The sequence below is a fragment of the Falco cherrug genome, chromosome 2, assembly GCF_023634085.1.
Source record: "Falco cherrug isolate bFalChe1 chromosome 2, bFalChe1.pri, whole genome shotgun sequence".
Lineage (NCBI taxonomy): Eukaryota > Metazoa > Chordata > Aves > Falconiformes > Falconidae > Falco > Falco cherrug.
Window position 1 is genome coordinate 80,491,437 of NC_073698.1, and position 121,896 is coordinate 80,613,332.

General features: G+C 43.4%; 2 protein-coding genes across 11 annotated transcripts; one reads left to right on the top strand and one right to left on the bottom strand.

Moving 5' to 3' along the window:
* Positions 1 to 6,656: 6,656 nt before the first annotated feature.
* Positions 6,657 to 91,922, bottom strand: HSF2BP (heat shock transcription factor 2 binding protein). 10 transcript variants are annotated; one of them, XR_008730789.1, is made up of 10 exons: positions 91,832 to 91,922; positions 89,349 to 89,499; positions 84,505 to 84,608; positions 80,063 to 80,212; positions 75,814 to 75,952; positions 73,590 to 73,707; positions 66,668 to 66,771; positions 40,970 to 41,099; positions 36,564 to 36,609; positions 6,657 to 7,480 (listed from the first exon to the last, which is right to left on the bottom strand). XR_008730789.1 is itself a non-coding variant. In XM_055701390.1 (9 exons), exons 1-8 carry the CDS (start codon positions 91,865 to 91,867, stop codon positions 36,593 to 36,595), a joined length of 819 nt encoding a protein of 272 aa, XP_055557365.1. In that variant the 5' UTR covers positions 91,868 to 91,922; the 3' UTR covers positions 6,661 to 7,480; positions 36,564 to 36,592. The 10 variants fall into 10 exon arrangements, 3 of the variants coding, with proteins under 3 accessions (XP_055557365.1, XP_055557364.1, XP_055557363.1); XR_008730790.1 differs by lacking the exons at positions 6,657 to 7,480; positions 36,564 to 36,609; positions 40,970 to 41,099 and adding exons at positions 57,950 to 58,070; positions 62,321 to 62,488; positions 63,113 to 63,209; XR_008730792.1 differs by lacking the exons at positions 6,657 to 7,480; positions 36,564 to 36,609; positions 40,970 to 41,099 and adding exons at positions 57,950 to 58,070; positions 62,321 to 62,491; positions 63,113 to 63,209.
* Positions 91,923 to 92,343: 421 nt separating this feature from the next.
* Positions 92,344 to 118,741, top strand: RRP1B (ribosomal RNA processing 1B). Its single transcript, XM_055701387.1, has 16 exons — positions 92,344 to 92,590; positions 96,879 to 96,961; positions 97,895 to 97,952; positions 98,654 to 98,739; positions 99,737 to 99,798; positions 102,000 to 102,129; positions 103,604 to 103,668; positions 104,212 to 104,372; positions 105,021 to 105,115; positions 106,149 to 106,246; positions 106,753 to 106,772; positions 107,180 to 107,305; positions 108,114 to 108,853; positions 111,701 to 111,847; positions 112,589 to 112,655; positions 113,777 to 118,741. Exons 1-16 carry the CDS (start codon positions 92,344 to 92,346, stop codon positions 113,965 to 113,967), a joined length of 2,376 nt encoding a protein of 791 aa, XP_055557362.1. The 3' UTR covers positions 113,968 to 118,741.
* The last annotated feature ends 3,155 nt before the right edge of the window (positions 118,742 to 121,896 follow it).

Here is a 121,896-nt window from a genome sequence, read left to right on the forward strand (position 1 = left end):
AGTCATGTTATTTTATTCAGCTGGCCCCTATTTTTCTTTTTTATTGAGCCCACAAACTTATCTTTGACTGGAACAACTACAAATTCTAAATTCTTAAGTGCAATTCTCTGGAAGGCGGTTTTGAATTTTAACTTACTCTGTCCCTTTTCTGGATATTCCCATCTTTACGTTTCTATCAAAGATCCCTGTCATTTCCATCTTGTTTCTGTAATGCCCAAAGCAAAAGAAACCTGTCGTGTTACAGTCCACAGTGCAGGTAGAGGAATTGGGAGGAAGATATGTTACATTTTGCACAGGTAGCAAGAAGTCTGCTGAAGATGGGAAGCCAGGGAGCTGATTTTTGCAATGGAAGTCAGAGCTGATTTTTCTACCTCTGCGTTTCACCCTCTCCACAGACTAGCAGGCTCAAACCAGGATGATTAGGATTAGGATGAAGTGAGATAGTGTAAAAGAAGTGATCTCATCTCAACGCAAGCACTTCACACTTGTCTCCCACTTGAGCTGTTGTGTTAAAGAACAGAGCTGTTTACCTGTGTGCGGTAAACTTAATTTACAGTGGGTACACAGCCTGCATTGCACTACAAACAGAAGTATCCCGGCTCCTGGATTGCTGCTTGAAACAGGCAGAGAGCAGAGAGCACGGTTCAGACTCCCTACCTGAATGACAGACGCCTAATGCCAGCCACTACAGTAGTTTCCTTGTTTGGATGGGAAGGATGGGCAGCATCAAACAATGGGCAGATTCATATCAGATTTTCTCCAAAACCTAAGAATCAAATCCTCTTTCCTATAAAACAAGCTGCCTTTTCAAAAAGAAGAGTAATTTAAGGTCAAATACTTTCATCCTAAGCAACATAAAATGAAAAATAGCAAAATTCGGTTGGCATCCTGTGTGGTTTACCAGTGGTCCCTCAATCAAGGGGAGGAATGCAATGTCCTGCCTGCATGATGCAAAGGCCAGCAAGCCCTGTCGCAACACCTCGTGCCAGCAGAATGACATCAGGTCACATTACATGGGAGCATGCCATGCAGAAAAGGTCATATGCTGGGCTCCAACCCAGCCTGCCCCACTTGGAAAGCAGTTTCTATACCCGGCACTGGCTGCCTTGTTCTGGAAAATGCCTGCTCATGCTCAGCTTCCCGCAGGGCTGTGGGCAAATGCCACCCAAGCCCCTGACAGCAGCTGATCCCTAGCAGGGAAGTTCTGAGCAAGCACAGGCAGTAGCGAAAAATAAAGGAGTCGAAAGGGAGGGCTTGATTCTAGAAAGAGAAGAGGACCAGGTCACTCTGGGTCTGGTCACCGGTACAGGGTGTTTCACAAACACCAGACCTACGTGAACTGAAGTGGCTGCCGAGAGCTGCCCAGGAATGAACTCGACCCTCTTAGGACAACTGCAGCTGACGGACTCCCTTGCAGGACAACTTCTTCCTTTCTTGCTTCCTTTTGCAGTATTTCCTAAGCTGCTGCAAGCTAAATGTAAACCCACAGGAGCTGGCAGATACCGGCAATGTCTGGCAATGCGCCTGTGGATATAACCAGTCACATCTGTGTCTTCCTTACCTGGTACAAATTACTGTGTGCCACCGTGTCATAAAGCAGCGATCTGTGCCCTTGCAGGCACCAGCTCTCCATGAGATGGCTCCATCCCTTGCCCATCCATTAACCCCTTTGCAACAGCAGCCAGGCTGGTTTCTGCCCAGCCCCACAAACCCCTGGGGAATGGTGGGCAATGTGGTCCCCAAAGTGTGGCTGTGGGGTGTGGGCCAGCATTGTGAACCCAGAATGGTCTCGCACAATCTTGAAGTGAAAACCAACCTTCTTAGGCAGGAACTGTGCTTGATTTTGCATGAGGTATCCAGGCACCCTGTAGCACCCGCAGCAGTGATGGCCACCGGGAGCTGAGCACATGTCCCCCGGTGGTGCCACACTGTGCCTCCCTCTCCTACCCATCCGACCACCGGTACACAGCATTATATATTCCCCCTTAAAGGGACTCCACCCTGCTTAATTTGTTAGTTTTGTACCATCAGAGTCTTACTAAGGGATTGCATCCAAGCTAGGCTCTGGCTTATCCCCATTTATTAAAATGCCTACCAGCTTGGATGCTTGTAGACCTGATGGTCTCGCTGCTGCAGCAGGTTGGAAAGAGAACACATTCTAGATTCGCCTAGTTTTTGGGACATAACAGGGCTTTTGTGGCTAACCATGAGGTCTGGTACATTCACGGAGTGGTGTGGTTCAGTGCTCAAGCTGTAACACTCAAAGCCTGCCTTAGGGCAGGTAAAGGAAATGTAGCCACTAAACCACCCATACTGCCCACCTTTACAAATGACCCATGGTTTGCTTCCCCACACAAGGTGCAACACAGTCATGTGCATCTGTTAGTCAGTGAGGCAGAGAGGGAGGACACTTCTTACAAGGGCATGTTTCTCACCCATTTGGCACCCATGCAAAGGGTGATGCTCTGGCAGAGTGCCAGGCTCAGTGAGTGACCAAGCCATCAAGGAGACACATTGTCAGATGCTGGGATGCTAAAATGAGATACCAGCTCTATAAGGGCCACACGATCTAGCCTCTACTTTCACACACAACCACCTTCCACATCCCCTTTCATCTTTCTTCATGCAGCCACTGTGGCCAGTAAAGCACCTGCACCCCAGCACCCAAAATACATCTGCCTTCCCCATACTGGACATCAAGACTGATACTTGGCTCAACGCTTAGACTGCTTGGGCTGCTCTAGGACTTCAGGTGAAGTCCTGCCTCTATTGAAGTCAACAGCAGTTTTACCTTTGGTTTCAATGGGGAGTTAATTTTGACCTGTACGGTGATGACCTGCTGTTTAGCAGAAACCCTGCAGGACGTCAGGCAGAGTCCACATCCATTCTCATCCCTATTCTGCTCTGAGAAGCAACCTTTTCATGCCTCAGTTTCCTCTTCTGTATCTAAAAGGAAGCCCAAGTTGAAAATGCACCTTCCCCTTCCTTGTGAAGTTCTTTGATAGAGAAATCTAAAATACAAAGTAAGAGCTAACATTGACCTTTACTTTTCTTTACTGTATCCAGACCTATTTAGTGCCTATTTATGGCAACCTGGTCATTAGCACTATAAGAACAAATTCAGCACAAAGAAAGCTTTAAAGCACTGAAGCGGGGTGTGCCGGGCTGTCAGAACAGCTATTGTACAATGCTTTCCTCCTTGCTCTATCAAAAGACAAAAGCTGCATTTGATGATTGAAGACACAAAAACCAGAATAGCAATGGGAGCTCCTCCTGCAAAAAAAAGGAATTCCTTATTTCCTAAACCCCACATTTCTCCTTTCCTCCATGCTGCTGGGCCCTCTTGGATCTCTCCAAAATGGGATGGGAGCAGGACTCTTCCCCTAGCTTCCAGTTCACCTCTTGCAGCCCCTCAAGTCATTCCCAGGCTAAGCTACTCCAGCAGTGTCAGAAAAGCTTGTGATGTCTACATTGTTTTGTCTCACTGGTTTTTCCGATAAACAACAGAGCAGGCAGCTGATGTGACATGTGGACAGTCTCTTTGTCAGGCAGGGAGCTGCTGCCACTTGCTGGCATCCTATCATGTGCAAGTGAAAAGGTTTTCCCTTTTGCATTTCTTCCCATGGAAGGTTTCAAGGGTGAAAACACATTGAAAGGAGATGATGTACCTCCTGCTGAGCCTGGAAGAAATTTTCATTTATGGTTTCAGGTTCCCTCATAGCTCTCTTAGCACCCATGGGCCTTACTAGTGCACATTTCTTTTATTTAATTTTCTCTCTGTCCCTCTTCCTGGAGCAGGGCTGCTCGGTTCTAGTTCTAGAGCCAGGGGAAGACCAGGTGCCTTTGCCTCACTGAAACTCAGAGACAATGAGAAGACCTGAGTTAACCAGATCTTTCACAACTCTCCCTCTGAATTAAATTCAGGCTGGAATGGGATATTCATGTTTAGATGTGAATAACAGTGAGATTGCCTCAGAGAGAAAAAAAGCCTAAGAACCCTGTTGTGAAAACATAATGTCATAGTGGGTTTAGCTTTAAACTAAAACAATTGTGTTAGCAGCCTGATATCCCTTGGAAACTCATGCATAGGCACCCACTGTACATATACCATATATATATATAGTCACTACATCATTTCTTGGTTTTCATTCAATTTTATTTCAGAATGCCCGTCTGGCTTATGTTGCTGGCAACATAGCAAACTCCAGTCTTGATCAGTCCTAGGGATGTACCCACAATTCTGTGTGAACAACGCTGTGGAAGACACAGGTTTCAGTAATATTTTCCAGCTTGGTTATGATGGAAATGGAAATCCAAACCCTCCTCAAAGAGGCACTAGGTTGTGCAAGTGGATGCAGCAAGGAGGGAAATACAAAAATACAAAATAAGCACTTATTTAAAAATACAAAATAAGCACTTTACTTCATGTGTCAGACCCTGTGGATGCTTGAAGGATGCCATGCTGTCCAAACAGACCTCTTCTGGCACCGACATTTCCTGGGAGATTTTATGGTTGACACAAATAAGTTGTAAGGAGGGGGTTCATTCCTCCTAGAAAGTGCACCACAAAATTCCTGGGGAACACCTTTCTGCCCAGAAGGTGAAACTGTGCTGTGAATCATGTAAATGCGAGGCATATCCATCCTGAGAAAGTTCTGTTTGTTTGTTGACTGTCGGTTTAGCTGGAGATTAGATAAAGCTTAATTAATGCAGTCCAGTTATGCTTTCTAGGCTAAATTCTTGACATGCAGATAAAAATTAATACAGAAACTCACAGACTTCCTCCAGCAGAAGTCAAGGGAAGACAGAGCATTTTAACCACTAACTCAAAGGGCCCTTTTTACAAGACAAACCTTATTAGCGAGTTGTTATCTGGTCCATGCTCACAGACTCCTTTGCTTGGCAGACCAAGAGTCTCACCCTGGGAAAAGCCCCAGAAACAATCTCTCAAGCATGCCCTTTTATGACCCCAAATATCAATTTTCTACAGTCATTTGCAAATATTCTGCAACATGTTGGAGTTGCCCTTTTATCATTGGGGGAAATATCAATTCATTTACATGTATGTTCTCAGAATCACGAAGACTTTGCAAAGGTCTTATCAGAAACCTTTAGGGTCACAGTGACCCATAAATAGATGTTAATAGCAGCCTTGTTCACAAAAATTTTACCAAAACCTCTTTACCTTCCAAGCAGATTCTGATCAAACAAATTAGTGCATCACCAGCTTTTCTTGCCTTTCACCCAATTTATAAACACAATGCCATCTGCTAAGTCACAGCAAATAATTCCTGTTTCTGTTACACTGATCAACTGAGTTCCCAATGAACCTCTAGTCCAATTCTCTCTGAAGCCCTTTTAGGAGTCAAATTCCTGCATGGTTATACACTACAGCTAACCAATATTTTTGTATGGTCAAGTGGCAGCCAAATGGAAAAGAAATGGACCAAAACTGGGTTGGTGACCAAGGGAGAGACTAATACTAAGCAGTAAGGATAACTGCCTCAAGCTCTCAAAAAACACCTCTGGAAAGAGGACTAAATGACAAAAAAATACCTTCAAGTTTGAAACACCTCAAGATTATGAACCCGACTAGGTAATGCAAGGGAGAAGAATGGAGCTAGGTGTAACCAAAGGCAGAAGCAGTTTGTTGAGCTTTTCCCCAGAGAAAGCAAAGCCCACAAGCCAGGGCTGAGGAGAGCAAGGCAAAACGCAGCAGAAAGAAGATGAGCAAAAGAAGAGGCTGGGACCAGCTGATATCCAGAGCTATGGCCACAACATCAGTGGGAGCAAGGCCAAAATGATATTAAATCTACAGAAGCATTGTCAAAATTCACCCCCCTGGCTGAAATGCCACAAATTTGAGGGTCAGCTACAGGCCAGCTACTCCAGCCAAGGCAGGCAGATCCCAGGGTGGAACACGTTCCAGCACATCCAGCAGACCTAACTTTGGCTACACCTCCTGTTATCAGGCCCAGCACTATGTCAAACCATCAGACAGGTCTGCACAGCCTTTCAGCAGGACAAGAGGGTCACTGGAAGAGCACGGCTTGCACAGTGTGAGCCACAAGGCATGAGTTAGTACCTGGCAAGCTACTCCTGCTCTAACTGTGCTGCATTTGTAGCCAAGGAGCCAAGCACATCCGTCCCAGGACAGCAAGGCCAGGTGTCCCAAGGAGGAGCAGTTGAGAAGAGTAAGGCGTTCAAAATGACCCGAGGAGGCTGTCTATGCTGCCTGTGGAGCTGGCCAAGGGAGCAGAAAGAGTAAATGCAAAGAAATGATAATCAGTTAAAATATTTGTTTTACACGCGGAAGAGAGGAAAACAGACAGGGAGATAGCATGCTAAGACTGCAAATAGTAATTTCCATTCTTCTTCTATAATACACATCCCCCCTTTCTGCCTGTTTTCCTATGGAAACAACGCACTCTGATCCCCTTCCCCTGACTTTAATAACTTTTGAACTTATTGGACAATTTTGATTAAATTTACTGAGAGGCAATGATATCAATGACAATTTCATTCCTATATGAGTTGCCCTGGCTGAGCAGAGAAGAGAATTTATCCTATTTGAGAGACCAGTATAAACTCACCATTTACCAAGCAAGAGAGGATCCATGTGTGCACATGCCTCTGCAGGGGTGAGGAAGAAAGAGGATGAGAGAGGTGTCCAAACACAGTAACATCTCTGGCCGAGCTCATATCATCTTAGGCATCAATGCCAATCAAGCACTAGACATGTTGCCTCGCTGGTAATGTGTTTGGGAGACATGCTACTTGCAACAGCACAAAACAAGCTCTCCTTTTGCGTGCATGTGCATCACAGATTTCAGATTATACCCTCAGGTATGGTCAGTGCTCGTGCTAAAGTTGGGGGAGCACTGCTCTAGCCCCTAACCACCCACCTGCAGGCACCTGCCTGCCCTTTCTACCAGGGGGCAGAGCTCTTTCCTGCCTCCAAAGGACAAGTGTGAGGCACCCATCTAGAAGTGAGTGGGAGGCCATTCAGCATGGGTGCTCTTCTCCTGCTTTTTGGCTGTCTATAGGCAGTGCTAACACCAACCTGCATAAACCACCGGAATAGGAACAGAAAGCGTAACAGAACAATCATATGCTTGGTAGAAGGCCAAATGCTGACAGCAAAGAAGCCTATACGGGCTTGTTAACCTACTAAAATAACATAACTCTTTCCCCACCGGCACATTCATACATGACTTCTGCCACAACAGGTCAGTATAGAATTATTTACCAGATCTGCAGCACAAAGGAAATGATAGCTGGGCCCTGCTGGGAGGGTGGAGAAAAATGCAGTAAACAACAGAAAACTGTTGTGCTGGTGGTGACTGTAAGTGCTTTGGTGCTTTTCCTCTTGCTGAAACCTCTGATGGCAGCTATAAATCTTTAGCTGTCACTTGCAGTGGGTATTTACTAATTACAGCATCAGCATGTCTTGTCCCAGTCCATGGGTTCTTGGGATAGCCTAGCAAAGGAGCAGAAATAGTTTTGCAATGAAAGTATGTTCAGGGAATGAATGTCTCAGCACTGATCTCTCCACTGCTCTGGCACCAGCACTAGGAAACTAGGGATCACAATACAGAGAACAAGGATGTTAATTCTGCCTAAATAACAGACTGCGTTTCCTTTCCCCGGCTGTTCTGGGGAGCTAATTACACAGATTCCCAAATCAAAGAAAAACAAAACAGTCTGCAAACGATTGCAATGTTGATGTGTTGGCAGTCCAAACCATGACATATGGTCCTTCAGTATGTCATCCTAGAGAACAGGCTCACGAGCAATGCTTCTTACGTAAAATAATGTCGTAAATAACAGAAAGAGGCTGATTTTAGAAATGTACTTGAGGTGGCCTCCCTAGTTCCACAATAAGACAGCCAGTGTTTCACAGAGCTGTTGCCAGCCTGGTGATAGGTTCCCAAACGTACCTCACTTGAGGGGGAAGGAAGGTGAATCATATCCAGACAGGATCCCAGCTTAGTCAATACCCACACACAAACTTTGCTAAAACACCACTAAGGTTGCGAAGTCAAGATTTTGGCCCTAACACTCGCTGAGCACCATGTGCATGTGTGTGTGCCACCAACCCTGTTCCGGGAGTGCCCCGTGGTGGTGCACCAGCCTTCACACCCCTCATCAGCAGGATTCGGACCTCGAAGTTCACCACCCAGACTCCTGCCGCAGTCATTGTGGAGTAAGGGATGGCTGCATGGACCCTCTGTGGCCCAGCAGGGAAGAGAGGTGAGACATGAGTGCTCCAAGGGCTTTCACATGCCTTTGTCCACAGCAGCCACATGGAGGTTCAGCACTCTGTGGTCCAGCTGAGGAGATGAGCATCACTCCTGGTGGCACAGGGCTTCGGCCATTCCCCAAAAGTGAGATGCTTCCTCTCTCCACCTCCTTCATGCTACCCTTGCCCAAGCTCTTCTTCCTTCACCCTGGTAGCACCTCGCTTCATACCTTTGCAACCTGTCCCACTGCCACCACCCCACCTCAGAAGCTGGTCAGCTCCCCAGTTTGTCCTCTATCCCCCACGGGCACCCTGGTATAGCCCAGCTGGCCTTGAGCAGAAACTCTAAGGATCAGACCAATGCTCCTTCTTGGCAAGCACATTAGTGAATTTCACTGTGCAAAGTTTAAGGACAGAGATGATTTATTTTCTCCTTACCCTTGGGCCTATAAAGTTCAGCTGCACAGAGCAGCCAACCTTCATTGAGTGGCTCAGGGCACTGAGATCAAGATTTTGGCCCAGAAGACAGGTAACCCAGGCTCCCCTGCCTGCATCCTCACCCCACCCTCCTTCAGGACCGCAGGGTGGTAGGGAGAAGACCCTTAAGGTCATCATTTTGCTACCTGTAACCCTGGGCAATGGATTATTTTTATGTGCCAAACACCTGCTCTGGACACAAGTAATTTGCTGTGGAGTTTATTATTCCAGGAAAGGCTAAAGGGACACAGTACCACGGCACTTGCCTGCCTTACTGCATGCTGAAATCCCGAATTCTGACACGCCGAGGGCTCCAGGTTGCCTTCCTCTCCCCGTGCCTGCGTTTGGCCTTCAAACGGGCAAATATAACTCCGGTAACGGCATAGAGGAAACCTTGGAGAGGCCACAGGAGCCTTGTGCCTCTTGGGAAGGAGGCAGCAGATAAACAGGATTAGGGAATTTTGCATAGCTCAACCTGCCAATTTCTGTAAAAAGGAAATGTAGGCAGTGCCTGCAGCCGTGATTCAGAGGAGAAGCCTTTGAAATGACTGCCAGGAGAAACGTGTTAAGATACAAGCTGCTTTTCCTCCGCAATAGCTGCAGTACAGGGAACAGCCCTCCTCTGTGGAGCCCACCCTGCACCAGGCACAGTTTGTGGTGCACAGCCGGATGGCAAGAGCCCTGGGAGCCAGGCAAAGCAGGCCTCATCCTGCATCACAGGCTCCAGCTGCTGCTGGCATTCAAACAGGGAGGTCAGCTGCAAGATGTTCTGTTATGGACCAGACCAAAAAATTTCATTAAGAATGCTTTTTCCTGGGAAAATCTTGGGGTTTTATCACCTCTTTTTCTTTTTGTTGTTGAAAAGTGCAGACCTGAAAAGTAAAATATTTAAAACGGGGTAGGAAGGGGTTGGGTTTGGGGTTTCCTTTGGAGAAAGTGTTTGGATTTTCAGGTGAAAATGGTTAGTTTTCAACTTTGCATTGGAAAGGCAGCTATTCCATGAGGACTATAGCATCTGACACCTAGTCTCACAGCAGCAGGCATATTCTGCAGTGGTTAGGACTTCACCCTGCAGGAATGTGATAATAGAGGGGCAACCCTAGCATCACATAACTCTGCCCTTAGGAGTCTCACACCCCCAGGAGGAGATTACATGCCCTGAACTTGCCTCTGCTCTGGGACAAGGGGAGCCACCAGCAACTCTCCCCGAAAGCAGAGCCCCTGGCATCCTCTCCCCACTCTTGGGCACAGCACCAGAGGATGAACACTGACTTTTTCAGTGAACCCTCTATGAGCACGCGCTCAGTGAAGCCCATGAAGGCTCTGCTCATTAAACCCAAGGGGAACATACTGAGAGAAAGGGTAAGACCACTGTAAAACCAAATTGCTGCTGTGTGATCATCTCCATGGTGGTCCAGCCCAGCTGATACAGTGTCACTAGACTGCCTTGTTTGTAATACTTGGCATTATCAGTAGTGGCTGTGCCTTTTTGCCCTTAGATTTGGCTGGGGATGGTGCCTTGAAAGCACAAAGCCAGGCTGGAGCAGTTTAGGGGAGCTGGAGACAGGGGAAGGAAGAAAATCAGAGCAGAAACCACCACAGCATGCCTTGTGGCACACCTGTAGGGGTACTCTGACAGGGACAAGGATCCCTGATAAAACAACAGTAACACTCACCATCCCAGCCAGAGGACAAGAAGCTCTTCCCGCTGCCTCTGCCATGGAACCAGAAATCTTCAGTGAAGAGCTGGGATAGGCATGTGGGGACAGAAACTAGCACAAAATGATGGAGTTGGTCTGGAGCATGGCAAAGCCCAACGCAGGGTTTCTGAGGCAGGGACCAATCCATCTCTCAGAAACACGGACAAAGGGTTGCACTTAGGAGGTCTGCGGCAGCACACGTGACCCCTGGGGAGGCAATGAGGTGACCAGTGTAGGGGCGGTGGTGTAAGGTGGCGGAGATTTCATGTGTGCCTGGGGTGCTTATACTGGATTTGGCCGGCCATGTCTCTACATGTGAAGGGAGCAGTGCAGCCCTCCGGCAGCTGCCAGCAATGGAGCTCCAGGTCGGGGTGGCTGCTCCCGTCTTCACGAGAAGGCTGAGTAGAAGTCTTTGCAAGAAGCCTGAGTCTACAGGCCTTGCACCTACAGGGCCAAATCAAACCCCAGCACATGTAAACACACAAAAAAAGCTGCACTCCTGGAGTACTTAGTTCTAACCAAGGACAGCTAAAATGAAGAAAACGCTAAACTTTTAGTTCATATATACATATATTAATTATTTATTTGCAGGTACTGATTCAGAAAAGCTTTTTTTCAAAGTTGGTCTGACAGCTTTCTGTTAAAAACTACTTTTCTCTTGCAAGTGACACCCACCGCTAGCAAGTTATATGAGCAAAAAATAAAGGGAGGAATCACATCTAGTTTCCCTACATCTACTCTGAATTTGCTCATTTTGCACTGGATGATATTTGTTCTATCCCTCAGGGTACTCCTGTCCTTGGATGAGATTTTATTGTTGCTCTTAAATCCTGTTTGGCTGGACTTCCAGCAAGCCCCAGACAGCTGAAAGCTTGGTTGCACAGCATGTAAAATAGGACCATTTGGTATGTGGTGCACGGAGCAGGCATGAGAAGAACCTGCTTCTTCAGACAAGACCTTACGTGTGGTGGGCAGGTTTCCAAAGCAGCCCACCCATTGCCTGCTCTCCTGGGCCTGCGAGGCTGCAGATAACCTGCTTTGTTGGCCCACTCCACATAGCCCCGTGTCCAGCCACGTCACCCACCTTCAATGGCCAAGCCATCGCAGTGTGTTAAGGCAAGCCCTGTTGGCTCTCAGGAGCCAGCAAGCACAGTGCCAAATCGGCAGAGGTTGGCAATGCCCAGGGCTGGGAGGGAGGTGGAAGACCTGGTGTGGAGGAAGGGATGGTGGCCCCAACTATGCAATACAATGACATGCTTATGGAGATCCTGGCAGCAGCTGTGCTTGCTGGCAGGCCAAGGGATGGCCAAGGTGGTTAGCAAGCTGTGTCCTGTGCTGTCCTGAGCACCAACACATTTCAGTGCTAAATGTTCTTAAATGTTGGACCTGAAGTTTTACCCTGGAATACACCCTGATAAGAAACTCATCTCCCTCTCTGAGTCTTTGTCTCTCAGGTATACTGTATATCCAGTTAGATCTATGCAGAGATTGCTTAGGACATTAGAGACAGGCAAGAGAAGCTGTAAGTAAAAAAAAAAACAAACCTCAAAGAAAAGTTAAAAAATACCAAATATCGCACAGCAGTCCAAAATAATAGCTCAACTCAACTGCTATAAAAGGTGAAATTAAAAGAGGTCAGTCTGTACAGCTGTGTGATTTTATGCCAGATAAAGGATCTAGCTTCTCATCTGCTAGACTATTTCATCATTAGCTTTTCCAAGAATCCATCTCTCTGCTAGTAATGTCAAATAAATCTTCACTAAAATGCAAAAATGTTTATGATTATACCTACTGACCCGTTCTTTTATTAAATGAGGACAACAGGATGATGCCCTGATATTTGCTGATGGGTTACTCCCATCTAACCTTTTCTTGTTCAACCAGATCATTGGTTTTCATTTCATCATACAATAGTTGCCAATAAAATTAAGTCAATTAAATTAAAAGTCTATTATGTTCTTTGAAATCAGGCTGAGACCTTTTTTCCCTCAGTCAATGCTCTGAGAAGACTTTTGATAGGGCAGCTGGGAAATCTGGAGCAGTTTCTCATCTGCTGTAAATTGGTTTAGCTTTTCAAAAATCAATACAGTGGCATCAGCTTACCCCAGCTGAGGGCTTAAACCCTGATGTGTACGAATAAGCCTCAAGCATGATTTGGGGCCAAGATTTAGATCTAGAATTACTCGTTCATGCAATCTCAAAGACCTTGTCTACTTATCAAAGTGGTAGCAGTTACCTATAACATACCTGGTGCAGTTACACCATCATCTCTTCCCTATGTAAATATCCCTATTCCAATATAAAAATGACCTTTTAGATGTAACTTTAAATGTGAGCTATTCCCAAGAGGCATAAGTGAAATCAATAAAAGACTCTAATGTCACATAGTCATGTCTGCATGAAGCTGCCTCCTTTGGTTTTCTGATATAAAATATTTCACCACATTTTTTCCAGTAGACAAGACCTTAATATCTCATTCAGAGATTATTTAAATAAAAAGGCAAACAGAGAAGGAATGTTCTACATCCTAACAAAATCCTAAGCTCTAGCCTTGAAATGCCATTCAAGTATCTTAAGAACTAGTAGTGGATATTACAACTATAAATGGTCTTAATTTGCAGACAAACCATTCACTTTGCAACATCTTTGAAAGCGACTTAACGTTTCTGGGCCAGACTTCCAGTAAATTTTTGCCGAAATCAGCTGCCTCTTAGAAAAGAACATTTAGACATTTAGCTATTTCATCCTGAATGAAAAGACTAAGGCTGATAAGGCAGTGTGCCCACAGTTTATTCCCCTGCCTTACTGTAGGACAAATGTTTTGTGAAGAGCTGAACATGCCCCCGACTGCCCCCAAGATATGTAGGTGAGGGGAGCTCAACCACCTCAAATATACCCAGCGTGACTCGTGGCTGATGTGGTCCCCAGCTCTGTCTCATCTTCTGTTCACCCACAGTGCCTCTGGCACATCTGATCAAAAGACAACGGGGAACAGCCTCTCATGTGGTGGGGCAGGACAGATGCCTCCAGTCAGTCAGTGGGAGATGCTAGGTTCCAGCCAGGAGCTCCAACCCATCCAAGGGAGCACCCTGGGGCAGGACATCTCATAGGAGAAAAATGAATTTGCTTGCTGCCCAAACAGTTACAACTGGTAGGTAAGCCTAGTGGCACTGGAGCCATGGCTTGGCAAGGTCTGGGGGCTGCAGTACGAGGCTGGGCTCTCAGCCACCAGGAAACCTTGGACTGCAGCCTCCAGCAGCAAGACATGGGCTACAGTCCCATAGACTCCTGGTGGAGCGAAGGACACCAGCTGGAAGTGGCCAGGTGGTTTCCTTCAGTCTCATAAGGTGGGGGTGAGATCTGCTTTTCTACAGCCCAAAATGGCAGGCCTGGGAAAGACAAATGGTATCGTATCAGTTTTAGAGGCCCAAGACATTCTGATTAACCCTTTAGATGGCATAGAGAAGTGGGCTTGCTCACATGACCCCAGGATACATTTTCCTTTTTGTGTCCTAGGGTGTTTTTGTGTCTTCTCCATAATAATAAAGAACAACCGCAGATCTTTAAATAAGATGTAAAATTCTTACAGGGCTAGTGAAAACGTCAAGAATAAACTTAACCAGGACAACATCATCTAGCTCAGGTGACTGTCTTGGATGCTTTTTTTCAACTTGAAAGCAGTGAACCTCCCTTAATACTCTCAGAATTCTGTCAGAAGTCATCTGTAAACCCTTAACATCATATCCATACTGCTGTTACATTTGAACCTCCAGCCCTCTGTTAGCAACCATCCTGAAGAGCTGGCACACAAGTAGAAAGTGTTTTAACAGTCTTCCTGCAGATTTGATAGCAAAGGCAGCACAATCCCCACCAAGCCTAGACAAACTGCTGTGAAAGGAAGGCAAATAAAGACCTGGAAGAGCTTTTTCATGTGGATTGAGAGAAGAGGTTTACCCAAAAACTTTAAAGCAAACTTGGGAATTAACACTGAACAGCTTTGTGTGTATTTCCAGGTGAGAGACTTCGTAAGCAAAGCTTTAACTCTCTGCTATCACAAATTCAAACAGTGAAACAGCTCCTAACCCTAATTAACTCAAAATTATTGACTTCTTAGAAAAGCTTTGAAGCACAGAAGGGCTTTCTATCAGCCAAACCTACAGTGCAGACCAGAGGTTTCCCTATTCAAACTTCAAAGTTTTTCAATTCGCATCAGACGTATAAACTACATGCAAATCACACAAGATCTACCAATGTATTTTGCTCCTAGAGAGCATTTTTCTAGGATAAAAGCTTTAAAGTGATCTACAAATTTTTAACGGTAAGCAGAAAATCCCAACTTCTTTTCAGACCCAAGGGACATGAAAATGAATACAAGAGATATGGTCACACTGTCAAAAGGCAAGGCAAAAACGTCCCTTGCATGGTGTTGCAAGGGGCACAGGACAAGAGGTCAGGGTCAGACCTTCCTCTGAGCCTATCTCCTCTCTGCCACTGAGCAAGGAATAGACTGGAGATATCCCAACATTTTTTGCCGCGGCAGTCCCTACTCAGGCTAGAGACTGGAGAAGGGTAGAAAGTCTAACACTCTCTTTCCTCAGAGAATCTTTTCATACATTAATGGGTTTCCAATTCTAAACAGACTCTGAAATGATGTAAACAAGACTCGGTTGCTTGTTGTTAATGACTCTGGTGCGTGCAGTTTCATCAGCCCTGCATAGATCTAATTTTTGCTGAACAATCACTGTTAAGCTGCTGGAAACCCATGTCATCAATTTCAAGAATGGTAAAGGTGAGCTTCCTCCCAGGAGATCCACACCCCTCTTGTAATTGTCAAATTAATGGAATTACGTTGGGGTAAAAGTGATGTAAATGAAGACAACACTTGCTTGGCAATTTATTTGCTGTATCAGGGAAACATCATCGGTTCTGACATATCAGGTGGATTGCCTGTTCACTGACACCTTTGTAACACAACAGTGATTTTGATGACATCCTTAGGTAATGAATACAACAGGAGAGTTACAGCATTGAAAAAAACTACAGCATTTTCCATCTGCGGTACACATCAAATATCAGCCATGATGAGTTCCATGGGGTTACCCCTGTGTAGAAGTGAAGCAGTAGAGCTCAGATGCCTGCATTTTTGTTAAGGCAACACATCGCTTTACAGTTACTTCCAGTTGCTCACACAGAAATAGCATCTTGAGGTGCTTTAGTACATCACGGCTTAGAAAGCAAACAGTGATAGTCACAGGGGTGCGACATGCTTCTCATCATGTGAAACTTGAGAGCCACAGCCAGGACAGCTTGGTGTCAGCAAGAGAGAAAGGGAAGGGGATGCTTATACCTGGTGTGCTCATGGAAGGAACAGGGCTTGACCAACAGAAGCAGCAGTAGAATGACTTCTCCATCTCCAGGTATGCACCATGTCTACGATTCACTGATTCGCTTGGCATGGTGGGTTTTAACAGGAAGCAGAAGAATAAAAGTACAGATTTACTGAACAAGGTACTCTGAGTCTGTATATAGCAACCTTTGCAATCCAGCTACTTTTTCCTTGAAGAAAGTTCTTTCTTTATAAAAACCCGGGGGTTTGCAAATGACGGACATCTGGGCTGATAAGTCACACATGCAGAGAGAGCCTCTGCCGCACAAAATGGCCAGACAGCAAAAGTATACAAGAAAAGCTGTGTCCCATGTGCCTTTCATACAGAACATGGAATTTGACAGTATATTACAGGAAATCTGTGTTGGAAGGGGTGGCTGAGAGGCTTAGCCCTGACTGATGAGTGAGGGGATGTGTGTTGATAAAAACAGTAGAGGTGTGCAGTTCCTGTGCAGGATGGGTCATGCAGCACTGGCTTCCACCAATGGCACATACACCCTGGGGCATCTGTCCACCACCCCACGTTTGCTGAGGAAAGATGATGCAGGGTATCCCTTGCCTCTCCAGTGGGCTCTCTTCAGGCCAGAGCTGCCAGGGAGACCAGCTGCCTATTCTAAGAAGTCTGCCTTGGCTGGTCTCCTCCCCTGTCTGTTGAGGCTCAGTCTGGGCCCTGCTGCATCTGGCTTCTTCTCCCTGAAGGCTTTCTCCTGGAAGACTGGAAAACCACCAGCAGCTCTCAAGCAGGAAAGCACAATTGTTGTAGGAGAAAAGAACAATGAGACAATGCATGAATGGGGGTGGGCAGCAGTGAGAAAGAAGGGCACTCATTTGATAGTCTGATTTACTGAGCAGGGGTTATTTACAATATCCACAGTGCAGTGATGGAGCTGTGGCTTTCATGGGGGTGACATGTTTGAGACCAGTTCTAATAGCCAAGGGGTTCCTGCGTCATAGGTCCTGGCTTTCCTTTCCTGCCAGGTAGACTGGACAACTGGAGTGCTTTTTTCCCCCCTCTTCTTGCTTTCTAATGGGAAGAGGAATTCCATTGCATTAATCTGGGAGCAAAAACTGAGAGAACAAAAAGCAAATATTTCAGGACTTACAAAATCACAAGAGCTGGCAGCACTGTGTAGTTTTGTATGTTATTCATTCTAGAATGATTGGGAGGGACCTAACCAGTCCACTGGCAGAGACAGGGACACGTGGTGGCTTGTAAAACTCAGCAGAGAACAAAGTGAAAAGGTAGTGTAGCACAACTCCCTGCAGATGCAGAATTGCAGCGTGAGAGTCTTGCAGATCTAGTCTGTCTCTGTGAATGCCCTTGTTTCCTGCTGCATCCCCAAATCCCTGCAGATTTCAGCATGAAAAGGTGCTCTTTGAGCCTTTTACCAAACTGCAGGGGAAACAAAGTCCAACAGAGCATGACTTAAGGTAAAGGTCTTATTAACTCCAGGCAGTCGCCAAGTCAATGTGTCTAGACTGCGGGCAGACCAGCTTTGATTGCCACTGCCTTTGGCATTTCAGTGGCCAGCAGTGTTTTGTGGTGTAAGTTCACCCTTACTTCACTCACAGTTCTCTGTGGTTCTCTTGGGACTTGTTTGATATAATGTGATCTTCTCAATGTCATCACAGTAAGGACCTGTGAGCCACATCCTGCACTGCTCACACATTTGATACTTTCAGAGCTACAGAAATATCCACTCTGAGGCTATCATCTCAAAGAAAAACTTAAAGATAACCTTCCAGAAAAATATCATATTCAGACTCTTTACGCCTTCTCTCAAGTCTGGAGCTTCAAAACCAGTTCCCCATATGGAATCACGGTTTAAAGGAGAGCAGCAGTTTGCATTTTGTTTCTAGACAGCCATTTATTAAAAATGCCAAGACAAGCAACTTCCCAGGGGATTACACTACCCCTATTTCTGCCTGTTGAAGGACAGACGTCTTAGCCACCGATCAGACCTTTCCCCATGGAAGCAAGCCTAACATCCTGCAGCATCTCGGTCTCCCCTCTTTCACTCCAGTTTGGGTTAGGAAGCATTGAAAGAGGCTTGACTGAAATAAAACTGCCGGAAACAAGATATTCTTAGACACAGTGGTTATGGTAATGCGGTACCTTTGCAGGACAGAAATAAGACAATTTCTTTTGACAGGAACCAGCAGCCACAGAACCATTGACACTGGCAAAACAGGCTATGGCGAAGGAGTGAGAGACATCTGACAAAGCTAAGTAAATGCACTACAACAACCAAGATAATCCCAACAATGTGGCAGGTAAACAGAACAGGTTTTTCTCTGTCTAGACACACATACACACACACATCTATATATACGCATGCACACATGCAAGTATTTATATTCAGGTAGAAGCATTATTCAGACAGAGGTCTAATTTTAAGCTGATGATGCCCATTAGTGCAAGGCGTAACCAGCAATTTGGAAGCACTTGGAAGTGTTTCCTTTTGTGGGTGTAGAGCTGCTAAATCGCATTGTAGAGGCAGCAATGTCCCTGTCTTAGGAAGACTGTGCTGCACAGCCCCAGAAAGCAGGCTGGTGCCCTTGCTTCCCCATGTGCCTTTCATTGCAAGTCAGAGCTAGGCTGCTAGTAGGATTTTCTGCCTTGTCACCTCCTCCTGCCCCTTTCACTGGAGCCTGAATCTGGCCTGGCTTATTTAAACAAAGCCATCAAAGAAAATGTCACTGTGTTTTCCTAAGCACAAATGGATTTAGAGAGCCTAGCGTAGCAAATGGCAATGTAAAATTCACTTGCTTTACAAGTACAGTCCTGCTGATGTAAACCAAAACACATATGCCAAGGAAAAGTTAATAGTCACCTGGAAAAAACATTAACTGGAGTTACATCTATTTTCTAATGGCATATTGTGTATGTAACAAAACACCCACAAATAATTTTGGGAGCAGGGATGTTCCCCCTTCTAATTGTTTTCATCATGGGGGCCGCCAGGGCTCTTACGTGCGCTTTCGACTGCTGCTGTGAAATATGTTTGTTCTTGTTCTGCCTCTGCAGGAAATCAGAGACTCTGGCTTCCTGTAGGCTGCAGATGCTTTATTCTTTGTATTCCCCAAATAGGAAGTCCTGGGGTCATTCTGCCAAATATATGGAAACTTAATTTCATTTCAACACAGGATTAATCACTAGGAAGTGTCAGGACATTGATGGGCTGATAACAAGACAGTTACAGCAGAAACCTTTTATGGGCACCAGGGCTGAAGCATTTGGCAACACACGTGAAGCTGTAAGCCTGCATCCAATGGGGAAGGAAGGCTACCTGATGAGAATTAACACTGGCAATTGTAATAGCAGTGTTTTTTTCATGCTCTGTAAACCTTACCAAATTTTTAAGCCTTTTTTATATTTTAAGAGGAAGGTAGATTGCTTTTGATGACTAACCCTTGTTTTTGATGACTAAGCTCTCTGTTTTTTCTCTACAAATCATAACAGCCCGCAGTGAACGTCCTCTCACTTACCACAGGCTGGCAATGGCACGCCTCGCTCTGTTGAAGGAAAGGCTTCTGATTTGCACCCTTAGAAGTCAGAGATCAGTCCCTCACTGCCACTGCATGTCACAGGGGGTGCAGATTTCTCAGGCTACTAGATCCAATGGGAACACTGGAAAAACCAAGTGCTAAATCTAAGTCCATAAGCAATTAAATGGAGTTTCACAAGTGTGCTCAGAGTTTCCATTTAAAACTGTTTAAACACAGCCAACACCACACTGCTGTGAGGTAGCAACTGTTATTACACACATTGTAATGGCTGGGAAAAGTGAGATGCAAAGACTGAGAGCTTGGTCCGTGCCCGTAGAGCTGAGTTCTTCATCAGCATTCAGGGACTGACAGCATCAATCTTTATGCTGTGTCCAGCTTTTGCTCAGGGCTCAAGATAGCTTGCAGAAGAGTTGCTCTACCTAGGATCCAGTTTTAACCGATCAAACCCCAACAGCATGACTTTCGTAACAGCTCCTCCTGTATTCCCTTCTGTGTGGGCTAGCTGTTACAGGTCCCGTCTCTCGTACTGCACCCTGCTCATTAGATGGTTTTACAATTTTTTTGAGATCTAGCTTTAGGGACAGGTAAAACACTTTTATCATGACAATGGGCTGTGTTCATCTAGCTGCAACGGGGACAGAAATGCAGCTCTGTAAGGAATTAACATGTTTTATGGCAAACAGTTAAGGACAAGACAGGACTGTGTGAAACATTTCATGAATATAATGTAATCTTGTGCCTTAGAGGAAGAGATCTGTCTAAATCATATGACTTTGTGAAGACAGTATGCTTCTAAAAACATATTCAGTTTAGCATTTTCTGCAAGAAGTAAACAGGGAAGAAGGAATCTCCTTACAGAAAGCAAGAACCCCTTCACAGAGACCAGCAGGCATGTGGTGCCCTGCCCAAACTGCTCTTGCAAGGGATACAAATGGAGCTGTCACCTCCTCCCCTCTACAAACACACTGCAGCAACTGAGTACTTCAGTTTCGATCCTTCTGAGCTTGTGTGAAATCTGCTATGGAAAAACAGTCAGTCAGACCAGCCCACTGTGCTTTGCCTGCCTCCTTCATCTCCTCTGTCTGAAGCCAGAGATGAAAAAACTGGGTGTGTAAAGGGATGCCCTCTGCGTGCCACATGGGATCACCCATCTGCCATCACCCTTCCCACGCAGCAGAACTAAGATGCTCACCAAGGTCTTGAGCAACCCCAGAGGCATTTCACCATGTTCATCATGTTCATCCAACGCTATGAAAATGTCCCTTGACGAGCAAGATTAAAATGTTAACACTGTGCCCTGGGAATAAACTGTTGCATGCATAACTGGAGAAGCAGGGAAGCCTTGGGGCAGGAGTACACTACTATTCTGTCTGAACCCAGCTCAGCAAAGCTCTCCCCTCCTTGTAATTAATCCCCTTCTCATTCAGTCATGTAGTGTGGACATTCACCTAAATCCAATAATAAGCCACGGGATTTGAGCATGAGTTTGATATTAAACTCACAGTTAAATATTCTGCTGAATAGCAATGAAGCCAAAAATTGGCTTACGTGCTTTGCTGAATAGGAACGGCTTGCTGCAGTTCAGTGCCAGTGGAGAAGGGAGATTACTCTGTGAGGATGATTCACTTTGCTCAAGCCCAGACAACCCTGAGCTCCACAAGCCAGATCCCACCCTGCTTGTAAAGGAGACTTGAGAACACGAGAGGCTGGAATCGAGCAGTGATGCATATGATGACTGCCAGAAGACACCCAGGATATGAAAATAACAAATGCAAAAAGGTTCACTGCAGAGCATCACTCCCTTGGGGGGCTACATGAATCTGCAGAAACGCTGCATGAATAAAGTGGTGACCTTACCTAGTGACGTACAGCAATTGAGTCAAACCACCGGCACTTCAGTCAGCTTCACTTAGGAGCACTTCTCTACACTACAGAGCCTTTACCAGCAGCTAAACTGGCTGATTTATGTCAGCAGTGTCTCTTGAAGCAGAATAAGCTTATATTTGGATGGGAGTGATTTGGAAGATATATCTTAATGTCTTCCCCAAATAAAATAAGCTATGTTCTTCTGCTGGTCTAAGTTGTGCTTACTTGGTGGTTTTCCTGATCTACCTAACCTGGTTTGGGAAATAATCTTTTTTCCCCAGAAAACCTTCAGAATATCAGTTTGACTGAGGAGACTGATGCAGTGGCAAACACAGATAAAGGTGGCAGCTGAGAAGAAATTACATATAACGATGACAAGAGGCAGGAAATTTGGGATAAAAAACAGGCAAGGAAAGGAATCCCAATGATAAATCATTTTTGTTACAGACAAAACCCAAAGGAAAAAAGCTAAACAGCTTATCACAGACAGTCATGCTTAAAAGCCTGTCACAGAGAGAGTTTACATTAAGGGACAAACAAAACACATCAGGAAAGGCATAAAACATTGCCCTGAAGGACATGTCCTTTTCAGAAATGGCCAGACTCTGGAGGACAGGGCAATTGGGGATGAGAAGGAAGCTGAGAGACCTAGATTATAGGATCATATAGCACTGTTTAGGTTGGAAAAGACCTGTAAGATCACCAAGTCCAACCATTAACCTAGTACTGCCAAGTCCACCACTAAACCATGTCCCTAAGTGCCACATCTTTTAAATACCTCCAGGGATGGTGACTCAGCTGCTTCCCCCTCCCGGCAGCCTGTTCCAATGCTTGACCACCCTTTCAGTGAAGAAATTCTTCCTAGTATCCAAACTGAACCTCCCCTGGCACAACTTGAGGCCATTTCCTCTTGTCCTGTCCCTTGTTACCTGGCAGAGGAGGCCAATGTGCAGCTGCCTGCAGCCTCCTGGCAGGGAGTTGGACGGAGCCAAAGGTCCCCCTGAGCCTCCTCCTCTCCAGGCTGAACAACCCCAGTTCCCTCAGCTGCTCCTCATAACGCTTGTGCTCCAGACCCTTCACCGGCTGCGTTGCCCTTCTCTGGACACGCTCCGGCACCTCCATGTCTGTCTCTGTTGTAGCAAGGGGCCCAAAACTGAACACAGGGTTTGAGGTGCGGCCTCACCCGAGCCGAGTACAGGGGGACGACCCCTTCCCTGGCCACACTGTTTCTGGTACAAGCCAGGATGCTGTTGGCCTTCTTGGTCACCTTGGCACACTGCTGGCTCGTGTTCAGCCGGCTGTTGATGAACACCCTCAGGTCCTTTCCCACCAGGCAGCTTCCCCGCCACTCTGCCCCCGCCTGTAGCGCTGCGCGGGGTTGTTGTGAGCCCAGTGCAGGACCTGGCGCTTCTCCTTGTTGAACCTCATGCAATTGGCCTCGGCCCATCGGTCCGGCCTGTCCAGATCCCTCTGCAGAGCCTGCCTGCCCTCAAGCACATCCTCACTCCTGACCGACTTGCTGTCACCTGCACACTTACTGAGGGTGCACTCAATGTTCTTGTCCAGGGCACTGATAAAGGTATGAAACAGGGCCGGCCCCAGTACTGAGCCGTGGGGAACACCACTTGGCTGCTAACTGGGTGTAACTCCATCCACCACCACCCTGTGGGCTGGGCTGTCCAGGCAGCTTTTAACGCAGCGTAGAGTGCGCCTGTCCAAGCCATGAGCAGCCAGTTTCTCCAGGAGAATGCTGTGGGAGACAGTGTCAAAGGCTTTACTAAGGTCTAGGTCCAGAGCCTTTCCCTCATCCGCTAGGCAGGTCATCTTGTAGAAGCAGATCAGGTTTGTCAAGCAGGACCTGCCTTTCATAAACCCACGCCGGCTGGGCCTGATCACCTGGTTGTCCTGTATGTGCCATGTGATGGTGCTCAAGGTGATCTGCTCTATAACTGAGGTTAGACTGACAGGTCTGCAGTTCCCTGGATCCTTCTTCTGGCCCTTCCTGTAGATGGGCATCACGTTGGTTAATCTCCAGTCTTCTGGGACCTCCCCAGTTAGCCAGGACTGCTGGTAAATGATGGAGAGCAGCTTGATGAGCTCCTCCATCAGCTCCCTCAGTGCCCTCGGGTGGATCTCATCCAGACCCATAGATCTGTGTGTGTCTTAAGTGGAGCAGCAGGTCACTGATGGTTTCCTCCTGGACTGTTGGGACTTCATTCTGTTCCTCGTCCCTGTCTTCCAGCTCAGGGGTCTGAGTACCCGGAGGGCAAATGGTCTTGCTATCAAAGACTGAGGCAAAAGCATTTGGTGCCTCAGCCTTTTCCTCAGCCTTTGTCAGTATGTTTCCCTCTGGATCCAGTAAAGGGTGGAGTATATCCTTAGTGCTCCTTTTGTTGCTAATGTATTTATAAAAACATTTTAAATTTTCTTTTATGGCAGCAGCCAGCCTGAGTTCTAACTGGGTTTTTTGTTCTAATTTTGTCCCTGCATAACCTCATGACATCCTTATAGTCCTCCTTAGTTGCTTGCTCCCTCTTGCAAAAGTAGTGAACTCTCCTTTTTTCCCTGAGTTGCAGCCAAATCTCTCTGTTCAGCCAGGCTGGTGTTCTCCCCTGCCGGCTTGTCTTTCAGCACTTGGGGATGGCTGGCTCCTGCATCCTGAAGATTTCCTTCTTGAAGAATGCCCAGCCTTCCTGGACCCCTCTGCCCTTCAGGACTGCCTTCCAAGGGATTCTTGTCAACCAACCTCCTCAACAGGCCAAAGCCAGCCCTATGGAAGCCCAAGGTGGCATTTCTGCTGACCCCCCTCCTCAATTCTCTGAGAATCAAAAACTATCATTTCATGATCATGATTAAAGGATCCTGCTGAAATTTTTTGAGATATATGCTTCAGTATTTAAAGTTTGAACTGGAATAGCCCCCGCAAAAGTGAATAACAGCATTTTTTCAATTGAAGGGCTTTACCAGAAGCCCTGTGAACATTTATGTGATGTCTCTGTGTAGCCCAGGGCATGAGCTGGCTACAGCCCCCCGTGGCAGGTGCCAGCGGGCTCCATCCTCTGCACTAGCCAGTTCGAGCTGTGGCAAGTGGAGACCTCCTGAGCATGGGGGCCAGCACCAGTGAGGTGCCTTCAGGGCCAGACCAAGCCCCTGGGGAAGGCTGCTCTTGCCATGTCACTGACATCTTCGTGCAGCTGTGCAGGGACTGGGGAAAAGGGCGAGGGGTCCAGCAGGGGATATGCAGAGAATAAGATGGCCAGTGAGCAAGAACCGCATTTCACAGAAAGAAAAACAAAAAGAAGGATTTCGACACTTGTTCCCCACCCCATGCCAGAGCAAGAACTCAGTTTTGGATGGCCCCAACATTGGAGGGAGGAGAAGGGAGCAAGGGAAAGGGCATGGGGTAAACATGGAGAAAGCCGGAGAGGAGTGCCTCGGCAGCAGGCAGCTTGGGCTGGGGTAGTGCCAGCATGCCTGTCATATGTGAGGAGCACTTAATCCTCAGCATAGCTATTCATTTCCTCACTGTTTAAAAAAATACATGTATTTACAGGACGTCTCAGGGAAGGGAAGTTCTGTGAATCAGTGTCTGACTATTAGCGGCTGACCCAGAGGAAGGCATTAGCAAGTTGGAGCACCCCTTTCATGTCTGGTCCCCAGGCGCCCTGTTAGCTGTGTGCCATTAGAGCTAACCTCACCCGACTTTGCATCACTGTCCTGTTGACATAGCACTAGTAATGTCTCTCATGGACGTAAGCTCACCTTGGGGGCCTTCTCTTCCTGCCTTGAAACTCTTCTTTCAAGTTCCTCAGTTTGCTGAAGTGTAAAATCTTCCAGCTTCATGATAAGAAATTCTTCAAAAGAAGGTACTTTCTCTCTGCCTGCATCACACTATCCTTCAACCTTCTTGCAGCAACCGAGTTCCTATCCTAAGGTCCCTTTGATCATATCATTGCTCTGCAGAGCACCCCAAAACAGATACTGCCACTTCCCAAGAACTATGGATTGCTGAAGGAAACCTTGAAGCTGCTGATGTCCTGCTAGGTGTTAAAGAGGCACTCCTTTACCCCCTCAAGCTGCCATCAGGTTCCGCAGCGCTTCTCCCAGGCTGAAAGGTCACCTCTGATTTCAGCCTCTGTCAATGAGGTCTTTCCTGAACACCACAGCCCTGGCCCCAGGCCAGGGAGAGGTGGTGTTCAGGCAGCGCAGCTGCTGCTGCGGCTTCCCTGAGTTCCTCATCCCTACAAGGAGGGAAACCCTCAGAGGAGAAGGGCCATTTGGAGCCCTTGTGAATTAGGCAAGTCCTAAGTTTTCTGGATGGCATCTTCCAAACTGCCAGCCAAAGGCATCCCCAGGAGGTGAGGACCAGCAGCTCAGCCCAGCCTGTGGAAGCATGGCCACAGGGTAAGGTGATGTTTGGGTCTGTGGAAGTGATAGAGAAACTTCACAATTCAAGTGGTTTCTGGTGAGAATTAGGCACCCAGAGGCACATTTGTAAAGACACCCAGAAGGGTTTTCAAAAGATCCCAATCTTCCTATGCATTTATTTCAATGAAAGATGGGGACAAAGGGGCTTCCCAAAGCCCCACTGCTCCACACCCCCCTCTCCCCCACCACCTGGAGCTCATTGCACATCTGGCCTTTGAGAGCCACTGGCATCATCCACCAGCAGGCTTTTAGCTTTCAGCCCTGAAGGCTGCGGCTCCTCCACCATCACCATCAGCTCTCTGCGCTAGCATATCACCTGGCAGGACCAAGCTGAGCGTGATCAGTGACGCTCACACAGTTGTCTCTCCATTGAATTAGCCACAACACATGGCCCAGTGTCTGTGCAGCTCTACTCTGTCACCCTGGCCTTGTGCCAGCTTCAGGAGGACGTGTAGCACCAGATCTAGCATGAAAATAGCTTTAATAATGTTAACCCATCCAAAACTATGTTGTCTGGTGAATAAAAAGCAGCAAGGGGATTCAAAATAGCTCATGTTTTGTGCTATATGTTTGCAATGGATTTGGGTCAGTGCTAAGTGCCCTGAAAGTTGATTTACTGTTTCACTGAGCCACAGCCTCTGCTACTTGGGAAATTTCAGTAACATTTCCAGAAGTACCTAAGTGTTCCTGATAAATCTGACTGCCAAAAATTAATATCCCTCATTTCCTCTTTTTCCTCCCACTTTCTCCACTTATTCCCATGATTGTTTCAGGAGCAAAGAATTGATGTCAGTGCCACGAATAGCTAGCTCTGAATTCATTTGCTTACAGCTTTGGGCAGGGAGAATTATTTTTTTTTTTCTCATTGGAAGGGTTGATTGAATTGATTCTCTCCTCCTTTCTTGCACCTATGCCTGGCCTCTGCCTCCCTGCACTAGCATTCCAAGGCTCCCCCTTCAGCTGCTCTCATAATGGAGGCATCACTACTGAGTCATCCCTTCACATTCAGTTCCTTGCTAATCCACCTCTTGTTGTTTCCTTAACAAGAGTTGTTCACTTCCTCCTCACATCCATCCCCAGCGGTTTGGTTTGGGCATTTCCACCCTCTGTCATTCCTGTTACCTTCTCTCTGAATTTTCTCTCTCCTTGCTCTGGAGTCTGCATTATTGAAGATGGTGCTCACCCTTTTCCCCTACCTGCTGTCTATTTGAATGCCTTCCTCAAATGTCCTCCCAAGCTTCTGGCCTTCACCCCCAGCCCTGCCATGGAAGCAGCTACCTTATACTCATCTTTACAGACACTGGATGCAGCAGGGATGGGCTTGGCAACCTTCCATTTCGATACTTCTCCATGGGGAATAGCCTTCTTTCCCTGTTCTGTTTTTGCATTTTTTCCTCTGCTTTGGCCACTAGAGTCCTGAGACCTCCTCCTTGTTCTCCTCCTCCTCCTCTTTCAGAGGCAGCTCCAAAGGAAGGAGGCCTGGCCACCCTCAGAGGCTGGCAGTGCAAGGTCAAAGCCTCTCCAAAAGTTCCTCTGTGCCTTGGGTTGTTGAGGTTAACTCAGGAGACAGCTGTAAGCAGACCTTACCTGCTCAAGGTGTGGGAATGGGGAAAGGAGGAGACCATTCCCTCCTTGGTGCTCCCAGACACGCTGCTCAGGTCTGCAGGCAGCTGCCTCCCTTCTCTCCAGCAAGGCAGCTGAGATAGGGCAAAACCCACTGCCCCTAACACCACAGTGCAATCAAAATAATTATTTCCAACTTTATATATGCTATTCAGCACACTGCAACAACTCTATGGGCAAGTTGCTTGTACTTAACCAAAAACCTTGGTTTTCCCACCTCTCCCAGAAAGGAGAGGACGTCACAGCCCTTCAGTATTCTGGGTCCTTCCCTCTCCCCTCCTCTTCCTACAGCCCTCTGCTTGTGAGCCCATCTGTAGTATTGAGGACCCTGAGGGTTTCTTCCTCAAGCTGCCTCTGCTCAAGTGTCTGAGAGCTCAGAAATACCTGGGATGAGTATCACAGAAGGAGGGAATCATACCAAGCGTCTTTCAGAGAGGATCTGGGGCTCCTTTGCAGAGCTTGAGTCCCCACATCAGAAGCTGGTTGTTATTATCACAGATGAAACACACTTCAGAGGAGGCAGCTGCAGACAGAGACAGTGACTGATAGCCAGCAGCTACAACACAGGAGGCTGCATGCTTTTTCACATCAGGGTCAGGAGCTATCATACCATGTCCTCAGGGAACGACTGAGACCACCATCGAGATCAGACCTTTTCTTGTCCAAGCAGCAGCCCTCCAGCACAGTTAAAGCCTCCAGAGTGGGAGAGATGCCTTGTGCAGGAGCACATCAAAACAGGCTGTCACACCATTCAACTTGTACCAGCATCCTCATGGTTGTCATCAAAGTCCAATGTGCAAAATGGAGGTAGAAGACAGACAGGGAACAGGATGCACCCCTCTTCCAGCTCATACAAATAATTTTATTTCAGAGGTATATGAATACAGTCTGTGTAGCAAGGACATCAACTGGCAAAACTCAGTCACCCAAGTGAACAGGAAAGTTATAGGATGTTTTGCCAACAACAAAAAAAGGAGGAAAAACTAGGTTCCAGTGCCAACAAATAATTCAGCCGAAAACAACAACAACCTTTCAGCAGCTTGCTGGCTATTCAGTAGCTTTTGGTGCCATTTTTACTAGCCTTATAGGATGGAGATTATATGATCCTATCCAGGTAACACCGTTAAACCAGAAAAAGATACTACAGCCAAACAGCCTTTTCTGTGGCTTAATTATATGGCCTTGATCCAAACTCCACTGAAGTCAACAAGAATCCTTGCCACTGACTTTAAAGACTTTGTATGACTGAATACTCCCAGCAGGGCTTTAATATGAAAAAAGACTGAAGTTTAAGCTGCAAAATACACGATATAATATGTACAGCAGGAAAGCTGCTGACATACTTCCATGGCATAGGCAACTGTAATTGACAGGAAAAAGGAGATTCTGACCTAAAGGGAGAGCTTTAGGGTTTGCATCTTCATTTTCTATTTATGGACTTAAATAATGTTTTGCGATTTACATCAATATACCAGTGCATAACTATAAAATGTACACTGTCAGAGGGCCAAAATGCATGTCTGTGCATCTGGGAGAGGTAGAATACATTGACACCCAGAGCTTGTTTTCTTACTGTGCCAAATATTGACTAGGTTGATTTGAATGGAAACGCATCCGTGGGCTTCAGAAGGATAGTGACTTAGCTCATTCTCTGGAAAGGGTTGACACCGTGGAAGAAGCACTATTGCACATTCTGAACTGACTGTTTTGCAGAGTCCTTTTTATAGATGCTTCTTGTTTATAAGCAAAAGTACTTACATTAACATTGCAAAACCAAATAGTTTAATGTTTTTACATTTTAAGGGCACATTAACTTGAAAGAGCAGCCAAGTTTGTTGACTAAAATGATTTACACAACTCTAAGGCCACTAAACAAGTATTTCTCAATGTCTCATCAGCAGCTCAAGGGAAAGCAGAAGCTAAAAATTCCACAGCTCAACAAACAGTTGTGTTTTCCTGCTGTTGATAAGTACATCATGTTTCTTTGCAAATAAAAGACTGTCAGGAGTTGCTTTAAGAAAAAAACCCATAACCAACAAACCAACTAGAAATGAATAATTAAATTACAGGAATAATTTCTAAGTACATACTGTCCTCTTTACCCCCTTACATTTCCCACATATAACTCCACTACGACAGCCCCAGCAACTCATCTGCAATACACCCAGGATTCCCTAATTCTTTCAATCAGCTGCTGGCTGGACAAGAGGTAACCCCTAATGTAGGGGTTTCAATGCAACAGCCCTTTGCTTGGCAGGGACAGGAAAGCCCAGGTGCCAGTAAACTCCATTTACACAGGCTGATCATCCAAGGCGCCCAGGCTGCCTGAGAGATGCTGAATGTCCTCCATCAGCAAATATTTTGATGAGGTGAGCATGTTCAGCATCACACAGACACGGTAAGCACCTCACAGGGGCCAGCCCTAAGAGCACAAGCCTACACATGGCCATGGGGCCTTATGCGTAATTCTAGTTTGCAGATGCACCCCCTGATCTGTCAAGTTGCAATAGGAATAGGTCCCCATCAAAGGTTGTCATTGATTAAGAGCTCAGGATTTCTACACAGCATACCAAAGGGAAGTGTCCAGGCACCTTGAAAAGGAAGCACTATACAGTAGAGATGGTTCCTTAATAAAGCAGGCAACGGAGTGCTAAAAAGAGCAGCTGGAAACTGAACTCAGGAAAACATTATGCTACCAGACATCTAATACTGAAAGCAATCGGTCAAGGGACTCATTAGAAAGGCATATCATGCAATCCCTGTTACTTCGTGCCTTTACATCTAGACTGGCAAAATTTTCATAAGAGACACTGTTCAACCAAAAGCTGTTGTGCTTGATATTAGGAACTGGAAGACAAAAGTCAAAGTTCTCCATTGTAAAAAGGTCAAGCAAAGTGATCACAAAGGATTTAAAAACGTTGAAGACTATGAACGCAATAATTTAAAAGATTTGAAAAGTTTTTATCTCTGTCAAAAATGTGAGAGAAGCAGAATGGGAGAGTGTGCTCTGCAGCTGGACTGCAGGCAGGGAAAATATCAAGAAGCACTAAACTGCTCTGTCTGGTTTGGTAATTTCTATGGCCATTGGTTGCCAAACAACAGACTTCCTCACTGATGGGTTGGCTCCAGCAGGCCTAGTGAAGCATGAACATGGCCAGCTTTCACAGCTACAGAAAAAGATGAGAACCAGTTTTTTATGTCATCCAGTCATATAAAACATAAATATGTCCTAGTGTAGGCATGCAAAGCATTTGCCTTACTTCCTCTGCTGTTGCAGTAAAAATGGTCAAACTGCTGAACGTCACATTTGAGGCATACATCTTCTATCATATACAGCCTGTCTTTTCTCTTGGTTTTCCTTCTTTTCTCTGTAAGGTAGCAAGAAAGCTTCACCATAAGTAGACAGACATCTTGCTGACTTGATTCTCACTCAGGTCCTTACCATGCATACTTACTACACTATTCTGCCATAAGACGATGGTTGCTCTTTTGCCTGTGATATGATCATTTGCAAGAAATTGCCTTACATGGAGCAGACAATGAGCCTGTTACCTAGAAAAGTTTTCTGATAATTACGTTCTTTCACCCAGAGCCAAAATGATATAACATCTGTGCTCGCTGTCTGAGACCCGTTTTTCCTGAGCATTTGGTGAACGTTGCAAGACAGAGTGGGAAAACACCACTTTGAGTAACATTGGCAGTATCTCCATGGTGCAGGGAGAAGTCCATGAGCTGAACTCTTTACATAAACACCAATAGGGAATAAGTCAGTACTCTCAAAATTGGTATGTCACCTTATTTCAACATCAAACTAAAGCTTGATGTGAAAGTTCAGTCAGAGCTGATTACACTGATTTATAGTGTTTATTTAACTTAAGAGACAGCATGATAGTAAAATATCTCAGATATCTTTTTAATCTGGATAGTTTATACCCAAAATTACATTTAACTGTTGGAGGATGGGAAGGACAGAGAGTCACAATTTGGACTTGGTTTTATTGAGTGCATTGGGTACTGCCTCTTGGAAGCCAGTCCTGGGGAACAAGACCTAGAGAGTGGCTCCAGATCGGGGATGAACTCTGGCCTTGGAGGCCTTAGGAGAGGAGCAGAGAGGGAAAACACATCTGTACAGAAGGGCAAAGGCACTTGGGATTTCCCCCCCAAATGTATGCTACAGGGCAAGAGGCTCAAATGAGAAAGGCACAGGCCAAACTTGGCACATGAGACAGCTCGACTGAGCCTGCCTCCCCGGGAGGAGGCGGGAATCACTCCACAGGCGACACACACTGCCTGCACTGCTCAGCTTCCTCTCCTGCTCCCTCACTCCGTGCCGAAGGGCACCTTGCATCTCCTCTGCAAGGGATACAGCCCAAAACCCAGAGGCCAAGCTTCAAAACTGAGAACACGTCCTTTACTGCAGGCTGTGAAACGAGGTCCTGCCACCGCAGCTGGCAGAACTGACCCCTGCTTCCAGGGAGGCTGCTGAGGGGCTGGCTGGGCATGGGGGGCACAGAACACACCCAGGGCATTCAGCATCTGGGTATTGAGACACACACAGCCCCTGAGGTACATGTTGCTGTTATTTTGGATTCATTAATGACTGGGGTGAAAGCTGCTTCTGTAAGAATTATATCCAAATCATTTTCAGTTCGGGGGGCAGCAAACGAAATCTCAACAATTTGCAAATTTCCCCTCTGGGACACAGCTATGCATTGGGATTTTTAAATATAAATTTCCATATTATCTATAATATAAACATATATTTACACACATTATTTATACATACAGAAAACTCAAAAGATGTTTAAAAAAGACATTTAAGTGCAGTAGAAAGTTCTCCCACTTCCCTTCAGGCAGGGCACCGAAATGCCTCTTATGGCCAGATGGTATTCCCTGCCTTTCTCCGCAGATGTCTCGACAAAGCAGTGGAGGTTTGTGCTTGCTCAAGAGCTGGAGCCCCTCGGGAACTGCCAAGGAACTCCTCATGTAGGCTTAGCAGGGGATGGACCTGCCATGGGTGAAACCGGGTGAAGCAAGGCCAGATGACCCCCGAGGCAGGAGTGCTCCTGTGTTTTGCACAAAAAAAGTGAGGCTGTTACTCAGAGGGTGCTGCAGCTGAAGCACTTGGGTGCAGTATCAGGGTTGTCAAGTCTCAAAACTGCCACGGGTCCCGACACAGATCTGCTGTGGGGGGCACAGGCACAATGGCACGCTTGGACCAAACCCACATCCACCTACCACTGCCACGTCGAATGGTTCGGTTCATTGGGATGGTGACAAGACCTAGGGAGGCCTGAGGCTCTGCTTTATCTGTTTGCTTGGTCTTAGCCATAGCCAAGTTCTCCTCCAGGACACCGTGACCAATATCTTGTCTAATGGCTCTCCCTGAAAAGCCAGGATTTTCTGCATCCTGAAAACAGCCCTTGCCAGACAGTCTAGGAGGCAGACCCGAGTGATTCAGAGAGCAAATGCCAGAAAGGGGATGATTTCACGACAGTATTGGAAACACATTCGACAGATAAGCCTAACAGCAGGGACCCTGTCTGCAGGCTGACTCCCAGCAATCAGCCACTACTGTAGCTCCTGTCATTCAACTGCACTGCTGCAAATGCGTGAATAAATAAATACTCTCCCATAGCATTTGTGCAATAAGCAGAATATTAGCATGTGGCTCTTGAGACGACCTTTATCAAAGGAAGCAGCATTTTTACTGGATAAACTTATCTAAAAATAAATGATTATCACTCATGTATACATAGAAATACCAAGGGCAAGATATGACTTTCTATAATGTGAAATGACTCATTTTCCCCCTGAAGTTTTAGTGAGTGTCAAAGATATGTACTTCTAAGAGTGAATCACTCCAAATGGCCACTGGGTAACTGGCTGAGTTTGAACTAATCTTGGGGAGGAAAGCTGACGTAAGGGCCAAGGGCCGTGGTACTTGGAATGCATTGGCTATTTGCAGGGCAAGGATGGCAGACATCAGCACTCAGTTGTCACTAGTAAATCTCAGATTGCTTTGACAGGTGGCAGATCGTGAGACGTGAATGGCTGCAGCTTCCAGGGGAACACTTCTTTTCATGGAAAGTGGGATGAGGCCAAGGGAACAGCCCGTATTTCTTCTTTATATGTATGTGCATGCATGCACACACAAATGCATACAGAGCTGTAAAAAACAAAGCACCTCTTTTATGGATCTGTAAACTAACTTGAGCCCTCATTTATACTTGTTAGCTCAACCCCAAAGTAAAAGCTCAAGCATATCTGGATTGCCAGCCTCCAGAACAACCCCAGAAAAGTTCTGGTGAGTTATCAACAAACTTCGTAGGCATGAGAGAATTCAACAGCTCTGCAGATATTCACAGGGGAGCGTGGAGCCTCCTCTCGCTGGGTGCAAACCTCTCCTGGGACAATCAATGACCACAGTATGATGCCTGACATGGTGGTTTTTACAGTTATCCCAGTGAGGTTTGTTCTCTGTGTCATTTCCAGGTGTCCATGTCAGCATGGTCACTGATCAACACCCCAGGAGACTGCACAAGTCCTGGGGAGGGTGGCACCACCTGCCTTCCTGGATGCAGCCAGTCTGGCCAGCATATTAGTTGTGACAGCACCAGGGGAAGAGCTTTCTTCTCTCTTCCCAGTGGCATAGATGGAAATTGAGGGTGGCAGGACTGAGCAGGCATGGCTACAGTGTGCTAATTGGGAACACAACAAATTCCTGACTCAGGAGTGCCTCCCCCGGGACACAGGCATTACATGTACATAAATATCAGCCTCATATTGGAGACATGTCCCAAGGAGGGAAGTGAAAGAAGCAAGCCATGACTTTACAGAATAGCTCACAGCTTTTTGCTTTTCTTTCCCCCCCCCCCCCCCCCCCCCCCCACTTTTAAACAGTGGTTAGAGCAGCCTGGCTGCTGAGGAGGGAAGGAGCCCCAGAAAGCTCTGTCCTTCAGAGGGACTTGGCAGCCTTCGTAAGCAATGTAAGTATAACTGTACTTGGCGATAACACATGCCAGCCATGCAACATGCCACACAGTTCAAATGGGCTGAAGCAACAATGCACTGATGCCTCAGAAAGAGCTGCACATGCAAACTCATATTCTACCATCCACTATGTATAGCCCCCAGCATACAGCCCACTGCCTGATGTGTGTGCAGGTTCGTTACACTCAAGTGAACTCAGCTGAACCAGGGTCCCGCACAGGCTTTACACCTTGCTAAGGGACTGGCTGTCTTTTATTTTCCACTCCCAGAGGGAGAAGTCAACACAACTTGCCCTGCATTTTATAAAGAAGTTAATGAAAACTAGTTATACTGGGGTACAAGTTCTGCTGTGGGCTATAAGAAAAAAATGAAAATCAAACCAAACCAATTCAAGACAAACTTGTGAAAAAATGCTTCCTCAGAGGACAGAACTGTTAGGCAACAGGTCTTTCAAATAACAGGATAAATCTCTTTTGACTAACACAGTCTGCCAGAAAGGATGAAATCCTTCCAGGATTTTGAAAATGAGAGGGAAATACAGATATTTCCAGTACTGCCACAGAGCTTTTGTGTGACCTTGGAACAGTGGTTTAACCCCTGTTTGAACCATAATTTCTCCCTTCCTCCAAAGGCAGAGAGATGACAGGAACACCTGCAGTTCCTCCCACTCTATAAGGGCAACGGTAAGTCTTAACACACTGGACAGGTAGGGATTTTAAGCACATGAATTATTTGCTGTAAACATGCTTTTCCACTTTGCAAATTATTCACATACCTACTTGGATGGCTATAAATTTGTTCATGGTTATTAAACAAGAGGGGGATGCAGCTGTACTTTATCTTGTATGCAAACTCTTTGTACAACAAGGATGGAGTCGGCCCTTGTCCTGCTGCAAGAGCTGTGCAGCTGCACAGCCTCAGCCAGCTGCTGCTAGGGGCGGGAAAAGGGTTGGGATCTCTTAGGCCAGGCTTACACACCTCACACAGGAGTGAAATAGAAGTGCAAACCACCCTTTTCTTTTTTTCTTTTTTTCTTTTTAATTTTTTTCTTTTTTTTCTTTTTTCTTTTTTTCTTTTTTTCTTTTTTTCTTTTTTTCTTTTTTTTTTGCTTCCATGGAGTTATTCAGTTGCACTTCCCAGTCCCATGGCACCTGATAGCCAAAGTCACGAAGAAATGCCAAAGTAACCCAATAAACCCTTCCAAATATTGATATATTTGCATGTTACCTTCTTGAGAACAGTCTCAAAAAAACATACAAACTCCTCAAGTAAGTGGAGTCCTCAATAGGTAGTAACTCATGGTTTGTAACGAAATCAAGCTTTCTGTGTCCTTTTTGGAAGGATTTAAACAGCTCTGCTCTTACAGTGATGCAACTTATCTAGAGGGAAAGATACTGTATAAAAACACACATGAGCTGGTTTCAAATCTCACTGCACCTGGGCTCTCCTCTGTGATTTCTGACAAACCAGGTAAGCATTAACTACGGTATCCATTTTCCACCAGAGGATATTCAAAGGACTGTTACACCAATGACTAAGAAGAGCTCATAAACTACACAGACGAGATCTATAACCATTTGCACAGGTGAGGCAGCAGACTTCAACATAACATGCTTATTTAACAGAGTCAGTTTTTTTCTCATGTAAAAGGCAATAGTTGATACCTGAAGAAGAGATTCTTGCATGAAAAAAATTGTTATGTGTATTCCATTTTCAGTGCCTGAGATTCTCCTTCAGAGAATAATTAAGTATTCAATATATGGTCTAAAACAGCCAGGAAAGAGATTGAAAACACAGAAAATTGAAAGGAAATTATTTCAAACTGGAGTGCTCTGACTCTGAAAACGAAGTTATAAATGCTTTTGAGAACCTGCATTTATTACTTGCAATAAATAACTTTTCTTCCAAACATGCCTTTGTGTGAGAGACAGATTAGCAGTGCAAGTGGAGCATATTTCTGCTGTGCAGAAGTTACTTATTTTAGAATAATGGACGTCACAAATTGGCCCTGCATAGCAACACTCATTGGAAAAAGATCACAGTTCCACTTAACACAAAAGTGCAATCTTGAAGGCCATTGAAACTGAAGTCTCTTCACAGGGCAAACACTGAAGTAGCTCCTCATTTGCGTAAAGCCAGACAATTGCTCCACTTCCATACACAAAAAATTGCTTAGATATCTGCTATGCATGGGGAAAGGCTCATTAATCACATTACAGCAAGTGAACATCCCAAGGTTAAATCCTCCTGCTATGGAGTACTTCAGTGTTTTATAAAGTCATCTGAATGGGATTTATATCTGCAAATCTTCACCGTGCAGTGAAGATACGGAGCTTACCTTTAAACTCAAGGCACTTCTTCTTCCCTCTAAGAAAAGCACCATTCTGAAAAACAAATTTAGATACATACAGTTTGATTCTCCACTACATTAAGCCTGTTTTACAGCTGTGTCACTGCAGTGAAAATTAATGGAATGGCACTGGTGAATAAAAACAACGTAATGACAACTAACTAGCCCAGGCTTTTTAAGAGGCTGTTCGTGTAGCCGTTCCCTCAGGTTTTCAAGTTCATTTTGCTAGCTGCTATGTGGGAGGAGGATGTAGGAAAAGAAGACTGTGAGATGGCAAACCTTTCCACCCTTGTTTGCTTGTTTTGTGGCATTCCTGTCTTTCTGCCTTTGCATCATAACTCTGCTTTCCTTCAAGGAAAAGAAAACAATGAGACCTAGGTTTATCCACACTAAGTGAGCTGCCTTTCCTTTGAGCTTTTTCTGTGAGAAGCAATTACACCTGAATTTGTTCCAGTGCTTCTTACTGCCTGGGAGGATGGCTGGGAGCACGGGCTGCAAGCCAGCGTAGCTCTAAATGGGACCAAGGGAACGGTGCTGATTTACACCCACAGGGGTTCTGTCTCATGAGGTCTGCTATCAGGCATGTTATTTCACTTCTGGAGTCTCCACTGGCAGCCACAAAGTTTCCCGTCAGAAGCCGGCCAAAACTGCTCAAGATCTTGCAGACTACTTCAAAGTCACCTTGAAAGCGCTTGTGAGCAAAAAGAGGGCAGCTCCTCTGCTTGTCACCGATCACATGCATCCTTCCCAGTGACCACTGTCTCCCACCCAGCCCACATCAGCTCTCGCCACACTCCTCCAGGATGCCTTGCATGGGGCCGAATCCAGCCTCACCACTCCGTCCCAGACAGAGCCAGCTGATAAGGCACGTGTGCTGGGGTTTCTCTTCATTCATCATACCAAAAGCTGCCCTTCATGGCTGGGGTCCAGACACAGGAAGTCTGAGTTGGTGTTTCAATTTGCTACAGACTCCCTGCATGACATTAGGGAAGACAGTTGAGCCCTCTCTGTCCCAATTGCCTGTCTCCGATGCCAACACCACAGCTTCTCCTCTCATCCACCCTCTGACCTCTGCATCAGCTTTTGGGGACAGAGGTTTTTTTACATGGTCCCCCCCGGCCCCAGACCTGCTCCATCCCACTTCACTGCATGAAATTCCATTCAGAGCTTAAAAAGTAAAGCTGGGTTGGATACCCGTGCCTGCGTTCTCTTTCTCAGAGCAGACGCTTTTCCAGAGTTGGGACATAATGAGGCCAAGTGGCCGGAGAGCAGGCTGGGTGCTGGGACTCTGCTCAGTGTCAACAAGCCTAGCTGCTGGCTGCAGAGGAGGTTGGCGCAAGACAGCTGGCAGCAAAGAATAATCCAAGTCAGGGGAGCAGTGGAGCAAAAGAAGGTGTGTATGAGCACAAACTTGCTTAAAAGAGGGGGGGGCTTCACCTGGGGCCATGACTCTGGAGAACTGAGAAGGGAAAGGAGATAGGACAACTGAGCAAAATCCTGGGGAAGAGTCAAGAACCATGGAGGCACAGAGCAGCACAACACACCAGCTTGAATTTTTCACACCTCTCTGATTTAGCCAAGAAATGTTATTCCTCTTAAGCACTTTGTGTCACATGGCTGCAGTGCTCTTTCACCCAGGACAAAGTGCTCTAAACTCAGATTTGCCACCTCCCTGGACACATGGCCCCACAGCTGAGGCTGTGTCCATGCTGGCGACAGCCCTGGGGAAGGGGGAGCAAGGGATCGCTGTGCAGCAGGGTGGCTCTTTGATCACATCTCCAATAGGCGCTGCTTCAGCTGCAATGTATATGTGTAACTGGCAGAGCTACATCGCCCTTCATTAGATAAACAACTGATTCAAAGGCCACACAGCTGTCATATCACCCGTCCCATTCCTGGGGTCAGACTGTTTTAATTTTAGCAGCCCCGCATACCTTCAGGGCTACTTACAAGGTTAGAAATGGGAGGTTTCCAAGTGAAAGCCATGGGTAGCCAGACCCACCCAGAGCTTCTTTATTCTGGAAGTGACGTAGCTAGCTGGACACCAGCAACTGGAAGACACAGGCAGCTCCATGAGGTGGCTACAAGTCATCTGCCTGGGGTTTCTGATTTGATTTCCCTTTTTCCGGAGGTGAAAGTGCCATGACTTCCAGTAAAATGACAGAGCACAAAGATGAATTACAGGGATGCAGCCAGTGACAGAGTAATGAATGAGGTAGGGAGGAAACTCTGCCTGGAGGTCCCTTCTGCTAATCTGCAGCTGTATGACTTACTCTAGATAACATGCACACACTGTCCGCTGACAACAAGGTGGGCTTGAGATTTTCTGCAATGTCCAGCAAAGTGTGAGGTTCAGCACTAGTTTGTGGGGATGTGGGGCCAGGTAAAGGAATGAGGTAAGTGACATATCAGAAATAAAACAAGGTAAAAAGTTAGCTTTGTCACTGATGTAGCCAGAAGGAAACACGGGTAAACACAGCTCACCTATTTCTAATTCAGACGCTTCCCTCCTTCATGTATGAGGAAGCAGCCAGACAAGTGAGTTTACCCACCTCTTTCCTTACCAGCTCCCACCAAGCCACACTGTATTATAGTTAGTTGAACAGCCAGCTCTAGCACTGTCCTTTAAAGCACTATAGAATCCTTTGTAACCCCCCTGTAAATAAAAGAGCCTTCTGCCCGAAGGACAGGCAGCTGGAGACACCCAGCTATGCCCATCACAGTGTACCAAACATGCCCAGGTCTGTCCTCTGGCACTAAGGCCAGCCCGCATGAAACGCTGCACTTCCAGGCTATTGAACTTTCTTATCTGCCAAAACAGGGCAGTTTCATCTGAAATGTCTACCAAGAAAGGTCTCCAGGCCCTGCTGGCTTCCAACCCATGCCTGGGAAACATCTGAAGGACCGGACCACAGACCTGCTTCAAACATCCTCACAATTTAACAGTATAGGTGACTCAGTCTTAATGTCTGGGAACGTGCCCTGGCACTACTTAATTAAGTAGCAGAGAAGTAGCTTGAGGTGCTGAAGTACTGGAACTCCAGCTAAAACCAGGGGACGGTTTCAGGCAGCCACTGGCAGCTAACCCTTCAGTGGTCCAAGCTGAGCACCAGCATGGGCAGCAACAAGAACAAAGCAGCTTTCTACACCCTCTTTGTTGTGATTTACTCACTCGAGTAACAGAAGATGTATCAACATCACTGCCCCAGAGCATGTCTTGGATGTCTCTTACCTCCTACCAGAGAATGATGTGGGAGTGAAACATCCTTTCTCTCATCCCCACTGGACCTAACTCCCACACAAAGGAAACTTGAGAGCACAAGCTGAGCTAGACCAGTGTCACAGCTTGTGGAAAATGTAGGTGAAGCTGCAGCAGTCCCGAAGAAGAACTGGGAAACATCCTAAGAGCTCTACTTCTCAGCCTTTTGCTCCAGCTTTCTGGACAGTCATCTTCTGTGGCTAGGTTATGGAATCAACCCTCAGCTTAATTGCACAAATGACAGCATGCAACTTGCTAATTAATGACAGACATGTCAATCTGCTTGCATGGAGCTGCACACATACCATGCATTTTTAACATTGCTTACTAAACAGTGATGATGAAATGTGATAAAGAATGCCAAATGTTTAGCACTGATACAATGCCCAGACAGGTTTGAGTGCCTTTGGCAGACAGGAGAGGGTGAGCTCCTTTTCTTTGCCACCACAATAACCCGGCGGTCTCACTAGAATCGTATCTGCAAGATCTCAGAACTAAGCAGGATGTCCTGTTCATAAATCAAATCCCAGCAGACCTCTCCCTTGACAGGCTTTTCCCTTCCTGGACTGGACTTTCTGGAAACTTAACGTTTAAGATTCTAATCCTGCAAACATTTGTACACATTTTCCTACCTAGAGGCACCATTATTGAAGTTAAATCTATGCACGAATGTTGACAGGACGGGCCCGTGCTTAGGAAGAGATTTTGTAATGTTCCTTTTCAACAAGTTACCTATTTCTAAACAAGTATCTGTATTTTTCCACAAGACCTCAGAACTCTGGGGCAAAAAGAGAACTGTATACACCCACCGAGTGACATTATAATCAGTTGTCTTAGCAGCCTTGCCCTACACCAGATTTGGGATGTGCCCTATGGAGTACCTCAGATATTGCTCAAGTCTGTTGCACTTCCCTCCCTATTATTTAGGCAATAATAGCTGATGGGGAGGGTATTTCCTGAGAGTCATCTGGAGAAAATGAGGTCTCTGCCTTAGGCCCGTAATTCAGCAAGGAATGTACCGCCAGGAAGTCAGTCCCACCCTGTCCCCCTGTGCTGGGCCCATCGCTGTTACAGCAAGCTGGGAAGTGGCTGCTTGGTTTGGGGTTTTCAGGTGTAAAAAATCCATCAGACCTACATTTGTGTTTTATTCAGTGACCTGCTTCCCAGATTTCCAGGGAGACTGGTGATTTTGGAGACACAGAAGGCTGCTCCATTTCCAAAGGGAAATTTTGCCCCAAAGGATCAATGAATCGTGGGATGCCAGGCTGCAAAAAGGGAGATATACAATAGAGAGTATATGCGATAGACAATATATGCAATATACAATAGACAAGATACACAATCAATATATGATTGCTGTCACGTGTCATGTATTGATTGCTACGGCCTTCAAAGGACACACAGGAAGGCTTCACAAGCAGCAGGGGACTCCACTCTGCATTTGAAAAATCTCTTCTTTATATATGGGCAAATTTACTGATCCAGCTACACACCTGGAGCCACAGCTCTGAGCCATTAGCTGCCATCCATAAGCTGGGCTTATGGCTGCACTGAATTTCCAGAAAGCTGCACAGCAATCAGAGCACACAGAAGAATCTGCACAACTATTTTATACCAGCATTTCTTTAAACTGATGTGTTCTTTGCTTTTCATGGAACCGTTTCTTGCTTAAAATTGTTACGACAGCAGGGCTCATTCTTCTCAGCAGTTTTATATATATATATATATATGCACACATACACATTAATATAGTTATATAGGTATACATATTCTTTTTTCCTAACAGAGAAATAAAAATATAAAAACCGCAGGGATTTTAAAAACCTTGTATTCAAACCTGGAAAAATGCCAGTAGTGGATGTGCTGGGGAGAGTTTCGTTAGCTTTATTAATGCGAACTGTGAGAAAATATTTTTTCAGATCTGTACCTGTACTACTACAAAGACTAGCACAGCTCCGGCAGCCTGCAGAACTCATTGCCACAGGACAACAACGTGTTCACAGGCTGGGTAGGATTGATGTGGAGTATTTGGAGCCACAGGGTATTCTCCGGAGTTACTTGCTGCTGCTGCAAATCAGCACACTTCTACCTTTACCAGAGTGCTGTTGCCATCAGCTGAGGTTTTAACTGCAAAGGTTCCTGTGGACATAATAACACCAGGACTAACAGGCTATGGTTTCGCAATCAAAGCCATCAGCAGCATCACCGGCTCAGGCAATTAACATTGCCCTCCTTTCTTGCCCTCTCTTAATCCCCTCAACACTACCTAGCACCGTTGTCTGTGGGGCCATGTTTTGAAATGGCATAGGGGACTGGATCCAGCAGAAAAGTAATTAAAACAAAAACACAACAAAGAGTCTTTGGGTTTTGACTTAGCTCAGGTGTCCCACCTGCTTGACAGTGCTGGCCAAAAGCAGGTGGGCAGCCCAACAGAAGGCAGGTGAGCCCCAGCATGAGGCAGAGGTGCAGAGCTGATGGCATCCACCGCTGAAGCCAGCAGTGCTGCCAAAGATGCGACTGTGCAAAAGCACAGCCTGGCTGAGCTCCCCCTGGCTCTCCATGAACAGGGCAACTACATACGATGCCTCTCCTGAATGCCCTTCCAGCCTACAACCACCTGTGTTTCAGGGATTTCCAGCGCCAGCTGCAGTGTCTATAACCCTTCCGGTGACACTCAGTCGATTTTCCCCCCCAAACTCGGAGCTGCTCCACCACCAGGCCACGGGATGGGATCACCCTGCCATGTGATGGAGGAGGGCCCAGGTATGGAGCATGTGTCTCCTGGCAGCACCCAACAAGGCCCTGCTGAGGGCAACACAGCACGGACCATGGGTCAGGCTGACCCCTCACATCGGGGGTGATGGTAGGGGTTGTTATGGGGCAGGAGTGACACCACAGTGCCTTCTCCTGCCAGAGCATGAGGCAGTGGCCAAGGAACGTCTGGCAAAGGGCAAGGGGCCAGCTCTTGCTTCAGAGTACAGATCAGAGCAAACAGTGGGGCTCAAGAACTGTCCCATCCCTCTCCTCCTCCTATGAAACATACCTATTCCCCAATCTTTCAGCAATTTTTTTGAGAGCATCTGGTGGTGTTCCCTGCTGGAGATGGGATTCTGGATTATTAGTTGTGATTTTGCCCAATATAGCTGCCGCTGCCTTTGCACAGTCCCTGCCACAGTGGTAACAACCTGCCTGCGGAAGACACAGTCCTTGCTGTTTTTTTAGTGCTGATCAACTACACATTTTGGGCAGGAATGTCTGGATTACTGCTGATGTGAGTTATGGCAGAGTGTCAGGCCATTAAGCACCCAGAAGGTTTCGACATCTTGCACCTGCCACTTGGACAGCAAATCCTGGCATTTCATATTTCCACCAGACAAAATTTTAAGCCCTTTACAGAAGCTGAATTTGCAAAGACACCAAATCCTCTAGCATAACAAAACTGGCATCATTTCTACATTCGTTTTAGTTTGTCTCTCTTTATTTGAAATTGCATCTACACCCTAGCGTGGCTGAAACTCTGGATGTACAAATCAATTGAAACTGAGTCACCAGGCTTGATAAAAGCAAACAGACGTCATCATGATGGGAGTGAAGTCCCACTTCAGGCCTCTACTGCCCTGCTGGGTTACAAGATCAATTAAAGGAATGTATAAAAGTGTAATGAATGAAGTAACCATTAAACACGTTGCTAATATTTAAAGAAACCTGGCCAAAAAGAAAAACTAGCTAGCAGACTAATGTTTACATTGTAAAATAGAAATTTAAAGTGTTAACTTTCTCCAGCATGAACAAATAAATATATTAAGCAAGCAAAAAATATGCACGTACTTTCAGCAAACACTGACATCTTCTTACATTGTGGAAATTCTTGTCATGCTTAACCCAAGTGTGACACAATGCCTTGTAATAATTGCCCATTACTGAAGCTTATCTGGGTTTGCAGATAGCTTGGTGTTCTTGTAGCATATAAAGAAACGTGTATTTCTCTCCATTTATCTTGGACACCAAGCGTTTTTAATCCACCCGCCACTGTAGGAGGCCCAACTGCCTGTATACTCAGCATAAACCAAGAAACACTTGGGTGCTTTGAATGGCTCACTTGGGGCTACAGTCAGTCTCTGGAGAGCTGACTAATCTGTCAGCTCAGATGCCTGAAGTAGGACAGGGTGAATATTTACTAAATCTCCATCTCAGAAGCTGAGGGTCTGGTCTCCCACTTACAGTTTACCAAAGGGAAAGCCACTGTGAGTGACTTCCCACAAATCTTCCAAAAATCACTCAAGAGAGAAGTCAGGTTTCTTTTAAATCTGTGAATCTGTGCTGCCCACAAGCAGATGCTCCAGTACTTCTGGAGAGTGTATCCTGCGCTGAGAATGGGGAGAGGAAGGGTAGATGGTGACAGAGAGGACAAAGCCTCTTCTCTGGGGAACTGGAACACAATATCATGACCTGCTTGCACACACGCGGGGAAAAGCAAAAGAGGTCTTAAGACCACCTTCGTGGACCATTAGGAGTGTGTCAGTGCCCCCATCTGCTTTCATGGTGGGGACACCCTGCCTAGTTGGAATGGACCAATATGGGCCACAGGAGAAGGTTTTACTGACAAAATCAGGCCGTGCACTGAAGTTGTGGTGACATCAGTATTCTGATCTTCAGAGATCCTCTTCAAGGGCAGCTGGAAGACCACCTAAAGGGAAGCCTTTTTCTAGCCTAAATAAAAATGTATCAGTGACCACAAAATACTCAGGGCAAAACGTCAGGCAGATGCTGATGTTCCAGCAGCAGTTGGGCTGGGTGGCCTCTCCCCATCACACCACATAGCAAATGCACCCTGCAAGGCAGAGCTGCTGTGGGGACACAGGAGGGCAAGGGGCTTACAGACTCCTCACATTCCTCTTGTTCCCCCAGTCTAATCCCTAGCAAAGTGAGTATCTATGTGCATTTTTACTGATTTTCCCATCCTAATGCCCATTTGTGTCCACGGGTTCAGGCTTGCCTCCACAAGCAAAACCACTGGCAAACCTGGAAGTCAGTTTGAAGTGTAATTATTGAGGAAACAGACCTGATTCAAGTGATAAAGGTTGTGCCTGTTTCTGCTTTTTTTCATTCAGGAAGCATTTGCATCAGGTCACGCTAGTGGGCCTCTGTCTTTTCTACTGATACGGAGAAGGGATAACACTTCCCACTCACCCCAATTCCTTTTATTGGGAATAGCAGCTAAAAAGTATTATTTACCCTCAGAGCAAAAAACACAGTTATCAAATCTCAGCAGCAGAACCTGAAGTCCTTCAGTTATGCCTTGAGCACTGGTCTGTAGTCTGAGAATTTAAGGATTGTTGAAGAAGTCAAACAACAGATGCATGGGGAGCAATGAGGAGATGGGGAACAAAGCAGAGAAGATAAAAAACTATGTTATACTCTTTTGACTTCCATCAGATCCACATTTTCAAGCCACAGAATGTAATCTTCATGCTGTCTCTAGACGTAAGTGTAAGTGCTCTTCAGGAGCTACTTTCGGTGTTAAACAAATATGACATTTACAGATTGTTTTCTCTCAGTATTTATTTGTTATGTCCTGAGCTAATGACCTTAAAAATTGCTCTCTCTGATGGCATTAGTGCGAGACAATTTCCAAAAAGCATGAAATTGCAATAAACTGTCAAGTTTGCACAGGTGCATTAGAGATTAAGAGATCAGCCACAGAGCCATTAAGATCTATGGCAAAACGCCCAATGGGATCAAGATCAAACCTTCAGAGTGTTTTTTAAAATGTCATCATTAGTAAAGAGATGCCTTGCCTGGCAGTCCCAGGAGGTCAACATAATGTTGGATTTTAACCATAGCCTTCTGCAGTACTCCTCTGAGATGACAGCTGCTGGAATTTCCTATTTATCTCAAAATAGATGAAGCAAATATTAATTCTGCTGGAGCAAAGATCAGTGGAACATCCCCACTGAGATGCTGGTATATACTATGGAAGCCGTCAAATTCCTCCTAACCTGCAGGAAGAGGGCATCTTACAGGTGCAAGAAGCCCACATGCACTCACTGGACAGGGATGTATTTTTACCTACTACAAAAAACTCCAAGGGGGCAGCTCTTGTGAAAGGTCACACTGGCCATCAAAAGGTGGTTTTATGATCAGTAACCATTTTCTCTGCAGTCACGTGAGTTTCATTCTTACCTCACTACCTTTCCACACAGAAGGACTCTGGCCTGGGAAACTTCTTCTAGCTGGTGAGGCCAAGGCCAAAGGTTATGTCCTGAGCTGCCTGGCTGCACAGAGGAGGTGAGGGAAGAAATCAGTGTTGAAAATCTCCCACTGCTTTCCCTGATCTCTTCCTGGAAGGACATACAGGCTTCCTTTTAACTGCCTGGGAAAGAGCTCTAGAGCATCTCAGCCCAATGAGCCAAGAGATACGCTCTAGGCATACACGGGCAAATGCAGAAACCCGTGCTGCAGGAACGCAGGTGGAGATCTGCTTAGCAGTGCTCACACATGGGGTTGACTCCGCATACATGACAGGTAAGGAGGAGAGCATTGGTAATGGCTTGGGATGCTTTCAGTGCTTCTCATCTGAAAAATGACATCACCAATGCTGAGGTTACATTTTGCTTCAGTTCTCTATTGGCAAACTCCCATTTCTGTCCTTTTGTACTGTTGCTTTTGCTCCATATTCTAAGTCTTACCCCACAAAGGAAAACAAAGAGAGAAAGAATAAAAACTAGTTCAACTTTTTTATTGAGACTTTCCGTATTGCTTTTCTCAAGAGAAAACCTGGGATGTTCACGGAAACCCATACCCTGTATTGTACTACTGAGCACATACTTTCAGTTAGTTCTTCAAATACTTTTGTAAGATAGCAAAGTCAAGCAGGAGTTGGGAGATTACTAGATCTGAGTGAACACATGCTTAGCAAGCTGAGTCACCCCTGAATCCAGCCAGCCGCCTGCAGACAGCTCCTCTGCTGCTCAACTGCAAATTAGTTCTGGCCTTGAGCAGAAAATCTGTTAAACAATATGCAATAGGAGCTGATGTTGTCCTTGTCCCCTGCCACCAGGGTGCTGGCACCTGAAGTCCTGCAGTTGATAGCACTATCTGCGTGATACTGAAAGGGTTTTCTGCATGCTCATTCGCACAAGTCCAAATCAGAAAAGTATCAGATGTAGCACTGCTGACAAGAGACAGCTGCATCCCAGCCACTACAGCAGTTTTCAGCCTTTTTCCATACAAAGGCCCATATGCATTTTCTAGTGCTTAATGCCCAGGAGAGGAAAGAGGGCTGAAAGGAAGATGCCTATCTTTGTGGAAAGGAGTAGAAAGAGCAAGAAATCGAAAGATTCCCATCGTCAGTCACAGACACCTACGAGACCTTCTGCCCTGTCCCTGTTGCATCCTTGGCCTTGACTGCTATTCTGAATTCAAGGACAGTGAGATTTTCAAAGCAAAAAAAGCATCCCCTGCAGGGCAGAGGAAGGAAGGGAACCACAGCGAGCTCTTGGGAGAGGGTCAGGATAAACAGAAAGTCACGGCACCTACCTGTCTGTTTTCCTTCCTCTCTCTGCACGTTGTGGCCATGGAGCAGACAGAAGGAGGCACCCTGCTGCAGCTGGGCAGCTCCTGGTGCCCTGGCTCGGTCACTCAAAGCGGGCCAGGTAACTTTATGCAGCACCGGGTCACTGCTGCTGCTGTTTTTCCTTCTCAGTTCTGCTCTATCCCCTGCAGCAATCCCACGCTCATTGCTGATGCAGAGAAGCTGAAATATCAGCCTGCTTGGTTAAGACAGGATTTGCAGCCCCTTTGGGATAGCATCACTGCAGCTACCCTGCTGTCAGCTTATTAGATACATCGTCCGAAGCTACCAGCAGGCTCAGCGGCATGCGGAGCTTGCTCTAAGACCTTGTGAAATGAAGGAAGGAATTTTTTGAGACCTGACAGAGAGACGAGGGCTGCAGGGGCAGCGCTAACACATGCTGTACTTGGCTGAAGGTCTGGGAGATGTGCTGATCCACAGCCAGAATGATGCCATAGACCCAACCAACTTCTCCAGGTTCCCACCAGCAGCGGGAACAAAACAAATGGGACATTTTCCAATTTCCAAGACACATTCCAAGTCTTAGGTTGTCTGCTCCCCAACTGTATCTCTTACTTTCCAAGGAAGTGAGCTCTTCAAGAATGAACAGATTCAATGTGTAAAAAGCATCCTGCCCTGACCCCCCAGGGGAGGGAAGGGAGCCAGGTCTGGCTATGCTGCAGCATGAAGGAGTGCACACACAGGCCTCCTCAAAGCCTGGCCCATGAACAGCAGTGCCCCAGTGCCAAAGGCAATGCAGCCAGACAGTGGTTTCTGCTTCTGGGAGAGAAGCTCCACAGGGAGCAGACCTACCTCTTTGCCCTGCCCCAAAGGACAAGCTTTTGTTAGCAAGCTGCTTCTTCCTCCCCCACGCTAATTTCCTTTCTCACTTCCTCTGTAAACAGAATCTCCTTCTTTCTACGTCACTGTGCTTAAGGGTTGAATCCTTGGAAGCAAATTTCTTTTTTCTCTCCCTCTTGGTGCCAGAACACCCTTTGTCCTTTTGTCTTCCCTCAAAGTATCCAGAAAGGATTGCTTCATTCTCATTTAGGATCTTAGCATCTCATTTAGGATCTTAGAAGCCTCATTTAGGATTATTGCAGTCTCCCATCCAGAGGGGCAGAGGAGCACAGGGCTGGAGCACTTCTCCCTCCCATAACCTATGCCGCTGAGAGCAGGAACACCAGTTTTAGCCCTCCCCACAATACAGGAGCTGCTCCTCTTGGCATCCGTGTCCTGCTTTCATAGCACGAGCCCAGGAGAGCTCACACTGCCCAAATTCAGACTGCTTTGTGCAAGCTGGTCTGCAGACAGGCAGGACCAGCACGCCCAGGGCCGCCTTTTCCACTGAGTTCTCTGTAACCTGGCAGGATCAACATCTCCTGGGATGGAAAGGCCTCGTAGGACTTTGCAAAGATAGCTACTCTTAGCAGCTTGCATGGGTCTCACTAATTACCCATGGGTGGACTATCAGGTTCACAGAGAGGCCATGTCACAGCTACACAACCAGGCCAGGAGCTAGCTGGAAGCTGGCAGCCATACTGGGTATCAACACCTCAGGCTCCCTCTTCTCCTCTCTGCCACCCACCGCATGGACAGCCAAGTACTAGCTGAGCAAGGTAACAGCCCCCTTGTGTCTGCCAGACACTTCAGATACTTATTCCAAAGACTTTTGCAACCCAAATAAAAGTGGTCGGACTAAGGCAGAGAAGAGGGAAGTTAACAGGAAAAGAACCAAAGCAGAAATCTAATCTGGAGGACTGAACCCTCCAGCATACTCCCTCTGAAATTAGGAATGCTCCAACACCAGCTCAGCCTCTCAGCAAATTTGGTCCACATGACTTACCTGAGCACACAGGAGGTCTGTGACTGCACAGGGAACCAAACCCACATGCCCTGAGTCCCAGATAAGCCCAGCAGCTATGCCGTGACCCACCTTGGGAGGCCTGCATCTCAGGGCCCAGCAAGAACAGCAGGAACAATACCTCCTGGCCACCAGTGCAGCACAAGCTGTATATTGTATATCTTGTACCCAAAGAAATGGAAATGCAGCTCTAAGAAACTGTAATTTAGTAGCAGCTGAGCACTAAAATGGAAAGGCTCAGTTTGTGTAGTAACATTTCATTTTTTGTGGCATTATAGCAGTACCTTAGAACATTTTCCATCCTTTCCTCTGTAATCCTCTTGTGACAGCCTTATTGGTGAAAAGGTTGCCAGCGGGCCACCCCCTGCTGTAGACAGCCTGTGCAATAGAAACTACCTATCACTACAGAGCACTCCATTATAATTAAAAAATAATGGCAAATGCACTTTCTCCCTTCATCCATCCTGAAAAACGTGTATCATTCTGAGGCCAAAGGCTTGTGGAACACCAAGCACTTTCCGTTACAGGCTTGGTATGTTGCTCAAAAGCTGCCTCCTCTGTGGCAGCTTCTTGATCGGTTTCACTGTGCTCTCAGGCTTGTAATCTGCCCTAGAAGCCTCCCCCCTCCCTAGGCCACTTACAGCATCACTATTGTTTTTAGCAGCTCATTTTTTCAGCTGACTTTAAGATCCCCAGAGGCAGTCCCTTTTTTTCTGACTGTGTTCCAGGTTGCCATTGGATGCTCATGAAATGACTCCAGCACCTTTTGGTCCCTTGCCATTTATAGCTAAGAGGGTACCACCTTTCCCTTGGCTTCCTTACCAGAGATCTGCCTGCCGCTAGATTAGCTGCCTGGGCACTGGAGACACGGGCTCTGTCTGACAAGCAATCTCTGAAGGTTTCCGGGGCAGTATTACACACTGTCAGCATTGTTAAAGCTGAATAGCTCGGTGGCAGATCGGGGCTGCACAGGACAACATTGCTAGAGAGGCTTCCTGAAGGGGCTTCCTTACTGGAACCAGGGTGACTCACTCCTACTCAGCTGCTCTTGTCTCAGGGAGATTAAGCTTCTGCTGCAACAGGGTAGTAACGATGTTAATGAAAATCACTCTGAAGGAATAAACAGTTACTGCACTAAAAAGAGAAAGGGTACTTTTGGGAAGAACAGCAGTTGCTGTCGGTCCCTTCTCGCTGCTGACCACTTTCCGAGTGCATGGAGAGCTCCGCGTCTCTTTGCGTCAGGCACAGGATGAAGCGTCCACTGCATTTTCCAAAACGCAGCTGCACCCAGCCAAGCTGTTAAATGTAAAAAGCGGTCACAAGAGCATGCGTATTTATGTATGCGCATGCTGGGGATCTTGCAGGCACTATGGCAAGCCTACACGTCAAAAGCAGAGGTAACCACCTGCCCATCTGCCACACTGGCATTGTGACTATGGGCCCATTAGGCATTACAGACCCCCCAGAAGTCCTCCATTTTCCCTGTGAGCAGCTCTGCCCACACACCTCCAGTGCCAGCAAGGTCTGCTGGGGTGGGCAGGGAGGCCAGCAGGAGAGCCTTTGCTTACTGGCGCTCAGGTTTGCAGTGTCTGTGTGTCCTTCAAGTTGGCCACCCTGTCCTTCCCAGGTTTGTTACTCAGGGAAGGCATCCCGCATAATGCTAGCGCCGCTTTCTGGCACAGGCAAGGCCCTAGTGCTTTCAGCCACCCTCCCCAAAGGAAGGCAGCTCAGGAAAATCATTCAGGATCGCATGCGCCAGTGCCCCCCACCTGGGCAGAAACACGCCTGCCACGCTGCTGGGAGAAGAGCCCAGAGCATTGCTCAAATCCCGGGCATGCCTGCCCCCACCCCGCTCAGCTGCTCTGCCCTGCCCTGCCCTGCTGGTCCCCTCCTCGGGGACTTCACTCCCTTATGCTGGCACCCGGCCTGCTTTCAAGCAGCAGGGTCCAGCCACAGGCTGGCGTGCTGTCAGGAGTGCCCGGCTGCTGGCTTCGGGCTCCCCAGGGCTCTGCTGGGCCATTTGAGGCTTGTCTTGATCCTCTTTCATGGCCATCATGCTGTGGAGGCAAGGGATGCTCCGCTTGAAAAGCATCAGGCAGCTCACCCACACGTGAAGCGGTCCTTTCACCACAAAACCTCCCCGATGTCTCCTCTCAGTGCTGTCATCAGTGGCATGGAGGAGCTGCCCTCGGTGCAGCAAAGGCAGCTGACACCTGCTCAGCTTGGCCTGGGACGCTGTCAGCCATGTATAAAGCAGCTGAGGAGGCAGATGGAGACAGAGCGAGGCCCCGTGTGTCTGCAGAGCCACTCATGCCAGCTCCTTGTCACCATGCCACAGCTGCCTCAGCCCTGCAGCAGCTCAGCTCTGCTCCCCACCAGCATGTTGGCTCTGTGGAAACCTCCCTTTCAGAGAAGCTGCCTTCTACCCAAACCCAGTCTCTTCCCCGTTTGCTGCACACCTCATGCCAGGCCAGCGAAGCCCTGCTGGGAGCTCCACAGCCCGTCGGCAGGAACAGCACTGCCTCGCAGGGCCCCAGGCTGCCATGCCCTCAGCACCCTGGTGCTCAGCTCCCCACTTAGCCCAGCCTGAAGACCTGCCTCCCATGTTTCTCTTTGCTTGTCATCACCATGGCACCACCTTGTAGATCTTCCACCTCTAATGAAATGTTCTGGCACGTGCCTAGGAGTACTGACACAAATCCAGTTGCTCCAGACATTGACCTAGAGGACTTGTTACCCTAGCAGGGCATCCTGACTTTCCTTGGTCTCTGAATGCCCACCGCTGTCTTCCCCACGCCAGCAGCTCCTGGAAACCCACAAGGCTGAGAAAATGGCAGAAGTCCTCCTAAAGATCCATCCTTGTGCTGCACCAAAGGCCCAGCGAGCCCTACGACAGCTGTAAATATGCCGGGAACCAGAGCAGCAAGTCCTCTGGTAAAGCTGCAGTACACTGGCAGGCGGCGAGGGGCTGGTTGCATCGATCAGCTTTCGCACACATCATGGCTAAGCCAAAGTACCCTTGAAATTGATTCTGGACACAACAGATCCTGCTCAGGAGGAAGAAGCGCAGACCCAAGAGCTGGGCTTTTTTCCCCTACATTCTCCATTTTCTGTTTTCTGCTAATACAGGGTAACTGCTGCACTTTATTTGACCCTGGTGGCAATACAGCTACAGAAGAAAGGAAGCATTTATCTCTCTGCAGAGAGCGACAAACAGCTTGCTTCCCTAACACCCAACCCATTCCCCTGCTTCGGTTCAAAGTAAGACCCAGGTGGCACGAAAGCCACTTACGCAGCTCAGTTGGACCTGACCTTTCCAATCCACCCAGCAGAACCACCCACATCTGGCCCTTTCCCAGCCCTTGCCGAGGCCCAGACCAGCCTTGCCCTCAGTGATTGCTGCCACTCATGACTGCAGCACAACAGCACACCAAATGAAAACCCCGTGCATTCATTTGACTGAGCACCTGGCATCAGAAGTGCTTTAACTACAGCCACGCCCGCAGTAAAAATTATAGTCCTATAAATTACATGACCTATAATTTGGTCAAAGTCTTTTTAAGGTTTCCGACTGAGCAAGTTATAGGTTGCAAAGGTCATCATAAAGCATCAGAGAAATTAAAATCTGCGTGACATCAGGAGTTTTCTGGTGACTTTTATCAGCTGTGACTTGTAACTCTCATATACGAGAAGCAACTAGCAGTTGCAAAAGTTCCTGCATACAAATCAGGAAATTAGCTACAGAACAACACAGACGCGGCCAGATGTAGCTGCAAATTAGATGCTGTGAAGGGAAGGGGCAGCCATGCTTTGCAGATCCCTTAACTTGTAGCACGTACATGGGGCAGGGATAACAAGAGGAAACAGAGGTTGCTTACTCTCCAGTAAAACTCCTTTCTCCTCATGTCCAGCACCCTTGCAGGGCTGGAAGCAGTAGAGGAGATGAATCACACAACATTTGCAAGACCTGTAAAATCTTACCAATTCTGAAGTCCAATTTGTGCTAATCGGCGCATATCGCAAGCACAAACACTAACCCAAAGGGGCAGCTAAATGAGTGGTGTAACCAGCTGAAACTGAATCATCTGCAAGTTCACTCGTGTCCGTATCACCAAACTGTCACCCTCTCCCATTCCTCCTCCAACTTACTTCCCTCTCTTAAACAACCATAATGGGATGATGTGTCTTGAACTCTAGTTCACCACCATTGTCCCACCTCCTGGGAGTGGGCCAGTGCTGGCATGCAACCAAACAGCAGCTTCCCCCAGGAGCTGGGCAGCTGGTTGCTGTTCTCATCCAAGATCCCACAGGCCCCTTCAGAGATGCCAGGCCACTCATGCTGCTGTGTCTGCCACTCAGCACGGGGCACAGAGCCACCGGGGAAGGTCTGCCTTTCTGGGTCTCCCTGTCTTCTGCTGAGGTTTTCCACTTTCTTTTCAGCCAGCTCATAGTCCAGGCCAAACATCAGCCTAAGATAACACATAAAGAAGCGGTGGGGCAGTACATTATATAGCTAAACTTCTTAAGTCACAGGAAACACATTTAGGGGATCCTAATTTAATTTTCTTTTGCATCTAATTGATCAGCAGCAGCAAATATGGAAAGCCAGCATTTCCGAGGAGTGTTAGCAAGCTGACATAATTTCAGCAGCTCTTTACACAGCATATAAAACTGAATGGACTGAAGTTCAACTGTAAGTGTGCAGCTGATACTGTGAAGTAAACAGGTGCTTTCTTCAAAGGGTTTTTAACACCGGTTTTTCATAGATTTAGACAGAGATTTTGTTTAAAACAGATTTAGCATAAGAGTCAAATTTTGCTTTCAGTTATATGAGTATAAATCTGGAGTAACTCTGATAATCTTAAAGCAACACCAAACTCTCATTTTCCTCTTCACCGAAACTCTGAGATTGTGCAACAGAGCAAACGGCAATGATGGATAAACTCTGGACTTTGAACACGGTTAGTAAAACTAGTGCTTTGACTGTGTGAAACATCTTATCTCCTGCAAGCTAGTAATGCAAGTAATCAATTACTACACAGAAGAATCCCAGACTTTTCCACAGGATCCAGAAAAAGCAACATTCTAAAGCCAGCGTTTTCCAAAGCATAGGCTGAACTCATTTTAAACCAGTAAAGCTTCCTAATGGCCCACAGTTTCAGACCGAAGCAAAACTTCACAGCAAAATAAACCCAGAGATTTATAATGCGTACATTAACCATTCTTTAACTGCAGCAGCAACCTTACAGTGTCACACTGTGTTTCTGTATATCACTCATTGTTCCACTTTGTAAATAAAGCTCTAAGGTTTTGGAGCAGCACCTCTTCTTTAGAGACTTTCTTATACTCATAAACCATCAAAAAAGATGTGCTTCAGGGGAGAGGGAGACTCAAAGGAGATCCACAGTTACTCAAGAGCCCTATTTCTGGCACTAGCCACACGAAGACAAATGAAGACTTTAACCACTCTCCCAAACAAGGATTTCTCAATCTTATCAGCAAACAAGTTTCTAAAAATGCTGCCTGTGAACAATAGGGTAATCTCAAAACTTGCTCTGTATCTATTATTGCAAAATAGACACCAAAAGATAGGATCCATCTCAACTAAACAGTCAGCACTCTTGCATCAGCAGGTCACCGGAGCTTCCTCTCCAGCCAACGGCATAAGGCTCCCACCAATTTTAACATGGAGAAAGAACCAGTAAAGAAGGCATTGATGACGCTGATTGAAAAGTGTAAATCACTGGTTTATGATAGATACCAGGGTCTGGGAGAATCCCAACAGGACGCTATGCATGGGGTATAGCAGGCACCTGTATGGAAAGCTGCAGGCTTCACTCCCACAGCAAAAAGGTTCAATTGATGGCAACACAGCCCTAGACCTGCAGAGGAGCAGGAGGAGGGGGCTGGTCCCTGGCTCCATTAAATGGGGGATGAAGGAACGTGAAAACCAGCAAAAAGATGTAACAGTTCACAATGCAATCTGCAACTAGTAATGTCCAACTTATTTTACTAAAATATTTAAGTATGAGAAGCCTTAATGAAATTCCAAATACTCTGAAATGTTAGAGGGTCAGGCTTATCCCTGGCTTCTATTTGCCTAACTACAGTACAATTTGACTCCAGTGACCCTTTTTAATTTCCAAAACAAAAAGTTTTATGAATTTGCTTCCCTGTGCTAACAAGTTCCACTTAAATTTTTCTTTTCCAGAAACCCAAAGAACTGAAACCACAGCATTAATTGCAAACACCTAGACAAAGTAAATTTAGGGAAAACTTTAAGGCTTTCCTAGGGGCCTGTTTGTCACAGGTTCTCTATAATGCTTCTGGTATTTTTGCTCTTTAGTATTTTTTAAGATACACTGTGTTTCACAGATAAGGTGACTTTCTCTTATTTATCAGTCTTGCATAATGGAACACTTAGTGCAGAAAAAAAAAACTTTCTGAAGGCCAGTGGATCATCGATAGCTTGATTCTAAAGATTCCTGGCAAACCGCATCTGAAAATAAAGTCATCTGGTAGATGTCCAAGGACTAATCATCAGATCTGAGCTGCTTGCTGGGGAAAAACTGCAGTGTCTTGAATCATCTATTTTAGCATGGCTTTTAAGCACTGACCATGCTAGTGGACACACAATTAAAATGAACAGTCCTGTTTATTTCCTGATTTCCTACGAAAATGAGGTGCAATTGCATTGCCACTCCCCCTCGTAACACTGAATCTGTCAGTCATCTCCCAGCAAACTTGGCAGAGGGAGAAGACTTCTAAAAGATAATTAAGCTCCCTCAAGCTCCCAGCTAGGGTAGCAGCAGAGAAGACCTAAATTAGAACCTTTATGAGGGTAAAGCTGGCAGAGCGGCATACACCCTGCTTGGTGGCAACTAACCAGCCCATCACTACAGCTTACCAACCTGCCATGAGCATCCGTGTCACCCTCAGCTCACGCGCTTCATGCTGCCCCTTAGATGGACTTGGTTTCAGTGGGAAGGGCTGGGAAGGACAGCAACATTTTCAAGAAATATCTCAAATCTACAGAACACGAGGCTTCGCCAGCTCTTCTGCTCACAGAACCACTTCTTTTTCTGCTATTTAATGCCTTCCAAAAGTTTGATACAAGACCTTCACAAGCAGATACCAATTAAATGGGAAGTGGATGCCCTTCAGCGTTTCTTAAAATTTAATGCTTTCATGAGTTGATATTCCAGGAAATTACCGATTATCATTTTGATCCCTTTAGGATAAAACTCTAGGAGGTTTAACTAGGACAGCAAGATTAAAAACCAAATCCAAAGCAAGCATGATTGAAAGATTCAATGTAGTGTTGAATCAGACAGGGCAGAACCCACATGCAACCCTTTCACTTACGCGAGATCTGTATCTTAATCTCCATTTTAGACAGTCCCAAATCAGACTGCTACTGTTTGCAGCATTGGAGCCAATCATTTCAAGTAATTTTAAACTGATTTATTACATTTCTAACTCTGAACATTCATCATTCTGCAAACAGCCTAATGGGAGATGACCGATGACTCAACTTACACATTTTACAATGGTTTTCCTCTAAAACTGGCTACCAAGCACAGTATTTAAACCCTACAAAGTTTACTTCATGTTTCTCTGCATTTGGATTAGAAGTCCACATTGTATTTTGTTAATTTGTGAGTTCACAGCTGAGGTACCATAACTTTAGTATGAAAAAGTTGCTACCGCAGCATTGCATTTTTCATTTGCTGGCTGCGTTTCTGTCATCAAAGAAATGGATGCTATTTTTTTTCCTAAAAAAATGTGTAAATTCTACCGATAATAAGCACACAAATGTTTGTATTTACCAGTGAGGTAAGCAAGGTGTACACAGAAACTTCAACAAATACCACAGTTGTGAGAGAATGCAATGCTGCTCACAACAGAGCAGTTCATTTTAGCCTCTTTGGTGCACAGCAAGTTACCACGGACAACAGTAATTAATTTCCTTTTTTCAGGGTTTTTGAAACAACAGTGGCTGTTTCTAGTATGCCTGGCAGCCACTGACTGAGTGGGCTTGCAGTTTGAGTGAATCTGAATGCAAATTTTGAAAGCAGAATCCACTACACGCTACAGAATTTAAGTGTTCTTTTATTAGAATAGAAAGAGGTGAGAAGTAACAACGTAACTGGAACTTGGGATGCATTCTGACACAGAACAGTCATGAAAAGCAACAAGGTTTTCCTCACAGTACAGTAATTCGTAAGGGTGGGCCAAAAGGATTATTTACCACTGCAATAAACTATATGTAATCAGTGAATGACTATTGTACTCCCTATATATGGCAAACAGATGACACAACCTGGATCGTTTTGGAAACCCATTATCAACAAAATCCTACTCAAAGAAATAAAGTCTGTCCCAACTCCACTAGACTACCTAAGATCATCCTGGGGGAGCTAAACGCCAAGATTTCCCAAGTATTATTTCAGTTGGGTTACCTAACTCCCAAAAAAGGATTTTGTCAGAGGAAATTAGGCAGAGGTTTTTTCAGTCAAGCCTATCTCCCACAACTCTTGCAGCACAAAAATATAGGAAAGACGTAAGCAGTTGGTGTCATAGATCTCTTCTATGCTTCATACTCAAGTATTTTAAGATCTTCAAGTAGTTCTTTTGCAAGTGCTTGCAGTTCTGCATTGCGGCTCTTTGACAGTGCAATGATACGCTGAAATGGCAAAGTATCACGCATCTCAGAGGCTGCCTTGGCTAATACTTCTGGCTCCAGAATCACAGATTGGAGGAGCCGCAGAGCATGAAGACAAACTTCTGTATCCGGGTCTAAAAGCGGGGGAGGAAAAAATCCAGTGCTCATTAGAAGCCAGACCAATAAAGCAGCATTAAAGCTCTACAGTGCCATTCCCCACGACCCACCAGGCACGCAGGGAATAACTAAGTTTCGTAATTCACAGCCGCCATTTGGTGCTGGCAGGCTGGCTCTAGAAGGAACCTGAAAACATCATCTTCGCCCTCCTCAGCAGCTTGTGCTCAGCAGTGTTTGGGAGGCAGAGGTAACCAGGAACCTTTCTCCTGTTTTTCAAATGTTGAAAACATTATAAATCAGGGAATTTATCAACTTGAATTTATCCAGTCAGTAGCCAAAATGTACTGTTGGCTGCAATCCAATTTAAGAGCAGGACAAGCTATATCCCGTGACTATTCAGACTTAAAAACAAAACAGACCAACTAATCAAATCAAACCAGGCTTTTTCTTTAATTTCTTTTTATACAAGCCTTCAGATTTCTTCAAAGCTCAATAAAATATTAATCTTTATAAAACTTTCTGGTAACCATGTATCACCCTTCCAAGTGTTTAATTCAGTCTACAAAAACCTGAAATGGGTATTGAAGCTAAGCACTGCACCTTAGGAGTGCGTCAGAGAAATGTAGCAAAGACCTTTGACTGAAGCTAGGAAGACACATAATAACTCTACTTTAAGAACACAGGATGCATTTTTAATTACTAAAACATTAGGAGCATTATATTTTAATCATTCACAACAGTCCATTTGCATTTAGTTGTTTATAGCTTTATCAAAAGCAACTAGTTGAAAGCCCCATTTTTGCATTTCTGTATTCCGCACATTCCAAATTAAAATTTATAATATATTTTTATGGCTGAAGTAGTTATTTATTCCACGTGCTATGCATTTTTTATGTGCTTGTCATTAACATATCTAGTCTTCAGCGAGGTTTTGATAAAGCATTGTGCAGAAATGTTGCAAAAAATTAATTCAGATCACTTTGTGCACAAAATCATCACAGAGACCAAGACCAAAATCTCACTGAAGCAGCATAAATGCAGTGCAGCAATAAACCACACTGTACTGAGTTTGAAGGAAGCGTTTGGTGGGCTGAGGCAAGTTCTTTACTTTCCTGGCTTATTTTAATACATAACACTGGTGACCTGAAAAAGGACTAAAGAGACTTATTCATTAAAATGTAAGGGGAAACACTGAAAGCACCCAGGGGAGAAACCAGAAAGTGATGGACAGCGAAGATGACTATGGCCTTAAGCATGAAACTGACTATCAAGATGGAAATTTTTAAGTAATTCCCACTAGCACATGGCTGAAGCACAATAGTCAAGATTGTGACATCTGATCTACACCCACAAGCCAGGCACTATCTTCTCTTCCTCCATTTTCCATCATAAACGAGATACATAGGTCTTTTCTACCGTAACTTCTTCCCTGTTTAAAATGTAAACTTCTTATGAAAGGAATTCTACTTTCTCCTGGGAAACTAGCAGAATCTACTATAATCTGAGGACACAGGAGTTGTCCAAAACCAAACACTAACAAGCATTTTCTGATTTTCTGTATGATGAGAATCTCAGCTACTGGGCATACTGGACAACTTCAAACATTCAAATCAGCTTTTTTTAAAAAAAGCACCCTGCAGAACTGGCCATACCCATAGCACAGCCACTCCTACTGCTGCCACCTGGGCTGAAGGCTCTAAGGAGTCTCTTTCCATCACCACCTTCAGCAGTACCAGCAGATGCAATTTTCTGACTGATGAGCAGCCATAACTCATGCAGAAACGCTGCAACTCAGCCTCACAGACAGCAAGACTTTATATCCAATTTCTTGGGCAGCAACACTTCAGTGAATCCTTTTGAAAAAACTCTGGGTGCAAGTTTTGGTTTTAAGATTTATTCTGATCTAATCAAAATATGACTAAACACCTTGAATTCTTCCTCCTATTCCTTCCATTTTTGTCTTCATGTCTGCCAGAGGTTTCTTTTAATTCTTTTCTTTTTTTTTTTCCCCAGACATAATGTTCAAGCTCTGCACATATCATCTGCCCCCCTTCCTGGTACTTAGTACTATTCTACACTTACTCACTGGAAATAGCAGCAACAAGACATAGCCCGAACAGGTAAAAAAGAAAGAAGCTTTTGGGAGTGAAATCTATGTAGTTCATTATAGTCTTCCTCTGTGTGACATTATTCTTCCATGAAATAAAGCCATTATTAATGTTAATGGCTTGCACTACTGCTGGGAAGCTTCATATATGTAAGATGTTTTAAATCCCTGGATGAAAAGTGCTTTGCTATTAATACTGTTACAGGCATTTATGTTACCATTATCTGCAAGTGTTTAAAAGGCTGTAGAAAGTAAAGAATTGATCAGGGAAGTGTTAGCAGGGGAGCTAACAAAATTAGGATCTGTAGAAGATCAGGAAATTACTTCCAGCTTGACGAGCAAGAACATTTTCCAGTAAGGGCGAAGAGGTTCTAGGAAGAATCTCCAGCAGCAGCCAGGGAAGGAAGCTGAATGGCTTGAGTCACTCAAATGAAGAACAGATTAGGCACTCAGGCATACAGCAAAGGAAGGAAATGATCCTGCACCAGAAAATTACTTAATATGCATTTAACCTCTGATTGCCATTGTTTTGCATGTATTCTGAGATGCTTCAAGTTAAATACATACATATGCCTTAAAATATACTCCCTTAGGGATTACATGCAGTTTTGAGAATACTACTTATTATGGATAATCATGTTTTCTAAGAGGATTTAAAAAAAAAAAATATTCTAGAAGTCTTTCTCCAGTATCATTAGGGATTTTTTCTAAGAACCCCATCTAAAGAATACTCAGAAGAAATGTAAGGAATCTTCATTATTCAGCATTATATTTATTTCAACAGCTTCCAGATTTAGTCATTTCTACACTAGCTGAGTAACATTTCATTTGTACAAGATAAAAAAAATCCTTTAGTTGTAATCAAATCACCACATTATATCCTCCCAACAACTAGCACACACATCTCTTCAACCAAGATTTCAAAACTATAATCATTATTTCTGGGGAACAGGGGAAGAAATCAAGCTGCTTGCCTCAGTCGGGGATCACAAGCTTAGCGTAAGCCTACTACCATCGTAAAATGCTGATGCAATTTTAACAAGGTGTTGAAACTGCTGGAGTTTGCCAATGTTCTGCTAGCTGCCAGCACTATCGTTTGATGTCACTGGTTTTCAGTCACTGACAAAAGCAACTGATAACGTCGACAGATTTTAGTCACATCTGCCATTAGCACCATGGTCTCAGATGAACTGTTCCCTACAGCAGGGTTTAAGTAATTGCATTACATCAATGCTAAACAGCTTATCTACAATTGGCTGAGTTGTGTGAACTCAATTTACACGTGGCCATACCATTCCCTGGCCACCTGAATACAAGATTTACTATCAGCAAACTGTTTTACAGCTATGCCTGTGTATAAGAGCAGTATTTCAAAAGCTCCTCACTACTGTCATAAATGTCATTCAATTCAATTACTGTTTGATTCTAGCATGAAGGGACACCTGCCACTCCACCCTTCCTTTTTGTGAACCTGTCAAGACTACCTATGTTCACAGCACGTCTAACAGAGACAGTCAGGGCCACAGCTTGCCCCATCTAAGATCTCTTCACATTGCCAATGCTGGCGAAGGTATGCCAGTATCTGGAGCAGCAGTTTTCCAGACATTTTCATAACGCTGATAGGTCTGAGGAGACAAGAAACATTGCAAAAAAGACACTATGAGGGGAAGGAGCAGGGAGAACACTACGGCAGAAAGAAGACTGAGCCTTGCTGCTGCAGTTCTTGTGGACATTGATGCACTTTCTCTCTACGACATATTTGCCCCAGCTCCTGTGTAACAGCTGGGTTTGCTTCAGTCTCCTCCCTGGCCAGGTGGCTGCTCTCACATGGAGTTCAGATAATCAGAACTCCCCTCTCTCCTGCGGACACACTTGTCATGCTTTTATCGGAAATTCTTGAGAGAGGCTCCCAGAGTCCAAATTGAAGCAGCAATTCAGTCCCAGTTTCCCTGACTGCTACTTAGGGGGTGCAAGTGAAAAGGAGCTTGCATAGACATCGCTCTGCAGCTGGCAGATTTGTGGGCGAGCTGTTATGTTGTCCAGCTCCCATCCGTCCTAGCTTGGGCTTCTGAAGATTCCCACAGTAGCTACTGAACAAAAGTAACAATGTAAGAACAAGCCAATGCTTTACAGTGACAGACGCATGTTAAGGTTTCTTACATACATACACAAAAGGAGCAACACTGTGTTCCTCCGGAGAACGTCAGTTTGCATGAGTCTGCTGTGAGGCAGGGCAAGGTTGTAGTCAAGAAACTCCTGCACAGATGGCAAGGACAGCCACACCGCACGCAGCCGGAGCTCCATCTGGGCAAGTATCGTTTGCAGCAGCTGCTTCCAGAAGAGTATGGAAAAGGGCAAGCGATCAGTGAAACTTCCCCCAGCCACTCTTCCAGCCTCTCAGCTAACTGTGGTTCAGGGACTTCCTGCGTCAGAGCTGACATCTTTACATTTAAGAAAATAGATGTGGTCTTAAAGGACAAGAAGGGCAATCCTCTTTTTAAGATTAGTTTCATAGTCTGAAGGGTATGAAACTGTTGAGCACTTGAAAGGCTGGTAACTGAGGTTTTGATTTAAGAACCAAAATTTTTTTTAATACAGACATCAGTTTATAATCAGGGGGGAGTCTGTTAGTTCAGATGTCTTTTAAATAACATGCTGCCATGCAAATAACCTGAATTTTCAAAAACTCTCACAGCCAAAACCAACTCAGACAGAAAAGCAAGGCATTAGAAACGGTCAGGGTTAGTCATGAAAAGCAAATATTGAAGGTTGTAGGCAGCATTAGCAAAATGAGAATGTGCTTCATGCAGGCATTTATAACAGAGACAGTCATTTGCAAAGAATTTGGGTAAACAAGGTTAGATTTCCATGTGGAACTGGGGTGGAGGAAACTGAAGGGCAAGATCTAAAATTAGTCATACTTCTCTTGTAGTCTTTTGTTTAATGAAGTACCTGGAGCAATTTCCCAGCTATAGATGACAAGTGTCACTGACACTGTCTCTCCGAATTCCACACTTTCTCATGTATCCAAGGAGATCATTTTTTTAAGCTGCATTCAAAGAAGAGTACGGAAAACCAAAATAAAGATACAGAATAGCAAAATAAAAATAATAATAATAATAAAAAAAAAAACAAAAAACAAACCAAAACAAAATCCAAAACAAACACCAGAGAAGAACCTAGACCCTTTTTCTCCAGCACCCATGTGTTGGTAGATGTTCTGTACGATCACAAATGAAAAATATAAATCTAATCTTTATTATTAATACCTCAGCTGACTGCATCACATTCTTCAAAAGGTCCTTGGCAAAAAAGCCTCAGTCTACCTCTTTGGGAATTACAGAATGAAAGTCTTATTGCATCTATAGATGTAAAGCACCAAAAAAAATACTGACAAATCTCAGGTGGATTTCTACCCAAAATTATATAACTTCATTTTTTATTGCTGAGGACAGGGCTTCTTAAATCTGAAAGTTATGTGAAACCCTTAGCCATGACATCAGCCCAGGGACAGCAGCTGATGGAGGAAATTAAAGCTGCCAATATTCTCCAAGAAGGGAACAGCTGCTCTGCAAACAAAGGGTGCTCCACAAGAAGAGAATTCTACTGATCCCAGAAGCTGCTCCATGGACAGAAATCTGAGTCATCATTCACGTGTTTTATGCTGGCAGGAGGCTGGGAAGATATAGGTAGGCAAAGCTGATACCTACACAAGAACGCAACACTACATAAGCTATCAGAGTATATTCTTCAGTGATTAGTGTTGCTTATTAAAGGATATCCACATTTTAGACAATTTTAAAAGGTGGAAAAAAATAAAGAAAAATAAATAGCCCACCTCTTAAAGCGCTAAAACTACAGAGATCTGCATTACCTTCAAAAAGTGTGTCAAACTACTGTTTTTCTCCTATTAGCAGTATAGCCTCTAGCAGAACAAGCTATTAAGAATTCTTATTAGTGAGTGTAAAGTCATACCGGCTCATCCAAAATTTCCGAAGACAGTAGGGCAAACAAACCCAGTTTGCTGTTAACATTCTTACTCCAGAGGAAGTTTTTATTAGTTTTTTTTCCTCCTTTCTCTTACAACCAATGTATTCAATGTCAAGGCATAATTCTGTCTCTTCAAAAAGCCTGCTAGACAACCTGAATCAAATCCCTCTTTGATTCAGAGAGGAACAAAGGGGAATAAAGAAAATCAAGTTAATTATTTGCTCCTTTCACTTAATGGCAAGGACATTCTTCTTCAGGGGACAAGAAGACTGGGCACAGACAGAGAATTCAGAGAAATTTGAGGGATTTATCAGCTGTGTACAAGCCAGTGGGAGAAAAATGGCCTTGATGTATAGGCTGAGGTCACAAGACACTTGTAGACTGACAATGGAAAAGCAAACAGGATGATTTTCTGAAAATAAAAAAATCGGAGGATGATTTCTGGGGCCCCTCTTAGTGGGAATGCTGATAAAAGCTTACAGAACTGTGGAATGCTGAATCAATCATCCCATAAACCTTAATCAAAACACTCTTTGAAGAAGCTTCCTGCAGGAAGACAGCATATACAGGATACCCTGCCAGCAGAGTGTAGTGCTCTACTCTCTTGATTGGAAAAAACTGTTAAGAGAGACTTCATACTACAGCAGCTCCAGGTGTTTACAAGCTGAACCACAACCAGCAGAAGCTGAAGATGCTGGCCACAGAAACATGAGAGAAGCAAGAATGAGAGGAATCTACTGAGTTTTGCACATTGAAACACTTAGAAATAGATTAAGTGTAGAGAAAACTACAGAGATCTCATACAAAACAATGGGAACAAGATTGGGTCTTGGATCTGACCTCTCATCTGATACACAAACTAGTCAGTCCTCTCCCCTGACGGTAAGCAAACTTCCTCTGAAGTCAGAAATCTGAACCAGCAGACATGGTTTATCTGAGAATCTTCCTCCTTTGCTATAGCTGGAGAACTTCATTATCAAAAAGTGAAGGAATTAGCCATGCCTATCCTTCCTTCTACAACCCGGCCATACACAATTAACACTTTCAAAATGCAGAGTAGTCTTTCCATTAGCAACTGCAAATGAATTAAAACTGTGCCCCATTTCATCCCCTTACGTAACCTAGGAGCCTTCTTCAAACAACAGACAGCATCAAACGATTAGCTAATTTGTTTTATCACAACATTTAGAACAGCACATGTGGGAACTCACAGTTAGACAGGGGGGTTGAGAGTGTTTGGTTTTTGGTTTTTTTGCTAGAACAACAGCTTACGTGTATACTAGCCAAACATAAAGTAAAAGGAAAATCTCTACTAACATGTTAAATTTCTAAGCACAGCAGAACAAAGGACCATGTATTCAGTGTTCTCTAAGAATACAATTTTGCTTGAACTACAGGGAAAAAAAGTATCTGTAACACTGGTCTTTTCCAACAGTCTTACAAGGATTACTTAATTTTCTGAGATGTCAGAAGCGAGCCTATGGCATTGCAAAACTGGTCATTATTTGGTGAAAAGCATGAGTACCTACATTTTCTGTAAAACAGCTGAGGGAAATATGGGCAAAACCAAGTACCTTCCAGTTCATCAACCCAAATCAAAGCTTTTCCAAAACTTCGATACCAAATTAATTCCTTGAAAAAGCAGGTGCAACCTCTCTCACTTCAGCTGCTGTTAGTATTTACTAGTTGTACTTTACCAGGGTTTTGCACAGCAGTACAGAGTGACAAGATGACCAACTTCCCCAGTCGTATGAACCACACACTAAAATCTTCTCATGGAGAAGCCACAAAAACTTGAGAAAGCCAAGACAGAGCAACTCTAGGAGCAGCTTATAGGTAGGACAGTGTCATGGTTCTGTCCTTACTGCTGTCCTCGCTGTCCCTTACAAGCTGTACGTACAGCTGCCAGCCAAATCCAATGCACACTGGCAACACCAATCTCTGCTGGCTCCTACACAAGGATTCGAAGCCTCTGAAAAAGCAGAGCCTTGATGTCACTTGTACTTGAGAGTGGCAACGGAAGTCCCTGATGTCCTTGAATTCCTGCACTGGCCAAAGGCAAAGCTGGGAATAGTACTCAAGCCTTGCAAGCCCAAATCCTACTACAGCACAAGGCCTCTCTTCAGATGTAGAAAGGGTCATTTTGTCACAGGTGAACATAGTTACAGAGGCTGGCTTCTTTCCCCAAAGTATGTCAGGACGCAATAATGTTTTCTTCTGTAAGTGGTAGTGGACTGATACATAGTTTCCCCTCAGGGTTTATTCTAAAGGTGGCATTTTTTAATCCACTCCATCAAATTTCTCCATTCCCTGTTTTTAAATTTTATGTTAACGGACTATTACATAGAGTGCCAAAAATGTGGAAAATGCAGATCATCTCCCTCTATCTGCCCTTTTAGTTTACTTTTAATGTGGGAAAAGCTAACAGATCTAAATTTCTGGTCTGTTATTTGCAACACTTATTGCCAATCTACAAACCCCAAAGTCATAATTTACAAGGTTTGTAGAGCAACTTACCATTCAATAGCCACCAAAGCAAAGGAATAAAGCCTGGACTTTCACTGATATACTTCAAGCCTCTCAAGTTGATACTCACATTGTAAAGTGACATTAGCATTAGCCTAGAATAGAGAGGAAAAAAAAATGTGATGTCCTTTAAGTTCTTTGCATGTTTTAGCATCTTTTGCTACTTAATGTTAAGCATGTACTGATGCAGAAGCATATTCTAATAATTTTTATTTTGATAAAAGAGACAAATTATATATAAGCAATGTTGTGCAAACCCTTGTTTCTGCTGCTATGTCACATATTTCAAACACACAGAAAAATATTCCAGACGAGAGTAAGAAAGTCTCATCAAACTCCGTGAGATTCATTACCTGAGATGTGCAAAACCAGGACTTGGCTTTACATGACTACACAACCTACAAAACAGAGCTTTTGTGGCGATGATCCCCACTGGGCAGACAACCATCTCAAACAAGCTGTTTGCCTTGACAGATTAAAGGGCCTCTAGGAAACACAGAAAGCAAGATTGTATACTGAGTTCTAGAAACGTCAAAGGAAGCCTCTGCTCCACCAGCTGTACAACGGTGGCCTTCCTGTACACTGACCCTCCAGTCATCCTCTTTCACATATCCTCCTGTTCCTCCTCCAAATGGGAACAGATGTAATAACATAGCCAATATGCAGCAAACACCAATGTAGTCTCTGCTGGCAGGGGAACTTTACTACACCTACAGAAGCATCCGGAAGGAGATGGGCCTGAAGGAGGGGAAAAAGAAGGTACTAGCAGTCCCAGCTCAGCTTAGCACACTCTCTCCTAAGTTCCACTTGTCCCTTCTGCTGTGGGTGCAAGGCTGGCTTGCTCTGCCTGCTCTGCGGCCCCTTGCAGCCAGGCAGGGCCATACTATCTGGGCCATCAACTGAGACCCTGTTGCAAAACAAAACGACTGCTTGTCCCTTAAAATGTCATCAGGGACTTTCCTAATTACTCTGCCTTTCAGAATCCAGATTGATTGTGTTCAACATACTAGTGGAAAATTTGTATTTTTAATATCAATAACACTGGAATTCAATTTGGATGCAAACTGTGCTCTTGTCCTAGAACAGATCAACACCAGATACAGGCCACCCGCACTTCTTCAAAACTGTTTTCAAATAACATCTGGGCTCACGGAAAGCCACTGCCCCCTCCCCCCCCCCAAGAATATAATTCTTTTTGATCTTTTATTACAGTCATTGATGTTGAAGGAGGACAGAACCCACTCCTACCTTACAGGTAACAGAGAAGATCTAGGGCCTGGCAGCTAGAAAACATTTCCTTAATTGAGCATTAAGAAAAAAACAAAGATGACATCTCTGACAAACCAAAACCAAGACTGTCCCTTGCACATCTATGTGTAAACAAGAAAACAAAAATACATGTAGTAAGCACATGGTTAATTTCAGCCACATTTTCAAAGGCTTCCAAACCCAAGATTTCCTAATTTATCAGCCTCCTAAAATAGGAAGTTCATTAGTCATTTTGGGGCTGCATACATCACACATTAAAAATTAAATCAAAGTCTCAATTCTTATACAGAGAGAAAACCAGGTAGGCTGGAGAAGGCTTTGCATTTTAAAAGAACTACTCTAGCCTGCTGATCCCACTAGCTTCTCCCATGGTGGCTCACGCTGAAGTTATTGCAAACATGAAAAGCTTCAGTATGATCAGTAACTTGCAAAATCTGAAAAGCATCAGTGAAAAGGGGTTTGGCTACCAATACTCCCTCAGCCTCAGCCATGACAGAGCTGAGATAATGTTGTAATGTACAGGAGGATGCGTACAGAAATGGCAGCTTTGCCTCTTTATGCAGATAAAGTACCCAGGTCAAAACTTACTGTTAGCTGCTTTTGACTGTCAGACAAGTTGGGGCTCAAAACAAGTCTCCCTTTCCAAAACTATCCAGAACAATAGCTAATAATGCAGAGCACTTCACTGGGATTAAATCTCCTGCAGTTTCCACTGAACAGTAAGTTCTGCTTTCAAACAGTTGATGTTGTTACACTGTCTTTCACAATGCTGATAAAAGTTTTTATGCTTCTGGTAAATAAAACCTTCTTTTTCAGCTAAGCAGAGTCTCAGTGAGCTTAATGCAAATTATTTCAATCTCCCTCTAACTTCCAGTATGATAGGACCTGATACTCAAACGTAGAAAGTGTCCAGAAAAAAATCCCCACTAACATTAACAAGACAAATTAATGCTCAGCCTCTTTTGGAATGAGATCACTGCTTTACTATGGACTTTAAACCAAGAGGCCCCTGATGTTCCTAAAAAAAAAAATCTGTACTCTGGAGTCAGAAGTTGTCTTACAAATTCTTTCACCCTTCTAGCAATGTTCTCCTGTCCTACCTTTTATGCAGATCATCTTTACAGCTCTGGAGTAGCTGGAGGGACAGGGCATTAGTACACTTTATGATGTACTATGATGGATGCTATTACTTTTTATTTTATTTCTTTTCAAAGATGATTAACACACAAGTCAAGCTTCTGGACAGAGAAAAGGAAAGACGAATGAGCAGGGCTCCTATAACATTTATGGAACATGTCATCATACCCACTCACAGCTCAGTGCTCGGTTGCATACAAAACAATTACAGAGAAACAGGAATGGGCTGGGATGTTCTCTGTTGTGGGGCTGGCTTGGCTGCTGCTCTCTCTCATGATTGCAATAAACCTGGAAGTCACTGCACTGCCACTGTTTTCAAACAAAATGAAATAATACTATCCTGAACGGACATCACACCTCACATCCTATTCTCAAACAAGTTCTCATGGCTTAAGCTACTATGCCACCAGCAGACTTTCAGACACTCTGTGCATACCTTCACAAAGCAGGAAAGAAAGTAACCCACTGCAGGCTAAACTGAGCTGTAAGAGACATAACTTATGTGCTGCTCCACTGTGAGTTTGATCACCGAGGCTCTTAAGCATAGCAAGAAGAAACAGTAGATTATTAAATCTACTTGCATTAGTGGCCACTGACAAGCAGTGAGGGGTGTCGTGGAACTGAAATCGCAGCTTGTAAAGCCCATAAGCTTCCTTTCATATAGGCTCTGCAGCTCTTGACTTCCAGAACCCAAGCCCTGACAAAGGAGAACAGCCATAATTACCTATAATCAGCCAGAATTAAAATGATCAATAAACCAGTATCTTATAACGGAAAATATTAACATCTCTTGACAATGTCTTTATCCTTAATTTCCTTGACATTTGCAGTTAGAAATAAAGTGACGTAAAAAGATACTGCTATGTTTGTATTTTTATTTCACTTGTTTGCTTTGTGCAGACAAAAGGGACTGGTGGTGATGATCCAGGGAAGTGCTGTGGTTTTGGAGCATCAGAAGACATAACCCACCCCCACTAATTAAACACACTGACCTGAGCACAACATAGAAGCATTTTGAGGCCATTTAATACCACATTCACATCTAGTACTTGCACATTCTAGTAAGTATTTTTTGCTATAACATTGCAAAAGTGCTTTTGAAGCAAACCTGACACACGTAAGTACTGGATAAACAATCCTTTCTGGTTTTTTTTTCTAATGTGGAGGGCTTTTTAACTATACACTTCTTTGTCTTCCTATTTAGGCAAGCTAAATTTAATTAGCATCTTGTACTACTATAGCTGTCAATGCTTTCTTTAAAATCGTAGAACTAAAAGCACAGCTAAAGCCCCTTCTTGTCTGCTTAATACATAAATGGTACATAAATGTACTGATATGTTCTAAAGTACGTATTTTTACTGGCTACTTTCAACTGCTACAAAAGCAAAGTTAAATACTCCTAACAATATAATTACAGTTATGAAGAACTGTGTGTTTATTGACTGCCTAATGATTACAGGTGTTGAACAAATCCTACACCAATGAGAAGAAAATTCAGTGTCTTTCACACCACTGCTATTTCAGAAAGGCAAAGACATTGATGAGATTTCAGTCTCAGCACTCATGTAGATGCCTTGGACGTATTTATTACCTACTATGGACTACAACGGATGTTGTAGCAATGCTGGAATAAATGACAGCTTTTCCTTGTAAATTTTTTTATTTCTATACTGGTGCAAGTAAAACTCAGGATTGCTAGAACTAGGAAAGGAAAGAGAACTACTCTCTTTATCAGCTTGCTTTGTTTACTGCTCCTGTGTAAAGAATTAGACTCACAGTTTCCCCTGATTCATTATGAAGCACAGAAAAATATTTTTGAAAATAAAAACTCGAAAATAATTGTAAATCAAATTATAAATTAAAACTGAGAAAAGGATAAACATATCCTTGAAAATTATTTTTTTCTTTAATGGACTATATTTTAAGTTGATTAAGTCCTTCCATGTAACACCACGGTGATATTTTGAGAAAACCACATTGCATTTCCAAAATAATGTACATTTTCATCCATGAGGTATAGTTGTAAAAATCTGTCTGTCTGTATGTATATGTGTGTGTAAACATTATTTACAACTGCAGAGTCCATCTATACATAACTTCAAAATTTCACTACAGTTTATGTTACTATCATATCCTTATCTTGTAATTGTCTTTCATTTTGTACTGCCTTATGTTCCTTACAGTAGGGAGAAAAGGGAGTTGGTTCTGACATATCTGCTTATGAAAATGTTAATTATTCAAGATTAACAAGCAGCTATAAAACTTCACATGCAGAGAATAGTTATAAAAACAAACCAACCACCCCACCCCAAACCCCTTCTTTGCTGGGCTGGCAGAGTGTAAAATCCTCAAAAACGACAGGAAAGAGATCTAGTGTAGTAATAGGTTTTAAGAACTGAGCAGTGACAAGACACATAGGGAACTCATAGACAAAAAGGAACCTGAGCATTGACATGAAAGACAAACAGAGCAGGAACATCTTGTGCTAAAACATTTGAGCAAATTAGGACTCCTCATTCCATGACAATGCCATGAAGAAATCTCCTTTCTGACATTTGTTCTAATGTCATAATACACCAATTTTTTTATCAACTAGCAAGTTCAGGGTAAGAAAAAAACTTGCTGGTTCTGTGGAACCTCTGAAAATATTATCACTTCACTGAACTTAAGCTACTGTAACATATGCTTAATATTATCATTTATCAAATACCTTGTTCAACCTCTTTTTAAGCTTCACTCAATTTGTTAGCCTAAGTGGCTGGCCCCTGTTGAATCTCTAGCTGCTTCATGGGATTGTTTTATGTATATTTTTATCAGTATTGCTGTATGGCAGCCGAGTTTATATCACCATATATAATTCTTTTACAAAGCATGCAGATTTTGAAATATAATTTAAAAACCACCAAAAACATCAATTCAAAAGGAAGGCCCTCAAATCCAGTTACATTGTCCAATTACATTAATACAATCTAAAATGATCAAAAATAATTTATCTGGGCCCACAGACTTACATTTGCTTGAAATTCAGAGTGTGTGTGTATGTGTTTAGGAACACCTTCCTCTCCCTCCTCCTTTCAAAATAAAGTCCGCATTTTTTTTTTCTGTATAGATTTTGAAACAGTGTAGGTCCTCTTTCCATGTTGTGGGTTTTTTTGTTGTTATATACATGAAGGCACAAATTACCTTTTCATCCTTAAGCTGGGATTCTCATACAAGTCCTTTAGTTGGGGCTTTGCAAAAAAAACCCAACCAAAACCCCCACCACTGTTGCAAGAGTTAACTACTGTTTTAAGTGCTGATCTTCAACCCAGCACTTGGGAAAAGTAAATGACTGACACCAAAGTATCTAACCACTACCTACAGCACTGGCTATTCAGCTTACCCCTCGCTACCCAGTGGGGAAAGGCAAGCACCTTCAGAGGGCAACTCGTTCCCCCTAACACGGGCTGAGCAAGTGATCATCTGACAGCACCATCCCCTTCCACTGACTGTGGGAAGGAGCCCAGACAGCATATACTTGACATCTAGGTTTCTGACAGCTGAGGTTAGGCAAGATAAAACACATCCAAAGACCATGCCTGATTTCATGCCTATCACATAAAATCTGCCTAAATGTGTGCATGGATGCAGTCAAGCTACTGTGGCTGACAGGTTGCTGTTTGTCAGCGACAGCTGGCTTGAGTATGTATTCTTAAGAGAATCTGTGTGTGTGTGTGTCCCTGTCCCATTTATGGAAAAAAACCAAAAAAACAAAACCACCACAGTTGCTTAAGCCATCTGCCTGAACAAATTAACCAGGTGTACAGGGCAAATGCCCACAGCTTAGCAGATGAGCAACTACTTATCAAGCCACAGTAATTTGTTTGGTCAAGGCCATATATCCTCAGCTTGTAACAGCTCTGAGAAAAACGCAAAGACAATAGTTCATCTCTCTATCAGATGTAAAGTACAATTTTACCAGCATCTGAACTGTGTAACATGGTCTTTTCTTCACAATGCTGTATCATAAAGTCCCTTTATAGGCAGTACCTTTCACAAAGGTAAGTGCATGGTTGCTTTTGCCTACTACGTTGCATAAATTAATTTAATTTTTGCTCTTAGAAGATATATAAATCACTTTCTTCACCAAACAGATATAGCATTTTACAGTTAATACTGGAAGGGAACAAATCAGAGTCCACATTTCCCACATCCTCTTTGTTCTAAAACTTGACCCCACACCTTCCATGAGTCCCTGCTAAGGTAGAAGAGTGCATCCCTGCTCATCTCTACAATATTATGGTGCTTAAGAGACTTCTGAAGAGACACAAGATCTGGATGAAGCTAGCCTTGTAGCCAGGCCCGGTATATCTGCAAGGAATGCTACTGTGAAAATAGCTTCCAAAAATTATGTTTCTTCTCCCAGAAAGGAAATAACGGGACAGCAGGAAAACTACTGTCATCACTACATTGCAAGATAATGCTTTTCATTTGAGAAGGAAAAAAAAAAAAAAAAAAGGCATCATACACTTTAAATTTGGTACAGAGTCCCGGCTTCACATGTCCCAGGAGGTGCATCATTGTGTCCAGTAATTCACGACTTGAATTAACCAAGAACTCACGGCCACATGCCAACGCAGCCACATCTGTGAGAGGACACAAAACATCACCATAAAAATCACATTTTAAAACAAAAGCTAATTATCAGGACCACTGAAAAAGATATGTCAGCTGTGAAGAATGAACTATGACATCTGCATAACCTTCAGACTATATTCATCTACATAGAAAATACTGAAGCAGCAAAATATACTTGTCAAACTCCTCATAATTCCACTTTGGTGATTTAAATATTTATTCAGAGTGGCCACTATCCTAATAGCAACACAGTGAATTATGAAACAAAGGTTGAATTCATCCACAAATAATATAGGCCTGAAGAAAAGCTGACCATTATAGGTTCCACTTTAAAGTAAATCTGCAATCTTGTTTCAATTGCTCAATCCAATATACCTGGCACATTGCACAACCAAAACTCTCATGGATATCTACTCAAAAGTTCTTTTCCTACATCTCTGTAAGCACTGCACTACTCATACACAAACCAAGAGGCAAAAACATTTCCAAAGACTACTGCTCCAAAGCATACTTTCCTTTAGTATTTTCCCTTATGCTTGCCTCATACTTTAGGGCATCCTTATGCGCAAGAGGTATACCTTGAGCCATCCAAGCTTCTTTGTACTGTGCAACTGGCCAAGCCTCCTCCAAATGCATGAGCCGCAGTGTATGTAACTAGCAACACAACTTGGCTCCCTGACCTCCTGTTCAGGGCAAGTGAGGGGATCTACTGCATGATGCAGTTCTTCCACTTCCATGCAGGCTCAGGTGCTCTCTCCTATCCATATACATTATGATACCTTTTTTAATCTCAGAGTAAGCAGAGGTACTATGGACACAGCACATAATTAAAGACTGTTACCGCAATGTTTGTGCGCACTGGCATGTGTTAAGACTGCACTGAAAACTCCATTCTGGTGTTTTCTAACTTCTGAATACTTGGCACTTTACAACTACCTCCTCAGTTCTTTTAATACTGCTTTTTAATTTACAGCATAACTAGGAGGATTAAACTGGTACCTTCTACATCATTCATCTGACTATCCTTTACCACACCTGAGTTTCAGCAACCTCCTTTCCCAAATTACAAGAGACAAATCTTGGTAATAACCAATTCACTGGCAATATTTCAGTCAGCTTCAGTGAAGCAAGATTTTGTTCCACCATCCCGATTCCTCCTCAGGCAGAACCCAAACACACACCTGCCCCTGTCCCCCCCCAACCCCATCCCCATCATTTAAGTATTTTCTTTTTTCAGACTTTACTTTTGCTATGCTATTTCAGGGTTTTTTCAATGAAACGAGAGTGAACTGGATTCTGCCTTGGTACAGTGGCATAATGCATCACATATTGGTTTTTATTACGATCTTCAACGCTACAACACCAAAAAACACACATTCAAAAAAGCTGTTAAAGCAAGATTCACTTATTTGTATAAATACCCACTGTTTCAACTATCTTGCATCATGTCATTGGTGTTATTTTGACAGCTGCACAGTTTCACAAAGATGCAGATGACATATCTACCACACTTCTCACAGCCTTCCAAGCCAAGGGCAGGCATAGTAAGATAGATCTATCATTTTCCATTTATTTTCTGACCCCCAAAAGAAAACATTTAGTATGGAAGTCAGGTTTATTACTTTTTACTTCTCTTAATACTATGGATTCAGGACAGCGAAGGTGAGGTCCATCTGACAGCAACAAAATTTTTAAGCAGTTTCAAAATACTGAACACAAACTTTAATATGGGCCTGATCTACTTGCATCATCTGCAATTCATACATCTTGAAGAAGTTAGCATTACTGATGATTCAGAAAGTAAACTGCTCGACATTTACAAACTAAGGTGAGCATACAAGACTAGCAGAATGGTCCTTGTTTTTCTCCAGACTGAACAGATGTGTTAGGGAATTTCAGAACTGAATGGCTCTTACCTGTCTAATCCTTAAGTACAATGCCTCACAGAAATGTCACTGACAAAATCTAGAATAAAAGACTAGGAAGTCACCCAACATATCAACATGGACTAAATACCCAACTTTGAAAAGCTGTATTTACTGCAGCACATATAACGCAACATAGAAATTCCCAGTACATGTGGAATTCTATTCTGAGAGATAACGTTAACTTACTTGTTACAATCCCTGCCAAAGCTAACACGAACTGATTTTCATCAGAATCCAAATCCTGCTGTTTCATGTCTTCACTTAGTGACTTCACAAAGCTCTCCATGGTCTGTGCAGTCATTGTGAAAAACTTTACTACTTTACTCTGCAAGTGTAAAGAAAAAAACCATGATATACACTACAGCAACTATGATTATTAGATACTACAGTAAACCTGGACAATTTTCAAAATTACTAAAGCATTCAGTAACTTCAAAACCCAACAGAAAATAGCAGGTATACACTATGTGACATGTCTGATCCCCTATTATTTGAAACCGTTACCTCAGAAGAAAATGGAAAATACTCAATGCTACATTTTATAAAACTAAGCCATTGTGTATTTACCTCCTAAACACACAATAATATGTATCAAACAGCAGAATTAAAGCATATTTTCAGAAGCGAGGATATTATCTCATTGCTTTGCTGCACCAGTACTACAGCAGCTTTTGTCGAAACCTCATCCAGCTGTAGACTGCAGAGCAGCCTGACATAGTGATTTGACATGAATTTCCTATGAAAACCAATGAAACACCCAGAAAAAAAGCAGAACTTGATTGGATCCTAACAGGATTCATTAACTGCTCAATACAGGATGGAGAACAATGGACTAGGTAGAATGTCTTTAGAAAAGAAAACAGAGGTCTCTCCTGGGTCACTGGTTGAATTTAAGTTGGCAATGCCACATGAGGATGATCATCACACCAGAGCATATAAACAGGAGTACAGCCCATAATTATGTTATACAGTCTTTTCCCCCCAGCTCAAATACTGCTCTATTTGGGGTATCTTGGTTGAAGAAGCAGCCACCTGGTACAAAGCTCAGGGCAGGTCAAAGAGCCTGGTGAGAGCTGCAGACAGAGCCCACAAAGAAAGATGGCAGGAACTGTTTCTGTTTAATTATGATCTGTAAAACATGTCTGGAACATCATTTCACACAGAGGATGCTGGTTTTCATAACAAAAATAGTGTAGTGGCGAGCCCATAATGCCAGGTTTCCCAGCGTCTTTAATAGTTTTGCCAGTTGCTTCATGAAGCAGCTGAAACTTCCAGCCATTCCCAGCAGCAACCTAATGGGACAGCCCAAGAAATGCCTGAAGTTTTATTAATTTCTCAAAGTGACTGAAAATTTTAATATTTGTCAAAAGTACTGCTTTCAAAAGATGTGCAAAGCTATTCATGATATCTATTTATTCCTCCACTGCAGCACATTCACCACATGAAAGATGTACAGTTCCTGCGGGGTGACTCCAGCAACAGGACATAAAAAGCAGGGTCAACCAATACTCAGCATCTTCACAAATGATACTGTGGTCCCAGAAGGAATTGTGGGGAAAGAGGATGGAAAAAAGTGCACTTCTGCACATATTGGATGCACTTTTTATACTTACATGGACACCACACCTCAAAGATGGCAATTTTAACATAAGCAGTGCATAGTTCAAGCAGCAGAGGGTGTGACAGAAAATGAAGAGAGCCTCCTGTAGCAGACTAGTATAAACCATTACAAAAATATGTATTCACACGGGAATACAGTAAGAATACTAAACAAACCAAGTAGTTGGTATGTGGCTCAGAAAACAAGCAAAATCTTCCATTTGCCAGTCTCCTGAGGTGCCACTGATATCCTCTCTCCTGAACCTTCTTTCCAAATAACCATTTATTAACTAACAGTGAGGTCTGAGGAACTTCAGAGGAGACCAATCAGGTTTATAAATAGTAAACATTACATACTCTGTGCAGTCTCTTACTAGCTTGACAGTATTTTCAAGGGACTGAAGAATGTCTCACCCACAGACACTGAGATAAGGACAGTTCCGAGAGCAGCCATTAAGGTGTTTGAGCTCAGATAGTGCAATGAACCCTGTACTGTCCAAGTAACTCCTGCGCTGAAACATCAGTTAATGTGCAAAACTGCTGCCATAAAATATAAAGCAGTTTGTCACCATAACAGATAACTGAAGTAGCAGACCACCTCGTAGCATTCAAAATTTCTCAAGTTGAAGCCTTGATGTCATTCTGAAATCAAACCTTCGGTCTGTGTTCCCGTGTGAGAGCCCTGTCACATGGATATCGGATTGAAGCTTTTAAAAAAGACATCTAAAAGAATCTCATGGGAATTAATTCTTTTTTGGCACATGCAGGTAGGCACCTTTGCAAACTCTCTCATGCTGCTTCTCTGGATGTTTCTTCCATTTCTCTCCAGAAATGCTACACACATGCAGAAACAACAACAGTAGGCAACTCTCCCCCACTGCCTTGAAAACTACTTGTGTTACATTTCAAGTTTGCTGCTTGAATTTTGACTTTCCCAACCTGCATGGACACAAACGGCATTGGTCCCAAACATTTCAGTCAATCTGCATTACAGAATTGTATGAAGGTCCTACATGCAAAGACTGAAAAAAGCTTGAGCACTGTCCTCCAAGGCATGAAATGATTTTGAATTAATGCAACCCTCCCCACCCCACATATTTAAATGAGCAACAGTTTCAAACGATTCTTTATGTTCTTATACATTTCTGTACTTCAAAGCACCTTCTCAGGGGAAGGGGGAAGATGCTACAAGCTGTACAACTTGCCCAAAAAGAACCCAAACCAAAAATTTTGTATGACAAATCTCCATCATCTTTTAATAACCTGACTCATTGCCAGTTGTAATCTGTGGTTGATGCAATGCCATACTATCTGATTATGTTTTTCCTAGTAGTCTTGTTGCAAACCCAGGCACATTTCTTACCGTGTTATGTGCACCATCACAAGAAAATTATGCCCAAAAATGTTGCTATGACCTTCACCAGAAGTCTGGTATTTCAATCAGCTCTACTGATTGCTGGGAATGACTATAGTAGAAGTATTCTGCTTTTGAAACAAACCTAGAAACAAAAGCATTGCATCTTCACAGCTGGGTTTTTTACCCTCATACAAATCATCAGGTAACTTTTGTTTCTACCTAATTCTACTTAATTTTGATACTTATGACTGCTTTCAACAAGGCTTCTGCTAATTTAACCCTCATCTTGTAGAAACATAGTCATTTTCATCACTACTAGTGTTTTGTTTGTGGGAAACATACCATTTCAATACTGTTTCACAAGTCAAACAACAGCTAGTCACTAAATATTGTTGACTCTTACAGTTATAAACTGTTCTGAAAATACAGAATGGAATTTAATACTGGTTTTGTTGCTATATGTGGGAGCTTTGTGGTACCCACCTGCTCCCCCCCCCCCCTTTTTTTTAACTGCTTAATACAGTGTTTTTACAGGTTTTTGTTTCCTTAGTAACTGCTGCTGCTTGGATCTTGAATCATCAGTTGTCAGCAAAAGGCATCACTGTAAAGCTTTCTAATCTCCAATATAAAGTTATAATTGTATTTTGGTGCACCCAAACTGGAAAACCTCTTACACACACACTAGTTTACCACTTACTGTAATGAACTAATCCTATTCACTCAGCTGTTCATCATGCTGCTGAAAAATCAAGACAGAAGAAACCATGGCATCGTTCACTCAGATTAAATACAATTCCCTCTCATGTTGGCTGTGACAACACTGAAAATCCTGTTTTTATCAGGCCTGTTCCTCTGTTCCCTCCTAATTCCATCAGCTGCACTTGGCAGTGAAACTGTGTTAGTTGTAGTATTACTGTTAACTGTTGTTGTTTTGTTTCAAATAAGCTACCTGTCCACATTTAACACTGAAAATTTAATAAGATTCACTAGCAGCTAGGCTGTCTAAATTTCCAAGAGTCATACAAGTATTATGCTAGCACAGAGATTTAAAGAAGTTGAGAATTGATGAATCTGTCTTCCTTCCATACAAATAGCTCCTCCAAGCTCTCTACAGGCATGGGAACTGGTGCACATGCCCAAGAATTATTTTCTTCTTCTGTTGACTTTTAAAGACATTTACATTGTGCTAGCTGTAGCCTTGCTTCCAGTTCAACTGTGTGTGGTGGAAAACTGATATTCCTTGTTTGGTAACATAAGAATTACTTAACTGCATTTATTCCCAACCTTCTTTGTAACACTTTATAGTTCCAGCACTTCTTAACTGAGAACGGATGGTTCCCAAAGAATACACAATTCAGAAAACATTTCTGCTGTCCAGTCAGTTCTGAAATATATCCTTAAAGCGTGTTACAGAGCAAGGTCCTTATTTTAAAGGCCTAACAGAATTACCACCAGGAAGTATTCACCTGCCATACTTACTCCTCCTAGAATGGTTTTAACAGCTTCCTCATTGCCAGATACACCCCACAACAACGTGCACACAGCTGCACCCATTTCTGTGCAATACTCTGCTTGCTGCAGAAGCTGTTGCTTGGCCTCATTCAGCTGCTGGCGGAGGTCTAGTTTCTCCTGAAATAGCATAAGGAAATGTTGGTTGCACGTTGAATTAGCCAAAGCAAGTTTCTAGGCTAAGGGGCAGAACAAGAAACAACATCACAGCCACGTATAAAATGGAGGGAAGGGGTGGGGTGGGGTCACAAACTCAGAGCAGTTGCAGATACATACTACTTAAATGTAGCTCAGGAGACAAGGTATGTTGTGGAGGCTGACAGTAACCAGAAGCCTGTCCACAAGGTCAGACCACGTGAGCCACCGAGACTGAATGGCACCTAGAGAAGTCTGATAGGGGAGTCTACTTCTCCTAAGCAAACAGCTATGTGTCTCTTTGAGAGACAAGGGATTTCAGTATCAGAGGTCAGCCTTTCCAGACACCTTACAAAAGATACTGGAAACATCTTACAGAAAGGAAGGGTCATTCTGTTTTTCCAGACAGACTTCTGCCTTCACCAGCATGGTAGAGTTGCTGGATATCTAGGATAAATACCATTGTCTCTTTCAGCTTTTTTCTATTGGCACATTCCTGATCACCAGTGGCAAAGTAAAACAGAGTCCCTGGAAAAACACAGCTAAAGTTTGAAGTTTGGAGGGCCTTTCATACCAAGAAAGCCCAGGCACCATTACGTATCCATCACTTGAGTGAGCTGCTCAGTGATCCTTGCCACAAAGCATGAGAGAACAGAGCAATCCATCATGACCAGGACACTATTTCAATTCACCCGTACTTTTTTCCAATCACATGGGAAGTTGGCCAGAAGACTATCGTGAGATTAGGTATGATTCTAGGCCTCGCTGGCTTCCTACCAATTGCCACAGGGGTAGCGAAGCTGCTGCACTTCTCAGCTTAGAGCTAGTGCAGACAGTGAGATCAAGGCAGAGACACCACAGCCTGTGGTCTCTCCGCGTGGGTCGGGGCTCCCTGCTAACTCTGAGTGGGGTGGAATTAGACAGTGCTGCAGGAAAAGCTAAAGGCCAGTCAAGAAAAATTATGCTAACTCAAGTATTAAAAGAGAACATGAGAGAATCACAGATCACAATGTAAAAAGAACAGAAGGATCTTACTCTGCCCATTTTTGTGGGCATGGGGGTTTCAGATTCACTACTAAAAGTGCCCTCCACAGCCCAGCCTCCCCTGGGTACTTAGCTATGAGGATGAAGTATGTGGAAATGAGAAGGAATCTTTTCCATGTCAATTCTAAAAGCAAGTAAACAGAACAAAACTTCCAATCATGTATTGCCATCAAGATTTTTAAATAAACACCTTGTCATTTTTGGGGTTCACCTCAATGGTTTGTGTTGAGGGTTTGGAAAGAACAGAGACACAAACTTATCTGAAAATTTACGTTAACATGATATCAACCAGTACAAAGCTGCTTGTACTCTGTCATCAATTACTTACCTAGCCTCCTGGATCACATCTGACAGCCTGATTTGCATTGCTTTATCATGCTGCTAATGGAACACACAGGCTAGAATTTGTAAAGTTCAAATTAAATTTATCAAGCAGATTTCTGTGCATATTTACTCTCTGGAGTGTCTTTCACCTTATAGTTTAATACAGACAAAAGACTGACATTTGCTGCTGATTCCCTATGAATAGAAGTCCCAAGAAAAGTCTCTTATTTCTTAATACTTCAATCATTTTTAAGCAAGTTAGCCAAATTTTCTCTTTTACATAGCTCACTGCCAGACCTATCAGCTTTTCTGCCAACATGTGCATCAACAAAATGTTCACAGGCATCTTTCTGTCTGACCCCTACATTGTCCCTGTCTTTCTTTACCACACTGTCCTTGTATTAAAATACACATTTTCCTATGACATTTTCTTTGCATTTTGATGCCAATACTGCATAGTAAGATACAAAACTCTGTCACACCAAAGCTAGATCCCCCAACAAGGATGCAAAGCCAGCACAAGAAATGCCAGAATTTTTTAATAGATCAAAAGCAACATCAGAACAAAGGTACGAAGCAAGAAAAACAAAACAGTACATTCAAGAGCCAGGAAAATAAACTGAGCCTTCAAAAGCAAATAACCTAGCTGGAAGCAACACTCCTGAGAGTTCACATCATGAAGCAATCGCTGTGCTACGCAACACCACCATCTTCAGGAAAGGGTCAAGGCACAAGAATACAGCAGTGCTTAAGTACAGAACTATGAGAAGACAAAGACAACATTAGCCAAGAATAACGTGCACTTCAAGTTTTGCTCAGGTTCAGAAAGCACAGCAATTCCCTAATCAGTAATACAGCACTGCACAGAAATGTTGGAACGCATGTTGATTTGTGATCCCCTAAGAAAAGGGCACTGCTCAACCAGAAAATGCATTTATTTTATGTTTGTTTCAGTGAATCGTTCCCTTTTCCTTCAGAAAATGAATATGTAGTAAATAATTCAGAAACTATACACAAGGCTGCCCATACCAGAATAGTAACCAAATGAACAACACCATGCAGAGTGATTAACGGGAACAAAAATTACACATATATGTATGTACACCATTTTCTTTTACCCTGAAGAGCTAAACAATTTCACAACAAACATATGCACAATCCACTCAGACAAATATACCTTTGTGGCATAACAGAAGCCATTTAGACAACCAGTGTACGCTGCACAACAGCAATGATACAAAGAGAACACCTTTGATCAGGAACACCAAGATAACTACTTTTAGTAAACTATCCATGCTTTAAGTAAAACTTCCACCCAAAAGAAATCACAAACCTAAACCACCTGCCATTTATTTTGTAATATTAACAAGAATAAAGGATGGGACCCACTTTATTAATATCTAAAGCAGCAACACTAAATCTTACAGAGATTTTATCTAGATGCTTATACAACCAAACGCCTGGGTGCACAGCGAAACTAACCACATAGCTATTGCAGTTTGGCAATAGGTATCACAGAAGACACTTATTTTGAAGTAGGGAATATTCAGAAGACAACTATGTCATCACACTTCATGTTCATACCAGACTTCATTCCAGAATGACTTGTCCATGCAGATATGCCCTAAAACTGCATGTCTGAACTCTTAATTTATTCCCTTTAATAAATGAAATAGTTTCTGTAGATTCATCTCTCTGTGCAATCCCAAGGCCAGCAGATACTAACTCTAGAACCCCAACAAAGTGAGCTTCTGCTGCCTACTGAAGACAGCGATCAGCTCCAAGGGAATGAACTTTTGCAGCAAATAATCACAACCGATTCTCACACCTCTCAGAAATTAAGCTGCTAGACCAGGGGTCCTCAAACTACGACCCGTGGACTGGATATGGCCCCCCAGGGTCCTCAATCCAGCCCCCCGTATTTACAGACCCCCCCCGCCCCGCCAGGGGTTGGGGGGGGAAACCAAGCAGCTGCAGATGACTGCCTGCCACTGCATCCGCGTGACGGCCCCCTGTTTAAAAAGTTTGAGGACCCCTGCGCTAGACTGTGTGGTCCTATTTGAACCCCAATAACTTCATAGAAGACCCACAGTCTGAGAAGTCATGGCCTTTGCTATTCCTTCATTGTCAAGAACCTCCCCTCTCATAATCACTAAATACAATATTGACAGAGCAAAAGGAGCCCTGTAAGTGTTCTTTGACTCACAGCTGTACATGGCAATTGAATCAACAGGTGCACTGAGAAAGACTATTAAAATTAAACAAAGGTACACAGCTTAGAGCACGCCAAAAGGGAGATCAGTTTCATTCTGTACATTATTTTCCATTGTCCTCTTTGAAAATACATTATAATTACATTAAATTCAAAATACCTGATTCTGCAGAGAACCTTCTGATGCCAGTTACACCACAATCTTCCCAAACATCCAATGTTTTACTTGAACATGTTAATATAAACAAAATGCTAATGGTTCATTTTTAACTTTACACACGCTAAAACCAACCCTGCCAAGAAGCCCGTAATGCAACCCCATACAACTGCACCTCATACAGTATGGAAGTTAATAAAGATCTGTACAGTTATGCAAGAGTTATGTACCTAAGTGGGAGACCCACTGTCATTTGGTACCTCTGTTTGTACACACTGAATACTTCTTGGTACTGCATCATATTCTGTTTAATCATAATATTGACTCTTTTGCTCCAGAAATATCAAGGGCAAAACCCCATCAGTTATGAACTTATAGGCAAGTGATTTACCCACCATGTGACTGTATGAATAGAAATCCCAGATTGTTTCTCAGGCTGAGGATGTATTTCGTGATGTGAACATGAGAAACTGATCATTACTGCTTTTGTTCTTAAAGCGCAAGTACATATATACACCAATACTCTGACAGCAAATCTACCTCCTTCTCTCTCATGCAATCTGCCTGGGCTGTTTCCAGACGGGCTCTGAAGTGTTCACAATCCATTTTCAGCTGCTCTATTTCCTCCTCCTTTTTCTCCATGGCTGTGATAGGATAAATCAGGTAAACAAAGTAGTAAGTTACGACCCACGGGCTTGCACTAAAGGAAAAAGAATCCACCAAGTGCAACTTTAATGAGGTGCTTTAACTATTTGCTTGTGTTAGATCACCTCCTCGTGGCTAAACTGGTATCTCGCAATTTGCCGCATTTCTACAGTTCTACAGAAAACTAAACGAACATGATGTTTCTGATTTGTAACAGGGAAAGACAGAAAGTATCACATCTAGCTGTTAAATACTGTGTGCCGATATAATACTATTCTGGAACTAAGCTCTGGACCCTCAGGAATTTTTATAAATTTACTCAATTTTCTACTTTTTTTTGTTTGTTTTCATGATGGTTTTCATGTGTAGTGTGTTTGAAATTCTGTAAGTATAGTGAAAAATCTAAGAAAAAGAACACCAAGATCAGTCAAGACTGAGTGTTTCAATATACAATGTACAAATTGTATGATTAGCAAGAATGAAATGCAACTACTCCAAGCATTTTAAATTAATGAAGCATTGTAAAACATTATGAACTATTTAAACAGTCAGCGACAAGCAAATTTTACAATTACCTTTAAAAAATTATCTCTGATGTTTTGAGAAATATATCCCAATTTAGACACTTTATTTTAGTAAGTGGAAATCAAGCTAAAAGAATTACATTTCACTACCATAATGTCTGTTTCAAAAAAATTGACTTTGAAGGATATTTTTAACAATTGTTGTGTATTGTATTTTACTTTATAAACTATGGTTCTGGATGCTTGGTATTTATACTGAAAAAAAGAAACACATTTAAGTAATTCCAAACAGTAATGTCCAAACAGCGTCCACTGTAATTTTGCTTAGCTTAAAAAACAAGTTACACCCCACTTTGAGCACCATACGCTTCATCATGAGAGTACAGTCAGTGGCTTAACAGACTTCAAATACTTCCCCTTACATGTGGTCAGTATTTTTGAATGCATTTACCAAAAGGCATATAAAATTCAATGATAAAAAGATAACAGTTTAAAAAACCAGCCCCTATTATCCAAAGAGCTTGAGTTCTGGCATTTTATTTGGTAATTCTACGTTATTTTGAAAGATATTTATTTCTGTTTCTGTCCTAATTGACAAAATGTTATAATATCAAATATCTAGACATTGCTTTGAGTAACAGGTATTTAAAAAAAAAAAATAATCTAGCCACAAACACAAACAGCTTGTCTAAAGAGGTGGAACATATTTCCACCTAGCCCTTGTGTGATTCTAAGCCATCAACACTAAGACTTTTCAACAGAAACCAAGGCGACAAGGCAAAGGTGCACTCCTAGGAGACATGTACATGCCAGGGCATGCTCTCTAAGCATTCAGTTCTTTTTAACCTGCAATCCAAAGAAAAAGGATTAAGAGAGATGGATTCATTGAGGTTTTGAGGAATAACTCTGATCAGTGGTAAGAAACTTCCTTTCCTTCCCTCATGTAAAGAAATTTCAGTCCCATGCACCTTCCACTATCTGTCTGTGATCTTAAGTACTCAACAGAAAAACATCTTGAGCATGAGTAGTGTATGCTTTGCTTATCAACAGCAGACCAAGAACCTCCTTATCCTTGCCAGGTAAGTACATACAATGAAAATCTCTCTCACTGCAAGGAAACAAGCTGTCCTGAATGAGAAGAATCCCTTCCAGCCTTTGAGAGGATGGATCCGCCCCGAATCCAACATTAGCATATACAGTGGACACACAGAGATACAACATCCTTCACTGGCAGACTTCAAAGGTCCAGGAACCAAAACTGAGCCAGAAGAAGGGGAATAATACTAACTGAGTGTTAACACAGTTAACCTGTAATATTTTTTTTTAAGTCCTCCAGATAAAAGGAGGATGTGTCAACCTCCTCTAGGGCATCACAATGTCACAATGTTTTATGTTGGGGGGGTTGGGGGGTGGGAAGTAGTACTGGAAGCTGCTGAAGAGAGACCTACTTCTGGCTGTGCCTCATTCATGGAAACTCCCCCTTTTGCACCCACAGTCACCTCTCCCAGCTGTGCATGCCTTTGCTCTGAAGAGAGTTCAAGGTTGCATGCACCAGTTCTGACATTTGACAGCCTCTTGACACATAGCATCAGAATGAGCAGCAGACGTTTTGCTGACACCAAAGACCACAGCTGTGCTGCTCAGTGCTGCGCACCGTGGTCCTGAGCAGCATACAGGGAAGTCTGACAGGTTCTCCCACTGGCTTCAAGTCCCAGCCCCTGGTAAGAAGCTCCTTCGCTCTCGACACTAAAATCTTGAGGCTCAAATTGTCTACCTCCAAGTGAAGAAGCAGTTTTCACTATCAACTTGGATGAGCGAAAAAATATGAGATAGCATCCTTATACAAATAAGAAATACTTAACTTTACCACTGCAGCGATACAACACTCTGGGAAGTGGCATTGGCTCCCGAGATACACAGCAGACTCAAAACCAGAACAAGGCATTGGGCACAACAAAAGGAGGCCCACGTTTCAGGCGTGAGGTGGACTCATTCTCATCAATGCTACAGGTCACATCAGGAGATTTTCTGGACCAGAGATCTCATCTCAAAACTCTGGGAGGTGGAGAACTGAGTACAGTTACGATGAATGCCAACAAGTGTTGGAATTCCAATTCTACTGATCTAAATGCTAGATCAATGTCAAATGCAATTCTTAACATTTCAACAGTGGACAGCGTTCCACCAAACATACACAGAATAATACAAAAAAAATGTTTTAGCTATTTTTCTACGATTCCTGGAGTCAAATGCTCCTCCTAAGAAGGGCAGAAAGAACAAAAGAGACCTTTCTTTTTGAAATGAACAATTACCCTGGCAAACGCCTTAGTGAAGACCCTGGCACCAGCCCAAAATGTAGGTGTTGGCTGCATTGCTAGCTCAGATGGGATGCCCCCACAGCAAATACATATCTACATCAATAGGATAACCAAGTGAAACACACAATTCTCAAAGTTATTTGAGACTCCATCAGTCTCACAACTGAATGGGCCAGAGCTGTTGAATGCCTTGGACTGTAAACTGAACTGCTTGAGGAGCACGAGAACCTGCTAACCACTTCACGTTTACAATACTTAGGAAACTGCAATAGCTGATCAATGTCTAGAGATGTACAAATCGCTCATTAGGCTTCTGTAAGAACAATGTCAAAAAAACATCTCTAGTAGCTGCCAGGACTCCTCGAAGTTTCACAGGCCAACACTAAGAGACTGTATTTTATGAACAGCAGCAGAGAGCTCACCATTTTGAGACTGAAGTCTGCTTGCATCCCTGTGATGTCCAACCTTTTGTGAACTGTATGCTCCAAGGCCTCATCACAGTCTGCCTTATTGCATGCTGCAAAGGTAGGAGCAGATGGGAGCAGCAAAACATCACCACTTGATTTGTCTGTGGTGTTGGGGCAAACAATGGCAGGAGCCTGAATAAATATTCAGATGACCTCATTAACTGCAAGAGAAATCTCCACTGCAAGGATATACTCAAGAGAGTTCAAAGACTGACTCAGCTTCAGGTAGCCCTCCAAAGGACCCAGAGAATGCTGACCAGCTAGTAGAACATTGGAAGGGAAGTCTTACAATCCCCATGTTGATGCCATGAACCTGCTGGTGAAAGGCCCTGACAGCACCTTCTTGATGTCTGGCACAAGGAGCGTAGTAAGGATCATTGAGAGAAATCCTGAGGCTGAGCACTGACAAAAGCAGGCAAAAGAAGGATCTGACTACTTGAGGATCCTGAACACTTAATGCAACTGGAAACAGTCCTTGATGCCTTGCAATAGCATAAAGAAAACATTTCCAGATCCCACGTCAATGACTTCTTGTACAGAGATGACATCTCACCTGGCAGCAGGAGAGGTGGTGGTACAGTCTTCTCATCTGTTAGGATTTGATGGCATCTTTCCAAAGAGTGGTTCACTGAGGCAGCTGGAAGCTCTGCCCCAATATCGGAGACAGACCTTGAAGCTCTTACCCTTTCTTAGCTAGCTGTTGCAAATCAGTTTGCAGTTAATCACTTGATATTCTAGAAGAGATACTCTAGAATCTGTCTCAGTGCTTGTCTCATGTCTTTTCAGATGAAACCAGTTCCTAGTAGAACAGATTAATTGTAGTGCTGCATGTAAGCTACAGGCTAGGGATGGAGCTGACTCAGATTTGGTCCTAATGGCATGTTGGGAGTGGTACAGTTGTTGTAAAAATAAGGCATGGAGAATCGTAAGACTGAAAAACAGGGGAGAGCAGTAAAAAGACCTTTATAACAGAGAGCCTTCAGCTCTTTTTTTTATTATTATTCTGAAATATTTATGGCAATAAAAGCATACAAGCTACAAACCAAGACAGGCTAAATACAATGATATTACCTCTTCTTTCAAATCTAACTTTTTATCCACAGCTATTCACCATGTTTTTTTGCTGTACATCTAAAGTGACATTTTGAAAAAACAGAATGGTTTTGTCTTTTCTCAAAGAGGAATCACTTTTTTCCTGATACAGCTTCCCTTATTGCCTGAACTAAATATATTTTTATCCACAGTAAAATATTTTTAAAGATTAATTTGACATGTCTGATTATTTCTTTGGCAGTTTGTAATTTTCCTCATTACAAACACATTAATTTACTGAAGCAGTCACTGGACATCATACTTTAATATGGAATACCTCCACAAACTCTACAGTTGTTGGCAGAAACTTTAAGAGCTTGTAATAAAGTACTACTCACTTGATTCAATAGCTTCCAGTTTCTGGAACGTCCCCAGGATATCCTCATTTACTATTTTCGGTAAGAAATCCCGCAATTGCATAACCTCAGTTGTCAGCCTTTCCAAATCCCTCCTTCTAACTTTAACAAACTCCTCTTTGGTCTCAGCCTTCTGAAATTAAAAAACAAACAAACCAACAACCAAGCAAAGCCACTGTTACAGCCTTACAATGCTTTTCTGCTTGAATCTCTTCTCTCAGACAAAAATATTCCTTTGTATTACATCATTTCAGAAATTCATGGCCTTTTTAAAAGAGAACTATTCAGTAGTAACTAAACTCAGAAGTCTCCAAGATAGACTCTGACTGTAATCTAATTTTTGCCTAAAGCAGATCATACTACCTCTCTGCATCTGTTTCTTCACCGAAAATATGTGCAATGTATCTCAGAATGTTGTAAAAATTAACATTCACATTTTAAAATGCGAGCAGCTATGTATATGCCAAGCTACTGCTTCAAGACTGTTGTAAAGGATACAATAGCTCAGTTTTTAATTAACTCATGTATTTGCAACATCCTCAGTCACCTTACTAAACTACAACAGCTCTTTTAGATGAAACTATTTTTTCAAAGGAATTAATGTTTGCAACTATTTGCAATCCCATACCACTTAAAAGCAATTTAATCCTGAGTTAAGACAAAAAATGTTCATTAGTTGACTCTTCTGCCAAGCTGTTGGCATAAAATAACTTTAATTCCACAGTCCAAGAGAATGTACATTAATTTTAAAATTATAGAGAAATTTGCCAAAAATCTCCTAACTCCAATTTCTCAAGTATGTACATGCGCACACTGCTATACCTTAAAAAGGTCACCATATACACACAGACATAAAGGTTTAACAACCTTCGCCTAAAACATTAATCATCTAATATGCTTTTCACAAAGCAGAATTATAACATATCTCAGCACTGTTTTGCACTGCATTGAAAATTGTGCAGAAAAAAAATAAGATCCTTTATGTATTACACCTTGTTCCATATGGAAGAAGTCTCTTGTGTTACACAGTACCTATCTCTTCAAAATACAAAACATGCTAACCCCAAAGTCAAATCCAGCTGCCCAAGACAAATGGAAGTCATTACTGCTGGTACAGGCAATGCTATTCTGGCATTTCTATCCTTTTCAACAATTCTCTCTTTCTGCTTCCCTACTTCTCAAGGTTAAACATCTCCTCTCAGTTTTGCTTCCTACTCTGTTTCTTTTCCAGATCTTATTCAAACCCACACTAGTTGTAGGGACGAGACAGAACAGGCCAATTCCAACTTTCCTGGTTCAGAGGCATCAGAGCTGCAATAAAGGTATGGAAGAAAGATTTTGCTTTTAACTTGAGTTGTATGCTCTAAGCTGCATTTAGGAAGTACTTATGACAAAGTTTGCATGGCCAAGTACCACCACATTACATGATTCAAGAAAAATACAATTCATTCAGGTCTCAAGAAGTATGGAATAAAGGCGAGGCAAAAGGCTTCTAGAAGAATACCATCTGCAGGTCAGCAAACAGAAAGGACCGAGAGACAACCCAGTACTGCTCAAAATCATGGAGCATAATTTGGTACAGGCATAAAAATAGCTCTATTCAGTAGCAGAAGCTCAATTCAAATACAGTACTGTAGTACTGGGATTGAACTATGAAATACACAACGGGGAGAAAATTCTCATTTGTAGTTCCCACTGTGAACACAGATCTTTGGAATACTGCAGCTCCAACAGACAAGTTTTATTTTCTCAGCTGAAGTAGCTACTCAACACCTCCCGCCCACTACAAGAGTATGTTAAAAGCAAATACAGACAACGGTGAATAGTAGCTTTCTGTCCAGCCCCTTACAGAAATTGCAAGTGACTGGATGTAGGAAATGTGACTTTGGTCCTCACAGACCTCTTGCACCACAGTCAAGTTCTTTGGTTATGCACCTTACCTCACAACCTGCACGATTCAAATCCCCATTCCCTGCCTGACAGGGGCTGAACAGGGCAGACACCAGCCGGTGAAGAACACCCAGCAGAGAATCACCACCAGCCCTTCCTCCGCTTCCCAGCCCCCGGTGTCCCCTGCACTCCTCTACACAGTTCCACCATGCTCCCTGCTCACAAGGGTGAGGGTCCCTCGCCCTCGCCCACAGGCGCCTTATGAGCCAACACTGCAGGCAGGAGCACACCGGAGCTGTCACCACAGCCCCGGACAACGAGGCCCTGGGGCCGAGCTCCTGCGCCCCTCGCACGGCCACGTCCCCACCGCCAGCCCTGCCCGACACGCCCCGTCCCCCGCGGAGCTCCACTGCGCAGGCCCCGCCAGCGCCTCCTCAGGGCCCCACGAGGCCCAGCGGCCAGCGCCGACCACCACACAGGCCCCGCTTGCCCTCCTTCTCCTCCGCCGGGGACCGACCCGCCGCGGCGGGGTCCCCACACGCCGACCCGCGGCCGGCCAGGGCCGCCCACGCTACCTGCGCGTCGCCTGCGAGGCCGGCGTGGCGCCTCATGGCGCCCCCAGCCCCCGCCAGCCTCGAGAGGGAGCGCGGGCGGGAAGGGCCCGCCCCTGGCGTCACTGACCCCGTCCCTCACGGCAGCCACACCCTCCCCGCGGGCGGGGGGCCGGGGCCGGAGCGGGGCCGGGGGCCCGGAGCAGCCAGGAGCACCAGGGCGGCCCTGGCCGCGGGCTCCCTGGGGACGGGCCGAGACATGAGCCCGGCTCGGCGGCGCCCACGGCCGGGCAAGGCAGGGCAGGGCTGCGGGAGCTGGAGACCGGCCCGGCTGTGGCGCCGCTGGGGCAGGGGCTAACGGCGCCGGTGGGTGGTGCGGGGCCGTAGGCAGGTGAGGGGGCCGCGGGGCCCCGGCAGATGCTTCCCTCGGCTGCTCCCGTCCCGTTTGTACAGCCAAGTTTTCAAGCCGTAGCAGACGGGTTTGGGATGCCCCGGCAGCTGCCCCAGCTACCCGCGGCCACGGCGCCCGCCCCGTGATGACGGCAAAGGCGGGCGACAGGGGTGCCGGTGACGCCATCAGGCGGCGCCCAGCTCTCCGCAGCGCGGCGCGGCCGGGACGGGCCCGGCCGGGACGGGGACGGGGACAGGCCATGGCTCCTGCCGCCGTGCAGCCGCCTGAGATCCAGTTCGCGCAGCGGCTGGCCGCCAACGAGAAGCGCATCCGGGACCGCGCCCTGAAGAAGCTGCGGGGGTACATCAGCGTCCGCACCCAGCGCACGGCCGGTAGGGCGCGGGGCGGCGTGGCCCGGGACGGGGGCGGGGGGCCGGTGGGGGCGGGGGGCCGGTGGGGGGCGGGGGGCCGGCCGGGGCCCAGCGGTGCGGCGCGGGTGGAGCGGGGGGCCGGCAGCTGGCGGCGGTGGGAAGCACGTGTGGCGGGGAGCCGGGGCCGCCCCCTTCCCCGGCCGGGGCCGCCACCTGTGGGTCTTCTGGGTTTTTTTTTTTTATTTATCTATTTTATTTCCTTTTGGGTATTTTTTTCTTATTCTTTCTTTTTGTTTTGCTTTTTTTGGATTGTTTTTAGTTTTTTACTTTTACGCACATATTTCATCAGAGGAAGTATTTGCCTCGGTGATACCGCGAGGGCCGAGCACGCCGTGAGGGAGCAGAGGCCCGTTCGGGTCCGATCCTTGCCCATGGGTTTCCCCGCGGGCAGGCCGGGGCACCGCACCGCCGCCGGGGGCTGGAGGGCTCGGGGAGGATCTGCCTGGTCCGGGGGGTGCAGGGGCCTGGCTGGCAGCAGTAGCGTGGCCGGGATGGAAGCAGTGTAGCTCGCAGGCTCTTATTCCTAGGAAGAGGACAGAAATCCCGACAGATCCCGACTGAGCTCAGCCCAGTATACGGAGCATATAGTTTTATTTTCTGCTGTGCTGCCTAGTGAAGTGGTGGCTGCCTGTTTCCATGACTGATACTCAGGAGCATCGGAGGAAAGCTCAGGAGTGCTTCAGCACTTGTATAATTGCAGTCGATTCTGTTACTCATTCAGATTATCTGGGTTACCTGTTACCTCCACATTCATAGTATCAAAAGCATTTTTCCAACAACATTTGTTGTCCTACTTGGGAGCTGTGTACTGCCACCTTAGAATCAAGGGAAGGAGACTGGTCATGAGCATTTGCCGAACACTGTGTCTAACCTAGTAAACCTTCCCATAGCATTTGGGAAACTGGTACGGAGGTTTATGCATACACACTCATTCGGCTTTGAGGAAGCCAGCCTAGACCTGGCACCCCAGGAGCTAAACTGAAACTGGAATACTGGTTGACCCAGAGATAATTCCTTGAAAAGACTCTGGGGAATAGATGTTGTTTCTTCATTTTACTCTCTTTCCTTTCTGCATAGTATTTGACCCATTAATGCATTTGACGGGGGAAGAGCATGTAAGAACAGCCTTACACGGTCAGGCTAGAGAGCCAAATAGCCCACCGTCCCATTTCTGACAGTTACCGTAGGTGTAAGGGTTGCCTGGGGATTAGTAAGAGCAAGCAAGTGTACACTGTATTCCTCCCAAGTACCATCTGAACCTCCAACTATTTTGAACTCTGGAGGCTTCCTAAGCTGCACATGGTTTCTCTTGTGTTCAGTAGTGCTTTGTGCAGCTTGCTGCAAAGTGCATATTCCTTTAAGTTTATGGAAGTATCCAGATAGAGAGGAGTGCCCTAACTGAGAGAGAAGGTTGGAGGTTAAGCTAATGCCATAAGATAAGATATTAGGAATCCCACCCCCCCTGCCCTGGGCAATTGTCACTTGGGATGTGAACCTTCTGCGTGTCAGTCAGCCCACCATGAAATGCAAATGAGTCAGAAACAAGGGTGACTTAATTTCCAGACCACCTAGATTTACTTACTGCTATGTACTATTCAAGGTGGTAATATTAAAACAGAGGTTAAATTTTTTTGACTTGGAGAGAAAGCATTTTATTCAGGAGTTATTTATTAATTAGCAGTCTTATATCCATCCAGCATTCTGAGGGAGATGAGGTTTACACATTAGACAACCCAGCTAGATACCCTAATTTGAGCAGCTGAGAACATGCTAACTTTGGAAAGGTGTGGTGGAGTTTACCTGACGTTCACCTCAGTCACAACTTTCATAGGTAGACGGAACTGCTCCGTATGATCTGTGCTAAGGCTGAATTATGGATCGTGCTGGGGAAACTTCTTCAAAGAGCTAGAGCTCTTAATTTTCAACAAGAAGTTAAACGCTACATAAGGCATAGAACTACTGAAGTTGTCACGCGTGCAGATGAGCTTGAATGAGCACATTATTCCTTGGAAGTGGTCTTTTGGTTGTTTTTTTTGTTTTGTTTTTTGTGTGCAGGTTTTTTGTTAGCTACCTTGAAAGAGAAGAGCATGCTGTATTGGGCTGATAATAGGATATCTTTATAGAGACATTGGGAAATTAATTGGTGAAAGAATATTAAATAAAAGTAACTTTTAGTAGAAGATAAAAGATTGCTGTGTGGTTTCTTATCTGACAGAGCTGCACTTAACTTGGGCCTGGATCTGTAAGGGATTTATGTAATTTCCACGGAAATGTGGAATCTGGTCCTTGGAAATTATTTAGAATAGGAAAAATACCAACATTTTTAATGATAGCAATGTCAAAACAGCTAACTCCCAAATAAAAAAAGCTTAAAAGGCTTGCATTAAAGTAGTGTGCCTTCAGTGAGTGGTTCTAACAGTATTAATCCAAGCAACCCTGCTGTGCATAGGGAGAGAGTTACAATTCAGACCCTAAACCCAAAATATTTGTCAAGGTAGCTTGAAGGTAAAGGCGGCCTTCAGTTTTGCACACTGTAGTTGCTAATGCAATAGATTCAGGTTTTAAATTAACCTTGCTTGAATGATTATTATTTGCCAGCTGTGGATGGTGACAGCAGGGCACATGAAGTTGAAAAATGGAAAACACAATCTTGAAACAACTTTTTGAGTGACTAGGATAAGAAATTTACTCTAAAACCTTTTGATCAGGGTCAGGACTGCCTAGGACACTTTAAAAAGCCCTCCGTGTATGAAAAGCAACCCCATGGAAGTCTGTATTCCCTAGACAGGGAAGAACTCCTGAGCCATCTTTATAGGTTGCAGCTGACATCCCCTGGACATAAGCTTCAAGTCTGATGCCTCTGTAGAGTTAATGCTGTGTGTGAGGTTAATCCTGCTCCTTACTGCTACATATAATCTATATATAATAGCATATAATTCTGTTCAGAAATGTTATTAATTTTAATATTTCAATGATTATTAAATCAGTGATTTGTTTCATATTTAATCTTAACATTATTACCAAATCTAAGTTAAATTTATAACTAATGCTTAATATTACTAGATACATTTCTTCCTACATAGCATTTTGCGTATTTCCTTCACTCAGCAATACTCCCTTTCTTTTTAACCAAGCATGGCTGTAGGTGATTTAACTAACATGTTTACAATTTTTCGTCTGAGTGGAGAATGATGCAGTAGTGATAATTGCTTTCAAATTACTTGGTCCAAGGAGGAGATAATCAATTTACATCTAGTACTGGCTGTCAGGCTTTTTTGATTGGCAGACCCCTGAACATTTTTCAAAAGTGACAGTGATCTTTTTGGACGAAATTTGAGCTTACTGAAGTTGATTACCTTTTTGACGTGGTTTTTCTTGAAATTACTTGAGAGTACTTAATAGGCCATAGTTTGAAAATAGCTGTAGTAGGTTATTGTAGCTACCTTGTAACAGTATACTGTTACATTTTTACTTCCCAGAAATGTATTTGATGTCATGAATAATCCAGTTTTTAAAATGTTCTTGAGCAACTATTATTGACAGTAAAATTTTATTTTCCATGTAGTACTTTCCTTCTGTAGTATATGATTTTGATTATAATGTGAATTTTTATGGTCAATAGCAAAAATATTCTTTGCTGTTAAAATTCAGGCAATACAGTATCTTAAGGCTAACTGGAATAAAAGTATTTTCATTATAGTTTCTCAGGCTCTTTGATTATATATTTAAATATAGAAATAAGTGTGTTGACTGCTAGAAGTTTATTCTGTCAAAACAAGTCTCTAATAAGGAACAAAACTATTGATAAAGTGAGACTTTTATTTAAAAAAAAAAAAGACAAAAAAAAATTAAACAAACCCAAAAGCCATTTCAGTTATCTCTGAGGATTTGCACATCATCTCTCTTGCAAAATTAGATATGATGCCCTCATTAAAAATGTCTTTCAAACTTGGTGCTAAAAATATGCCCGAGGGTTTTATCAGAATTATCTTAGTATTCATCTTATCCCACCTGTGATTTCTTTGAAATCTTTGTTACTTTGCTACAAGGTAGAAGCTTACAGTGATGGAATCACTGAACTACACCAAGTTGCCTTCCAGTTAGTGTGCTTACAGTAGGAACCAATCTTTACCCAAGGGAATATAACAAAAACAAAGAAGAAAGCAGGGAACAGAGGGAACTGCGTGAAAATATTTTGGTGGAAATACGGGTCTTTTTCATTTTCATTCAGACTTCTTCTCTGTTCTAGGTGGCTTCAGCCAGGAAGAACTGCTAAAAATATGGAAGGGCTTGTTCTATTGTATGTGGATGCAGGATAAACCTTTGCTACAGGTATTGTAACTGGGTTTATATTTGCTTGAGAGGTTCTCTTCTAAAATACACTATAGGGACGTACTAATTTAGAATAGTGAAAATTACCTGATGAGTTGCTCACCTTTTTTTTTCTTCTGCTGCTGCCCATATACAGCAAGTGCAGGTGGGGTGACTGTAACTCAGTGGTACTCACCACATGAACAGAAGCCTAAATGGCACGTTTGGAGTCACCCTCTGAACAGCAGGTGTAGCCATTTACCTTCCAAAACCAGAACTGAAATATATACCATTATGAAGTTCATTAATCTGGTAGAACTAAAGCAGTAACAGCAAGTTCCCCTTAACTGCAACTACAACGTACTTGCAGTCTTTAGTTAGCCTAGTTTGAAAGTTTCACACATCCTTTTCTTTTGTTAGTTTGGTAGCACTTCCTCTACTACCAGATTTGTCTCTACTACTGACTTTTGTCAACTACTACCAGTTTGTCTCCCTACTCTCAAAAGACACCAGTTTTGGATTACCAGATCTTAGTAACCTCACTTAATCAGTTTTCAAATGACTTGTCTGTTTGCATGAACAAGGTTTATCTCACACAGAGTACAGAGAGCTCCACCTACAATTAAGGTATATGAAAACAGTACCCCTAAATTTTTACATCATTTGTTAATTCAAATACATGGTATATTTTTCCCCCTACTTTAATTTTGTCTGCTGTCAGAAAGATGATTTGTGCAGGGATCTGGTGAAACAAACAGAGGTTGATACCGTTGAATCTTCTCTTACAACTGACCTAATCCATGTGGAAGGATAACTGCAGTACTAAAGCAGCTGTTAAAAGAGTATTTTTCATTTTGAAAGATGTTTAATGATATTCATACTTCTTGCTGTTTTCTGATGGAATGTTCAGTGAGGAGACCAAGCTCTGAAATGTGCTATACTATTAACTTTTAGGAGGAACTTGCAGACAATATGTCACAGCTTATCCATGTGATTCAAAATACAGAGGCTCGTAAGTACTATTTCATTGTCTAATGTTTTGTAAGATACTTTCATCTTTGGTGATTTTGAGACCACTATTGTACAGAGACAGCCAGATACGGGTGCTGCTTTCGTTCTTTGCTTTGTGTCTAGCTGGTGTGTGTGATTGCATTAAGGGAAGCATGAGGTGCAGTTTGTTCTGGTTGTTGCAAGGGAAGAGTTGTATATCCAGCATGATAAAGGTGAGACTTTGCAGGATGGGGTAGCAAAGCAAACTTGTCCCCTTACTTTGCTATTCTGCATAGACTGACTTGTTCTGTGTATTTCCCACTCAAAATCAACCCTCTTTCGTGAGCTGTTAAGCACCTAGTATTCAAAATGCACATGAAATAAGAGTGCTCAGTCAATGCCAAAACTTGCATGGATAGAAATGAGTGCAGAATGGGTATTTTTCTCTTAACTTGTGCATATGTAACACAAAATAGATACAAAGCTGTCCCTGTAATTACACTTACCTTTAACAGTGTGCCTTTTCTTGTGTTGTCCTGAAGTTTGACTTGTCCTTGTACCCGTCTCAAGCATGTCTTCCCATAGCTCTATCCCTGTTGCTAGGCTGATCTCTAGGGAAATGCATCCCTTTCTCACGTTGAAGTGATTTCTTGAGATTCTTTTAGGTTAGCAAAATAAACTGTTGTGCCAGACATGCAGATATTTTTTCTTACTCTCTTACAGGACACCTGTTCATTCAGACATTTTGGCAAACTATGAACCGTGAGTGGATTGGGATAGACAGTCTGCGTCTTGATAAGTACTATATGGTAATACAAACTCCTCTGCAGATCTTTTCTTGCTGGGAAGCAGCTTTGTCTGCACATGCATTTATGTATGTTGTAAGAGAAGAGAAGTGACTGTCATCTTGATGCATCGCAAGAGACACTTGTTTTAAAGGCTTTCACTCACCACTGCAAATCTAAAAGCCGTTACGGTTTATGTCATGCTGCAAGTGCTTTCTTGTTTGCCTTCCTTTAGAACTTAGTAATGTTTCTCATTGGTTTCTGTATGGAATACAAATACTGTCTCAGAAGACACTGCATCAATATCAGTTACTTAGACCAGACTGTTTAAAGACTTCTGTGATTCTGTATAAAGTAGTTGTCACTAGAACCCCAACTTTCCATTGCTAAAGTACATTCAGCTACCAGAATTCTTTCTGTAGAAAACACTATATTAAAACAAATAGTAAAATCAATGAGAAAAGAATCTGAAAAGACCTGCCTTTGTAAAGAGGAAATTCACATTAGTCTTCTTTGAAATAAGTTAATTGCAGGCACATACACTGCTGGGTTTTGTTTCTAAATCCTAGCAGAAACAGTTATTTCAGTAAATGGAGTGTTTTGAGCCAGTTTAATGTAGCTGTTTTACATATGTCTGTCTCTTAGTGCAAGTTTTAAGTAAATAAGTTGTTACTGTTATCATCTGCCCTGTATTGTTGTCTCCATTTGAGCTGTGGGGTTTTTTTAGATTTGGCAGCACTTCATGAAGAGCTCAGGGTGATAGAGCAAGAGAAAGCTGTATAGTAGAGATGGTTGTGGAATTTTCTGGACTTAAGATATGAAAATAGTTCATTGTCTTTTGAGCTTCACAGCATCCTTCTGTTGCTTGAAATGATAGGTCTGTCAAAACATTCATATGAGGAAGCTTTCCACTTTATTGTGCTACAAAGAAGTTTATTAAGAAGTCTATTCATATTTCAGTCATAGTAACTCCTTTATCTGTTTCATGAAGAACATGTATAACAAATTTTGTATTTCGCAGCTAATGCGTAGGATTTTGAGGCAATCCTTTGAAGCGCTGAAAAGAAACGAATGGGATGAAAGGTAAACAGATTTCTGAATGTAGTTGCATCATGAAGAAGTTGCCCAATTTACTTTTATCTAATATGTTTTCAGTTTGTAGATCCTTCCTCTCCATAGGTGGTGCTGTCATGAAGTCTTAACACTCAGTCTTACTTGTTCTGAAGATCACTTATGATGTGTAGCTTAGAAAAAAGTTGTGTTATGCTTCATTAAGTTAAAAGCACACTGCAATCAGTAACTCACTTAAGCCATTTATTGTGTTTCACAGAAAAAGATTTGAGAAAGTAATTCATGTATGCTTATGCAAAACCTGAACATAGGAGTTTTTCATGTGGTATTCCAAGCAGTCATGAAATCTGAGGGATCCAGATTTTTCACGGAGTTTGCTAGATCTGACTGATTTAGTCAGGAGAGCTATCAATGGAGTGTGGAGGGATTAGACAGAGAGCCTGCATCCCAGAAAATTAAATTTTTGGGGGTTATGTTGTTTTTCTGATTGGCTGTGACTTTTTATTTTTATTTTTATTTTATTTTACTGTATTTAATCACAGTCTTTTGATAAGATGGAACTCCTTAATTGTAAACTAGCTTTCTGTTTGTTGTACACATCAGTGGTTTTGTTTGTATTTCTTCTATATTCTATTAAATGGGAAGTAAATGCAGTCATCTTGCTCTGTCTAGAGCTCTTGTGGCGCTTCTAAGCTTGCTTTGTGTTTAAACTGATGAAGAACTTTAAGTCTTTTAATTAAAAGCACTTGATAACCTAGTTAGGTTATCCTTTCTCCCTCTTGCCTTCTGAAATGTGGAATGCATATAGGCATATTTTTGTGGAAATAGGAAGGAATGCAAAGCTAAAGTACACCCCATTTCTTCTACCTTAATTTTGCATTGGGTGAATGCCCACAGGTTGAAGAGATGAAAATGTTTATTGACCAGAACAGAAAGTGTGTGAGGAGGTTTGATAAATCTGAACCCCTTCTTCCCCACACACATTCCCATGGCAGAGACATGGTCACCCAAACTGATGCCTGATGCGGTTTGTTATGGCTTTGGTCTCCTTTTTTCCAGCTTCACTGGAAGGATGGCCTGGAGGCTTTTCACCACCAGAGGAAGCAGCATGGGGGGAGACAATCATGATTCCTTTCTTTGCAGAGCAAGGGTGCTCAAGAGCTGCAATTCCCTCCTAGGTGTAGCCTAGAAGCTGCCTAGCATGTTTTCCGTTTATCTTTTCTTTTAAAATGCTTTTAGAAGAGAAGAGTATTAAAGTGAAACTGAAATAATCTTTGTGGGTTTGGAATGCTTTAAATTCTCTTTGGAACTGGAAATGTTTGTTATAAGCAAAATTGCAGGAGGCCCCACAGAACGTCAGGGGAGAACACATGGACTATACATAGCTTCACTTTCCTGAAAGATGATGAGGATAGGCAGAAAAAAAAAGGAAAAGAAGTCCCAAGTGCCGCTCAGATGCAGCAATGACAGCATGTCTCTTTGAGCCATGTCACTCCAGCAGTATTTGTTAGTACTCCAGAAGTCAGTAATTGAACAGAGCCACAGTCCTACATGTACACAGCTCAGTCACTTTTGGCTTGAGCTATTGGGATGGTAATTTTTTTATGCCTACCTTAGGCATTGATCTGTTCTTCAATGTTACCGTTTTGCTTTAAGGGACAGTGGATAACATAGTTTAATGAAGGCAAAATCTGCACAGTTGAAATGAGTTTGAGAAGGATCGGTATTAAATTTAAACCTTGGCTATGCACCAAAATGCAATTTGTCTCATAAAATGGAAGGGTATGAGGTGTTGTCCATCAAGGATAGATGAATGCGACAGCTGTGTCTTCAGAATGCCCTGCTCAAATGCCAGAATCCCTCCTCCTATCCATTAATCATATAGCATAATAAACTTGAGTCCAAATTAAGGTGTGAATTTTAAAACAGTGATTTTCACTGCAGCAAACTGCATTGAGTGGATTGTATGATGCCACAAAATCATCTAGACTGTAAGGACTTCTGATTATGGATGGATATTTTTAAAAAGTTTGCTTTAAAATGTGAAAATTGACCACTGGATTTATTTCTTGTGAGTGTTGGATAGCCATCTTAAAGAACAGATAAAACTGTGAATGGCTAGAGTTTGATTTCAAAGCAAATAGAACATGAGCAATTGGATGTGAATATATTGTTCTCTTTTATTTCTCTCTTTTCTTTTTTTCCCCCGCCAGTCTAATTGAACTATTCCTGCAGCTACTAATGAAGGAAGTTATGGACGCAAGCAGCAATGCTCCCACTGGGATAAAGTTACATTTCATTGATATCTATCTGGATGAATTGGCTAAAGTTGGTGCAGAGGAGGTTAGAAAATACTTTGTCATTTTCCTCCTGATTAATGTTAACTGTAGCATGCAGCATTTTAGAAGAAACAGAATTTTTAGATTATTTATGTTTTAACAGTTTTAAGTGTAATGTAGGAACGTTGAATAACCATGAAGAAAGTGACTTATTACAATTTGTGCTGGTACTTTTACTCATGGCTTGTTATAGACAGTGAGAATATAGTAGTTTCTCTCAAGTTCCTGAGTACTGCTATACTGCTCCAAACTGAGGTTGGAAATAGAAATAGAAAAGTTAAGACTATTCTCATTTGTTTGTTTCAACAGAAGGGAATTAACATATTTTCCCTTGTGTGAACATGTTTGCCAGTCTTTGCTTTTGCAAAAACTGATGTAAAACCTGCTCTTGGCTGATAGTATGACACCTAAATAGAGGAAGAAAGTGAGCTTTCAAAGTTATCTAATATTTGCTAATTGCTGGCTTCAAACCTTGTTGGCTGTCCATTGAGCAAATTTACCTTCTACATCCAGTTGTTTATTTTGCTGGTGAATCTGTCTTTCTCAGCTGTATGTTGCTATTTCAGTTGTCCTTAGTTTTGGTTGATTGTTACAGTGGTCGCTGTATTGGTTACAGTGATGCAGAGTTTTCCAGCAACTGAATGCATGTTCCTGCAGCTGTCACCACTGAACTTCTTCAGAAATACTTCAGAGTATTTCTTCTGTTACTCTACTAGGGTGAGGTGCCCGCTGCCCCACACCTCCTTCCAGACTTCTGCTCATTCACCTCCTCTTGTTTCTGACATCTGGATACGTCTTGCAATGGACAAAGCTGTCAGCAATTTTCCATTTGTATTCTTTGCAGTCAGTATTGAAAGCAATCCTGCCTGCGGTTTTTGTGGTTCTGGATTGTGAAGTGTGAGAGAGAAGGTGCTTGCACAAGTGACTGCACTTGGAGCCCAAATAATTTCTGCAGCTCCACAGGCAGAAAACTGTGACTAAGCCATTCACAGGAAGCATGGGGAATTAGTTCTCTAGACTATGTGTAATCACAGCTGATGCTCATAAATTTAATTTAGGGAAGGATTTTTATCTTTAGTACTACTAAAGTAGCTGACAGTGTTTTGGTCCAAGCAGTCCAGTTAAACCCAGGTCTTACTCACGTCTGCTACAGACCATCTTTGCGAAAGTTACTTGTTTTCTCTGCCTCATGTTTCCATATCTAAAATTAGAAGCTTTTTTATCTTTCTGTACTCGGTAGATGAAAGTCTGCAAAGCAGTCAACATTTTTATAATGCTTCCAGGAAATACCTGGAAGTTAGTGGTAGTAGTCATAACAAAAAGTCACTGGATACTCCTGTCAGTTGGAATTAGATAGTATGCTGAAAAACTCTGACTTAATTTCTTGAAGAAGATCCCCCTACACCAAATATTCAAGGAATTTGAGTGTACACATACAATATTTACTGTACTCATTTTTTTTCTTTCTAATCATACAGCTCACAGCAGACCAGAATCTCAAGTTCATTGAACCTTTCTGCAAAATTGCTGCCAAATCAAAGGAGTAAGTTTAATGAAAGGATAAATATTTTTTTAAGAATTAAGAAATTCTGCATATACCACTCCACATGGTAATAAATGGCTTGAAGAAGAGTCGTAGTATAACTTCAGAATGTAGAGAAAGGATATTTTACTAATGATGTGCACAGTCATTTGAAGAAAACTTGTATTCATCAGAGCTGTAGATAGTGTTTATGGATTTGTGAGAACTATATCAGGCTCTGTTGGTTTTGTCTGGTTATTAATTTTTTTTAAACGTGTATAGAACAGCTAAGCTAATTAGATCCTTTGTTGCTGCAGCGTAATATAGAGCAGCATATAAACACAGTGAAATTTAAGAGGAAAACACTGGTAGGACACTTGATTAAAGGGCTTCTGTTTAGGAAGTAACAGGTTCACTTTCCTCATCTGGAGAGCTAGATGCTTGTCCACTTTCTTACCCATGTTCCCTGTGCCCCTCAAATTTTCTTTTTTTTTTTTAATGTGAGAGGGGAAGGTGTGTATGCTTCTGCCTTTTGACTCTCATCCCTGCTGTCTTGTAACACAGTCGATGTGTGCTGCACGCCATAGCCACTGGTATCTTTGAGATCATTGTGGATCAGTCCCCCTACGCCATTGAGGATCTAATGAGAGAATTGGGTAGCAACAAAGATGAGGATGTGTCTGAAGAAGACAAACAGGAAAATGAAGAGGTGCTTAAAACCAAAGGTGAGGAGAAAGTTTTAAACTGCTTTGGTAACACTTTGTGGGATTTAAAAAATCTGTTTCTTAAAAATACATTTCTGCTCTGAACCAGTCAAACACATGTTCAAGGAGTTGTAAGGATAATTGTGCTTTCCTGTCTTCCCTTCAGATGTGCTTAAACAAAGTGACTCCATAAGAGCATGTCACAAAAATCACTGGTCTCTGTAAAATCAGGCAATACAGTTTTCTGCAACAGTGCTAGATGATAACCCAGTCTGGCTTTTGGCTTGGTTGTCCATAACATTTTTGAACAAGATGAGGTTTTGGCATTCTGTGGGCATTTTAAATTAAAAAAAAAGTAAAATAAATCTGAGCAGGAAGATTTTCAATCCAGGTGTACTCTGGTATAGAGGCAATTTTTTTTAAAAGGCACTCAGATAATGCCACAGTTGTGTATTGCATAATGGTGATGTAAAGTAGTTCAATCAGTCCAGGCTCACAAGATTGCATGAAGAAAAATACATCTGATCTTCTGTCAGAGTGATCAGAGTACCATGTGCTGTCACAGTTTGAGAAAGTGCTACAGGGTTCAACTGTTCTGTTAATGAAGCAACCATCTCAAGCTATGTCAAACAAACTAAACATTAATATTCAGTATTTTTTTTACAATAGCAGAAAGGTGTTTGTCGAGAAAATCAGTGCAGAGCTCTGAAAAAACAGAGGATGTTTCTGAAAATACTGATGATGGTATCGGGCCTGTTCTTCAGGTTTGTGGCTTGTTTGCTTTATTATTGATACTCACCCTTTGTTTTCTTTTTTCCCATCCCTTTCAGGAAGTACAGAAGTAAAGGGTATTAATCAGATAAGCATGTTACAAAATTTTAATCTCCTTCTGCTTTAATGTAAGGTGGTATTTAGTAATGCAGGGGTCCTCAAACTTTTTAAACAGGGGGCCGGCGCGCGGATGAAGTGGCAGGAGGTCACCTGCGGCTGCTTGGTTTCCCCCCCTAACCCCCGGCGCTGGGGGGTTCTGTAAATACCAGGGGCCATATTGAGGACCCTGGGGGCTTGTATCCGGCCCGCGGGCTGTAGTTTGAGGACCCCTGATGTAACGTGTACTCTGTGAACAGTTTATGAGAAAATAAATTCATGTTTCAATTCTGAATTCTTCATTCCTCTCTCCCATACCTTCTTTCTGTGCTCCTCCCTTCCTGTTTCAAGAGTTCAAAAGTGTATGGTAAAAGCCACACATCACTGTGGGTGGTGAAGCAATCAGCTTAGGTTTCATTGACAGTAAGACCAAAAGTAGTGGCCGATGGGATACGTGGGAGAGAGGGTAACATTGCAATCTGGGTTTTTTGTAGACCCACTTCCAGTGCAGTGAAGTGTTTTTGACAGTTTCACCCATCATGCATGCACATGCATGGTAGATACACTTCATGCATCTGTGGATTTTTAGCAAGAATTAGGATACGACATGCTTTAAATCTGATATTTACTTAAATATTTGTAGGAGTTTTGAAGTTGGTTGGCTTCTCTCTTGAGTAAGTATTAAGGTTAGGAATGTTTGAGAAAGTGATACTGAGTTCAACTGTTCTGTTAATGAAGCAACTGGCTGTAAGTCAGTATACATGTGAAGGGGGTGTAAATTTCAACAGAGAGAAAACACTTTGTGTTCAAAGGAGGTGGCTGTTTAAAGGATGTGTATGCTACTTGAAGTATTGGTAACACGAGTCACATTGGGTTCTCCTGCATTAATAAGCTAACTAAGAAAAGCTGTATAATGCTTTCCTCCAACAGTTTGATTATAAGGCTGTTGCTGACAAACTCTTTGAATTGGCGAGCAAGAAAAATACACCTTCCCTTAACCGAAAGCGTCTGTACAAGCTGGTCAAAAAGTGAGTTCTGTTGAAATACACCTTGCATGTGCCACTTTGTCCTAAACATCTTATGCTTTGCTTTTTCTCTACCCTCGCTTGTCCTGGTGACAATGTCACGAGAGCAGGCTTGTCTCACAGCCCCAGATAACACACATAAGGTGCCTGAAGCCTGTGTTACTGTTCATCATAGGTACAGAAAACTGCAGCTAGCTGAGGTGTGTCCGCACTCGGTGGATTTGTACTGCAGGATGTGACATTAGATTGTGCGATACGCAGGTTACAGATGTGGGAGAAGCATTACATTGGTGTTTTCTCAATACTTTCAGTGATTTGGTTTTGAGGTTTTGGATTTCTGAGGCAAATTTCTTCTGGAATTTCTTTGTAACTTCCTATGCAAAGTATGTTGTTCCTATTTTGACAAATCCGTAAGTACAGTGACAAGTGACGCTGTGCTGCTAGTGTAATTATTGGTACTAAACCAGTAATACTGTTTTGTTTTTCCTTCTCTCCTGCCCCACCTCCAGGTTCCAGGACTTAGCAGAAGGTAAGGACTGAGCAGCATACAGAGGCAGTAGTTTCTTTCCATTGAAGGATATATATTGTCCCTGTACAATGTATATTGCTTTTTTTTTTTTTTTTTTTGTTAATATGTTATTCAAGAATACTGTTTTGGGTTGATTTTTTTAAATCTCATTAAGATACATTACGTGTTTTTGGTGAGATGGCCAAATCCCCTTCACAATTTGAGCAACCCTGTACTTTGTCCTTAAATGAAAGGAGATTATTTTTACTTAAACAAGTAGGAATCATTCCTATGATTTTCTTTCAGGTTGAGTGGGGAGCAAGGGGTTGATTTTCTTTCTGTGGGAGTTATGTTGTATATGAACAGCATAACTGTACATAGAAATAGAGCTGGGAGTTTTCAGATCCCTTATACTTCCTCCTCAACAGGAATCTTCCCCCAAGATTTTCCTGAAGATGTTTCTACAGATGAAGATGATGATGAATTCAGCAGGGGAAGGCGAAAGAAAAAAGCTGTCAAGCCATGGGAGAAAAACAATTTGGAAAAAGTGGAAGGTAAAGCAAGATCAACTTCTGGAAGAGAGACAGTCTGCAGTCGCTTGAGTATTTTGTCAAAGTATCAGATAAGCAGTTCTGAAGAAGGCAAACCTGTTGTTCAGGATATGCTGATTTGTATCATGTTGTGATGAAGGTTAAATGTGAGATTAAGGTCTCTTTGAAAGTGGTGGGAATTTTGTCACCAGTTGTGAGGCAAGCATCACCTCAAAAATTTCAGTCAAAAGCAGAACTGGAAGCAGTTGTATACATTGCTCCATTGAGCAGTTCCATTTACTGTAGGAAAACAGAAACATGTCAGCCTTCTTAAAATAGGATGACTGTTAGAATATAGGAGTTTGGGGGTATTTCTGGAAGGTGAAGAGAGTTACTGAGAACCAGGTGCAAGTATCTGTAGCATCATGGCTTATTGGCAAAAGCCCAGTCATACCCCAAAATATGTCACTGAACTACTGAACCCCTGAGTTGCCCTTCTGTTTGGCTTAATGGGTGGGTAATAATTTTTTATAGGAATATTGTTATACTAAATAGGGTTACCACAGCGAATGGCTTAGATATTAGCTGTGACAAGGCAAGATCAGCAAAATATTAGTTAGGCCAGGTGTCAGAGGACTGCAGCGTCCTGACCAGCTATAATAGTAAAGTTGTTGTGCTGACTGGTGGCAGGAAAATGGTATGCCTATTTTAAAAGACAAGAAAAAGAAAGAAAGAAAAAAAAACCACCAAAAAAACCCCATCAGAATTCAGTTGTAAGTACCTTTGTGTTTCACGTCTGTATTATATGGTATTCTTTTTGGAATGGATTTAGAGGATGAACAAGAGATGTCAAGTGTGAAAGAGGCATCAGGTTCCCAGAAGAGGAGAAAAAGGAAGAAGAGGGACAGCCCAAGTGCTGATTCTGGAGCAGCTAATGGAAATCGTGAGGAGGGAATAACTGAAACATCTGGATCTAATGTTTTTGGCCAGGAAAAGGTGCCAGAAAACAACAAGGAAAGGAAGAAAAAGAAATCGCTAGTAAATGAGGCAAATGAGACCACAAATGTAGCAGCTGACACCAGAGAAAATCACAGTATCTCTGCACAGAGCAGTCTGAATGATGCAGAACAGAGTAAAAAGAGTCAAGTGAAGAAAGTGAATCCAAAAGTGCAAAATGTTCTTGTAAAACCAGCATGTCAGAATGGACCAGCTAATGCCAGCGAGGCACAGGATGTCAGCCCATCTGTCACACCGTTAACTCTTAAGGTTGTGAAGAAGAAACAGAAGGTAGGGGCTGTCTTGGTGAATGGGAATACCCTTTTGCAGCAAACTGACGTGAAATCCAACAAGGAGGGCTTGCTGGGGACCCTGCCAGCAGATGCAGACTCTGAATCTGTGCCCTCCAGAAAGGTCAAATTGAAGACAAAGACAAAGCTGGTTGGTTTGGAAGAGATAAAAGCCTCCAGCCAGAAAGCAGCAAACTTGAAAAAGAAGAGAAAAGTAAAAGAGGTGCTAAACTCTGTTGAAGTCAATGGAGTTCTGGACACCGCATGCAAGAAAAGCAGGAAGGAGGTATGTATATCTCATTCTTTTCTCTGCCTTCTTGATGAGCTGCCAGGCTCCTTTTCAAATCTGGCTTTAGCTTTGAGTCTGGGGCTTGATGAGCAGGCTGTGTGCTAATGTCATCATGCATTGTCACCAAAAAAACTCAGTTCCCCAGAAATCCACATCCACCGCCATGGTCTTACGCCCTCGTGCGCAACAACACTAAAGCCTGTGCCAGCTACTTAGCTAAAAGAACTCATCTAGCTGAAACTTGGATTGTTGGGGTACGGGGTTGTCTTTTTTTTTTTGGGGGGGCGGGGGTGTCACTGGGTTAATTATTATTTTGCATTGGGTCTCTGGCTGAGCTTACAGCATGTTCACAGATGGCATATTTTGGCAAAAGGATGAGACTGGGAAGATGGAACTTCCCTTTTTCAGCAGCAGCAGCACACATTTAGATCAGTATAAGCTGCTTGTGCCCTCAGCAATTCCAATAGTGGCTTCTTTTGCTAGCTCATTTCTCCATCTTAAACAAATTGTTAGTGCTGTATGGGGAAAAAGCGAACAGAAAATATGACACTGTGACCTTCAATGTCATCAATGGCTGTATAATCACATTTATGAATGGTCCAGTTTCATACAAAGTCAATACCGTAGGGTTTTTACTAGGAAAGTCTAGTTGTAGTTGTCTTCAAAAATGTGTGTCTTGCAGTTTGGGAACAAGCTAACTTTTCTACCCTTTACCTCCCATATCCATTTTCTTCTTGGCAACAAATAGAATAGGGTTGATTTTGCTCAGCAGTTTGGGAGTTGAGAAGCATTTTGCACTGTGTATTTTTGGTGGCGTGGCTAAGAGAAGAGAGTGCAAGGGTTCTTCCCTCTCCTGCCACTGAAATGCTTTTAACTGCTCATTTCTTGTGTGTGTATTCATCCTAACACATTAAGGGGTTCCATTATATTCTTGGAAGTCTTGCTGACAGTCTCACTTTGGTGGAAAGAAAATTCAGAAAGCATAAATGATATTCAGAGTACAAAACAACTCCGTGTTCCTCTGACTAAAAAGTGCATGTTACCTATCAACTCGCCTCTGTTTGACTTATCATACAGTTTTAAACTTAAGTAGTGCAGCCTAGTATATGAACTTGATATAACTACTCAGTCCTTCAATGGAGAAAAAAATGCATTTTGAAACATTGATTAAATAGTATTAAAATAACTTTGATATTTTAAAATTTTTGATGATAAAGTACTGAGAGGGAAGAACCAAAACATTTCTCTCTCCCCAGTATGCAAGCTGCATTTTTCTCACTGCAGGGCTTCCAAAGTGGGAACTGTTGGCTTTTTCTCCTCTTACCTAAATCCGACATGTTGCATACCTCATCTTTCTTTCTCTATAAAAGCTTGGCTTCTAAGAAAATATTATAAGGTTCAAAGATCTGTGATAGGTTTGAGATGAAGTTCCTGCAGGTTTCATGGAAATTAGTTTTTGGCACAAATTAGTGTAGCCACTGAAGGAAAGACAGCAACATGGCCTCAGCACTTGCCTGTTGGCTGGCTGGCCAGTCAGTGCATGGGCTAGTGGGCCACTCTTGCCATATATAATTCTGAAGAAACTACAGCATTTGCTGGTCCTTGCCTGATCCAGGTAGCTGTGTGTGTATGTGTGTGTTGAGTGGCAGCAGGGGGACAGAGGCAAGGAGAGAAATTTGGGAGTTGAGTCAGGAGGAGAATGATAATGTTGGTATAAGAAAAAAAGAGGGCAAGGTAAAGCTAAAATGTACTAATGTGGAGGAAATTAGGCTTTGCTGATTTTGTTTTCATTGCTTGAGAAATAATATGTTTTATTTCCTGGGTTTAGTTATGTAATACTGGTCCTGTGCCCAGAAATCGTGAGGGGCGTGCTTGGATTCTTGATTTTAAAGGCAACACACACCTCCAAAGAATTGGCTTCAAATGTCAAGGGGGAGAAGGGGAAAACCCAAACAAGTTCAGCATTATTTCTCAGTTGTCTCCAGAATTCAGAAAGAAACGACTTACGCTTTTTCGCTTTATTTAAAGCAGAAGTGATTTTCAAATTGAAAGAAGCCATATCCCCTGGATATTTTCCACAGCGCGGCTGCAGACTGCTCGCCAAATTTCACATCTGTATGTTGACGTGAAGCATAGCTGATCTTCCCCTGACAGTAGCCCACAGATATCTGGGGCCCCTAGACAACAGGTTGGAAAGCTCTGGTGTTTTGCATTTCATTAGTGGCACTGCCAGCACAGGTCCTAAGAATTGCCTTATGCTGGAGGAAAGGATTGCTTTAAATGGCAGTCCTCAGTGTGAATGTGAGGTAGCAAACTAGTGGCAATGTGCAATAGCTGGCTTTCTGAGAGTGTAGACAGGTTTCATACTCCACTTTTTTTTCCTCCATCTAGCGTAAAGCTGGGTTTGTTCATTAGTTGCGTATCTTAATGTGTCCAGAGGTACCACAGAAGAGTTTTTGCTTAAGGGCAAGGAACAAAAAAATCATCAATTGTGTGCAGGAGAGCTGGGTCGGTTGTAAGGCAGCCTTATGCACATGAAGAAGACACATTTGTTTGCAGTCTGACGAGACAGGCAAGTGTTCCTTCTTTGCTTTGCAATGACCTTCCTATTTCTGCACAGAGCTTGCCTTCAACTGCTGTTTTCAGTCATACTAACTGCAAAATTAACTCCTGAGAGGTAACCGTGACACTTAGATTTTATGAGTATCAACTAGCACTCTCTCAGCTGTGACGATATTTACAGAAGCCACCTATGATAAGCTCTGAGCACTGATCACTCTACTAGGTATAGTTAAGTATAGTACTTCTGCACTGAGAGCAATTTTTTCTTTCCTTCCTTTATAGGAAAGCAGTGCTGCTCTATCATCATTAAAGAAAAAGAAAGCAAAACCAGGAAATGATTTTGTAAAATTTGAAAAACTAACTCTACCAAAGCCGGTATTCTTCAGGAAAGCCAGAAGCGCCATCTCCTCCACCAGGGCATCCAATCAGGTAATGGGGTCTCACCTTCTCCCTGAGTCTGGGCACAGGTCTCTTCCCAAGCTGCCTGCCCCAGCAAAGAGCATGACCCACTCATGCTGTCTTTTCCACCCTGCATTAGTCTTCTCATGTGGACAGATAAAACTGGAAATGCTGTTGCGTTTCCTTGTAGGCAGTCACACATGGCTCCAGAGTTTCAGAAAATGAGTTGTATGCATCTTAAAATCTCTTCTTCCCTCGTCCCCACCCCGCTTTCAAAAATGCCCTCTTGTTGAAAGGACACCATTCTGAACCTGCTTATTTTGCAAGAAAGCAAAAGCATAAGCTGACTTTCAGTCTTGCTAAGGACCTGGAGCATCCATTTCTTCCCATTTGTGGAGGGTGGCAACAGTACAGGGCTTCTAAAGACTGCCCTCTTTTTCACAATACACATATAACAAGCCGTCTTTGCACTTTGAGGCCTGACTGCAGTGGGGCCAGTGTATTTAATATACAAATATCTTCTTGTGTGTTGTTGAATTATGTAATGACATTAAGGAGAGCATGTGATTTCTCTACAAATGAAATACATTTGCTTTTGGCTAGAAAAACTGCTGTCTTAGCAGGGGTCAGTGCTAGAGGACTGGGAGTGTTCTAAATCAAATGAAGGAAGGTGCTTTGCATTGGTTTTGATGGGATGCAGGTAAGGTAAAAGATCGCATAGCATTGCCTCAGAAATCTTATTTTACTTCATGTCTTTATTTTGTTTTATAGCTGAACCAGCTACAGTCATCAAGCTCCAAAAAAGTCACGTTTGGCTTGAATAAAAACATGACTGCTGGTGAGTCTAATACATCTGTGTGTCTCCACAATTTCTCTTGTAGTCAAGGAAGGGGGAAGCTGTATGCACTCATCCACACCTATACACTTTGCCTCTCTAGAACAGGATGATTGTGATCCTTTTTTTTATCTCAGTGTTTGCATATACTTTATAAACCATCCTCAAGTTCCTGTCCAGAGGAGGTGGTAAGGTTCAGGACATTTGGCCCGACAGCTAGACTTGCACTGATTCCAGGGTGCTGTTTCACTGACTTGCAGAAGGAGCCTTATGGGTAGAAAACAGTGCAGCAGAGCAAGACTCACCTTCCTGAGCTGCCTGTTCTGCAGGACACCTCTTAGGGAAAAGTGCACTTCACAGTCTTCATTGCTCACTTCTGTTTCCCAGGACAAAGGTGCTGATATGCTGATGAGCTCAGGGTGTATAATAGCAAAGTTTCAGTTTTATCTTGGCTACCTGTGGTTTATTAATGGTAATGAGTAGATAAATGTTACTTCCCTTTTGGATACCCCGTATAAGCAGCAGTGGTTTTCCCTGTTAAATAAACTTCTTCCTCCATAGCATGGAAGTTTATTCCATGTATTCATTTGGCTAATTTTTTTTAACTCTCTGAGTTGTGCTATAGGCTAAATTCAAATTCAGAACAGTGTGTTTAGACACATGTCTTTATGTTAATGTAACACAACTGCACAAAGAGAAAAGAAAAAGTCTACCTGTTGGCAGAAGGGATAACCAAGAGACTCTAGAGCAGTGCTGTTTAACAGTCAGAGCAGAGACACTTCTTACCCACTGTCATCTTTTAAACTGAAGTGTGGTGTTCTTCGGGACAGCTGGACCACTTATTTCAGAGGAGTAGGCCCAGAGTCTCTGGTGGTCTGTGAAACCATGGAGAATGGTTCACAGCCTCTCTGTGGACTGAGCAGACCCCGGTCTCAAAGACTCTGCTAAGAGATGTGCTTCACCACCATCTCCTTTTTTTCCATAGTCTTAGGTTTCTGATCCTTAGTGAAGGACTTGAGGATCTGAGGCAGACTTCCAGGGTTGGGCAGTTCAGCAACCGATTGTCAGGCCCAGTTGTTCCAGGAGTTGTGTTGCTTTTAACTTGTTTGCTTGTTTTTCAACAGAGTTTAAAAAGAATGACAAAAGTATATTAGTGAGCCCAGAAGGACCCTCCCGTGTGGCTTTCAATCCTGAACAGAAACCCCGTCATGGGGTGCTGAAGTCACCCAGTGGCACCCCAGCAGGAGAGCCTCAAACGAAGAAACCTTATACTCTATCAGCTAAGAAGAGACCAACTGCTATGAACTTCTTTTAAACCAACAGATGTGGCCTACTTTTGTACAGGACATTTTGCTAACCTAGAATGTTCTCTGGAGGTATTTTGGAACTTCTTTATTTTTTTAAGTTAATACAAATTGTATATACAAAATTCTGACTGACCTAGGTCATCGCTATTTTGACACCACTTCATCTGTATCTTGAAATACTTGTTTTGTCTATTTACAGAAAAGAAACAAAATTCAATCTCTGCTCAGGTTTGGTCTATAAAAAGTATGGTCTCTGCCCATGTTATTCCCAAGAGACTTGTTCATTTAATTAAGGAATGTTCAGCGTTTGATTGTTCCGGTGATTTTTTTTTTTTTTTTGAGGTTAAAGAAAACTTGGACTTCATGATATTAAACTGGTTTTAATTGCGGGGCTTAAAATGGAAAAAAACAATGTAGACTTTAAACCTACTCATTGCTCATAAATTTTTTAAGTTTACCCCATCGGTTTTCATGTGTGACCTTGGCATTCTGTTAATTCTTCTTCTGGAAGTAATGGTTACCTCGTGTCTCTGTTTAGTAACAGCTGGGCTTGGGTAGCTTTACAGATAGGAAGCAAGCTTTCCCTGGGGTAAGAGACGCCTAGCTGCTCAAGTGGTCACTGTTGCACATAAACCTTCACAGCTGGTTGCCTGCTGAGTTGGGAATAGTCACCACGTTATTTTCAGTAACGCAAGTGCCAAAGCTGGTTCACACTTGTCATATTGTAAGTGGGCTTCTCTTTACTGTACCTGAAGTAATGCTCTTGCAAGAGAAATCTTTGATATTTCCAGGTCTTCCCCCCACCCCACTGCTGTCTTTCCTGAAGCTCTGAGAAGACTTTCGTTTTCTACTTTAGCAGTTGGTGTCACCACATGTTACCAGAACTCAGATTCATTCAGTGAATGAACCTCTGATTGTACTTAAGTGAGCTAGATCGGTGTAGTGCATCTTTGGTTAGGACACACATCTCTCTAAAAGCTTTGGTGCCTCTCAGTACAGGGTAAAACTTTACAGCCCAGGCAGCTTGATTTTGGCTTTGATGTAGAACCAGAATAATTCTTTCTGCAGCATTTCCTTGCGTTAAGTTTTTTGGATATTTTATGGCTACTCTGCATGTTTTGGTTTTTCTAAAGAATGAAGTGTATTTCTGTGAGAGACCATTAAAGTATTCTGAGGGGGAACTGTGAGGAAGGGGAGAGCAAGTGAAAATAAAAACTTGTTTTATACTGTTGGAAGATTTGAAATCTTTCTTTGGAAGTTTTGCTTTTACAAATGAGGCAAAGGCTTTGCAGCAGATCTCTATGTTAGAGCTCAGCTTCAAAGTAAAACCTGGTGCCAGAGCAAAGCTGTTCATGAAGCTTCCCACCAGTTACTTCGGTAATCCTATAAGAGAGAGGGTAGGCCCGCTTCACTATCTTGTCTTGTGATAACTGGTAAACATTTAGCTACTTCAGCCAACAAAATTAAATTTTGTGATATGATATATTTGCATACCTCAATACTGTTTTTTACCAGTTTTTGATGCTGGCTGTCCTCTGCCAGATTACTCCTTGTAAGCAACTGGATTGAAACTGCTTCTTTGTAGCTCATCTAGAATTTCTTCAAAATACTTGTGTACTTGCAGATTGCTGGTTGGTCTCAGTTGCTCAGTTCTAATCTGTGCCCATTCTTGCACTAAGTTTGTGACAGTTCACAGTTTGTGGTACTGCCAGAAAGTCATTTTGCTCTTGTCTTTTCTCATTTAAAGTGAAGGACTGAATTTCATTTGGTTTTGTTTCAGTTTGTATTGGTTTGACTGATCAGTAAAGAACTCTGGAGAATACATCTGATAAAATTAATAATACTTGCTGTTTGAGCAATTATTGTTCTTTTATATTTTAAAAAAACTCATTGTATATTAGCATAATGCATTTTTTTGACAAGGTGATGGTAAGTAGGATTTAACAAAGTGTTTGATATGTTGTACTGTTTATCTTGTACTGTGGGTGAGAAGTCTCTTGTGGAATATGCATAAAAGCATTTGTATGTGCATGGTTGTTAATGCATTATGGTGAAGATGCCACATTCCTCCAAGGATGTAGATTAAAACAATCAGTAGGTAGATCTGGTGTGCACAGAAAAATCCAGAATCAGGACACATTGGGGTTTGGTTTTGGTTTTAATACATATAACTTATTATGGAAGTGTGTTTAAATTGTTGTCTGGATCTTTTTCTATTGGTTGGGGGATCCATTGAACCTGTTGCTTGTCCAAATATTTTGTTGCCCACAGTGCTAATGGAGAAGGCAGAAATGGCAGTCAAGTTGTTATCTAAGATTGTAGTGATGTGGTTGCTTGTTGGGATTCATGCTGTCATGTGAAAAGGGGGAGGAGAGCGGGGGAATCTTCTCAACCCCAGTGTTTGATCTGTCTGTTGGCAGCCCAGGAAAGCTGAGACCCTTGTGCCCGACCAGTCTGTCAGCGTCCCATTATAGGGACCCTTCACTGAACAGTCCCACTGGATCGGAGGGCAATTCAACTGCCTTGTTCAGGGAGACGCACCAATAGCATCAGGGGGACCCCTCAGTGGGTCTGCCCACTTTGTTTAAACGTGTTACCCGCTGCCAGCAGCGGTTAGTGCCCACACTAACAGTTTACGGAATTAACACTCTTTATTATAAAATCGTGACAAGTTAAGATTCGTGATTGTAGGTGACAGGGACTGTCTGCAAAAACAAGTTTGAAATTATACACTACCAAACTATATACAACCAAAACCTTAATTACTAATGACAGGTAGAATGAGTTAGTTATTTAGCATGCATAAGTCAAAGTTCTTACCCAAAAGGCATCCCTATAGGGGAAGAAGACGTGTTCAGGCCATTGACTGATCCCAGAAGTTAGGGTGGAATCTTCCCATCCCGTCTCCCCTCATCTGTCCATTTTTTGTACTTCATAGTACATTGCATATTCATTCATCATACACAGGATTGGTTACAAGTTTCTCTTCTAATGCAAAGTAGTACAGATCCTTAGCACTACTGAAGTTCTCTGTTAACTACGCATGCTCCTCAACTGGGGTTTTGCCCTTTTTCAGGGGGGTTGTTTGAGTTGAAGGTCATGATCTCCCACTACCACTATTATCTTTGTCCTATTTTCAACTAATTTTCTGTCGATGCCAGTGGATTGCAGCATCTTATCATCCTGTTTCCTCTTGTAGCCAGAACTTTCCCCACTTGAAGGCTTCTTTCTGTGTAACTGAGATAATGGTGTTCTTTTCACTATCTGTTCTCATGCTCCCCAAGGCTGACTCCCTTGATTACAAGTCCCTTCATTCATTAACAACTTTAGAGGGAGTCGGATTGACCTAGCTTTGTGAACACTGTATCAGAGTTGGGTAATCCAGGAGTTCAGACAACAATTCCTCCTGCCCTGGACTTATTTCAGTCCAGGACTAGTCCATTTCCATCACATTTAGGTGGAGCTTGAGCAACTCTAGTCATATACATTGTTGTTGCTAACTGGTATTGTGTGCCCAGTGAGGTGTAGTAGTACCTTGGAGGCAGGTAACTTTGGGAGGGAGGTGTGCGTTGGTATTACAATGAGATTATTTCATCTGAGGAAAGTAATTTCACCACAATGATTGGCTCAGCCATGGACATCTCATGGATCCTTTGCGTGACAACTGGCATGCAGCTTATCGGCTGTGTGGTGCCATCAAGTTCCCATTCCTGCAGGGAGCATGACAGAGCCTGGCCGCAAGGTCTCCACTCCGTTCCATCCTCCATCACTCCTATCAGTATGTGCTGAACTGGCAGGATGTGTTGCTTAGGGAACTGTGGTGACGTAGATTCCGTGCGTGCCAACCATCCTGAAGGCAATAGCTGTATTTTACCCTAAAAAGCTTTCCGTAATACTACACTTCTGTTAAGACTCAATTTTCCTCTAATTCCCCTCCTCAAGGTGATTCTCTTGCGCATGCATAATCATCTGTGCCATGAAACTGGTGGAATGTTTTGTAAATACACATATGTAATGTGTATTGTCTTCAGTGGTGTCTGGAATTTCATTCAGGATGACTTTACAAACAAAATGCAAGCACTGTCAGTGCAGTTTAATCAGTAGTGTTGGGTTAAATTGAATACATGAGCCAAAATATTTGGATAATGACAATTCCAATAAACATTTAAGAAAAAAAAAAAGGGTGGGTGGGGGCGTAGGGGAGGGAGAAAGAAATGTAACATCTGGGATATCCACTGAACCGACTGAACAGACACAATGGTACTCTAAGGAGAGATGTATCGATAGGAGAAGAGAATCTGATTTGGTGTTGCTTCGTAGGTTTTTTCATAGTGTTATTCCAACCCTATAGCTGCCAGTCACGTTCTGAGTCAAAGTAACGTAATGTGGCATACATTTTAAAGGACTGTATTTTGTAATGATTGTCTCTGCATTTTTGTTGTGAATCTGGTCAATTTTGTACTTCTCAAGTGCTAATAGTTTATAATTCTTTATAGCTTCAAGAGAACTCAAAAGCACAAAATAAATTCAGCAAGGCAAGTTGAAATTATATTTAAATTATGAAGTACGCAAGATCTTTTATAGTCCATCAAAGCTATGTGACTTGGAAAGCATCAGATGCCCTTTTTGTCATTTATTTCCTGTGCTTAGACTTAATTACAGGCAGAAAAAAAAAATCCATGTCTCATTTCATGTACATCTGCAACAGCTTTGTTAATACAAATACAGCGTCTAAGCATTACATCATTTAGTCTAGTCCAATAAACCATTCTTTTTTGTGGACATTGTATTTGGGGTAAATCTGTAAATTTGGGGGTGGAAATGGGAGGGTAGTATCCAGGCCGGCCACTTAAAAGTACAAAGGAAGCTGTTCTTGTATGCATGCATGTGCGCTCTCTCGCTCTCCCTCTTTCTTTATTGTATAAATAACCAAAACTGATGATGACCCAGACACATGTCAGAAGTGAGTAGGGTCATGATAGGATATGCCTGTTCATACACCTTGAGCTTCTGACCTTTGTAATTGGGCCTTAGAGTAGATACCAGGAGCTGAAAGATTGCTCGGGAGAAACAAGCAGATTATGCCGTCATTCCTTGACAATTAAAATCAGTAATTGAAATGATAATGTGGCAAGATGTGTATTTCAAAATTGTGTAACTGTGCAGTAACTTAACAGTAGGTATGAGATGGACACTCTAAAAGCTGTTTGCTTATTTATTAGCAGCAGCACACCATACATAGTTACATACATGCAAGAATCTTAGAGAGTACTGCGTTTCCACCTTGGGTACTGACAGGCCCTCCAACTGCATGGGATCAATAAAAAAAAAAATCAGTCATCTTTTCTTGACAGGCACAGACTTCTCAGAAATGCAAAAAACTTTATTCAGGCAAGGAAAAGCAACTTATCCACAGCAGTGGCACTAGTAAAATTGAAACGTAAATCCTCAGGTAAAATGAGATTTGCTTCAGAACAGGTTTCTAGATGGTAGTATGTATTGACAGTGTGGAAGACCATAGTGATAGCATTAAATTGCTGCATGTGCTTTTATTACACGTGGTGTCAGGTGGAAGTCCCCATTTGTGGTTTAGTCGTGGGGCTAAGATATGACTTACTGCAGTACCTTATATCACCTTCATGCTGTGTAGGATCTTGCTCACTGTGGTGGAATGCTGTATGGTGAAACCTATAGTGCCTGCCCTGAACGTGCTCCAAGGGACTGTTGTAAGATTTGGTGCCCCTCCATGGTTCCTCGTGGGATCCATGCAAGCATGTTGGACCTGGATTGGCATTTCAGTGATCCATATTGGCTGGTGTTTCCAAGAAAGCAGAAAATGTCTGTTTGCACAACAGTCTGCAAGGTTACACAAGCGTATTTCACATGTTATTCCCACCATGCGTATCAAGGAGAAATGTAGTGCCTCTTTCAAGATTAACACGTGTTGCATATCTAAAAGCTGAACCCTAGAAAAAACCCTTCCTGGAAAAAAGAACTAAAAAAAAAAAAAAAGTATGGATTTTGTTACTTTAATGTAACACTGCAACAGTTGTGATGTTTTGGACAAATACAATGTGACAACTCAGTGATCTCTAAAATAACTTCAGCATATTTGACTAGTCTGCTGCAGTCAGGCATCTGTAATGGTTGTATCCAAAATTAAATTCTCACTCAGGTAAGAGAAGGGCTTCTACAGGTATGTCAGCCAGAAGGTCAGAGAAATCATACCCCCTCCGATAAGCCAGACTAGCAAACTGGTAGCAGACAAGGAGAAGGCTGAGGTACTTACCTTTTTTGCCTCAGTCTTCACTGGCAGCCTCTTTTTCCATACCTCTCAAGTGGATGGACCACAAGATGGGGACTGGGGGAGAAAAGTCCCTCCCACTGTGAGAGAAGATCAGGTTTGTGGCCACCTGAAGAAGCTGAACATATGTAAGTCTGTGGGACCTGATGAGATGCATCTCAGAGTCCTGAGGGAATTGGCTCATGTAGTTGCCAAGCTACTCCCCATGATATTTAAAGTCACGGCAGTCAGGTGACATCCCTGGTGACCGGGAAAAGGGAAACATTACACCCATTTTTAAAAAGGGTAGAAAGGAGGGCCCTGGGAACTACTGACCTGTCAGCCTCACCTCTGTGCCTGGGAAGATCATGGAACACATCCTCCTAGGAGCTGTGCTAAGGCACATGGAGGACGGGGAGGTGATTCAAGATAGCCAGCATGGCTTCACCAAGGGTAGGTCTTACCTGAGCAACATAGTGGCCCTCTGTGATGGAGTGGCTACATCAGTGGACAAGGGAAGAGCTACGGATGTCAACTCTCTGGACTCATTTAGGTCTTTGACACAGTCCCCCACAACATCCTTCTCTCTAAACTGGAGAGGTGCAGATGATGATGACTCTTCAGTGGATGAGGAATTGGTTGGATGGTTGCATCCAGAGGGCAGTGGTCAATGGCTTGATGTCCAGGTGGAGACGGTGCCAAGTGGTGTCCCTCAGGGGCCTGTATTGGGACCAGCACTGCTTAATATCTTCATCGATGGCATAGTGGGATTGAGTGCACCCTTGGAAAGTTTGCAGACAACATCAAGCTGTGTGGTGCAGTTGACACACCTGAGGGAAGGAATGCCATCTAGAGGGACCTGTACAAGCTTGAGAAATGGGCCCATGTGAACCTCACAACAAGGCCAAGTGCAAGGTCCTGCTGCTGGGTCAGGACAGCCCCCAGTATCAATACAAGGCTGGAGTATGGATGGATTGAGAGCAGCCCTGGAGAAGGACTTGGGGGTACTGGTGGATGAAAAGCTGGACATGAGCCGGCAATGTGCACTTGCAGAGCCAACCGTGTCCTGGGCTGCATCAAAAGAAGCGTGGCCAGCAGGTCGAGGGAGGTGATTCTGTTCCTCTACTCTGTGCTGCTGAGACCCCACCTGGAGTGCTGCGTTCAGCTCTGGGGGCCCCAACATAAAAAAGACATGGACCTGTTGGAGCAGGTCCAGAGTTGGGCCACAAAAATTATCAGAGGGCTGGAGCACCTCTCCTGTGAGGACAGGCTGAGAGAGTTGGGATTGTTCAGCCTGGAGAAGAGAGGGCTCCGCAGAGACCTAACTGCGGCCTTTCAGTACTGAAATGGGGCTTATAAGAAAGAGTGGGACAAACCTTTTAGCAGTGCCTGTCACGACAGGAAAAGGAGAAATGGTTTTAAATTAAGAGTGTAGATTTAGACTAGATATAAGGAAGAAATTTTTTATGATGAGGGTGGTGAAACACTGGAGCAGGTTGCCCAGAGAGGTGGTAGATGCCCCATCCTTGGAAACATTTAGGGTCAGGCTGGATGGGTCTCTAAGCAACCTGATCTAGTTGAAGATGTCCCTGCCCATCGCAGGGGAGTTGGGCTGGATGACCTTTAAAGGCCCCTTCCAACCTAAACTATACTA

Bases quoted from the DNA above. Each gene is read 5' to 3' on its own strand.
- RRP1B (XM_055701387.1), top strand. From the start codon at position 92,344: ATGACGGCAAAGGCGGGCGACAGGGGTGCCGGTGACGCCATCAGGCGG. The intron at 92,591-96,878 runs GTAGGGCGCGGG...TCTCTGTTCTAG, and splicing joins CCGCACCCAGCGCACGGCCG to GTGGCTTCAGCCAGGAAGAA. The intron at 111,848-112,588 runs GTAATGGGGTCT...TTTGTTTTATAG, and splicing joins CCACCAGGGCATCCAATCAG to CTGAACCAGCTACAGTCATC.
- HSF2BP (XM_055701388.1), bottom strand. From the start codon at position 91,867: ATGAGGCGCCACGCCGGCCTCGCAGGCGACGCGCAG. The intron at 89,500-91,831 runs GTAGCGTGGGCG...TTTTAATTTCAG, and splicing joins GCCTCGCAGGCGACGCGCAG to AAGGCTGAGACCAAAGAGGA. The intron at 58,071-66,667 runs GTAAGTTGCTCT...CCCCGCTTTTAG, and splicing joins GCTTTGGTGGCTATTGAATG to ACCCGGATACAGAAGTTTGT.